Source organism: Carassius auratus, chromosome 22, assembly GCF_003368295.1.
Source record: "Carassius auratus strain Wakin chromosome 22, ASM336829v1, whole genome shotgun sequence".
Taxonomy (NCBI): Eukaryota; Metazoa; Chordata; class Actinopteri; order Cypriniformes; family Cyprinidae; genus Carassius; species Carassius auratus.
The window spans coordinates 19,318,871-19,459,534 of record NC_039264.1 but is presented as its reverse complement, the minus strand read 5'-3'; the positions used below and the strand labels follow the sequence as shown (position 1 = coordinate 19,459,534).

General features: G+C 38.6%; 13 protein-coding genes and 1 pseudogene across 21 annotated transcripts in view; 8 read left to right on the top strand and 6 right to left on the bottom strand.

The window, feature by feature from the left end:
- The window catches only part of LOC113039937 (beta-1,3-galactosyltransferase 1-like), a 2,314-nt gene extending 227 nt beyond the window's left edge, over positions 1-2,087 (bottom strand). The window contains exon 1 of the mRNA XM_026198110.1: positions 1-2,087. This exon is cut by the window's left edge and continues 227 nt beyond it. Within this exon, the coding sequence (XP_026053895.1) occupies positions 780-1,826 (1,047 nt within the window). The 5' untranslated portion in view covers positions 1,827-2,087 and the 3' untranslated portion in view covers positions 1-779.
- Positions 2,088-11,083: 8,996 nt separating this feature from the next.
- On the bottom strand, positions 11,084-13,218 carry LOC113040520 (uncharacterized; annotated as a pseudogene).
- Positions 13,219-18,654: 5,436 nt separating this feature from the next.
- LOC113039936 (beta-1,3-galactosyltransferase 2-like) lies at positions 18,655-27,186 on the bottom strand. Of its 3 annotated transcripts, none has more exons than XM_026198107.1 (2): positions 24,747-25,866; positions 18,655-20,234 (listed from the first exon to the last, which is right to left on the bottom strand). In XM_026198107.1, exons 1-2 carry the CDS (start codon positions 24,821-24,823, stop codon positions 19,121-19,123), a joined length of 1,191 nt encoding a protein of 396 aa, XP_026053892.1. In that variant the 5' UTR covers positions 24,824-25,866; the 3' UTR covers positions 18,655-19,120. The 3 variants fall into 3 exon arrangements, with proteins under 3 accessions (XP_026053892.1, XP_026053893.1, XP_026053894.1); XM_026198108.1 differs by lacking the exon at positions 24,747-25,866 and adding an exon at positions 25,888-27,186 and having other exon boundaries at positions 18,657-20,234; XM_026198109.1 differs by lacking the exon at positions 24,747-25,866 and adding an exon at positions 24,519-24,740 and having other exon boundaries at positions 18,657-20,234.
- Positions 27,187-33,101: 5,915 nt separating this feature from the next.
- Positions 33,102-44,009, bottom strand: aars2 (alanyl-tRNA synthetase 2, mitochondrial (putative)). Its single transcript, XM_026198106.1, has 22 exons — positions 43,705-44,009; positions 42,872-43,060; positions 42,336-42,481; positions 42,066-42,257; positions 41,113-41,257; positions 40,878-41,023; positions 40,694-40,802; positions 40,573-40,611; positions 39,843-39,957; positions 39,563-39,690; positions 39,295-39,439; positions 37,147-37,316; positions 36,954-37,067; positions 36,727-36,867; positions 36,511-36,648; positions 36,075-36,178; positions 35,654-35,762; positions 35,459-35,584; positions 35,253-35,363; positions 33,832-33,915; positions 33,625-33,738; positions 33,102-33,547 (listed from the first exon to the last, which is right to left on the bottom strand). Exons 1-22 carry the CDS (start codon positions 43,960-43,962, stop codon positions 33,365-33,367), a joined length of 3,006 nt encoding a protein of 1,001 aa, XP_026053891.1. The 5' UTR covers positions 43,963-44,009; the 3' UTR covers positions 33,102-33,364.
- An 893-nt stretch (positions 44,010-44,902) lies between these two features.
- On the bottom strand, positions 44,903-56,740 carry rrbp1b (ribosome binding protein 1b). 3 transcript variants are annotated; one of them, XM_026198104.1, is made up of 28 exons: positions 56,634-56,740; positions 53,960-54,671; positions 53,710-53,858; positions 53,503-53,625; positions 52,623-52,775; positions 52,409-52,527; positions 51,952-52,105; positions 51,306-51,444; positions 51,030-51,133; positions 50,816-50,841; positions 50,626-50,733; positions 50,427-50,489; positions 50,284-50,344; positions 50,175-50,203; positions 49,991-50,078; positions 49,042-49,134; positions 48,748-48,840; positions 48,564-48,668; positions 48,388-48,477; positions 48,097-48,189; positions 47,938-48,009; positions 47,726-47,818; positions 47,111-47,194; positions 46,973-47,038; positions 46,570-46,653; positions 45,648-45,728; positions 45,419-45,562; positions 44,903-45,304 (listed from the first exon to the last, which is right to left on the bottom strand). In XM_026198104.1, the coding sequence occupies exons 2-28, from the start codon at positions 54,636-54,638 to the stop codon at positions 45,269-45,271; spliced, it is 3,129 nt and encodes a 1,042-aa protein (XP_026053889.1). In that variant the 5' UTR covers positions 54,639-54,671; positions 56,634-56,740; the 3' UTR covers positions 44,903-45,268. The 3 variants fall into 3 exon arrangements, with proteins under 3 accessions (XP_026053889.1, XP_026053888.1, XP_026053890.1); XM_026198103.1 differs by having other exon boundaries at positions 50,982-51,133; positions 56,634-56,739; XM_026198105.1 differs by lacking the exon at positions 46,973-47,038 and having other exon boundaries at positions 50,982-51,133.
- A 5,641-nt stretch (positions 56,741-62,381) lies between these two features.
- Positions 62,382-64,434, top strand: LOC113039933 (protein PET117 homolog, mitochondrial-like). The gene is made up of 3 exons (XM_026198101.1): positions 62,382-62,575; positions 63,207-63,378; positions 64,262-64,434. The coding sequence occupies exons 1-2, from the start codon at positions 62,480-62,482 to the stop codon at positions 63,357-63,359; spliced, it is 249 nt and encodes an 82-aa protein (XP_026053886.1). The 5' UTR covers positions 62,382-62,479; the 3' UTR covers positions 63,360-63,378; positions 64,262-64,434.
- Positions 64,267-72,976, top strand: LOC113039932 (cysteine-rich protein 2-binding protein-like). Its single transcript, XM_026198100.1, has 10 exons — positions 64,267-64,528; positions 64,688-64,809; positions 65,019-65,140; positions 65,415-65,596; positions 66,492-66,911; positions 70,157-70,731; positions 70,817-70,950; positions 71,945-72,120; positions 72,203-72,393; positions 72,472-72,976. Exons 1-10 carry the CDS (start codon positions 64,270-64,272, stop codon positions 72,643-72,645), a joined length of 2,355 nt encoding a protein of 784 aa, XP_026053885.1. The 5' UTR covers positions 64,267-64,269; the 3' UTR covers positions 72,646-72,976.
- A 362-nt stretch (positions 72,977-73,338) lies between these two features.
- On the bottom strand, positions 73,339-82,310 carry dzank1 (double zinc ribbon and ankyrin repeat domains 1). The gene is made up of 21 exons (XM_026198097.1): positions 82,177-82,310; positions 81,919-82,043; positions 81,683-81,833; positions 80,604-80,727; positions 80,469-80,514; positions 80,279-80,385; positions 80,073-80,158; positions 79,882-79,999; positions 79,689-79,802; positions 79,528-79,620; positions 79,288-79,410; positions 78,067-78,222; positions 77,765-77,987; positions 77,572-77,675; positions 76,416-76,499; positions 76,221-76,311; positions 75,947-76,026; positions 75,774-75,857; positions 74,605-74,732; positions 74,435-74,509; positions 73,339-74,362 (listed from the first exon to the last, which is right to left on the bottom strand). The coding sequence occupies exons 1-21, from the start codon at positions 82,287-82,289 to the stop codon at positions 74,191-74,193; spliced, it is 2,397 nt and encodes a 798-aa protein (XP_026053882.1). The 5' UTR covers positions 82,290-82,310; the 3' UTR covers positions 73,339-74,190.
- Positions 82,311-85,320: 3,010 nt separating this feature from the next.
- nptxrb (neuronal pentraxin receptor b) lies at positions 85,321-89,628 on the top strand. Of its 2 annotated transcripts, none has more exons than XM_026198098.1 (5): positions 85,321-86,264; positions 87,040-87,274; positions 87,355-87,596; positions 87,854-88,072; positions 88,470-89,628. In XM_026198098.1, the coding sequence occupies exons 1-5, from the start codon at positions 85,569-85,571 to the stop codon at positions 88,701-88,703; spliced, it is 1,626 nt and encodes a 541-aa protein (XP_026053883.1). In that variant the 5' UTR covers positions 85,321-85,568; the 3' UTR covers positions 88,704-89,628. The 2 variants fall into 2 exon arrangements, with proteins under 2 accessions (XP_026053883.1, XP_026053884.1); XM_026198099.1 differs by having other exon boundaries at positions 85,325-86,264; positions 87,854-88,033.
- A 2,314-nt stretch (positions 89,629-91,942) lies between these two features.
- LOC113039928 (dynein light chain 4, axonemal) lies at positions 91,943-93,929 on the top strand. Of its 4 annotated transcripts, none has more exons than XM_026198095.1 (4): positions 91,943-92,062; positions 92,570-92,652; positions 93,113-93,196; positions 93,292-93,929. In XM_026198095.1, exons 2-4 carry the CDS (start codon positions 92,581-92,583, stop codon positions 93,454-93,456), a joined length of 321 nt encoding a protein of 106 aa, XP_026053880.1. In that variant the 5' UTR covers positions 91,943-92,062; positions 92,570-92,580; the 3' UTR covers positions 93,457-93,929. The 4 variants fall into 4 exon arrangements, with proteins under 4 accessions (XP_026053880.1, XP_026053878.1, XP_026053879.1 ...); XM_026198093.1 differs by having other exon boundaries at positions 93,095-93,196; XM_026198094.1 differs by lacking the exon at positions 91,943-92,062 and adding an exon at positions 92,093-92,360 and having other exon boundaries at positions 93,095-93,196.
- A 2,644-nt stretch (positions 93,930-96,573) lies between these two features.
- On the top strand, positions 96,574-102,802 carry fam20cl (family with sequence similarity 20 member C, like). The gene is made up of 11 exons (XM_026198092.1): positions 96,574-96,770; positions 96,846-97,226; positions 98,787-98,962; positions 100,091-100,169; positions 100,633-100,725; positions 100,842-100,957; positions 101,048-101,228; positions 101,499-101,608; positions 101,957-102,038; positions 102,132-102,191; positions 102,268-102,802. Exons 1-11 carry the CDS (start codon positions 96,637-96,639, stop codon positions 102,515-102,517), a joined length of 1,662 nt encoding a protein of 553 aa, XP_026053877.1. The 5' UTR covers positions 96,574-96,636; the 3' UTR covers positions 102,518-102,802.
- Positions 102,803-106,170: 3,368 nt separating this feature from the next.
- Positions 106,171-112,165, top strand: LOC113039926 (gastrula zinc finger protein XlCGF8.2DB-like). Its single transcript, XM_026198091.1, has 2 exons — positions 106,171-106,681; positions 109,388-112,165. The coding sequence occupies exon 2, from the start codon at positions 109,393-109,395 to the stop codon at positions 110,437-110,439; it is 1,047 nt and encodes a 348-aa protein (XP_026053876.1). The 5' UTR covers positions 106,171-106,681; positions 109,388-109,392; the 3' UTR covers positions 110,440-112,165.
- Positions 112,166-120,027: 7,862 nt separating this feature from the next.
- Positions 120,028-124,087, top strand: LOC113040673 (uncharacterized). The gene is made up of 8 exons (XM_026198952.1): positions 120,028-120,703; positions 121,104-121,451; positions 121,536-121,763; positions 121,835-122,155; positions 122,842-123,051; positions 123,151-123,241; positions 123,322-123,373; positions 123,472-124,087. Exons 1-8 carry the CDS (start codon positions 120,658-120,660, stop codon positions 123,493-123,495), a joined length of 1,320 nt encoding a protein of 439 aa, XP_026054737.1. The 5' UTR covers positions 120,028-120,657; the 3' UTR covers positions 123,496-124,087.
- A 13,098-nt stretch (positions 124,088-137,185) lies between these two features.
- Positions 137,186-140,664, top strand: part of LOC113040519 (uncharacterized) — a 7,039-nt gene continuing 3,560 nt past the window's right edge. Inside the window, exons 1-9 of the mRNA XM_026198840.1 lie at positions 137,186-137,271; positions 137,328-137,429; positions 137,836-138,183; positions 138,268-138,492; positions 138,565-138,882; positions 139,570-139,779; positions 139,879-139,969; positions 140,052-140,103; positions 140,202-140,241. Of these exons, the coding sequence (XP_026054625.1) occupies positions 137,384-137,429; positions 137,836-138,183; positions 138,268-138,492; positions 138,565-138,882; positions 139,570-139,779; positions 139,879-139,969; positions 140,052-140,103; positions 140,202-140,241 (1,330 nt within the window). The 5' untranslated portion in view covers positions 137,186-137,271; positions 137,328-137,383. The remainder of the gene's footprint in view (positions 137,272-137,327; positions 137,430-137,835; positions 138,184-138,267; positions 138,493-138,564; positions 138,883-139,569; positions 139,780-139,878; positions 139,970-140,051; positions 140,104-140,201; positions 140,242-140,664) is intronic.

The window sequence follows — 140,664 nt, the reverse complement described above, 5'->3', positions numbered from 1 at the left end:
AAGCGCAGTGGATGGGTAATATAGCCATTAGACTATGTGGATCCATACTTCACAAATCTAAACAAAATAAGGCCCTCGTTTTGTAATGAATGTATTAAGTCTTAGTTTTTGTGCAATGGATGAGTAATATAATATTAGCCATTAGTGTTTTTGGATCCATAAAAATATACCTGAAATTAGGTGCATTCACACCGGAGGAAGGTTTCCTAGAACTATCGGCGGAAGTTCCTGCTTTTTGGTATGTTTGTATTTAATTCTAGGAATAAATGTTGTTCAGTTGCTTTGATGCAATGCATTTTGTATAAAGCGCTTTATAAATAAAGGTGACTTGACTTGACTTCAGAATTATTAACAAACCACATATTTGAAGTCTAAACAAGTACATTCTCACTGAAAAACTCCTAAAGCTACATTCTGTAATATGATTACAGTATTACTTTTAAAATGATAGCGGGTTTGGGCTTCCATCGTGATGCTCGCTGTGGAAAATACTGCAGACAAAGTGATGCAAACAGTGAAATGGTCAGGGCCCCGGTATCAATTGAATACCACATTCATCTCAGCCAATCAGATTTGAGGACCAGAAAATAGTCTTTTGAACTGTAACCGTCCATTTAATTAGAAGAACAATGCTGTGTGTTTTTGAACAGAATTGGCTCATAAACTTAATCCATTTAAGGTATCAGGCTTCACTGGTCCCGCGGCATTGTTTTGATGCAGCAAAACATTATTTGTTTTTTTAACTGAAATTTTGTATTTTTAATTCTTGTCACATTCTTTTATTTGGGTCTCTTTACATCCTTCCAAATATTCAGTATCTGCTGTGGAGATCCCACTCTCACTGAAATGATCTTAAGAAAATCCTCTCGCTTATATTGTCCCATATGGAGTCTAAATTGTGAAGGGTCTGGGGGAGATGAGAGTGCAAAGCCCAATCGTTTCAGACAAACTCCCACATATGCGTCTTCTATATTAAATCCCATTACTTCCTTGGAAATTTCCACTATTTTTTCTGGCAGGTCATTGGAGAAAACATATCCTGATCCCTGCGCATATGTGGGGTATATTGGTTCAGGGTATAGCTTCTCTGAGACGTACCATTTAGATTTTGTGTCTCTGACGACAGGCCGGTCCAACATCAAATACCCTGTGATGTAGTTCTGTCTGGGTGTGTTGGGTGACAACAGCAGGGTCATCAGGTTCTCCAGGTTAATGTATATATCAGAATCAGCCTTCATAGCATAAGTAGCTTGAGGACAACGAGTGGCCAGCCAGTCCATGATCACCATGGTCTTTATGGTCAGATTGAAGTAGGAGTCCACAAAGTTGCTCTGCACTAAATCTCTGTGTTGTCGACTCTCTTCCTCCATCTTCTGTTGAGCTTCAGCTCCTCCAGTCAAACCCACCAAGAACAGAGTCAGCACTGCTTTTCCCTGCACTGAGCTCTCAGTCCCCCATGTGCTGCGGATGGCGTTACGAGCATTGACCTCATGGGGGGCCACAGGGACCATCAAGACCAGGAAAGGATTCCACTGACTACATTTATCAGGTTCATTCAGGATGAAATGGTAATTGAGTGGATGAGCCACATGATAATGCAGTCCAATGTGTTTGGTCACAGTGGGGGGTGCAGTCTTATGATAGGACCTTTTTTGAGTTACAGCATTATTTAAGGTTTCAGGGGGCTTAGCAGACCTGACACAGAGTTCAAAATTGTAAAAGATGACACACAAGGAGAAAGTCAATGTAAGCAAGATGAGACCCTTTATGTGTCTGTAAAGAAAGATAAAGAAAGAAAACAAAAGATGTTCTACATATGAAATCATAATTATAGTTGTTTACTTGTTAACCTAGTAGCAAGCATAACACTCTTAGGAAAATAGAGGAGAACATTCTTTTTTGGAATTCAAAACTTTTTTAACTTTAACTTTCAAAACTTTAGAAAATTGAGTTTATTCCACTGATCTATAATATAGAACTGGATTGCTCATGACGTCATTAAAGTGAAGCCACCGCGCCGCCATATTGGTAATCCCTAGTGTGCGTAAACGTTCTATTGAATTGATAGGAAATTGTATGATTTTAATGAGAAAACATCACCTAACAAGTCAGCGTTTATAAATCTAAAGTATTTCTGTACATTATTACAATGCAAACACCATAGGCATGTAAACGGTTATTTTTTTAAAGGTCGCGAATTTCCCCTACTTATTAAAAAGCTACGTTCATTACAGTAGTGAGCATCATGAACACGATGAACATCAGACGGACACTACCTCAACATATATATCAAACTAGAAACTGCTCATTCTGAAATCTGAATTTATTCAAAGAAATAACTGACTATATACAGCATGGATTTAAAGACATAAAGCTTTATTTCCCAGATATTAAGTTAAGCTTTTCATTTATAGAGCAATATTGACAGCATAATTGCATAATATCCATTGTAATATATTCAAATCCATTTCCGATACTAATACGTTCATGTTCAACACTTCCTGGAAAATTATGTTCATAAAGAAACAGGCTATATTTTGTGTGGGATCATTTACCTGTGTCGTCAGTGCGCAGCAGACACACCCACCTAAACGATTTGAATATATCGCTTATACTGCCCCAAAAATGAATTTACATACACATAACATAAAAACAAATCCCATTTGACTGATTTGCTTCAAAATCAGTTAGTTTAGGACAGCGGTTTGAATGTAACTCAATGATGTTCTCTGCTGGTAGGGATTAGTAAGATGGCGGATCGAACACTTCCGGTGGCTTCACCGTCTGTTGGCAGTTTAGAACGCGATGAGCGATCCAGTTATATATATATATAGATCATTGGTTTATTCTCAAGAATGTTTCATGAATGTGATTGTTCAACATTCTAACTTTTTAGTTGCACCAATGCAAAATCCATTTCTAGAGGTATTCTGAAGCCATTTCGTGTCAGAAAAATATTCTGCATTAAATTGAACTGGATATGTTACTTTAATGCACAAAATCCAGGCACTCACCTTTTCATTGTGGTCAGCATGGTTATTTTATACCACATACCTGACAACCCTTCACTTGATACCTTTTACTGTTCCTCGGTTTTCTACTGAACCAAAAATTTGCATCTGTGCTGCAAATTTAACATCAAGATTTGTTTATAGATTTACCAACATATATTCCTGGTCTTGATTCTTCCTGCAAATTCTTAAACAGAAAAGTTCACATTAGCAATACCCTTCACGTTTATTACTGTACTGCAGATGACACTGTTTTTACAATGGCACAGTGTTTCAAAGTGTTTGCAAAATGCGAATCAGATAAGACTTGCCATTTAAACAGTATACTTTAAAAATCCATAACTTAACTTAATCTTGCTCACTTTCCATTTTTTCCACCTTTTTACTTTTTTAAACATATCTTTTAGTCTTCCAGTAATAGTACTTCCAACATTATAATTTACAAGCAAAACATTGTTGAACAAAAGCTCTTATAGTTATACACGTCATATAACAATACTCAAATAAAATTTTCACAGAACAGCAGCAAATGTTTTCACCCTCATACAGCAAACACACATAAGATCTACTTGATAATGGATAGAATCACATTTCAAATTAATGCAGGGGCACATCTAAACCAAACACACCATACTGTATGTCGCAGATTCAAATGTGCAACGCCGCTGGGAAGGGAAAATTATGCGTGTGATTTACTGATAATGTGCACATTAAAGAACAAAGACTTAGCCAGATAATCTTTGTAACGACCAGTGCAATCTACTAAGAGCAGCACAAATTAAAGCATATGCTTTTAGATAAGCTTTTTTGTGTGTTAAATAATGGCACAAATACATTTGTAATTTGATGAGTGCAAATGTTAGTTTGATTTATAAATACTCTCCTCCAATAAATTTTGCATCTGAAAAAGAAGCTTCTACAAATGCATATTCAATAAGGTCAGGCAAAAAATAACTGTCCACACCTTTTCAATGCTAATTCTTCATTGTACATCTTTAGTAAATCTTGACAGTATTTTTAATGAAAAAAATTAGTGCAAAACATTTAATTCAAAACTATTTAGCGCAGGTGCAAGCTGTTAGTAAATTTGGCCCCATGATCCAAGACACAGGAATGAAAAGAGTCTAACCTAAGCAGGAGGTGGTGCACTGGCCGCTGCAGTGACTAGAGATGTATCAGGCTGTGATCTCTTTTTCAGTTTGTGATCCAGGAATTACAGTTCTGGTTATCTAAGTGACACTTTGCTGTGTTCAGTTTGAGTCTTGCCTTGTCTATTTGCTGCAGCATAGATTGCAGGATGTTAACATATTCCTCAAGTATTGGTTTTTAATTCTTTATTCAATTGAAAACGGCAACTGTTTTAGTTTCTGCTGGTTGGAGCTTATAATATGACAATAATATGGAGCTTATAATGTGACAAAACAAATTGAATTTGTATTGTGTAAATTTGAATTATTGTCATTTAACAAAACTGAGTATTATGTAGCATTTAACATACTTCTGAATTAGATTGTTTTTTACCTGAATATGACACATTTGAAATTCAACAGAAAAAAAAAAAAAAGGTTTATAGACATGATTTTTCAATCAGCAATTTTTTAGACTGCAAATATCTAGTTTTTAAAAATACAGCTTCATTTTTTTTTAATCTTAAGTCATAAATGTATTAAAAAGTTCAACATTTAGTTGAGTTGCACCAATATTAAATACATTTCTTGCGGCATTTCTAATGTTTCATGTGAGAATAAATATTCTGCATTCAATTATCAAGAATAAGTTCATTTTATGCATTAAAAATGGCAACAGAAATGTGCTCACCTACTCCTTACTCGTGTACTCACCATGGTTATTTTATTCTAGATACCTGTCAACCTTTCATAAAATAGTTTTGGTAGTAGCATTGGTAGTTAATTTTGCTGCTGACTAGTCACAAGCCTTGTTATATCAGAAGTGTTCCACATTACAAAGTAAGGTGGGTTGCAAATGTCATTTGACTTTAAAATGAGATGGTTTCTTTTTCCGGCTAGTTACAGCAGCAGTTTTAATCTGTAAAGAAATCTATTTAGCAGAATGAGTTTGAAGGCAGAATAAATAAGTAATAATAATAAATAATCTCATTCCATTCCATTTTCTGTTTTTACAAAGACTGCACGTTGACTGCATTTGTGAGGCTTAAAAGAACACTCCACTATTTTTTTTTAAAATTTGCTCATTTTCCAACTCCCCTAGAGTTAAACAGTTCAGTTTTATCATTTTCAAAATCATTCAGCTGATCTCTTGGTCTGGTGGTAGCACTTTAGCTGTAGCTAAGTATAGATCATTGAATCTGATTAGACCGTTAGCATCTCGTTAAAAAATGACAAGCATTTCTATTTGAATTCTGTAGTTACAGAAGTATTTACTGTAGTTATCTCTAACTATAACATTTACATTTAGTAATATTGCAGATGCTTTTATCCAAACCAACTTACAATTGTCGGGATACATGTCGTGTGGAAAGAGGACCAGAGAGAGCAATTCGCGGAGCAAGTATTGTCTTTAATGATCAAACACAGGAGCTTCAGAATAATGGGGAATGCAAACAGAAAAAAGCCCAAAGGGAAAAACTGGAACCAAAACTCGTCCTTGTTCAAAAAGAGAAAGCAAAAGCCACCGGCCGCCCCGGCGGATTGAGTACGGTGGACAGCTCCGCAACCTCACAGTAGAGAGGGAGAGATCAGCAGGTCAGGAGACGAGCAGCGGCTAAACTCCCAGGCTCACACTCACAGCACCCCGAACAAACAGGACTAAGACTGGGACAAAAACGACAGGGAATAAGACATACCAGTTAAGCGTATTTAGGGGAATAATCTGGCAAGGCAGGTAGGGAGGAAAGGGAAAGAAGTAGGGGTGTTAATCAGAGGAGAAGAGGAAACAGGTGCGGGAAGCCAAGCGCAAAGAGTAGCGCAATGATGAGCAGCTGAAGGAGATTAATGAGAGAAGAAAGATTAGTGCAAGGAAAGAGAAGAGAAGAAAAGGCATCAGAGAGGGGAGGGGAAAAGGGTAAAGGGAACCAGGATCATGACAGTGCCCCCGCCTCAATGAGCGCCTCCTGGCGCTCCCAAGGGGGAAGCCTGGCGGGAGCGGAGGAAATCATCAATAAGCGAACGGTCCAGAACGTCCCGATCCAACTTCTCTCCTCGGGACCATAACCCTCCCAGTCCACTAGGTACTGTCGACCCCGACCCCGGCGGCGGACGTCCAATAATCTATGAACCCTGTAGACAGGGGATCCCTCAACCTGAACGGGGGGGGTGGAAGACCGGGGTGGGGCGCGGATAACCGGTTTAATGCAAGACACATGAAAAACAGGATGGACACGACGGAGATTGGGAGGGAGTTGGAGGCGGACCGCGACAGGACTAATAATCTTAGAAACTCGAAATGGCCCTACGAAACGAGGGGTCAATTTGCGTGAGATCGACTGGAGGGGCAGGTTAAGAGTAGACAGCCAAACCCTTTGACCGCAAGTATATCTAGGGCTCTTGACTCGGCGGCGATTAGCGGTACGTAGGGTCCGGTCTCTAAAACGGCAAAGAGCGGATCTGACCCTCCTCCAGGTACGCTTACAGCGCTGAACGAACGCCTGAGCCGACGGGACGTTGGACTCCGAGTCCTTGCACGAGAACAGGGGTGGCTGATAACCGAGACTAGCTTGAAAAGGGGATAGCCCAGTGGCCGAGGATGGGAGCGAGTTATGGGCATATTCTGCCCAAGGGAGCTGTTCAGACCATGATGCTGGGTTGCGAAACGCAAGACTACGTAATATGCGGCCGATGGTCTGATTGGCTCGTTCGGCCTGACCATTAGTCTGAGGATGGAAACCGGACGAAAGGCTAGCGGATGCACCGATTAAACGGCAGAATTCCTTCCAGAACTGCGAAGCGAATTGAGGACCTCTATCTGAGACAACATCAGAAGGTAGACCATGTAACTTAAAAACATTCTCAACGACAGTCTGGGCGGTCTCCTTGGCGGAGGGGAGTTTGGGTAGAGGAATAAAATGCGCTGATTTAGAGAAGCGGTCGATGACAGTGAGGATAACGGTATTTCCAGCCGACGGGGGAAGACCCGAAATGAAATCAAGGGCGATATGGGACCACGGGCGCGAGGGAATGGGGAGTGGTCTAAGAAGGCCGGCCGGAGGGGAGTTCCCAGATTTAGTCTGTGCGCACACCGCGCAGGCGGCTACAAAACTACGAGTGTCCCGTTCGCGGGAGGGCCACCAGAACCGTTGGCCTATGGAAGCCAGGGTGCCCCTAACGCCGGGATGGGCAGCTAATTTGGACGTATGAGCCCACTGGAGGACAGCCGGACGGACGGATGCAGGGACGAAAAGAAGATTAGAGGGGCATCGACGGGGAGTGGCGGAGTAAGAGAGAGCTCGTTTGACTAGTCTCTCGATTCCCCAGATGGCCGCACCAATAACACGCCCCTCGGGGATAACGGGAACGCGTGACTCGGAGCACTCTGAGGAATCGAAGAGGCGGGACAGAGCATCAGGCTTGACGTTCTTCGAGCCGGGTCGGTAGGAAATAGAAAAGTCGAAACGGGTGAAAAATAATGCCCAACGAGCCTGACGGGCACTCATCCTCCTCGCAGAACGAATATATTCGAGATTCCTGTGATCCGTCCATACCAAGAAAGGAACGCAGGAACCTTCTAGCCACTGACGCCATTCACTTAGCGCGAGGCGGATAGCGAGTAGTTCACGATTACCCACATCGTAATTACGCTCGGAGGGAGTTAGTCGGTGCGAGAAAAAAGCGCAGGGGTGGATCTGACCATCGGAGGCAGACCGCTGGGAGAGTATAGCTCCAACGCCTGCTTCGGACGCGTCAACCTCGACTATGAACTGTTTGGAAGGGTCAGGGGTCATTAGGATGGGAGCGGACGTGAAAAGGGTCTTCAGGCGGTCAAAAGCGCGCTGAGCGGACTCGGTCCATACAAAACTGGACTTGACAGAGGTAAGGGCGGTTAGGGGCGCTGCGACCTGACTGTAGTTGCAAATGAAGCGGCGGTAAAAATTGGCGAACCCCAAGAAACGCTGCAAGGCGACGCGAGAATCAGGAACTGGCCAGTCAATAACCGCCTTAACCTTAGCGGGGTCCATGCTAATACCCTCCCCTGAAATGACCGATCCCAAAAAGGTGACCGAGCGCGTGTGAAAGCAGCATTTCTCCGCCTTGACGAACAGCCTATTCTCGAGAAGCCTCTGAAGAACGCAGCGAACCTGCTGGACATGCACCTGGAGGGAGGGCGAGAAGATAAGAATGTCATCTAGGTAGACGAAAACAAATATATTTAGCATGTCTCTAAGAACATCATTTACCAACGCCTGAAAGACCGCGGGGGCGTTTACAAGGCCGAACGGGAGAACACGATACTCAAAGTGCCCAAGGGGCGTGTTAAACGCGGTCTTCCATTCATCCCCCTCCTTTATGCGAATTAAGTGATAGGCGTTGCGAAGGTCCAACTTCGTGAAGAATTTGGCGCCCTGCAAGACCTCAAAGGCCGATGACATGAGGGGTAATGGATAACGGTTCTTAATCGTTATCTCGTTAAGGCCCCGATAGTCTATACAGGGGCGCAAGGAACCATCCTTCTTCTTAACGAAGAAGAACCCGGCGCCCGCGGGAGAGGATGAGGGAACTATGGTACCTGCGTCCAGGGACTCCGATAGATACTTTTCAAGAGCTTCGCGTTCTAGCCTCGACAGGGAATACAGTCTACCACGAGGTGGCGTAGTGCCCGGGAGAAGGTCGATGCTACAGTCATAGGGACGGTGAGGGGGGAGAGAAGCGGCCCGCGAACGACTGAAAACCATCCGCAGATCGTGATACTCCTCCGGCACCCCAGACAAATCCCCTGGATCTTCCTGAAACACAGAGACAGAGGACACAGGAGGAATAGCAGAGGTTAAACAGTTGACATGACAAGACAAATTCCAAGAGAGGACGGTACCCCTTATCCAGTTAATCTGGGGATTATGAAGTACTAGCCAGGGATGCCCTAAAACTACTGGGAAATAAGGGGAATGAAAAGTTAAAAAGGATATGGTCTCACGGTGGTTACCGGAGATAGTGAGTGTTAAGGGTGGAGTCTCATGGTTAACCCTCGGGAGAGAGCTTCCATCTAGAGCAAAAAGGGGAGAGGGTGCATCTAACGCCTTCAGGGGAATACCTTGCGCACGAGCCCATGACTCATCCACGAAATTGCCCTCGGCCCCGGAGTCAATCAGAGCCCTGCAGGAGGCAGAGGAGCCAGGCCAGCGAAGATGGATCGAGAAGGTGGTACAGGAGTTAGGAGGAGAGATTAGAGTGGTTGCGCTCGCCAGAAGCCCTCCCCTCACTGACGAGCTCTGTCTTTTAACGGGCACACGGCGACAAAATGCGCAGGTGAAGCGCAATACATGCAAAGTCGATTGACCACTCTTCGTTCTCGCTCTGCCGCGGAAATGCGGATGCCGCCCAGTTGCATAGCCTCAGGTTCAGAGGAGGGGAGTGCCAGGGGATCGGCGGGCGGAGGAGCCAGTAGGGCGGACTCCAGACCCCGAGCGCGGCGGCGCTGGTCAAAACGCTTCTCGATGCGTAAGGCCAAGTCGATCAGTGCATCCAGGCGAGTAGGGACCTCCCTGGACAATATCTCATCCCTTATACCCCCGTGGAGCCCCTCTAGAAAACGAGCGAGCAGCGCCGGTTCATTCCAGCCACAGGAGGTTGCCAGAGTGCGGAACTCGATAGAAAAGTCTGTAACTGAGCGCTTACCCTGGCGCAGAGAAGACAAGAGACGGGAGGCCTCCTCCCCGTAGACAGACCGGTCGAAGACACGGATCATCTCCTCCTTGAAGAGGGAAAAACGGTCGACACACACAGCCCTTGACTCCCAGACTGCTGTTCCCCACTGGCGACCCCGTCCGGAGAGGAGAGAGATAACGTAGGCGATCCTGGCCCTGTCCCCAGAATAGGTCGACGGCTGGAGGGAAAACACAACCTCGCATTGGATTAAAAATGAACGGCACTGGGTGGGCTCACCGGAATAGCACGGCGGGTTGTTAATGCGAGGCTCCGTGGAGTGAACGGATCCGGACAAGGCTGGCGGATTGAGACTACACTGGTGGAGTTGTCTAGCCAGATCCGTCACCTGAGCCGCCAGCGTCTCCACGGCCTGTCTGGCGGCCGATAATTCCTCCTCGTGTTTACCCAGCATAACTCCCTGGATCTCGACGGCCGTCTGTATCGGATGCTCTCTTGCTGGGTCCATAGTTGGCCAGATTATTCTGTCGTGTGGAAAGAGGACCAGAGAGAGCAATTCGCGGAGCAAGTATTGTCTTTAATGATCAAACACAGGAGCTTCAGAATAATGGGGAATGCAAACAGAAAAAAGCCCAAAGGGAAAAACTGGAACCAAAACTCGTCCTTGTTCAAAAAGAGAAAGCAAAAGCCACCGGCCGCCCCGGCGGATTGAGTACGGTGGACAGCTCCGCAACCTCACAGTAGAGAGGGAGAGATCAGCAGGTCAGGAGACGAGCAGCGGCTAAACTCCCAGGCTCACACTCACAGCACCCCGAACAAACAGGACTAAGACTGGGACAAAAACGACAGGGAATAAGACATACCAGTTAAGCGTATTTAGGGGAATAATCTGGCAAGGCAGGTAGGGAGGAAAGGGAAAGAAGTAGGGGTGTTAATCAGAGGAGAAGAGGAAACAGGTGCGGGAAGCCAAGCGCAAAGAGTAGTGCAATGATGAGCAGCTGAAGGAGATTAATGAGAGAAGAAAGATTAGTGCAAGGAAAGAGAAGAGAAGAAAAGGCATCAGAGAGGGGAGGGGAAAAGGGTAAAGGGAACCAGGATCATGACAATACATAAAGTGATTCTTCTTAAAGAGGCAAACAGACACAGGAAGTGCTTGTAATACCAAGTTTTAGACATTGTTCAAATAAGTACAAAAGAGAAGGAACAAATAAAATAGTTTTTTGTTGTTCTTGTTGTTCTTGTTTTTACATTGAAGCCTAGTTTAGAAAGAGATGAGTTTTCAGCTGTGACTTGAACATGCCAGAGATTCAGCATTCCAGATAGGGGTGGGAAAATCATTCCATCAGCCAGGAATTGTGATCGAGAATGTTCTGGAAAATGAATTTGAGCCTCTCTGTGATGGTGCCATGAAGCATCGCTCACTAGTGGATCTCAGATTTCTGGAGGGGATGTAGATTTGTAATAGTGAGTGAAAGTACAGGGGTGCTGAGTCTGTGGCTGTTCAATATGCAAGGAATATAAAGAGATGTGAAACATGGGCGCTTTTGGGATCATTGAAGACCAGTCATGACACTGCATTCTGAATCATATGTAGAGGTTTGATTATACAGTAGTTAGAAAGGGCCTGTTCTTTCTGATGTTGTGCAATACAAACCTGCAAGATCGAGCAGTCTTTGCAATGTGGTCTTTGAAGGTCAGCTGGTCATCAGAGGTTCCACCAAGATTTCTGACAGAAGTTGATGGGGAAATTGTAGAAGAGTCTAGCTGAGAAATCATACTGTAGAGTTGGAGTGACAGGGAAGACAAGACGTTGGCTCATCTGGTTGAGATGAAAGATAGAGTTGTGTGTCATCAGCATAGAAAGGGTAGTAGAATCCATGTGCCTGTATGATGGTACCCAGTGATGTCATTCATATGAAGAAGAGGAGGGGTCCAAAAACTGATCCTTGAGGAACCTCAGTGATAAGTTTTTTGGGTTTTGCATACCTCCCTTCCCCTAGCCACCATGAAAGACCTATCAGTGAGATAGGATACAAACAAGTGAAGTGGAATTCCTGTGATGCCCATTGATGAGAGGGCAGACATAAGTATCTGATGATTGACAATATCAAAAGCGGCAGATAGATCCAGAAGAATAATAAAGAATTAGAACTGATGATTTGAAATCAGTTTTTGTAAGTGGGGAATGTGCCAGTGTGGAGAGATGTGTTGATGATGTATGTGAGTGCTGGAAAAAGGGTTGGAGAGATTGCTTTGAGGAGGTGTGAGGGGATTGGGTCTAGAGGGCATGTTGTAGGATGGCTGGAGAGAAGTTTTGATACGTCTGCCTCAGTGAGGGGACAGAAGGAGAAGATGGGAGTTTTAGCTGTGGGTGTGGTTGGTTTGAAGTCCTGTGTGTGGGGGGCTGTGAACTGACTACTGATCATTCTGGTTTTGTCTGTGAAGAATGTAGAAATCATCAGCTGTTATAGAAGTGGTGAGAGGTGGTGGAGGAGGACAGATAAGAGAATTTCATGTTTTGAAGAGATTACGTGTGTCTGGAGCACTGTTGATCTTGTTGTGGAAGTATGACAATTTGGCGGTATGGACTTCATTGGAGAAAGATGTAAGCAAAGACTGATACATCCTCAGGTCTGATGGATCTTTTGAATTGCACCATTTTCTCTCGGCTGCCATGAGCTTTGTCCGATGCTCACGAAGTACATCGGATAACCAGGGGTTAGAAGGGGAAGCCCGTGCTGGCCTGGAAGAGAGAGGACAAATATAGCCTAGACAAGAGGTTAGAGTAGAGCATAAAGTATCCATTGCTGCATTTACATCCAGAGATGAGAAATATTTAGGTGAGGAAAGGAAACTACGGAAGAAAGATGGGAGTGGGAAAGGGAGCAAAGACACTGATTAGCAAACTCAGGTGTGTTTGATTAGGGTTACAGCTAAACACTGCAGGAAAGTGGATTTTGCGGAGTTTCAGACTTTCAGACTCCCTTCATCCACACTTCTTCAGTCAGCATCCATTATAAAACACTTCCAAACCATGAATTTGGACTGTAAAATGATCTCATCGCAAACACCTGCATTTTTTCACTCTGTAAATTATTTTCTGCTATAATATGCCAATTCAAATTAGTATTATCATTAATTAACTATTATTTTTACCACTCTGTGTGGCCATGGGAAGCACATCACTTAGGACCTCTGAGGTAAACAGACTTTTGCTGCATTTGAAATCACAAACTATACTAAAAAGAGTGTGTGACAAAAGTATGTCCAAATTCACAGTACTTATAAAAGTTTAGGCAAAAACTACTACTACTTCCGGCCTGATTCTTAAAGGATAGTTCACCTAAAAATGTAAATTCTGTCATTAATCACTTACCCTCATGTTGTTCTGAACCTGTAAGGCCTACGTTCATCTCTTGGAACACAAATTAAGATATTTTTAACCCTTGTTTTTCGAATTGGAATGAAACTTAGTGACTTTGTTCACAAAGGATATAACTACTTCTCATTTTTTTCTCAGGACAACGGACATGTGGGTCCTCTCAGTTTGGCAGATAAAAAGGCTTTGGGCAGACCGACAAGGAGATTGATACTCACGGCATTGGATGGATGAGACTCGCTTGCGAGCAGCAAGTATAGGAACCTGACTGGGAGAACTCTCGCCGACGTCTGATGGGAGCACACGCATCAGACAGGTAAGCCTCACCGGACAGGGAGGGAGAATAGGAAAACCCAACTGGGAGGGCTCTCACAGCATCTCACAGCTCTCGCCGGCCTCCCATGGGAGCTTGATACTCGAATATTGGATAGGTCAGCTTGGCAACTGTAAAAAGGAAAGGTAAAGGTTGTCTGACCAGGAGGTTCTCACCGATGTCCTAATTGGATCACAAGCATCTAACGGGTAAGCCTTACTGGCCAAAGGATGGAAAAGGTAAGGTTGTCTTGCTGGGAGGCTATCGCCGACATCCGATGGGAGCTCCCTATTCACAGTTCATGGCATCGAACGGGTAAGCCTCGCTGGCCGTAGAATAAAATGGGTAAAGTTCTCTAGACGGGAGGCTTTTGCCGGGATCTGGTGGGAGCTCAATACTCGCGGCATCAGATGGGTAAGTCACGTTGGCCATAAAAGGGGAAAGTTGAGGTTGATTAACTGGGAGGGCTCTCCCTGACATTCGATGGGAGCACACGGCATCGACTGGGTAAGCATTGCAGCGTCGAACTGCACACAACATCAGTCAAAATTGGGTGACAACTCCAAGATCTTACGTGATTAAGTAGCCTATGAAGACTGAAGAAGATATGTGGCCAACACAGGTAAAGATGTCATCTGTAAAGACAGCTGAGAGCAATGAGATTGTTTACAAAGTTATATTAAGGAGTTATATTTACTTTATTCAATAAATCTATATTATTGTGAATGTTAATGTACTTGTTCATCATTATATCATTGTTTTATTCACAAGAACAACAAAGTCTATAGAGCAGTTTGTTCATTTAGGGCTACTGTAGAAACGGTGGCGACTTCCATGTAGAGGACCTGCGGTGTATGTAGATATGAATGGGGGTGATGTTGGCGCAGTGGACAAGACACATGCCTTTGGTGTGAGAGACCTGGGTTTGAATCCACTGTGAGACACCAATGTGTCCCTGAGCAAGACACTTAACCCCTAGTTGCTCAAGAGGTGTGCGACCTCTGACATATGTAGCAGTTGTAAGTTGCTTTGGATAAAAGCGTCAGCTAAATGAATAAATGTAAAATATAAATGTAAATAGCTCAATCTAAGGTAATAAAAACATAGCGGCTCATTATGTAAGTTCTTTATACACCTCTGAAAACATATATATATATATATATACATATATATACATATATATATATATATATATATATATATATATATATATATATATATATTGCATTTCTGTAAATAGATCATTGTAAATATTACACATTGCACCTTTAACATTTATGTGTTTATTTAATCAGAACAAAAGCTGCACATATGTTACTCACCTGTTCAGATGGTATTTTTGGGATATAACTGCCTAGTGTAACAAACGGACACTGGGACAAGAAGGTAAGAGCAGGTTAGTTTATTTGATGTAGAAATGGAGAGTACGGGAGAAATGCAGAGACTGAGGTGAACTGGTAAAGCAGGTTCCGTTGGACAAACGTGATGGGGGAATCCAGAGCCGTTGGTGTGGTGACCAGGGGGAACAGACACGTTGCACACACCTCAGGGTTCAGACAGGAGGGGAAACTTGGAGGATGGAGTGCTGGAGACGCACGGGAGAGATGCTGGAGAAACACTGGAGAGACACTGGGACCTAGGAGAGGAATCATTGACAGGTAAGTAGCAAGGTTTGTATAGAGTCGGTGCAAGTAGCTTTACAACTGGGTTTCGTTATGCAGCTACAAGATCGGATGGTGAGTGTGACAGAGGTGTGTGCTTTTATGTGGAGGTGAGCTGAGGAGGGAATGGTGTACAGGTGCCGGTGATTAGAACTCAGGTGAGGGAGTGCATTGGTATTGGCTGATTGGTGAGCCTGACCAATCTGTGACACCTAGGAGGATGTATTTCTTGTCATGTCGATATACAGTGACAGTGACTGATGTGTTGGTCATATTTCAAATCCACAAGTGTACAAAAATACAGAACCTAAATAAAATAAATCACAGCACATTTTCATTCTTCTGCATACCATGCTATATACGTACAGCTCACCAGTTGGTTTTTCATTCTAACTCCAAAAAGCATTACCTGTGGAAGATCTTGTTGTCCAGTATATGTATATATATATATATATATATATAGAGAGAGAGAGAGAGAGAGAGAGAGAGAGAGAGAGACACACACAATCTATAGCATGAATTGTACTATTATTGAAGCAACTGGTAGTAGTGGCGGCACTCAATAAATTGTAGTGGCCTGAAGTTTATTTATTTATTTTTATTTTATTGTAATATTTTATGGTTTGCAGTGTTTAAATTACAATAAAGAAATGCACATTCAAGACATGAAAATAATAAGAAAGAATGAAAAATATTAACCCTCAAATCTCCTCAGCTCTTGTTACTGAACAAATTATAACAAACTCCCTAACTGCTCATCAGGGGAGGCAACGGAGGCACAGCCTATATTTAAAATTGTAAAATGAAAAAAAAAATGCTTACAATTTAATGTTAATAAAGTATCAAGTTAATAATATGCAATGCAACAAAACGTAACAATATCCAAATACACATCATTTTAAACATCATATACAACATTTATATTTAAATGTGTATGTTGCATGTTCATGTAGAATTTTAATAGCCTTTTTAAGAGTAAAGGTTGGTGATTTCAGAGAAGCAAGCTAACTTTGAAAGCATATCCCATCCTCCCAGTAAATCACTTCTCAAAGCCTGCCTCCTCCAAAACACATGAACATGTGAACAGGTAGACCAGAGGCTAACCAGCAACACAATGAGAGACCGTGTTGGTGGAGGATTGAATGCAAAGCTGTCAGATTACCTGATGACTCATTCACCAGTGGAGAAACAATATAGTAGAAGGACAAAACATTACAGTTAGGGTTTGTGGTAACACATTACAAGTAACGCGAGTTACATAATCGGTCTTGTAAAGTAACGCATTACTCTTAAATTTAGTAGGAAATATCTGAGTTACTTTTTCAAATAAGTGTAAGGTTACTTAAAGACAAATATAATTTAAGTATTTAATCCCATTTTATTAACCAAAGTTTTTGCCACTGACATTCAATGATCCACTTCAACCATACTAAGCAAAAAGGACACATTTGTGTTTCATTTTTGTTACAATGGTGTTGAACTTCATTCTCCTGTGTCATATTATTTATGCAATTAGTTTGAGCAGCGCCCTCTACTGTATATTTCACCCTGAGCTGTGTTCACGTATGATGGGGCTTTTACATTTGTAAAATAAATTTATTTGTATTAAAAATGAACAAGCAAGTCATGCCCAGATTTAAAAAGTAACTCAAAAGTAAAATAAAAATCCATAAAAGTAATTAATTAACGCACTTAAGTTTATTAGTTACTTTTTTAGGGAGTAATGCAATATTGTAATGCACTACTTTTAAAAGTAACTTTCCCCAACACTGATTACAGTAATAACGACTACCATTCTCAATCCGTCTGCTTTAGCATAATGGCAGTAGTGATGGATGTAGTTACTGCGAAACGCCCCCAAATAAAGGTAACTTAAAATGCTTGATGTACAGTATTGTTCAAAATAATAGCAGTACAATGTGACTAACCAGAATAATCAAGGTTTTTCGTATATTTTTTTATTGCTACGTGGCAAACAAGTTACCAGTAGGTTCAGTAGATTCTCAGAAAACAAATGAGACCCAGCATTCATGATATGCACGCTCTTAAGGCTGTGCAATTGGGCAATTAGTTGAATTAGTTGAAAGGGGTGTGTTCAAAAAAATAGCAGTGTGGCATTCAATCACTGAGGTCATCAATTTTGTGAAGAAACAGGTGTGAATCAGGTGGCCCCTATTTAAGGATGAAGCCAACACTTGTTGAACATGCATTTGAAAGCTGAGGAAAATGGGTCGTTCAAGACATTGTTCAGAAGAACAGCGTACTTTGATTAAAAAGTTGATTAGAGAGGGGAAAAGCTATAAAGAGGTGCAAAAAATGATAGGCTGTTCAGCTAAAATGATCTCCAATGCCTTAAAATGGAGAGCAAAACCAGAGAGACGTGGAAGAAAACGGAAGACAGCCATCAAAATGGATAGAAAATAACCAGAATGGCAAAGGCTCAGCCAATGATCACCTCCAGGATGATCAAAGACAGTCTGGAGTTACCTGTAAGTACTGTGACAGTTAGAAGACGTCTGTTTGAAGCTAATCTATTTTCAAGAATCCCCCGCAAAGTCCCTCTGTTAAAAAAAAGGCATGTGCAGAAGAGGTTACAATTTGCCAAAGAACACATCAACTGGCCTAAAGAGAAATGGAGGAACATTTTGTGGACTGATGAGAGTAAAATTGTTATTTTTGGGTCCAAGGGCCACAGGCAGTTTGTGAGACGACCCCCAAACTCTGAATTCAAGCCACAGTACACAGTGAAGACAGTGAAGCATGGAGGTGCAAGCATCATGATATGGGCATGTTTCTCCTACTATGGTGTTGGGCCTATTTATCACATACCAGGGATCATGGATCAGTTTGCATATGTTAAAATACTTGAAGAGGTCATGTTGCCCTATGCTGAAGAGGACATGCCCTTGAAATGGTTGTTTCAACAAGACAATGACCCAAAACACACTAGTAAACGGGCAAAGTCTTGGTTCCAAACCAACAAAATTAATGTTATGGAGTGGCCAGCCCAATCTCCAGACCTTAATCCAATTGAGAACTTGTGGGGTGATATCAAAAATGCTGTTTCTGAAGCAAAACCAAGAAATGTGAATGAATTGTGGAATGTTGTTAAAGAATCATGGAGTGGAATAACAGCTGAGAGGTGCCACAAGTTGGTTGACTCCATGCCACACAGATGTCAAGCAGTTTTAAAAAACTGTGGTCATACAACTAAATATTAGTTTAGTGATTCACAGGATTGCTAAATCCCAGAAAAAAAAAAATGTTTGTACAAAATAGTTTTGAGTTTGTACAGTCAAAGGTAGACACTGCTATTTTTTTGAACACACCCCTTTCAACTAATTGCCCAATTGCACAGCCTTAAGAGCGTGCATTTCATGAATGCTGGGTCTTGTTTGTTTTCTGACAATCTACTGAACCTACTGGTAACTTGTTTGCCACGTAGCAATAAAAAAATATACTAAAAACCTTGATTATTCTGGTTAGTCACATTGTACTGCTATTATTTTGAACAATACTGTATGTTACATTAGGCTACCAATACATACCAATAAAATAATGCATACATTACAATTGCCATGTATTTTCATTTTAAGTGATGCAGAAAAAACTTACATGACTGTGTCATGTACAAATAATCGTAATAATTTACAATAAATCTGTTTATTTTTATTTTATTTAAATATATTTAAAACATACAATACATGTGTTCACAGTTATAAGTGCATGTGTCTTTGCAGACACTTTCATATGTCCTTGTCCCATTATAATGTATTATAATGTTCATTATATTTCATACAAACAAAATACTATCCCTCTCTTGTATTCCACAGCAATCGATTTGATATTGAATCTTTTCGTGATACCACAACCTTTCGAGTGCATCGTAGCCATTCATTTATTAAAGACGTATCGTGTCTTCATTTTGCTCAATCCTTTTCCTAGTGTGCTGGTTTATCTGTTCATTTGTGTCCCTTCACATTTTGCCAGAACTCTATTACCTTCTCCGGTGAACCTGCGATTGCTGTAATGAGTTTGGAAAGGTCCGTACTTTTAGGATCATTCACATAGGTCCGAAACTGAGAAGGATCTGGAGCACCAGAGGGATTTATGACCAACCGTTTCAGACAAGCGCCCACATACGCGTCTTCTATGTTAAAGGCCTTTATGGCTTCTGAAGCCTCCACTATTTTAGGAGGAAGATCATTGGAGAAAACATATCCCATTCCAAGCACATACGTGGGGTATCTCGATTCGGGGTACAGCTCCTCTGGAACATACCATTTCGAGTTTTTGTCTCTGATAACAGGCTGGTTCCACATCAAATACCCTGTGATGTAGTTCTGTCTGGGCGTGTTGGGTGACAACAGCAGGGTCATCAGGTTCTCCATGTTTATGTACATATCAGAATCAACCTTCATAGCATAAGTTGCTTGAGAGCAACGAGTGGCCAGCCAGTCCATGATCACCATGGTCTTTATGGTCAGATTGAAGTAGGAGTCCACAAAGTTGCTCTGCACTAAATCTCTGTGTTGTCGACTCTCTTCCTCCAGCTGCTGTTGAGCTTCAGCTCCTCCAGTCAAACCCACCAAGAACAGAGTCAGCACTGCTTTTCCCTGCACTGAGCTCTCAGTCCCCCATGTGCTGCGGATGGCGTTACGAGCATTGACCTCATGGGGGGCCACAGGGACCATCAAGACCAGGAACGGATCCTGCTTACATTTATCAGGTTCATCCAGGATGAAATGATAGTTGCGTGGATGTGCTACATATTTGTCGATTGAATTGTCTTCTGTTTTAATGGACGCAGTGGGTTTTGTCTCTGTGTTAGACGTTTCATTCCTTTTTTTAGTAAAAAAATTCCAGACATTTCTTTTGCCAGACAAGCCCTCAGACACCACATTATAGAATTTAGTTTGGTTTGCATAGTTAAACCAGGAGAGAGGGAAAGTGACTGGTCTGAGAGAGAAATTGTAAGTATAAGCAATAATAGACAAAAGTAATGTCACTGTGACCAGCGCAACAAAGCCTGGTTTGATATGACACATAAAAACCTTCCCTTGAGTCAAGCAGCACCTGAGGGAAAAGAAAGAGAAACAGAAAGGTTAAAACACAAAATAATCTGACCTGGACTAGATTTAGCCTAAAGGAACTGAAAAAAAAAATATTACAATTTAAAAAGAAATAATAATAATAATAATGACAAAAGCACATAAAATGAAACAAATGAAATGAAAACTGGACAGAGTGAAATGCAGGTTAAAGAGACAATAAACAAATGAAGTGTAGTTTGTAAGTAAATACATTAAAAGTAATTGGAAAAATACATTGAATTAAAAAATACAAATGCACTCAGAATTTTTTTTTTTTTTTTTACAAAATCTGTCACTGGGGTACCATTTTTCAAGAGGTACACCTTTGTATATTATTTACTCCTAAAGGATGCATTTTATACCTTTATATATTAGTGCTTTATATTACTACTTTATGCGGTAAATATGGACAGAATCATGGAATCCAGTCACGTAAATGGAATTTACTCTATAATGCGGAATGTCACAGAATTTGCAAAACTTTGAATGAATAAATCAAAAGTACAGTAGGTCATTGTGTAGATAGCAGTGGTGGACAGTAACGGAGTAGCTTTACTTCGTTACTGTACTTAAGTACATTTTTCAAGTATCTGTACTTTACTGGAGTAGTTTTATTTTGAGTAACTTTTACTTTTACTTAACTACATTCCAAAGCATAAAATCGTACTTTTTACTTCACTACATTTCATAAAACAAATCGTTACTCCCTATAATATATCACGTGCTCCGACACGCAGAAGCGGTGTCTGATTCATCATGAACGAACTGAGTCTTTTCAAAATAAACTTTTAAATCGGATCGCGAATCACACCAAACGATTCGTTTACGAATTAGAATGATCCGATTGCAGCTGTTCTGGAGTCGACCACTCACTGATTCAAATGAACCTTAGTGCGAGTCACCAGAAGTAAGAACCGGGAGATCTTGTGAGCGCGCGTGCGTCTGATGTTGCTAAAAGTAAGTTATTAATGTCGAAATTTAGGATTAATTATTGTAACTGAAAATCATATTTAGGTCAAAATTGTCAGTTGTTTGGGAACTAAACCCGCTGTAAAGAGTGATCTGTTTAAGCCCACTGAAATGCTCGAGTGCAGACGATGCAGACACATCAATCAGCGTCTCTGTGTTTAAGGTAAAAAAAAAAAAAACACACACATTAAACTAACACAGATTACATAAAATAACTCGTGCATGTTCAAATTCCCCGCTGCCGTAATATTAACAGTTTTATTAAAATGCTACCATGTCCTATGTGACGTCTGTTTTTGTATTGTTTATCAACAGTAACGTTATACATATGTATATTCTTTGGATTAACTAGACAAGTAGACAGACATGAATGTTTATTCATAACCGTACTGAAAATAAGTAAATATTGTTAGCTGATGCTAACTGTCTACCTAACAAGCTTGCTGGTGCTAACTTAAGGTAATTTTTTATGAATAATGTCCAAATATTTTTATTCAACCACCTATATTTTAAATTTAAATTTATATATAGTTTACATCTAGGGACAAAAGAAAGGATGTGATGTTCAGAACATGGTAACTACAGTAATTATCAAAGAGGGGAAGAGATGCACCCCGTTTGGCCTGGGGTGTTTTTACACCACAGACAAGATTTGAGAAGGAAAAAATCATTATGAAAATATAATTATATTTTCCTTAAAATGTTCTTCCTAACTTCAGGCCTTATTATCATGTCATATATAACTGTGATGTTCTGTAGAACCACAAACTTTAAAATACTTTGTTCTTACTGGTGAAGATCAGATGGTCATCTCTGTTTTCTCTCAGGTACATCACAGTTTAAGCTTCACAGTGAATATTACTCTCGTCAATGAAGTCCATATCAACAACAAAAATATATCTTGACTCCATATAGTGGTTATTTTGGAAAAAATCCCTGGGCCCGTATTCATGAAGAATCTTACTGCAAAAAGTAGCTCCTAGTGACAAAATTCTAAGAAAATTCTTAGAAATGTGGGCGTTTACTCTTAAAATTAAAGAAAAAATCCTAATAAAGAAAAAAGTAATTCAGAAAGCATTTTAACCCCTTAAAAGAGGTCTTAAGGTCAAACTTAGGAGCACAGACAGGACTTTTAAGAGCTTAAGAGTTTCTTTAGCAGAGGAGAAGAAGAAGAAATGTGTTGCAGACAATGGATGACAGTGAGTTAATAAGACGGTATAGATTATATAATAATTTATAATTTAATATATAAATTAAAGTAATCACTACATTAAGATATTAAAATGCAACAATAAAATGCAACAATGCAATAGTGATGATTTTGGTCTGTCACAACCTTCTGTAAGCAGAGTGATCACACAAACAATTACAGCACTTTCAGAACATCTTATTGTGTCGCAGTTCATTTAGTTTCCACTGGACACTCCCACCTTGCAGGCTCAAATAACTGCATTTATGAATATAGCAGGCTTATAGGTGCACACAGGCAGGGAGAATGAACCGTTAATAGTTTGTGCTATACGCTCCTATGTCTGCTTCTTGTCTCTTGCTGTGACACCCGGCCCAAATTTTCCTTTAAGAATGGCCTTGTGTTCATCCACTAACTGGGCTAACGGTAAAGACTGTTCCTCTGTCCAGTTTGGCTTTCTCGTCATTCTTGGTTTTGATTCCATGTTTGATACATTAAAACCAACATTCGAACCGCCACTTAAATAGGACAGCAATCACTGTAATTAGAAAGAGTGGAACAATTTTTATCATTCTAGGCCAAATACCTTATAGGAAATTACAAGCATGGTAAATAAAAAAAGGATTTATATACACACTTATAGTGTGTGTGTGTGTGTGTGTGTGTGTGTGTGTGTGTGTGTGTGTGTGTGTGTGTGTGTGTATGTGTATGTGAGAGAACAGTCAAATAGGAAAAATAATGCATGTAAATTTAAAGTGAGAATTAGAATAGAGCCTATACTTCAAATCACTCTTTTTTTCCTTCTTGGGCAACCAACCAATCACAGTCTTCAAAAGATTGTGTCATACATAGCAACGGGGTCAACCCCGCCTCCTCACTAAGATGAAAGTTTTTGTCTTTTCCTTACTCAGAGTTGCTCTCAGATCGGTCCCGAATCGCTTTTAAGCTAAGACTCCTACGTAAAAGTTTTTAAGCTAAATTAAGAGGTTTCTGAGAGGATTCTTAGAATCTTTATGAATACTGGCACAGGTATTTTGAGCAGTAGGATTATTTAAAAATAATATGTGCTAGTATAAAACTTAAGTAGCCTATATAAAATTTCAAACATCTATCTTTCAGTACTTTTTTACTTAAGTACATAAAAAATTGAGTACTTTTGTACTTTCACTTGAGTAAAATTGAAAAGGGAGTACTTTTACTTTTACTGGAGTAATATTTTACTATACGTATCTGTACTTTTACTCAAGTACTTGATTTGTGTACTTCGTCCAACACTGGTAGATAGTGCAACAAAGTAGAGTAAATTCTGATTTAATGAGGTGTTCAATGTAGTGCTAATACTACTACTACTAATAAAATTATTAAAACATTATTCTTTAAATAATATTTAGCATAAATTATTTTTACATAATTTACAAGAAATAAAGTACATTTTGTTTTTGAATCAATGCTTTTGATTAGTAAAATTTTATGAAACCACTCAAATGGAATCCAGAAAATTAATGGCAAAAACATTTACTTTACAAATTGTTCAAAACAAAACTACATTAGAAAAATCATATTTTATTTTTGTTAAACATTTAATAAATTGCTGTTACATTGTAGAAGTTTCTTGAGTTCAATGACTTAATGTTAAAATGGATATCAAATTAATATTAAAACTGAAAAATCTAAACATGAATTCAGAAATATTTAAATTGAAATATGATAAACTGAAAAATAAAACGGATATATTACATTTCTGAAGGAAAAATGTAACAAGCTGGGCCTTGTTGACACATAAAACTGCTCCACTGATCATGTGCTAGTTACTCCACTGCACACTTTAGATCACTTCCTCCTCACGCTTAACCTCATAAACCTCCTGACACATCACATACCCCTACACATCATCTTTCATCTTCGCTTCCTCCCCCTTCAATGGTTATCATCTCTTGATGTTAACAGTGCTACTAATACTTTCTACTCCACTCTTACAGTACACCTTGTTTAGACACTGTTTGCCCCTTGTCTTCCAGGCCAGCCTGATATCCTGATGTTCTCCGTGAACATCGTTCTAAGCTCAGGGTTTCTAAAATGGTATGGCACAAATCAAAAAATCATACAGACCTTAAGATGTATCAGTCACTTCTCTCTCCCTTAACTGATAATGTCTCCACTGCTAAACGTACATACTATCACATGTCACAACTCTTGCATGCTCTCCCTCCTTTTTATCTTCTCCTCCCACTCTTTCATCAACTCTAACCGCTGACGACTGTGCCACGTACTTCTTTAATGAAATTACAACCCTTAGTGTACAATTCTCCACACCACAAATTTTTAAGAACATCTTACCAGCAAACATACACATGTTCACGTCCTTCTCTCCAATTCTTAAGGCAGAAGTCTCCAAACTCATCCTTTCCGATCATCCTACTACTTGTCGGCTTGATCCTATTTCATCTCATCTCCTTCAAGCCATTTCTATTGCAACTGTACCTGCAGTCACTCACATCATTAACACATCCCTTCACACTGGAGTTTTCCCCTCAGCATTTAAAAAGCCTCGTATGATCCCACTACTTAAGAAGCACATCCTCAACCCAAGTCTTTTAGAGAACTACAAACCGGTGTTGTGTTCAACAAAGTTTCTGCCTTTCTCACACAGAACCACCTCCTTGAAAGCAAGTTGTCTGGCTTCAGAAGTGGACATTCCACTAAGACTATTGTATTTTTGCATTTTTATATATATAAGAAGACATTTAAAGGGGTTAAATGGGTTACTATCATCTTCTATTTGTTAAGTTTATGAAGCAGCATCTTTTTTTTTTTTACTTTCACTCAATTATGTTTTTGGCCAGATGCATACTGATTTTGTGTAGACTCTGAGTGACTGATTTTTATTTGGTAATATTGCTTAACTGATATTGCTAAACTGTCTTCTAAAGAAAGAAAAAGGAACTGCTTAACACCTAACATCAAAACTTTTATCATATACATTTTTGTTTTATTAATTTATATCATTTAGCATTTAACCACATAATAAATATTTTCATTTTTATCATGCTGCTAATTATTTTATGTATTTTCTTTCTTTGCTCTTGCTTTCTTGCGCTTATGATTGTGTGGTTCCAGGAGATATTTGTCTTCACCATTACCAGAGAAGGTGACTATCCTTATTTAAAGGTTTCTAACATCACAGAACAATCACAGAAGGCTGATTAAAAGATTTTTTATATAATTTGGGTATCAAAAAGTACTTGGTGTTACCAACTTTTTTTGTACCAGGCAAAATGTGATCTGAAAGGTATTGGATTTACCATTTACGACATGATCACTTGATCTAACGTCTACGGACAGTAAGATATCAACACAGTCTAACACTATAAAATTGCCTTAAAATAGCATATGAGAACACTTCCTCTACTGTACGAGTCTTTGTATAAAAATCACAGTTTTAAACCGCATATTTAAAAAAGATCAGGAGTGAACGTACCTCTTCCGTATGCACTCGATCGCCATTACTGTGTGTTTGACTTCTTATCTGAAGGAACCAATGGCAAATGAGTTGGCTGTTTTCCCCTACATTACCTGAGTTTCTTTGTTACTTCTCTTAATCATTTAACCGGGTGGGGCCAAAGGGTGACAAAAAACTCAGAAAAGGAAAAGAAAGATCCGCAAGAGGAGTTAGCTCTACTTGGCCTTTGTATAAATAAATCTTAAATATCTATTGGCAGCTGATAGTAAATTAAAAGATGATATTAAATATAAGAATATGCCTGATCATGGCAGTAGCCACGGCTGAGGTTTTCTGAGAAACCTGCTACTTTGTGCAGGATATTGCACAATGCCAAGATAAGTTCCTTTCTATGAGCTGCCTATAGGTGAGCTGACAACCATCGTAAATGTCAAAATGTCTGAGATGTGTTGAGCAAAGTAAGCACACTTCCTGTTCACAGTTGTTTCTGACCGCATTTCCTTTCCAATACATTTTCTGACGACCTTAAAATATGTGTTCAGGATCTTTCAGATGTCGAAAGAAGTGATATATTTGAAAGAGTAGCTTTTTAATAGATATGGAAATCCGAATGTATTCATTTGACTTATCTCCAAATTTCTATGGTTTCACTTTCCTTAAAGTCAGCTGAGGTGAACAAAACCCAGAAGCAGCCACCAAGTCGGCACAAAAAACTAGATAACCGAACAAAGACATATTGTCACATTTTAGGCTAAAACCTAGAAAACTGTTGATTTTCAAAGATTCTGTTTCATTTGTAGCCGAAATATTACATTTAATAGCTGTGTTTAGGCAAATATGAATGCAAACATTCATGTACTTTCAGGTTTATTTACTCTTTGGGAAACTGAATAATGAAACAAATCTTAAGGAAGGCTGGACTGAAAGTTTAGGGCTGCGTTTCCCAAAAGCATCATAAGCTTTTGTATCATAACCCTAACCTAACCCTAACCTAAGTATACATCGAAGACCCACTGAAACCAATGGAGCTACAATTAACATGGCTTCCGATGCTTTTGGGAATTGCAGGACATCGCATTTGCATTAGATTTTTTTTTTTTACACGAAATACTAAAAATATCCTAAATCCATATGCTCAAAAAATACAAATAAATAAATAAATAAAATGTAATTAAACACAGAGAAGTTTTAATTACAGCTGGCATTCATGTATTAAAGAACTATTAAGCACACAATTGAGGCTCTTCAGACCAGAGATGAAGCACAGAACAAAGAGAATCATTAGCTGCTGTTCATAACATTTCAAAAACACATCACTAATCTGTTATAACTGGAGTGTATATTGTTTAAAAATATTGTATTATTATTATAATAAAATATAACTGAAGTGTTTATTGTTTAAAATATTGTATTATTATTATAATAAAATATAACTGAAGTGTATATTGTTTAAAATATTTTATTATTATTATTATTATTCAGTTGATGCATTAATGCATTCAGATGTTGACAAAATAATATTTCTAGTTGGATTGACACCTGTGTACTGTGATATCTTGTGATCTACACTGTTAGATAAAGATAAGTCACACATTTATTCTCAAAGGCCTGCTCTGCAACAGAACACCAGTGGGGTCGCTGATAAATTAAATAATAGATATAGTTACAAAAAAAACAACAACTATCTAAAACACTTTTAATAATTAAAGGCTGATTTTGAATTAATGCCATGAAATTTAAAGGTGTAGTGGCTCATCTAAATGTAATTTACAAATTACACGCAACATTCATAATCTTGCACTTTTCTAAATTCATCCGTCACCCCACACAGTACTAGTTTCCCTCCCCTTTGTCAGTTTCACTCTTCAGCCTGTTTGCTTACAGGGGTCATATGATGTGATTGAAATTTTTTTCTTTCTCTTTGGAGTTATACAAGGTCTTGGTGCATGAAGAAGATCTGTAAGATTGGGGCAGCCGTGGCCTAATGGATAGAGTATTGGCCTAGTTATCTGAAGGTCGTCGGTTTGAGTCTCGGTCAATACCCATGGCTGAAGTGTCCTTGAGCAAGGCACTGAGACCCAGATGCTCCCCGGGCGCTGGATATACTGCTCCAGGGGTGTGTGTGTGTGTGTGTGTGTGTGTGTGTGTGTGTGTGTGTACTTGGATGGTTAAATGCAGAAAACCAATTCTGAGTATGGGCTACAATACTAGTCAAATGTCATGTCTTTCACTTTAAAGTTGCAAAGACTAAAGTCTCAAACCCAAAGAGATATTGTTTATTAAAGATAAGACTCTACCACGCCCAAAACACTTTAGTCAAAAATATCACATAGGCTAGTGTTTTTTTTCCTTCTGACAGACGCGGCCCATGAAACACGTAGCTCAGCGGCCCATTGGTTGTTTTCTTGATTGACACTGGACTAGCCCAATATCTTTGAACAGCACCATCTATGGGATTTCTGCCAGCACACAGTTTCAGTGTGATCATAGAGAAGAAATACAAAGGAGGTGCAGAGAAGCTGTGTGAAAAAAAAACAACAAAAAAACAGGCTCTTCAGCCAGGCGATGCCAAATGTGTCAAATTGACACAAATGTTTTAGGCAGAAGCAGCTCCTGTGGCTGATGAAAGTGGTGGTGGTGGTGGTGGTGTCGGGCAACAGTGGCATTAACAGTGTTAGTGAGGAGGAGTCTCAAGAGGAGAGGCGACAGAGATGAGGGAGTGAGGGTAGAACCTGCGGTAAGCCATGATAAAAAATGAGTCAAAAACAAGTGGTGGACAAACTCTTGATGATAACACTACAACAATAAAACAATCAGGCAGTATACTGAATGCTTGCAGTCTGGCTAAGTGTGTGGCTGTAGAAAACCATAACGTCAGTGACATCAGTTGACCTTTAAGCTAGTTTTTTTACATCTTCTATATATATATATATATATATATATATATATATATATATATATATATATATATATATATATATATATATATATATATATATATATATATATATACTTCTCACTGTGAGGGTAACTATTAATATAGAACTATAAAGTCATGAAATTATATATATATATATATATATATATATATATATATATATATATATATATATATATATATATATATAATCTTGTAAAGTACAAGGAGTTCACCTAGAATTTATTCAACACCACTTTTTTGAAGTACAGTATTTAATGTGTCTACTCTCACTGATTCTTTGTAGTTTTAAAGAGTAGGAGTTGGTAGACATATTCAGGGCAGGGGAGCATAAGGACGGGTGGTATTTGTGATCTTATGTGGTGGTGGATCGGTCTGGGCCAAAATGCCAGGGCCAATTTTTTGTCCCAGTCCATCCCTGTTCATAACATTTCAAACACATCACTGATCTGATATAACTGGAGTGTGTGTGAGCCCTGAACTGGGTCAGGAATGCTATTCCAGAGCTAAATGTAAAAACGCTCTACCTTTGGTGGACTTTGTTATCCTCATTCAACTGCATTGTCACATAAATAAAATTTATGGATCCATAAATTAAAAATGGAGCACTCATGTCTGAAATAGGGCTAGGAATAAGCCATATACTAAATAATACATTGAATATGGAGTGTGTTGTTGTGTCATGATGTTTTATAGCATTTACAGCTATAATTTAATATTTAGCTACTTTTATATTTGGATTCATGGGCAACAACTGTTGTAATTTGTAATAATTGTTTAAAATACTTTTTTTTATTAAAATTATTCAGTTGATGCATTAATGCATTCAAATGTTGTCAAACTAATGTTTGTAGTTGGATTCCCACCTCTGTACTGTGATATCTACACTGTTAGATAAAGATAATAGAAACCAAAGTCACAGTCACTCATTTATTCTCAAAGGCCTGCTCTGCAACCCAACACCTTTTTTTGTGTGTGTACAATTTTGTGTACATGCCATGAAATTTAAAGCTGTAGTTGCTCATCGAAATGTAATTTACAAATTACATGCAACATTCATAATCTTTCACTTTTCTAAATTCATTCATCACCCCACACAGTAAAGCCGCCCAAATATTCATGCAAAGAAAGGACTGGTTTCAGTAACACAGTTCGAGTTGAAGCAGTCATGTCAGGGAGATGCTGTATCTAGGAGAAAGCAAAATCACTTTATTTGTCCTTCTGAAAGTAGATGCATTTTGGAATCTTTAAGATTACTTCCCATAGAACAGCAACACATTTTATGGATGACTGTTTCGTGAACTTAGGAGAGGAGGTCATTCTGACTTTGCTATGATAATCTGGCACTTCTAAATCAGCTACTGGAAGTATGTTTTTTATTAGTTTAAGTATTTGCTATTGACTATTCAAATGCGGAGTTTTGCGTTATATATGTCTGTGTGTGTGTGTGTGTGTGTGTGTGAGAGAGAGAGAGAGAGAGAGAGCCCTTGCACTTAACTGCCCTGGCCTTATCTTTTGCAAACAAATTAGGTTTAACACTGTGTCTGTCACACGGCTCTGTTCCCCTTTCGGTCTTGAACTGATAGTAAAACTGAGGACATTATTAACTGTCTTTACATTTATTTTGAAATAAGAAGCTCACGATTATGGAAAAGGTGTTCTTGCTGTTGTGTTTGTCCAATCACAATGCACTGGGTCAGTTGGCCAATCAGAACAGACTGCACTTGTCAGAAGGAGGGACTTTGTAGAAAACGACACATAGAGGACCTACAATAATGTACAGTATTTAAAAAGTGTTTTTTGAACATTAAGGCATGTCAACATATTTTCTTACACCAAATAATGATCTTTAAAAAAAGAAAATCAAGTGACCCTTTTAAAATATGATACGAGACGATACATATTGCTACAGTGACGTTGCGAGATGGGGCTTGGGGACGGGGACCATTCACCTCACAAATAAAATATGTCTTTTCATTGTTTATTTAATCTCGCTGTGGCAGATTACCGCATACCTTAACTAAACGCAGCTTTGAAGCCCTCGTTTTAAGATATGGATATTTAACGAACATGATTCAATCACCCAAATGGTCTTATTCCTAAATGACTGCTTGAGTACCATCCAAAAAAAATAATTCAAACCTGCATTCGCACTGCATCCGCTATATATGAAACGTCTTTACAAAGTCTTTTATGTCGTTATTTCTGTTACAAACTTGCAAATAATCACCGAAGTACTAGGGTAAATGTTTAGTTTGAATATAAACGTTATCTACAGTAGTGATAAAAATAGAGTGGCCTAATTGTATTTATTTATTGTCTCTATTGGTACAAAAATACTGACAGCCAATCAGAATCAATCAATCCGGCAGACGCGTGCACGCCAGAATGATATATGCTCATATAAAGGAACCCATGAAAGATGCATGCTATTTTTTCCTCAAGAAGCAGATTTGTGCATTCCTTCTATGAACTGCGGGTGGGGCTTAAACATTTTCCAATACAATTATAAGAATAACTATCCACAAATTACTTTTATTTATACATTTAAATACTTTTGTAAATAAAATTCATGTATTTATTATTATTAATATTATTTACATTTTGAGATAAACTGTTACCTAATATAAAATGGCAAATTTACTATAATCATAAACAGTTTTTCACAAGTTTCTCTGAAACCACTTTCTCTGAATTAAATGAAACTATGTATATCAACTTTCAAAAGTTAAGTTTGTTAACATAAGTAGGCTGCTTGAGCTAACACAATTTTCATTGCTGAGTCTTCATTGCTGTTTCAACACGGGGATAACCAGGGAATAAGTATTTACTGTATGTCCTGATGTCGTAAAGATAACACTGTGGGTGGGACTTTGAGAAATGGACAGATGATCAAGCTTTCCCTCTTTATAGGTGCATTCCAGACTCTTCGTGTTTGATCATTTGAAGTAAGTTCAGCATCTGTTTGTTGGTGTGAGACTTTATAGTTAATCATTATATTTTATTGGAAAAGTCATATAAATTCGGTTTTCATGATTTTACATTTAAATGATTGGAAAAAGAAGAGAAGTTTGTATGTTTTAAGGGTTGCTACTCTAGCAAAGCAAGTCTACTCTGTGGGGTTCCTCAGGGGTCCATACCTGGACCATTATGATTTTTTGTAATTATTTATTGTGGTAAAAAAATAAATAAAAAAACTTAAAAGTAACTAGTCTCAGTCTCACTGACCTGATCACCTGCTTGATGACTTCAGGATTACTAGAAACTTCCTAGCAGTTGTGAGTTGGAGCAGGTTGGAGCTAAACTCTGCCTCTAGTGGGTATTGCACAGTGAAAGAAAATAAAATCTGATGTGTAGATATAGTTTGATAGAAGTGCACAAAAAAATAATTCTAGTTTTCCATCCAAACCTTCTTTTAAAATGAGCAAGTGATTCACATGTGATTCTGTCTGGGATCGAAGACATTTTTAGACAAGATTAGAAATAAGATAAAAGGTTCTCACAATTCAATTATTAATGAACTGTGTCACCATGAGTCCTCGCAGTGCGTTTCCCTTTTCTCAGCTGCTGCTGCTCTCCAGAGAAGTGATTCACATCTTCATACTGACAGTGGGTTGAGTCAGCATTACTACTATGTATAAGCAGAATATATGCATGCACTTTTAGAGAGCATTTGTCACAATTCTAATTTCTCTTTCCATCTTTCTATTTCTATCACTCACTCTCTGGTTGTGATAATCAACTCTATGAATATATGAGATATATGATAATATATAATTGATATATTATATACATTATATATATTTTATATAATTTATATAAAATCATATTAAATAATTGTATTTATTATACAATTAACAAAAGCAAAAAACACTTGCTTGCTAACACTTGCTTGCTCTATTCTTTATTCTTTTTATTTATTATGTAATAATAATAAACCTTGCTATGTGAACTACGTTAAGCGAACGGAGACTTGTTATAGCACTTGCATATCATTGCTCTTTTATTGAATTTGATTGCTTCCATTGTCCTCATTTGTAAGTCTCTCTAAATAAGCATTTGGCTTTTCTGCCTGTCCCTGCATAGTATATGGATTGTCTTATTTTTTATTGTATTTATTTTATTGTGCAAAATAAACTAAACTAAACAAGAGCTCTTTTGTCACCCTCTGGTGGCTGGACACCATTGAAGGTGACTCTCTAGTGAGCAGGGTGGTGCTCTGACACACTGAACTATGCTTCTACAGTATTTCAAAGACCATGACTGTAACATTTAACTGACACAATCAGACAGATTAGAAATTATATCAATCGTGTATTAACAATTATAAATTCTTAACAGAGCAATGCCATTCCTCGAATTTAAGCACATTTTCTTGAACCAAACCAACTATTATACAGTGTACCCAAATAGAGCAATAAATTACATAATAGCAATGTTTAATATCAACATTTCACAACCCCAACCTTTTAAAGCAAAGGAACAGGAAGTATAATTTTTGATTGATTTAACCATTTTGATGAAACGCATCCATTGTGGTATCCAAGATTAGTTTGTTCAGGATGCCTTTCGGATTTTGTTTTGAGCAAACTCTTCAGCCCAGTGCAAAATGTCTGTAACATCTGTGAGTTTGGCTGCTTTTCCTACACCTTTAGCCACATCGGTTGAGCCGTCTGCATTTCCTCCCAAGCGTGCACACACAGAATGAGCCCATTTAAGGGCCGAGCCACTGGCAGAGCCCTAGAAAGAGAGTATGAAGACAATCACATACCTGTGGATGATTATATCATAGCTGTGAGATTTTGTGTGTGCTATACCTTGGGTACTTGGCAGGCACAAAGCACCTTCCCTGACAACTGCAGGTGGGACAACAACATAACCATGGAGTCTGGAGTACTTTTGCTCATCTGGAGCACAGTCTTCATCAGCACCTAAACGAGATCGCATGTATACAAATTGTTTACATTTGACACAAATTCATTCATCAAACATCACCACAAAACTATTTACTTATCGGTAATTACCGATATTGAGTCCGTATGGATCAAGTCCACCACCACAGGTTTATTAGAGTGTTTGACCAGCAGCTCTTTGGCTTTCATGGCAGCCTGGAGCAGAAAATAAAAACAAATAACGTCAACAAAACCTCACAAAGCAGGCGTGACAGGAATGACTACCCAGCATCTCTTTTTCTTGAAGGGATACTCCACCCCAAAATGAAAATTTTGTCATTAATCACTTTCCCCCCATGTCGTTCCAAAACTGTAAAAGCGTTGTTTGTCTTCAGAACACAATTTAAGATATTTTGGATTAAAACCGGGAGGCTTGTAATTGTCCCATAGACTGCCAAGTAAGTTACACTGTCAAAGTCCAGAAAAGTATGAAAAGCATCGTCAGAATAGTCCATCTGCCATCAGTGGTTCAATATTATTCAATTTATTTACTTGGCAGTCTATGGGACAGTCAAAAGCCTCCCAGTTTTCATCCAAAATATCTTAAATTGTGTTCCGAAGATGAACTAAGCTTTTACGGGTTTGGAACAGCACGGGGGTAAGTGATTGATGACAAAATTTTCATTTTGGGGCGGAGTATCCCTTTAACAATGCTTGTGTATAACAATTTTATTTACATTAGTAAATTTAATCAAATTACAAAAACCTAAAATGTAATTAATGTAATTGCATTATCAAAAAATAATTTAAATATAGTAACGTATACATGTAACATGTTATACACAACTCTGGGTATCATAAACCCTATTCAGACAGGACTAGTTTTACAGTGGATCGTTGAAGAAATTTGTCATATTTAGCTATTTTAATCCTGTCTGAATCTGCCATGTCTGTGTTTTTTCCTCATACAACCTCTGTAATAATTAGAGAGCAAATTACCCACTGTTCTTCAGCAAACTCAGTGATCAAAAACTTTATGTTTTTCCTTGTGTATTTTGGCCAACATGGACTACCGTAGATGCTCTTACAATGCACATTTTTTATATGTTTGCCAAGCAAAGAAATAAAAAACAGTAATAATCAAATCAAAGAGCCAAATCACGTAACTTTAACCGTTAAGACTGGCTACTGTAATGGCTACTGTAATATCAGCGTCAGGTAAGATTACACCCCCTTATTCCTGCACTCATTTACATAGTTTTAATTACATATGTACAAAAATTCAAACATAGCTTTCCTACATTTTTGCTAAATTTACATAAGACATATTTACAAATGGGAACACGCCTGTGTGATCTCTACAATGCCCAGATTTACAAAACCCTCACACCTCCATAATAATCATGGAGCATGGAGATGTTAGCCCTGTCCAAATTAGTACATGAAAATGACAGACGTCAGGTGATAAGAATCAAAACTCAAACACAGTTTAGAAAACTAGTCCCATCCGAACAGGGATATAGACTGAATTTTTACCCTATAGATATATCCACCTCTTTGATCTCCAATTTTCTGATGGTGTTGTTGCTAGTCTTCTGCATTGCTTTCAGTCGAGTCTGCAGCTCTCGCCTCTGCCATTGTGGGATAGCTGTGATATCAACTACCTATAATGTATCACACATAGGATTAAGACCAAAGAAATTCATACATCACAAACTGAACCTGCAATGAAGACGATAAGTTATGGAGAGCTACATACATTCATCAGGAGGCCAACTTCTTTAGAGAGCCGCTGTGCTGCTGGTATAGACAGGGAGCTTGCAGCTCCTACCTGGACCGCCAGAGACTCCAACTCTTCTTGCATGTCTTGGGCCGTCTCCCGAGCCTGGATCACAGAAACTGTTAGTATCCCAGAAATCAAACTGGTACGGAAAGCAGATTTTGATTTTCAAACCTTTTTGGCTTCATCTCCAGTAACAGCAAGGATACGGCTAATGCCTTTGACCATCTGTCGCTCAGACACAATAACAAAGTCCTTAATTGCTCCCGTCCTCAATAAATGCCTGATAAAAACAACAATATATTGGTGAATTTGGCTTCAGCTTGGAAATAGCCAAATGTTTTTGTGGTTTGCCCAAAGGACAGGTTACCAACCCTGTTACTGGAGGGCTACCATCCTGCAGAGTTTAATTGCTAACCTAAGGCAAGCACACCTGAACCAGCTAAACAAAAATGTTCTGGACTTTATTGCTTTATTTTTAAAACTACAGGCAGGTTTGTTGGAGCAAAGTTGGAAATGCAGGAAGAAGCTCTCCAGGAATAGGGCTGGCTACCCTTGTTTCCAAAGGGTTCCAGCAGTTTTGGAAGAACCTTACGTGCCACAGCAAAGCTCCACTGAAGCTTGTTCAGTGCTGTTTGAGTTAAGCAGATCTGAAACAGGCATGGCTACGGACACTACTCGCACTGGGTCTGGATACACCTAAAACAAACAACAGATCAAAACTTTAAAGTATGCACATAGCACCAGGAAGGTACTAATAATTAAATCAGGATCCAGTATTGGCAGAGAGTCAATATTAAATGACTTGGATCAGATCAGGGACACTATGAACTTGATCGGGACATCCCTAGATGTTAGGTCTCCAGGAACAGGACTGGACTCCCCATTTTATACCCTGAAAATATATACCTCTAGGGATACAACAATCCAATATTCAATATTGGTCTGATATGGATAGGATTTTTGGTTGAATTGGTTTTGTATTTGCAGTATTGGAAATAAGAAAGTGGTATTGAGCCATCCCCATTTACCTCATCTATTGTTCTCAGACCCGTAATCTGTTTAGCTTTGGACAGGGGGATCTCCTCTACATACACCTTTGCATTTTGACGAATGATGTTCTGGACCAACTCCTCAACTTGCTGTAGCTCAGACACGCTCAGGGAGCCCTTTAAACAAGTAAATACACATGTATTAAATATTTAGGAAATCATTAAATCAGCAAGGTAGCCACCTAGCCATTGTACCTTCACGCTGAAGTCGAAGCGGAGCCGGTTGGCGGTGCAGTGAGACCCTTGCTGGCTAACAGAAGGACCTAGCAACTCTCGCAGAGCAAAGTTTAGCAAGTGTGTGGCTGTGTGCTTGACCATGCAGCCCGTTCGGTTAGCCTAGAGTTGGAAATGCAAAACTTAGTGGAAGCTATCTGCATAATGTATTACCATGGTGTTGGTACTTTTGCCCCTACTACTCCCACCTCATCCAAATGAAGCTGCACTTGGTCTCCAGTTCTCAAAGTCTCTGCTGCTGTTACCTGATGTACCACATAACCCCCAGCCAGACGGACAGACTTTACAGGGAACAGCACATCCTTCAAAGAATAACCACAATGGTGAATCTTGTGCTCATACATAAAAATAAGACCTCTCAGATGGAATGTGATCAGTAACCTGCAGTCCATCCTTGGTGAAGTAGCCCTGATCGTGTGCCTGTCCACCCTGCTCTGCGTAAAAGCTGGTCTGGTCCAGAATCACACCACAGTGCTGACCCACATTCACCTCTGAAACCAGAGACCCATCACAGTAGAGTGCCAGGACTGACGCTCTGCAAGGCTGAAACACTGACAGAGAAAAATGGGTCAGGATCCTCATTCAGTCTTACACGGTGCCCAAACCAGGTGTGATGCCATTAAGTGACAAGCAATAAATTCATATCAATGATAGTTTTTGTTCTAATCACCTGAAATGCTAGCTCACTGGTCCAAATCCTGCTCCACCTAGCTACATATTGCGCTTTATCACTGCGTGGTATGGCTTGGCACAGCTCAGCTCAATTTGGTACTGTACCCAGTGTAAAACCACCCAAAAGTTAACTGTACCGTGCCATACCACACAGTGGAAAAGTGCCAATAGATGCTGCCAGGGTGTTGCTATGCTAAGTGATTTAGCATGTTGTTATACAGTTATTGTTTTGTAACATTGCTATTTGATTGCTAAGGTGTTTTGACTGATTCTTTAATTTAGTGAAGAGGTTGCAGTTGCTATGGTGTTCTGAGTGAAAGTGTGCATGGTGTTTCTTAGCTTACTTCTATGTAATTTCTGAGGTCTTACAAGTGAATTCTAATTTGCTAGTGTGCGGTAACTGAGGTTTTCCGAGTGTATTTTAGTGTGCTGCTGTGCGGTAAATGAGGTGTTCTTAGTGTTTTTTAGTGTGCTGCTGTGCGGTTACTGATGTGTTCCGAGTGTTTTTTAGTGTGCTGCTGTGCGGTAACTGAGGTGTTCCGAGTGTTTTTTAGTGTGCTGCTGCGCGGTTACTGAGGTGTTCCGAGTGTTTTTTAGTGTGCTGCTGCGCGGTAACTGAGGTGTTCCGAGTGTTTTTTAGTGTGCTGCTGCGCGGTTACTGACGTGTTCAGAGTGTTTTTTAGTGTGCTGCTGCGCGGTAACTGAGGTGTTCCGAGTGTTTTTTAGTGTGCTGCTGCGCGGTTACTGAGGTGTTCCGAGTGTTTTTTAGTGTGCTGCTGCGCGGTTACTGAGGTGTTCCGAGTGTTTTTTAGTGTGCTGCTGCGCGGTTACTGAGGTGTTCCGAGTGTTTTTTAGTGTGCTGCTGCGCGGTTACTGAGGTGTTCCGAGTGTTTTTTAGTGTGCTGCTGCGCGGTTACAGAGGTGTTCCGAGTGTTTTTTAGTGTGCTGCTGCGCGGTTACTGAGGTGTTCCGAGTGTTTTTTAGTGTGCTGCTGCGCGGTAACTGAGGTGTTCCGAGTGTTTTTTAGTGTGCTGCTGCGCGGTTACTGAGGTGTTCCGAGTGTTTTTTAGTGTGCTGCTGCGCGGTTACAGAGGTGTTCCGAGTGTTTTTTAGTGTGCTGCTGCGCGGTTACTGACGTGTTCCGAGTGTTTTTTAGTGTGCAGCTGCGCGGTTACTGAGGTGTTCAGAGTGTTTTTTAGTGTGCTGCTGCGCGGTTACTGAAGTGTTCCGAGTGTTTTTTAGTGTGCTGCTGCGCGGTTACAGAGGTGTTCCGAGTGTTTTTTAGTGTGCTGCTGCGCGGTTACTGACGTGTTCCGAGTGTTTTTTAGTGTGCTGCTGCGCGGTTACTGAGGTGTTCCGAGTGTTTTTTAGTGTGCTGCTGTGCGGTTACTGAGGTGTTCCGAGTGTTTTTTAGTGTGCTGCTGCGCGGTTACTGAGGTGTTCCGAGTGTTTTTTAGTGTGCTGCTGCGCGGTTACAGAGGTGTTCCGAGTGTTTTTTAGTGTGCTGCTGCGCGGTTACTGAGGTGTTCCGAGTGTTTTTTAGTGTGCTGCTGCGCGGTTACAGAGGTGTTCCGAGTGTTTTTTTAAATGCTGCTGCGCAGTTACTGAGGTTCTCAGAGTGTTTTTTAGTGTGCTGCTGTGCGTTTACTGAGGTGTCCCGAGTGTTTTTTTGTGTGCTGCTGCGCAGTTACTGAGGTTCTCAGAGTGTTTTTAGTGTGTTGTTGTGTGGTTACTGAGGTCTTCCGAGTGTTTTTAGTCTGTTATTTGCTTCAAGATAAAAAGATTTAGTCTCACGTCTGGACAAGACACAGTTTATAATATTTAACTGCCAGACATTATCTTTTCACCCTCCAGTACCATATTTTCCATCAGTCCCCATACTGTAACAGTATTTTGGGGAGTCGTCCGTGTGAGGAACTCCTTGATTTTGTAGCTCCGCCAGACTATGAAGATCCAGCTGGTCAACCCTATCTTCATCATCCTCCTCTGGCTGAGATTTCAACTGAGAAAAAAAAAAAACCCCGACAAAATTAGATATGTCCCAAAAAACAGAGTTTATTAATAAATGAGCCCATATTCATCCACAAACCAGATATTACATAAAGGAAAGCAAAAGCCCAAGTACCTTCTCATATTCCTCTTCAAACACTGCCATCTCTTTTTTATCAACCATCTTGCCTTTCTCCTCCAGCATCAGGTCAATGAGATCTAGAGGGAAGCCCAGGTTACGATGTAGCGACCAGGCAACTGCAGCTGATAGGAACAACAACACAATGGACACAGAGTGTAAAACAAATATAGAAAAAAACACACAGAGAGAAATATCAGCATATCTGCATATATGAACCTGCACAGATAATAAAGAGGTATAAGAAAATTGAATTACACAGCTTTGCAGGCTTTACCTGGAAAAATGACGAAGTCTTTGTCCATATTGCTGATGGTCCTGTCAATCACCCTCCTGCCCTGCTTCAGTGAGGACAGGAACTGGGCTTCATTCTGATTAATGAGATCCATGATCTAGAGAGGAAGCACAACATTTTGTAGAAAAAAAGTTTAGAAAACACAAAGAAGTATCTGCACTAGCAGCTTTCCTAGACTGAAAAAGTGCAATGATACATTGATATATCATAAGTCATAATTTTAAGCTTAATTTTGAGATTTGAATATATATATATATATATATATATATATATTTTTTTTTTTTAAGTCTCACCAAGGCTACATTTATTCGATCAAAGATAATTCTACAAATTGAATTGAAAAAACACAAATCTGTGTTAAAATGTAATTTATTCCTGTGACGCAAAGCTGAATTTTCAGCATCATTACTGAAGTATTCAATACCACATGAACCACATGATCCTTCAGAAATTATTCAAATATGCCGATTTGCTGCTGAAGACACATTTCCTGTTATTATCAATGTTAAACTCAATGCTGCTTAATAAATTGGCATTTATTCTTTTAAAATTAATAAACACTTGAAGTTTCTCAAAAGACAAAAACAGCACTTATTTGAAATAGAAACCTTTTGTAACATCATACATTTCTTTACTCTCACTTTTTTAAAGAATTTACTAATACATATATCATAAAACATGTAAAACTGTGGTACTTTTTGAACATGCATACCCTCTCAGACTCTGTGTGCAGCTCAGGATAAGAATCTCCCTGAGAAAGAGGAAATATGAAACTCAATGTTAATACACACAATGCAGTGATACAAGTGATAACTTGGTCGTAATCATCTCACCAGTATATGAGCTACAGTAGGCACCAGGCTTGCCAGTGCACCTTCAGGTGCCTGAAGCACTTCTGTAGAAAACCGTACGGCACGTCTCAAAATACGTCTCAGCACCAGCCTATGACAAAGAGCACATTTAGCTTGAATTTTATACTTTAAATGACTCTGCGTACTTTGATGAAGTCGGACTTACTCAGCGCCTGTCATGCCTGGGTAAACTCCATCAGCGATGCACACGCTGAGTGTCCGAATGTGGTCGGCCACGACTCGATAGGCCATGTCAACCTGACCCACATCAGCCTCTCCAGTCCTGCCTTGATATGCAGGAGCCTTAGAGCACTGCATGCACCAACAATAGATGCAATGTGGTTTAGTTTGTATTTAACCTGCAATATTATTCCTGTAAAAGGTTAATGAAGGTTAGAGACCTGGTGGATGGCAGACATTAAAGGTGTGAAAAGATCTGTGTCATAGTTGGAGCGTTTCCCCTGCAGGACGGTCACCAGCCGCTCTAAACCCATCCCAGTATCCACACTGCACTGGGGCAGAGGTCGCAGGCTACCACCCGACTCCCTGCAACACAGAGAGAGACATATTCACTAGTGTGCATCATTAACTAAAAATACAACTATTTGAAAACATTTTGTAGATTTAAATAAAGTTGAAATAAAATATAAATATTAGATGAAAGATTAAAAATAAATAAAATTAAAACTAACAAAAATGACATAAAATGGCAAAAAATGTCAATAAAACCTGAAAAAAATAAAAGCTTATATAAATGGTCGGAAATGAAAATAGTAAATGTTGTCTTGATTTTTTTTAAAGCAAAATAAAATTGAATCATAAACTTATGATTAAAGAATGAACTGATGAATAATAAATAAACTAATAAGAATGAAATAAGCACACAACAAGATTACTAAAAACTGAAAATATAAAAATAAAAATAAAAGCAAATAAATGGAACAGGAAATATCGCCTTGAAGCAAAATAGAAACTACAACTGAACTCAATTTTTAAATAAAATGTAAATAATATATATATATATATTTATATATATATAAAAACCTGAAATTAAAATATATCAAACCTAAGAAGTTATAAAAAAAAACCTAAAATGGCAAAAGCACATAAAAATGAAGTTTAATATAAATAATAAATGAAAAACCTTAATTATATGACGGTAAGAAATATTGCTTTGAACTGAACCAGAACACCATTGCTTCCCCACAGAATATATATATATGAACGATAAAAGACCATAGCTAATGTTTGTAAAGCCTGAAAGAATATTTTAAATAAATTTTAAAATATACAAATAAAACCTAATTCAAAATATGAATAAAAACTAAAATAAATACTAAAATAATGCCCTAACCTGTTATACTGCATGAATACTAGATTCCAAATTTCCACTACATCTGGACTGTCTGCGTTGACCAGTGAGGCGGCGTTCCGATTCCCAACGTGATCGTAGTGTATCTCCGTGCAGGGGCCACACGGACCCGTCTCGCCCATTTCCCAGAAGTTATCCTTCATTCCGAACGGCAACACGTGATCCGGCTGCACTCTGCACGTGAACGTCACAACAATCCAATGAGTCTCCAAAAGAAAACAAATGTGTTTGTCAACTTTGTTTTGCACTTACCCCATGCTGAGCCAGATCTGGCGCGTTTCCTCATCGGCAGGGAGTCCATTCACCTCATCTCCAGAGAAGTACGAGACGTACAAGCGATCTGCGGGAATGCCGTACTCTTCCGTTAAAAGTCGCCAAGCCATTCCACAGGCTTCCACCTGTATTATGAATTATGAATTAATTCAAAAAAATGCACAAGTATTGAGTTCCATCAGAAAACTACATTTGCTTGCATTCTTGGAGGAACAAAATAGTTCTGTAAAAGAGCAGATGTTTTGTGTGAGAATGCAAAGTTTCTCATGGGAACAAAATACTTTTTGCGAGAGAAATGTTTCTCGAGGGAGCGCAATAGTTTTATGAGAAATGCAAAGTCTCTCTTGGGAATGCAATAGATTTGTGAAAGAATGACGAAGCTTCATGGGGGCTTCTCTTTCGCAAGAGAATGCAAAGTTTACTGGGCGAACGCAACAGTTTTAGGCATGAGGCATCCAGATATAATAATTAAGAAAACAAGTGCCTCATTAAATGAACTCAATAATTGGCCAAACCTTGAAGTAATCACCAAATGACCAGTTCCCCAGCATCTCGAAGAAGGTGTGATGGTACACATCTTTCCCCACATCCTCCAGGTCGTTGTGTTTGCCTCCGGCACGGACACACTTCTGACTGTTCACCACCCGCCGGTACGATGCCATCTCACTGCGGGGGTCCGGACAGCCCAGGAGAATGGGTTTGAACTAACAGACAACACACAGACCGTGAGAACCTACCCTTGAAAATATTATTACAGAAGACATGGGATGTTTTGGTAAAGATAATTTATAATTTATAATGTATTTGTCTTAAGTGTCAGTTTTTTCAAAATTGAGATTTATAGATCATCTGAAAAATGAATAAATAAGCTTTCCATTGATGTATGGTTTTAGGATTGGACAATATTTGGCCGAGATACAACTATTTTAAAATCTAGAATTAGAGGGTGCAAAAAAAAAAAAAAAAAAAAGTTCAAAACCATTGAGACACCTTTGAAGCTTTGAAGTTGTCCAGATGAATTCTTAGCAATGCATATTACTAATAAAAAAATAAGGTTTGATATATTTACAGTAGGACATTTACATAATATCTTTACATGAACTTTAGTTAATATCTTAATGATTGCTTGGCATTAAAGAAAAATTATTTTTGATTGTTTGTTTGTTTTTTGGCTACTGCTAAAAATATACTTCAGCGACTTAAGACTGGTTTAGTGGTATTTCTCCCTACATATATAATAGTACTACACGAAACAAGCCCAGAAACACGGTAAAACCGTTGTACTTAGACGTGGTTGTTCGTTATTATGTTGGCCCTATCCTGCAGGTGATGTGATGTTGGTGTGTACCTGGTTCATCCCTGCATTGACGAACAGAAGGCTCGGGTCTCCTCTCGGACGCACGGGCGAGGACGACACAACCCGGTGTTCATAGCCTTCCTTGAAAAAGTCGATAAACTTCCGCCGTACTCTTTTGGAGGTGAATTCTTTATGAGATTGTGGGTAGGACAGAGCCGAGCACCGTCTCACACCAGCAGATAAAACGCATAATTTTGTATTTAAAAGCGCACAGTAGAGCTGTTTCACCAGCCCTATGCGCGCAGCCATCTTGCTGCGTCACAGCGTCAAACAGCAACATCCAATCAGCGACGAGAACGAAACTGAAACTAAACATGACGACGAATATATTCTAAATAAAAAATATAAAACGCAAATATATGACTTCTAATATATATATATATATATATATATATATATATATATATATATATATATAAACACTTCACATTTATATAAATGTTATGCATATAAAAAATGTGATATAGAAGGATTTTTGTTTTTCTAAGCTTTTAAAGCAAATAATGAATCGACCTCAAGTTTATACAGTATCACAGTGTTCAAGCACCCAAGTTATTAAAAATCTTGGTGTCATACCAATTTGAAATCTTGAAAAATATTCACTGCGTCCCTCAACAGGAACATATGTAATGGTCAACATCAACCAAAAATAAATAAGATCAGTAAATTACTTGAAATATTTGACTTCATCAAATGCTGTGTTTATATATATATATATATATATATATATATATATATATATATATATGTGTGTGTATATATATGTGTGTATATATATATATATATGTATGCATGTATATATATATATATATATATATATATATATATATATGAATACATTTTCACATTTTATGACCTTTCAGCAGCCATTATTTCCCTATTCAGTGGTTTATTCTGACATCCTGATTTGAAGCTCAAAAAGCATTTAATATGATTATGTTGACAAGTTGAGCACATTCATATTTTTGTAACTTTTTTCTTTTTTTTGACAAATACAACATAAAAATATATATAATTTATTTTTAATAGAACAGTATAATAGAATAATAATTTAAATAGATTTTCTGTCACTTGTAATCAATTTAATGCATCCTTGTTAAAAATAAATAAAAATTACTGACCCCAAACTTTTCAACAGTAACCCAAGTTTAAATATAAACTACTTTATAAGAAAACAACAACACACAAGTCAAAGTATGTAGTTTATTATTATATAATCACATTTGTTACCAGCCAACTACAAAATTGTAGTAGCTTTTGTTGCTGCATTTCTGCATTATGAAATGTTCCTTCCTTTGACCCTCATGAGAACATGCAAACAAAGTTAAAAAGAGCCAAGTGTCTTTCACTCAAGCACTGCTTTCTGTTAACACTAAGAGCGGTTTTGTGATAACTTTAGGAGATGTGTCCAGTCACCTCACATATTGTTATGCTTCCTCCCTTAACAATCCTCACTTGCTAAAAACAGTCAGCATATTCGCTACAGTAGCAGAGAATACATAAGTAAATAATGCATAAAAACAATTAAGGCACTTGGGCTGTCGGGTTTATTCGGTCAAACAGATGTCCCTTCTTTCGACTCTTCGGCTTCCTGTTGACAGAAATAAAAATGTAAATATTACGGATACATTCCATACGAAATATATGTTTAGCAAAGATTGACAGCCCGACATTTGTGATTGTTTGGAAAGTGTTTCTAATGTACCTTGCCGTCTACTGATTCCTTTAGGTTCTTCACGGTCTCCTTCTCTCTGTCCAGCTCTTCTTGAGTGCTCTTCAGCAGCTGTTGAAGTTTAGTGGCTGCCATGCCGAGGTCTCGCGTCAGCTTCTTCTCTTTCTCCAGTCTCTCCTGGTAGACACATACAAAGCGCACACTGTTAGAGAGCAAAGCTCCTGTATATGCTGGTTTGAACTTGAAGATGTGTTGTGGGAACCTTTAGCTCTTCAGTTGGTGCTTCTCCAGCAGCTTTCAACTCTTCTAACTGAGCCTCGAGATCCCTGACGCACTTCTGAGCCTGAGAGGAGAAACACAATTGTAAATAAAGGATATATAAATAAATTTAAAAAAAAATCTACTTTCCGGTAGTATTCTAAATAAGTTCATTGAAAAATAATAATATAAAAAAAAAAAAAAAATAGTAGTCAAATCTAATTAAAGGGATAGTACACTCAAAACTCCACTGAACATAAACCACATATGCAGTTCGGTGTCAGCTTAATTTATTTAGATGTTGATTTTTTTTTTTTTTTATGAGTTTGAATTAATTTTATTTTAAATTAAGTACTTTAATAAATGGAATATATACTTAAAATAAAATTAATTCAAACTCATAAAAAAGATATCAATATCTAAATGTTAAATTAAACTTAAATTAAATCAAAAAGAAAATCAATAAGAAAAAGAAAAAAAGAACAACCTGAATTAGAGGCCATAACACTAACCAAAATTGTATAAATATAAAAAAAAAAAAAAAAAAATTATATATATATATATATATATATATATATATATAATTTTTTTTTTTTTTTTTTTTTAAATTGAGGTCAATTTAACAAAAACAAACTTATTTAATACAGAAAATTTGACAAATAAATCAAGTTTCAGCCAACATAGAATTAGGTGTAAATAAAATAAAGTAAATCCAAATCAAAATAAACCAAAAATGAAGTTGATCAAACTAAATACTTAAACAAAAACAGATCATTTGATTTAAAATTTTATTTTGGTCTTTTTAGCATTTTTATTGATTTGCTTTTTGTTTAAGTTTAATAGAGTCCTTTATAATATTAAAAGGACTAGCTTTGATATTGTCTTCCAGTGTGAAGAGATCCAAACCGCCCTTTAAAATGTGTCACCTGTTCATAGTTGCTTGCAACCTGCTGTCGAATATCCTCTTCTGTCTGCAGTGTATTTGTTGCCTCCTCCAGCTGTGTTTTCACCTGTAAAGTTAGACATCGGTGAGTATCAGATGTAAGTTTGATCACAGTTACAATCCCCAAAGACGCAGCAGGACACAACCGCACACACATATACACGTGTGCATGTGCATTACTCTTAAACACACACACACACACACACAAAAAAAAAAAAAAAGTATGCCAGAGAGCTGTCTTCAGGCCAGACAGCACATAATACATAGACATGCTACACCCTCCTTCACCAACAGGCTTTTATGAAAGACAAAGAACACGAGATGCACAAAACACACACTGAGAAATGAAAAGAGATGCAGTTAATACACGCACAAGCAGTATTGACCTGAGCTGACTGTGTGCTCTCCTGTTTCTGTACTTGTCGATTCACTTCCTGTAGCTCCTGCCTGACCTGTAACGCACAGTGGTCACTCGAAGTAGAAAGCCACGTGTGCAACCAGAGTCAAACTGATGTTAAACTTACCATCGAAAGTTCTGCTCTCTGTTGCTGAGCCTCCGCTTTGGCTGATACCAGCTGGACCTGAGTTTCTGATAGCAATGCCTTCAGCTGAGAAGAATATAAAGAACGATAACCGAACCATGAAAAACAGCACCTTAAGTAAGACTGAGACTTCTTTTTCTTAAATAATACTTCTTTAAATGTAGCATTAATATAATAAACAACAACAAAAAGGAAAAAGTACAAATAAAAAATCTAAAATTACATTCAGCTAAAAAAAAAAAAAAAAAAAAAAAAAAAAAAAAAGGTACAAACTTGAAATTTAACAAAGAGTTAAAATTACTCCCAAAATAAATCTGATTTTTAATATAAAATCTTCTAAATTCCCTTCAAAATGAACCAAGATCAACCAAAATGGAATTAAATGCAAAAATATCAAAATACTACAGTATTTTAAAAATTATAATTTAATTTTACCTGTTTCATTTCAAATGAAATCAACAAATCAAATGAAAAAGAAATAAAATTGCTTATTTAATATAAAATCTCTTCAAAATACATCAAGAAATGAAAATTTAATTGTGTAAATAAAATGATATTCCTAAAAAAAAATTAACTTTATTAAGTCAATGGTTTTACCTGAGACATCTCTTCTGCGTACGTTTGACTGATGGTAATGGACTCCAGTTGTTTCTCCAGCTGTGCTTCCAAAAGCATCACCTGCCCCTTCAGCTGCAGAGAACAGAGAAACCACAAGTGTTATTAGAAAGAAGACCTCATTTGGTTTTAAAGTCAGAAACCCGAAAATAAGTCCCCAAAACTGAAGAACAGTGCTAAAAGTAGGCATGCACCTGATTCGTGTCCTGTCTTTCCACATTCATCTTCTCTATGGTTTCCTCTAGGACCTTCACCTGATCCAGGGCCTGTGGGAGATCCATATAACTTAAGCACAACTGCATGGATGTAGTAAAAGGTCACACAAATCCAGAATCAGTGTAGGATGTTCTTACCGCCTGTTTTCGATGCTCAGCATCTGCAATCTTTGACTTCCACTCGAGCTCACCGTCCTCCACACTCTTCTGCAGAACTTTCAGCATGCTCTCCTGTATAAAACACAGCATTTAATGACTTTAAGTTATAATAAAGGTAACATGTATAGAATTTAACAATCAATTACATTCTGCTTCCTACAGATAAATAATGAATGTTTTATTCTACAGTTATGGCTTTTATAGACAAAAAGTAAAAACAATTCTAGATCACTTTCATTGTGAAATCAAATGAGGTGTGTGTCACTGTACCGTTTCACTGAGAGTTGATCTGTGCCGTTCACACTCGGCCTGTAGTGACTTCTGGCTCTCCTCTGATAGAGCGAGCTTCTGCTGCAGATCCTGACACGTATGACATATGAACATGAGACATGAGAAGAGGAAAAACCATTGGTTGCAGGTTTGTGTCCGTAGAGAGGATATCTCACCGTCGATTCGGAGCTTGATGCTGTGTGCTGCTGTTCTGCCGGACTCTGCTGACTGTGTGTCAGCGTCATCTGTGCTTCATGCGTGAATGCTTCCAGCCAATTCGACTGCAAAACACATATTTTAAAGTTAAATAACCTATACCTGCTAGAAAACTATTTAAAATTATACTTTTTAAATTCTAACCTGGTGTGTCTCTATGCTGATGTGAGGAAAGAGCTTCTGGAAGGCGTTTCTGGTGTCTGTCTGGAAAGAGCTCAGCTGCTGCTCAGTTTCACTCTATATACACACACACACACACACACACACACACGCGTTTGATCACTAAATTAAATTTAATCATGCCACAAGAAAGTGGTAGTTTTTTGCCAGCTACAGCATTTTGTTGATAATGAACACCCCATTCTTCCTGTTTTTTTGTGTATTTGGTTGATATACAATTGAGTGTGTGTTTATACTGTGTGTGTATCTCAGGGTTACCTGTGCGGCCTTGGCTTGCCTCAGTCTTTCTTCGCTCAGCCTCTCAGCGGCAGCCAGAGCCTCCACCGCGGTATAGTTCTTCTCACGCAGTTCCTGAACACACACCGACACACAACAATTAGTTGTGGATAGAGGTGTAATTTAGAGATGGATGGATGGATTAAGGGATAGAAAGTTAAATTTCAGTTAGATATGTAGAGCTGATGTGAGGGGCATAGATAGATTTTGACAATTGAGTGAGTAGATATGGATATACAGATGGGTTGAGTTGATGTAGACAGACAGGTGGTTAGATAGGGCTGACATAAGATTTAGATGAATGAGATGAGACAAGGATGGGTTGAAATGGAAAGGTTGGAAAGAAAAATATTTTAGTAGATTTAGATGGACAGGCTGGGTAGAAATGGGCGGACACATAGGTAGGTAGATATGGATGAACAACTAGGTACATATAAGCTAGTTGGGTAGATATGGTCAAACAGGATGGGTAGATATTGATAGACCAATAAGTTGAGTAGATATGAATGATAAGGTAGTTAGATATGAATGGAGAGGTAGTTATAGATGGATTATATATATATATATATATATATAAATATACACATACACATACATATATTATATAAACAGTTTGCGTAGATATGTATGGACACATAAGTAGGTGTGGATGGATGAGTAGGTTCATATAGATGTATTCGGTAGATATGGTCAGACAGGATGGATAGATAAGGACTGACAGCTTTGGTAGATATAAACAGCAAAGTAATATTATGGGCAGGTACATATAAATGGACAAGTAGGTAGGTAGAAATGGATATCAAATATGTATATGAGAAATGAATAAGTAGATATGGATGTACAGGTAGGGTAGATTTGGTCAGACAGATTGGTTAGATATGGACCGAGGTAGTTAAGTATGTATGGAAGGATAGAGTAGAGATGGACTCACATTGCTCTTGGCCTTCATTCTCTCCATCTCTTCTTTAAGCTGTTGAAGTTCCTCCTCCAGTGAGATCATGCATGCATCCTTCTCCAGACTGACAGCACAAAACCAAATGTCATTATCAGAAGCATAAATGGAAAAAAAGTGGCAAACATCTAAAGGATAAAACTGACAACATTGTTTTACTTACTTCTCAAATGGTGGCTCTGCTTCAACTGTCTGTTGATATAAAATTATAAATCAATTAACATGTATTACACACATGCAAATATTACTAATTTATCAAATGCTCCACTCACACTTTCCATCTTTTCCAACTGGGCCTGTAGGGATGCCACCAAATCCTCTTTTTCTTTTAGACTGGGGGATAGAAAGGAAAAATAAATAAATAAAAAATTGTCTACAAAATATATTTAAAGAGAGCATCAACTGTATTGTGTACCTAGTTTTGAGTTGGTCAATCTCTGCAGTGTATTCCCTCCTTTCAGTGTCGGCCACATTTACCCTGAAAAACAGGTCCATGCTTGAATCACAGACTAGAAAACTGCACATGCACATATACTTGTAGTTCTAGTAACAACAGATGTGACTGATTCCATTTTAATTTGAAGATTAATTGAATTCAACATGAAAGACCATACCTATTCTGAGTTTCCTCAGCCTGCGTTCTCTTTACTGTGTCAAGCTCCTCCTTCAGCTGTTTAAACTCCACCTCTAGTGATGTCAGCTGGTCCTCCCTCTCTTTCAGACTGCAAACAAATACATCAAAATACTCATGTTACCATTAACTTAGTGATTCAATCATATGAATCCAAACAGAGTTTACATTACCTGTTCCTCAACTGTTCGCTCTCTTTCTGTACAGAATCAAAACAGAGATGAGAATGGTATTATTTTTCATTCCGAAAGTTACATGCAGTACAGCATCTAATATTAACCTGGTGTGGGTGCATTGCAAAAGGTAACCATATCAGAGTGTCAAATATCCTGGTTGTACCTGGATCTCAGCCTGTGCTGTTGCTTGTGTCTCCACAGAGGGCTTTTCCTCAGTAACTGTTGTTGTCTGAGACAGCTGTGCTCTCAATATCTCCAGCTCTTCACATCTGTCTTTAAGCTCTGTCTCTGTGGCAAGCATTCGCTCCTGGAGTTCTGTAAACAGAAGTAATTTCCGCCTTAGTTACAAAAACATAAAATGCTACAAATAGAATATTGCTACTTTAAAGGTCTTCTACATCTCACTGTTTCTAACTGGGAACTGAGCCAAAGGAACACTCTTATTCATATTAAATGTAAGAAGATGTATGTGTTTGTGTGTACTGACCGGTGAGAGTCTTGGCTTGCTCTTTTGCTTCATCTACTTGAGCCTGAAAAATGGTGCTGCCTTGCTGAGCTTCACGGAGTTCCTCACTGATGCGATCCAACTTCTTCTGCAGAGCCTGCTGTGCTTCCATATGGGATGCCTAAACACAGGCATATATAGTTCAGCTCAAAGATGTCATACAATACTTAAATCTAAAGCTATTGTACAACCTCATTTGGAATGTATTGTTTTTTCGCCCTTTGTGGAACCTGACAGTCACTGTTCATAATCTACTTTCATTGTGTATGATAAAGCAAGTCATGTTTATTCGGACCAATAAACTGTAAATGATAATACAATCTACATTTTAGTAAGCTATCTGTTTAATATCAAGAATGTATCATTACTAAACATTCATCATGAGGTTTTAACCAAAGGGGTTTTCATTTCGTGCATAGCTAAGCTTAAAAAAATACCCACCCACACACAGATAAACACAAACAGACAAAAGTCCTGAGAGAATTGCAAGGCATCAGAAAGACAGACAGGCATTGCTTTTAAATGATGCGTAGATGGTGAAAATCCTACACAGAATTATCATGGTACAAAGACCACCACCAACTCAAAAAGATGAGATAACAGTAAAGTGTCAGGGGGCAGGGCTTACTTTTGTTTGTGCTAACTGTTCTTCGGCAGCCACCATCTTGGTTTCTAGAGTCTTCCTGCGCTCTTCTTCAGCATGCTGAGCGGCAGTGCGTTCTTTCAGCTCTCGGATGAGACGCACACAGTCCCGACGCAACTTTGCCAACTCTGCATTTTGCCTGTTTGTGTGAAAAACCCACCGATTTACATAAAATAAATGGTTAGATAAGACATTTTACACTTAGAGGCAGGTTAAATGTTAGTTTGGGGTGTATAGATGGTCCAACTCAAAGGTATCTGGTCCCTAGATATGGCTCCTTCTGTTCAGGTTATTGGATGTTCCCCACCCAGTTTGACATCCACCAGTTGCAATTTTTAGTATACATAATTCATGTCACTAGGGGAGTAGAAATAGTTCCTCCAAAGTTCAACACATCATTGTTTACAATGCAATGTTATAAAGGGGACTTCATGTGAAGTACCTGCTTTCTGCTTGGCTAGTGGCTTGGTTGAGGGCATCTCGGAGAATAGAGTTCTCCTGTTGCAGACGGGCCAGCTGAGCATTGGGTCCATTCTCTAACTGTTCTTGCAGGCTTTGGATCTGTGGCCACCCACACAACCAAAACATTCAATAGCCTGCCAACATACCCAGCATTGTGAGAAAGAAAGTGTAAAAGGCTGGTGACCTCTTCTGACCTTGCTGTTGAGCTGTTGTGTCTCCTTGACATGCTCCTGGTAGGAAGCCTGCATACGAGCCTGAAGAGCTGCAATCTCCTGGCCACGGGAGCTCAGCTCAGAGCTCATACGGGTCTCTACGGATGTCATCTTGCTCTTTGCGGAACTCAGCTCCTAAGAGCCAGAGCAATATGAGTTGGAGATACAGTTAACCACCCAGACCCTCAAGGTCAATGTCAAATTTGCAAATAGGACATGTTTTTGAACAATGTTATTTTTGGTCCTAGGACAACATCCCTATCAACCAATCAGAATTTCAAGATAGGGAGGGGATAGGGTCAAAATTAAGGCCTTACAGTTGAGGACAGGGTAATCACAACCAATCTTCTATGTTTTAAAGTAGTTAATAGTTATTGTACAGGGATAATGTAAAGCAGTGGTCACCAATCTCGGTCCTGGAGGGCCGCTGTCCTGCAGAGTTTAGCTCCAACCAGCTCCAACACACCTGTTTGAAAGTCAGTATGGCTAGTGAGATCTTGATTAGCTGGTTCAGGTGTGTTTAGTTGGGGTTGGAGCTAAACTCTTCAGGACAGCGGCCCTCCAGCAGGTGACCCCTGCTGTAAAGACTAGAGTTTGACAGGAACATTGTTCCATCCATCTTCCATAACGCTAGTATTTTGTAGGGTTGTGGGATGCTAGAGCCTGTCTCACAATCTCAACCATCCTAGGCATGTTAACACCTTGGATGGATAGCCAGTCCATCACAGAACTTTGCACCAGGACCAACAAAATATATATATATTTCTTCAACAGTCACTCAAGACCTTGCTCTAAAGCTTGATCTTGAATAGAAACTAGTTTGAACATAATTTTTTTGGCTATGCACACTGGCAGGTGTCACCTTGGTAAGCTCTTTGACACGGGTCTTGGCTACAGCTACATTGCCCTGCTCAGTGGTCAGCTGTTTTTCCTTCTCCTCTAGCTGCTTCTTCAATGCCGCCAATGGGTCACCCTTCTGAGATGCCTGCAAATAAGAAAGAAAGAGATATGTGTGCTAACTAGAAGTATTGGGGTTTGAAGAGGGGTTGATCAGATGTAGATTTTTTACCAGTTGCCAGGAGTCCTTTCCTGCCTTCTTGCTGATGATCTCAAAGAGTTTCTGGGTCTCTGACTCACTGAACGATGCACTATTGAGACTGGAGACCAGATTTTTATATGCTGATGGCTGGGTGACATTGACCGTTTCCACAGAAGCCACTTAAAAGAAATTCAAAATTAGGATGGAGTTATGAGGGTATTGCAAAGAGCGCATCTACTATTACAGCTGTCCTAGATGGATATTTCCAAAGGATACTCACCTGGCTCAGGTTTCTTCTTAGACTTCTTCTTGGTCGGAGCTTCTGTTTTGGGTTCTTCAGCTTTAGGGGGAGCAGCAACATCAGGGGCAACTGCTGCTTTCACTGCCACCTCTGCAACCACTGGCTCCACCTTAACTACAACTTCTGGGACCTCCACAGGTTTGATGGGGGCCGGTTCTACCTTGGCCACCTTCTTCTTTTTCTTCTCCTTGGGGGAAGGAGCCAGTGGAGCCACCACAGCACTTACAGTCGGGGGGACAGGACACTCAACAATCTTAGGAGCTGGTTCAGGTACAACTGGCTTGGGTTTAACTTCAGGTTCAGGCTCAGGAACCGGCACAGGTTCAGGTTGTGGTTCTGGTTCAACTTGGGGTACTGCTTTGGTCTCACTGTTCTCAACCACAGGTTCAAGGATAGGCTCAGGCTCAGATTCTGGAAGGTTCCCATTTGGCTTCTCCTCCTTCTTCTTGGCCTTGTTTTTCTTTTCAGATACCTTTTTCTTCTTGTCTGAGCGCTGGGGTTGGATCTTGCCCGAGTCTTGCCGCTGTTTGGCCAGGGCTTCCTCATAAGAGGTCTCCTTCATTGAAAAAGTTGACACAAGAGTAATGCCAATGGCAGAGAGCACCATGAAGCCACCGAACACCACAATTCCCAGAGTTTGAGGGTCGTAGACATCCATCTTTGCTCAGTCCTGTCCGTTCTAATCCTGATCCTACAAATATGTAAATAAGGACTATTTAATGTTAAGGATGGTTTAATGTTAACAACAACTCCCTAGCATTTCATACAAGTGCCAAGAACCATTTTAAACAATCTTCTTGTTTTTTGGAAGACATAAAAAGCAATGGTAAAATGTATCCTGCATTTCTACATCATAGCATTTGCACTCAGATAAATGCTTCAATCATGAATTTATGTCCAGTTGTAGATGTCTGTAACAAATACATAATTTTATTCAATAATTATTAGAATATTTTCACATGAAAGTTACACTAAAGTGTTGTTACATTGGCCTTTTGGACTTGATACTGCCACCTATATGTGTGGATGCAGCATCAAGAATAAGCAAAAACTTCCAGTTACTGACAAACATATCCTACAAGCATATTTGTCCCCAACAAGACAAGACAAAAGACAAGACAAAATTTCTGCTTGGTTGTGTATTATTCATTTGGCTGGACTTGTATTGAGCTTACATGAAAGAGCAAAAAAGAAGACTAATAATTAAGGAACTATACCAAAACCACATGGTTGCGCAGTGTTGAGTGAAGGGCAGTAAAAAATTATGTCTTACCCTTGAGATGGTGCGAAAAATCTCTTCCTCTTGCAAATTTTGAGAAAAGTTATTTTCAACCATGCCAGCAACTCCATTAAATCTTTCCCACTAGTTCAGATTATGCAACATGCAACTGAGACAAAACTCCTCAACACTCTCTCTCTTACACAGAGGGACATACATTCAGTTTCCAGGACACAGGTCTGTGTGCAGCAGACCACAATAACCTTCCCCCAACCTCAAGTTTGCATAAGCCAGTGCAACTCTTGCCTGGAATTTCTATAGAGGGGGTCTCTAAATGTCTGCCTTTGGCACTCAGGTAAGGGGGAAAGCTGACTGGGCTTACAGCATATAACTTAACATAGGCATTATAAATGTATAAACTTCTTAGTTTTAATAGCCTTAAGCAATGCCTACAAAAGACCCTGTTGTCTGTTGTGGTAGCACAGTGTTGATATCAGATGGTGTTGACAATTGCCATGGTATTTATAAGGAACTTCAAAAAAATGGTTAGTGAAAACTTGTGAAATGTGATTATGAACATCTCAGATTTAGCGGTGATATAAAAAAATATTTATAGAAAAAGTGTAATAAATCCCCCCCCCCCATTACAAAACAAAAGTTTCCATAAAATATCACAATTTTGGATCCACGTGTGACAACCAGCAGAGAAAGGACTTGGCAGACAGGAAATGCAGAGTTCCTATATCCAGGACACATACTCCACATCTGAATGAAGGGGGCTGCTTTCCTATGCCGGACATTAACCCTGTCGGGAACACTGCTGACGTTACATAATAACTGCCGAAGGAATTCCACCTCTTCTGCTCTATTTTCAATAAACAAAATAGGGCTAATATCCCCTAATTTTAATTATTTTATTTTGGTTTTATATTTTTTATTTTATTTCTGCCACTTAAGCCTCACCAATCAAAGGAGAAGATTTTCATGAAGAATAGAATGAGAGGCAATGGGACACTTTGTAAAATGTGAAAGTAAACATGCATTTTGGATTATTACGTGTGAAATGATTAAAGTCTAAACATACTTAAAAGGATATAAAGCATTTTAATATTTTAAATATCAAATGCAAAAGACACAAAGCAAACAATCCCGCTACTCAAAAGGGTACAAAGCCAGTAAGCAAAGCAAAACATATAAAAAGAAAGTCTGACTCTATAAAGTAAATGAAAGCATGCTCTTGCGCAGAAGAAAAACTCTTTGAATCAGATCAAGTTCAAACTACTTGAGAATGCAAATTATTATCAAACACAACTAACCTAAAACAAGGATTATATCAACAACATCACCAGTCAGACTGACAAATTTTAGCCAGAGAACATAACAAGTGCTTTAAGTGGTGAAAAACAGACAGGAGTGATAAAAGCGTGCGCTTACCTGCGGTCAAACTCACAGTGATAAAAGAATCGCCGCTGACTTTTGGAGTCGTGGCACTTTTGGCGAGTTGGCGCAGCGCCCGCCTGTGAAGCCGAGATGCTAACCTCTGATTGGATAAACGCCTGTCAATCAACGCTCTTTAAACCAATCGCGTCACGCGTAGTATCCAAAAGCATTCGGTGGGAAGCGCTGAAGCCTGTGTGAGTTTTCGTTGAGATGTATGATGAAAGTATTTGAAATATATAGATAAAATATCGCATGTAATACTTAAAAAAGCATTATTTAAACATTAAAGACACAAATTCTCTAATATTACCATTTAAAAAGAATGGTATCATACAGAAACACATCAGTAATGCTAAGGTAGTTTGATGTTTCAAGAAGACTTAGCTAGTTATCACACTTTTTTGAGGGATGGGAGAACTTTTTCTGGGACATTTTGCCTACTGTTTTCCCCCTCTCTCTTTTTAAAACACTTTAGAATTCATGTCTTTGTCATGCATTTGCCAAAATGATAGTCAGATACGGTATAGATTGAGATTTTACCCCCATTTAATACTCCACAATAGGCACAACTATCAAAACCACATGGTCATCTTCATTCATGTATGTAGCACGAATGGTGCGAAAATATTACTTAGGGTTACTAAAGGTTATAGGGGTTGTTTGTTGATTAAATCCTTGCCGTTGCACAAAATCACACTATTATTTGAGTTAAGGTGCAAGATAGCATTTACTCTCAGCCTTGACTGAACAAGAAGGGGAGAAAAGTGGGAAATGTGCTAGCTTAGCTATTGCAAAACCCATTATCTTTCCCCTATCAGCTTGAATAAAGCATAAATGGCAATATGTTCCTCTCAAATGTGTGTAGGTGATGTAATTATTAGCTCTGGAAAGACTTCCAGTACTCTGAGATAACAACAGTTTACACTGAGGGCAAAGAAATGTCACAGAGTAACGGTTTACTAAATCAATAGTTCACAATATGTAGAAAAAGGGTATTTCTGAGTTGTGCTTGAGTTTGTTAAGATGTAGGTTATACTGTATGTGTATTGAAAGGCCTTGAGTTAAAAAAGAAGTAAGTGACTGAAAAAAGTGTGTTTTTGGTTTTACCCCAATTATTCATTTAGTAAAAGCAAACATAGGGCCCTTCGTTGCTGTCTGTTTGCTAAGAACAAATTTGTACTGTATATCTTTGTATGCTTATTACTACTGGTGTTTGCTAAGGTGCAACTATTATTGTAAATACTTAGGCTTAAAGATCTGAGTAAACCATTAAGAATGAGTATTAAGCTTGAGCATACGTAAACTACTACACTGTTTGAGTAGATTTGAATGTCACCTCAAAACATGTAGCTTGTTAATGAGGCGTGCAATTACTGTTTTTAAGTGAATGTACGAGTCATGAAAGCCACCAGAATACCTTTCTCTATTAAATGTGAAAATCTTCTTCCGCATTACTACACCGTGGAAGCCTGTTTTCCCTTAAAAATTAACAAAGTTTGAAATAACAAATAAAGTCATATTGTAAGGCATAAAGTGATACTTTGACATGTAAATTAGTAGCGCTGTCAAATGATTAATCGCGATTAATTGCATACTAAATGAACGTTTTGGTTTACATAATATGTGTGCTATACAATAGCTATACAATAAATATATAAACATAACACGTTTTTCTGACATATATACATGCATTTGTGTGTATTTATAATAAATATACACAGCACAGATACATATTATGTAAACAAACTTTTATTTTGAATGCGATTAATCACGATTAATCATTTGACAGCACTATAAATCAGCAGAAAGTCAAAATAACAAGACAATACGAATGACAAAACAAAAGAATATACTAGCCAAATTAGAGAAAAGTACATTTTTAGACAAATTCACAATTGCAATATAAAATGTTGCAATTTGAGAAGTATTTGCAGTTGCAAGATAAAAATTCATGATGTAAGATAAAAAATAACAATGACTTTAAATAAAGTCGCAACTGCAAGACATAAAGTCTCACTGTGAGAAATAAATGTGCAGTTTTGAGGGGAAAATAGATGTAGTTGTTTTGAGATAAATATGCAATATCAAGATATAGTCGCACTGCAAAAATATATATGAAAAAAATATAACCAAAATAGTGAGAAACAAAGTCAGGTTTCCAGATAAAAAAATCTGAGAACTACTGTGACATTGAGAGACAAAAAAAAAAAAAAAACACACAATTATGAGAAAATAGTATAGCAAGTGTGAGTATGACCTTAATCTGAAGTGGACACTGGCTTCTGAAAAAAGAGTCCAGAAATTGCTAATAAATTCCACAAATAATTACAAAGAAACAGCACATTGAATTGACACATTAAATTAAAGCAGAAAGACTTTTTTTTTTTTTGGTAAAATAGTAATTTTTTCCATTGATTTTTAGTGTATTTTACTTTGTGTATACTGCATCTGTACACATGAATATGTAGTTGATTACACCAAATGATGTACATGCTGATGTAATCTCTTCTAAAAAGAAAATTAGAGAGGTTTTATTCAGTCAACTTTCATTAAAACCTTCCATCAGTCCATGCTCCCCCAAAGATTTGCTCCAGAGGTCATGGAACTTTTGAAGATTCATCTAAAACACTGTTAACATTGTACACATCCACCCACTCACACTAACACAGAATGTTTCCTTTGCTAAAAGGAACTATTTAATGCGAGGCAAGGTAAAACATGGTAGCTCATCAGGCGGGAGGAAGTCTCAGCCTCAGACGTCACGCCCACGAAACGTTGGCTAAACATCTCATGCATAAAATGGCACACAAAAGTGGAAACACTTCAGGAGTCTCGTAGTCATCATCGGATTGATTGAATTAAACACGATTTCCGGGAGCATTATTTAACATTCCGCCTGGAAACAAGGATACTGTGACACCAAACCCCCTCATGAAAGAAGAAAGCCGCCATGTTTACAACTGTAGCATTGAGTACTTATCAGGATCAACTATGCTGAATCAACAATGCTGGATTTTCAAAAGTATGCGAAATATTTAAAGTTCAGTGCACAGAATCTTTAAACTGTTTCTGAGAGTTTTACACACCGGTCTGTTATTGTGGTGATGCCTCGATTCCACGCCTCGAAACATGACGATGAAATGAAACAAACTGATTGGTTGTTTGACATGTCGGTCAAACGGCCTCATGGGCAGGCCTTCGCCAATGAAAGCTGCCATGAATTCCAGATCTTCAGTTTATAGGTCTGGCTATGAGAGACTTGGTGGGAGCCAGTTCAAACATCATTTCCAGACCCGATGAAGAAAAGGATGGTCTACGGATCAACAAACAGCCAAGGAATCTGTTTACTTAGTACCGAGACATCCATTCCTATCCCCCAGCTGATAAGTCTACTTTTAAGGTGTGTTGATGGGACGGTACATCAAAACAGCAGAAGACGGATCGAAAACAAAATGAAAAATGGACTCAGGAGCAACTCAATACACCAAAATACCAATACATGTCAACACACACAACGACAGCATTTCAGAGATTAGATTGCTTAGATTCACTGCAAACACTTGCAAATTGAATGTGTTGAGGTAACATATTTGCTTAGGCTTCAGATTGCCTGTTTGAGCCCCATTGGTTTATGGTCTTTGGGAACAACCACATCTGCCTGCAGCGGTAAGTACAATTACAGAGCCGTGGAGGTAAGGGGGTGGAGTACACGGGATGTTTGCTTTAGCCATCTCTGACGAGGGGTGTTCCTTCAAACAAACCTTTATGGCAACCCCACGGGACATGCAGCTGAGCTACTCCAAACACCAGATGTGCATGTTCATCCTTCTGACTCAGACACCGACTATCCTGCAGATAGATATTTTCCACAGTAAAACATTTGACCATAATGACGGTTGTATTGTGGGGGTCGGGTAAAAACATGCCATGCATGAAGGAAATTCAAAACAATCCCACTACAGGGTAATTTAATTAACAAGACAAAGAATTACATAAAGAATTTTGATTAAAATATGCCTATTTTGTTTTGTCTCTTTGAACTGGGTTTGAATAAAAATAACTGTTAATGTCAAAACTATAAACACAGCCATTATATAAATTTTTAGTTTTAACTAACATCATAGTTTTTTTTTTCAGATAAAAGCAAAAAAAAAAAAAAAAAAAAATATATATATATATATATATATATATATATATATATATATATATATATATATATATATATATATATATATATATATATTATAGAATGGTAAATGGTAAATTCGAACATTCTAAAAAGTATCACCACACTATAAAATTGTTTTTGATGATGTAGATAAAAGGAGTTAATTTTACAAGAAAATACTATTTATAAAATAAATGATATTTATTTCAACGTTACTTGTTTTTTTTTTTATTATTTGTGAAAGTTTCTAGAAATGTATACGTAAATTTTTTTTAAGTAAATCCTACACCAAGGATCAATGCATTACTTATAAAATAAAATTTAATTTATTAAAAAGGAAAAAATAAATCCATAACTGACATTTTATACATTTATTATTTCTATTATTTCTGAAAATAGCATGTGTATGATAACATGTTCATGGGTGATTCATACTAGAAAAAAATACACTTTGGAATTGAATTTTAAGAAATACACATTTTTTTATTTAATTCAGTTTTAATTCTACCTACTTGAATTCACATTTGATTTACAATTCTGCTCCCTGTTTTCTTCTTCAGTTCAAAATCATGAATTGAATAGACACAAACACACACACTGTGCTTCAGATGCTGAAGTTTGAGTGTATTTGGGAGTCCAACACTCCTCCACTGAGGAGTCCAAAACACTTCTGCAGGAGACAGAGGAGATGAGGACAGGACAAGGAGGCACAGGATGAGCAGAATACATAACTAAACATGTGGATTCCGACTTGAGGCAAGAGGAAGAGAGGAAATTAAAAATAAAAGACTTACTAAGGAAGAAAATATGTTATTTAGCAAAACAACATCTTTGCTATAAAGTGTTTGCTTTAAAGAGATTGCCTTATTGTTTTTTGTTGGCAGATCAATAATTGGTCTTTACACCAGACGTGGAACCTTCAGGTTGATAAAACCCTGCTGGACTATCGAAGTAGTAAAGATAAGCTGTTTTTCAGTGACTGGAATCAACAGTTATGCTTGGAATAGTAGGCCTACAACATATTTGTGACCCTGGACCACAAAACCAGTCCGAGGGTGGAATCCGAGGGTGCAAAAATAAATATAGAGAAAATCTTTAAAGTTTAAGTTCTTAGCACTGCATATTACTAATCAAATTAAGTGTTGATATATTTACGGTAGGAAATTTAAAAAATTTCTTCATGGAATATACAAAAAAAATTTATTGTTGGCTATTTCTACAAATATAATCTTTTTTTTTTATTTATTTATTTTTTTACAATTTTTGGTCTTTATTTGATTAGAATGCAAAGAGTCACACACACACGCACACAATAACCGTTTTTATATCCGAAAACGTTGCATAATAATATTGTATCACGTTTGGATTGGAATGTTATATACTATGCACTGAAAATCAAAGTGATACATTTTACAATTGATGTCTGTGCAAAATATCTTAACGTGTGCCAGTTCGATCAACTAGAAAACACACAGCTGATTCTATATGAACACTGCGCATGCGCACTGCGCAGTATTCTGACTGCACCGCCGCTCCTGACCGGTAGGCGGCAGTAGAACGCCCGACATCCTACTGAAATCACCACAAAAGAATCAACTCCATTCTGTTATCAAAGTGCCCTAGCCATCTATCATCCTGCTGCAGTAAGATTTTCCAGTAATGCTCAATAACTATGTCTAAGGCCTCTAAGGTTGTCCTGGGATTGTCGATAGTGCTCACTGTCAGCACCGTTGCAGGCGTTCATATCAAGCAGAACTGGGACAGGCAGGTAAAAACACTCTTGACCTCCTAACTTAGCCATATGAGCACCATGCCTTTACGAGGCTCTATCATTCATCTAATAATTAACTTACTGTTTACCAGTAGTGTGCAGTATGCATGCTATCAAAACAAGTAAAGATAGAGAATGTGTTTTAATCTAATGCATTAAGTCTCATCCTACGAAAAAACATACGAACGTTATTTTTAAAAAACGGAAAAGGATCCGTTTTCAATTTTTTCTACTTTCAATATTAAATAAAAAAATTAATGAATGAATGATACGCGGATTAATGACACGTTTATGTTTCATTTTTGTTACTGCTGAATGGTGTTGACATTTCCTTCAGCCAGAGCTGTGTTCATTTCACTTTAGTTGTGAAAGGGCTTTTACTCACACACACATACATATATATATATATAACAAGGAAGTCCTGCACAGATTTAAAAAGGAACTCAAAAGTAATGCATTACTTTCAATAAAAAGTAAGGAGTCAATATTGCAATATTGTAATATTGTAATGCATTTCTTTTCAAAGTAACTTTCCCCAACAGAGAAGCTACTCATTTTGGTTTTTACTTCAAGTGCCGCATCTGAGGAGTATACATGTGGAGTGTTATCACATCTGTGTCATTCGCAGAGGCTGCGTGGCGGAGTTCTGCGCGATCTGGAGCGCGTGGAGCGGAAGCGCGAGAACCTGCGCGCACTCGAGGAGCAGATCCAGCTGACGAGCCAGCTCCTGATCGAGCGCGACAGACAAGAGGCAGACGCGGCGCGAGCACACAGCTCATAAAACGACTAGTTCAAAAGTGGTAAAACAAATTATTATCATTTATAGCTGTATGAAAATTAACCATGGTTTCACCACAGATAAAAAAAAGTTAACAAATTAACCATGGTTTTGCTGCACTAACAGTTTTTTTAACCATGGTATTCCTAGTAAAACTGTGGTTGTATAAATGTAATCAATACGCCCCCCCCAAAAAAAAAAATAATAATAAAAAAATAAAAACATACTTACTTTTATTGCAATAAAACCATGTTTGATTTTCGTAAGGGTGGTTATAGTTGCCACTGAAATACAGTGGTCATAAACAAAACATACTTTTGATATTTGCCATTTTAATATCATTCGCATTGGCTAAATATGAATGCATCTTATTATATAAAGACATTTATATTTATGCATTTAGCAGATGCTTTTATCCAAAGCGACTTACAGTGCATTCAGACAATACATATATATATATATATATATATATATATATATATATTTTTTTTTTTTTACCAGTATGTGTGTTCCCTGGGACTTAAACCCACAACGCACAATGCTCTACCACTGAGCCACAGGAACCTGAAAAGAAAAAGTTTTATTTCAATTGGCCCAGAATTTCACTGGCCCTGTCAAAAAAAATAAATAAATAACTGTTATTGTTTTCATTGTTTGTAACCCATTGTACTCTAATTAATAAGGTCACAACATTTTAGATACCTGTAAAACATCACAGTTGTGTATCTCAGCATTCCGTATTCTTGCTAGCGCAACTAATATAATGTTCAAACATTTTTAAAGACAAGTACAAAACGCTGAATTCAGTTCTCTTTCGCATCTGCATGCGGATGAATGGTTTAACTTGGCAAGAGCATCCTGAGAGTCCTTGTCCCTGGATCTAATCGCTTCCTCTTATCTCTTAGATTGAACAATGGACAGTGGGGAAAAGAGAGGACTTACGGCACAAGATGAGGAGACCATGTGCACGTCAGCCTCCGAGGGTCTGGAGGAGGGCGAGGTGGAGGGAGAAACTCTCCTCATTGTGGAGTCGGAGGACCAGGCGTCTGTGGATCTGTCTCACGACCAGAGCGGAGACTCCCTGAACAGCGACGTCGGGGAAGACGGAGAAGGAAGCTGGAACGAGGACATGTCGTTCTACTGTGACAAGTGCCACAAGTGGAGCCCAGCGGGTAAGAAGACCGATGCCACGTCTGATACACCATCGTGAGAACAGATTAAGATCTGATGTCTAACTTGTGTAGAATTTGTTCACTCAATAAAGACTGGTCTGAAAAAAAGTGCTTGGTCTCAGAGCTGTCTTCCTTTTCTTTTCTCCTTGTGTGGTTCAGCCCAGCTACGCGGAGAGCAGCCGAGCTATTTGAAAGGAGACAACTTTTTCAAGTTCACCTGCTCGGACTGCGCCGAAGACAGGAAGGAGAGTTTTGAGAGGATGAGGCTGACCTGGCAGCAGGTATCTAATCTGGAACAGTTAGAAGAAATGGAAACCGTATTTAGACAAAGCGGTCTAAAAGAACATTCCAGCATCGTTCCTTGAAGAAAATCTGCTTTACAAACCTCATTACTAAGCTGAAAAAATCTCATAACATCCAAATAAAGAGACATGACACGCGATTGAATTCTGTAAAAACATCTCAATATTGTTTGATTTTATGTTTATAGGTGGTGATGTTGGCCATGTATAACCTGTCTTTAGAGGGCACCGGACGACAAGGTTACTTCAGATGGAAGGAAGATATATGTGCATTTATTAGTCGGCACTGGAACTTCCTGCTTGGTTCTAGGTGAGACTGAGTTTCAAAAGTGCATCAAATACCTTATATTTTGTTTTAGAATCACTATAAAGTGATTATAAAGGACAAATAAGTATCCGAATGTCTATTTACATTAAGTGCAAATAGTCCGTCTTGTTGGCAGAGGTTATTTTGTAAATATCATCCTTCGCTAAGAAAGTATGCTATTTTCACTTAGCGTAGAAAGTCTCTATTGCTACTTAGACTTAGTGCAAATAGTCGCTGCCAAAAAGTATGTTAATAAGAATGTCTTATACACTCTCAGGAAGAAGACGTCCACATGGTGGAGCACCGTGGCAGGATGTTTGTCTGTCGGCAGCCCAACGTTTTTCCGTTCAGGAGCACAGGAGTTCGGAGAACCTGGCTGGTGGAAGCTAGTCCAGAATCGGCCACCTACTCTACGGCCCGAGGGGGAGAAGAGCTCTGCGGCTTCACTTAAAGCCAAGGGTAGTAGTATTTTACATTAGCATGAACATCTTCTAGCTTTGGCATGTTTTGGTCAACTGATTTAGGTTATATTAAAAAAATTGTCGCAAATTAAAAAAAAAAAAATAATAGCCAAAAAAGTCGCAAATTAAGTCACAACGTGAATTAGTACTACCGACAGATCATTTTTTCTGTATTGTGACAAACACTTATTTGTAAGAAAGGGGCAGGGTTTAAGCAAGACTGTATTATTGGAGATCTTTCATTTTGCCCGACATTTTGATTAAAAATAGCAAGTTAAAAATGTCAAAGATCATGGATAAATCATTCACAGTAACGTAGAAAGGGAGAAGTAAGAATGTATGCTGACTGTAAATGTAAAGCTGACAAATATATTAGTACCATATTGGTATCGTACCTGAAGTAAATATTAGCAGTATTTATTCATGTAATTAGTAGTGGTTGTAATTTGTAGCAGATCTTAAAATAAAAAAGCAGTGTTTAAATTCTTTGATTATTTTACACTTATTTAGATGAAATAGAAGTATAGTAGTATCCACCTTATTTCCCAATGTGAAACTAAGCCTTTTTCTGTGAATGTGCGAGAGTTTCGTTTCATTAGACGGTTTGGTTAAATAACTAGAAGTATAAAAAAATGCAGATAACCATTTGCGATACAAACCAGTGTGTTTCTATTTATGATCATACATAAAAATGATAAGATATCGAATAACAGTTTGCAATATTATTTGATTGTTAGCGGATGAATGAAACCAGAAGCCTTGTACATTTAAGTTAAAAATGGCCTATTGGCTTATTGGTATCAGTGATTAAATATAATGTTTGTACTGCGGTACTCGTCCTCAATTTCAAAATGTAAATACAACATTTTTGGATCTTTACATTGTTTATCCAGCTGTGTCGAGGCCGTCCCTGGACCCCATCATCACCGTGGAGGGTTTGAGGAAGCGTGGCAGTCGGAACCCAGTGGAGAACGCCATGCAGCTGAAAGAAAAGCGTTCCCGAACACAGGAAGCTAAAGAGATCCGGCGTGCGCAGAAGGAGGCGGCCGGGTTTCTAGACCGCAGTGCCTCATCCACACCTGTCAAACTGGGCAGTCGTGTGCGGCGGTCAGAGCCGTATCTGGAGAAGGGTGAAGTCATTGACTTTTCCTCTCTCAGCTCCTCTGACAGAACCCCGCTCACCTCTCCCTCCCCCTCCCCTTCGCCCGACTTCTCCGCCCCTGGAACGCCCGCCTCACACTCTGCTACGCCCAGTCTGCTGTCAGAGGCCGATCTCATCCCAGATGTCATGCCCCCTCAGGCTCTTTTCCACGGTGAGATGGTGCACTTGGTAACTGACCAAACACCTACTAATGGTCACTTTTCTAGGCAATCAGACTTAGGCTTTCCACCTGATAGATGCTAAAATGGGTGAAAAGATGCCATAGACTTGAGGGTCTGTTTATACACACCAGGGTTCAGTTGAATAAAGCCACTGTGTCAAGACTGTCTTAAGAACTAGTTTGGCCAACTAGCAGATATCCAAGAGGTTATCAGATTTAAGGGCCAATCTACCTTTTTGTAACTGACTTAAATATGACTTACAACTATTCTTGTGGAAATCAAAGTAGATGATGAACAGTTTATGCTACCAGTCCCAGATGCAAATCACGTAGCAACATTCTAAGAACCACCCAGAACCCCATAGCAACATTCTAACTACCTAGAACACCCTAGCAACATTCTAACTACCTAGAACACCCTAGCAACATTCTAACATTCATAAATGAACAAAATATGTTCCGTGAATTAAAAGTTGCTGTGATTTAAAAGCGACTACCAAATGCATAAACATGAATTTTAATAACCACACAACAACACCCTGGCAACCACATAGCAGCATCCTATCGATGACCACCCAGAACACCCTAGAAACCATATAGCAACTAACACATTGACCACATTGTAGCAACCATAGGGAACATTCGGGCAACCACACCATCCTAACAACCACCCAGAGCACTCTGTAAACATCCTTGTAACCACCCATAGTTCTCTAGCAACACCCTAACAACCATGCTAAACATCCTGGCATCCAGATAGCAACATCCTATTGATGACCACTCAGAACTAGAGATGTTCCGATACCCTTTTTCTCTTCCCGATACCGATTCCGATACCTGAGCTCAGGGTATCGGCCGATACCGAGTACTGATCCGATACCTGGGTGTATATCTGTATATACAGCTGTATATACTACTAGCCCTGTGTAAATTGCTAGAATTTTTTTATGGTGTGCTTCAGACAGATCCCTCAATAAAACATGAACAAATACATGGTGAACTACTGTATTTATTACAGTATTTTTATTATCTAACATGAATTTGACAGTATTATTTATTTTCTTATGCAAAAAAGAACTTCAAATGCAGCCAAAAATCTAACACCGCAAACTAAAAAAGGTATTTAAGTTTTACAATATAACTGTATAAAAAAACTGCAACAAATAAGTCTAGGAATATAAAAAAAGATTAATTTATTAAGATTATTAATCAGATAATCTCTAACAAGTAAAAAACAAGTAAAAAACAAGCAACCATCTAGGCATAATTATTATTATTATAGAGATGTATTATTATTACTGTAGGCTACAACAGTAGCTTTATATATTGTCAATTTACTCATGTAAACCAAACATTTATTTTAATGGGCTGCCATGAAGATCTTTGAGTGTCTGTGTTTATGATATGACAGTATTCTCAAATGAAACGGTAAATTCTCATGAAGTGACGGTTTATGCGTTCGTGTCCTCATGACACACAGCAGAGACTACAAAACAGCGAGCTCTCGCGCATCTGTGCCAGTCACCCACAGAGATGTAGATTTTGCGGGAGTAATATTTAAATAGTATTTTGCAGTTTAATATTCACAGACACTAGTATATATTCGGCTACTGTCTGGAGCCCTGCGTTTTGACTTACACGGAAGCGACTGAACGCAGTTGCCGGTACTGAATATACTCGAGAGTCTGTAACTACCGGTACTACAGAGACATACTGCTAACCACTGATCTATAATATAGTAGCGGCTTCACTGTCTTTTGGCAGTTTAGAATGTGATGAGTGATCCAGTCATATATAGATAAGGGCTGCTAACGCGTTTTCATTTCTTCTTCGCTGCTCTAAACAGGGGTTGCTTGTGGCAACACAGCACAACTTCCTGTGTTTTCAATGCATTCTGAGCAGCGAAGAAGAACCGTGCAGCGGTTAGGCAAAGCTTGCGGTCATAACTAGGTCTTTTTTAAGAAAATGGTATCGGATCGGTATATGGGTTCATGTACTCGCCGATGCCGATGCCAGAATTTGTTGTGGTATCGGAGATATTTCCGATACTAGTATCGGAATCGGAACAACTCTACTCAGAACCCAAACAACCAAACAGCATCATCCTCACAACTACACAAAACACCCTGGCAACATTCTAACAATCATTCGGAACACTCAGGCAACCTCATAATAAACAACAAAGAAAACTCTTGTAACCACCCATAGTTCCCAAGTAGTATATGACAACCACACAAAATACGCTGACAACCACGTACCAACATCCTATTGGGGACCATCCAGAACACCCTAGCGATCAAATAGTTACATAGGTACAAACTACTCGGAACATCTAAAAATGGACAAAATGCATACCTTGAATTCAAAGTTGCTCTGATTAAAAGCAATTGTCAAATGCGTAAACATGAATTTAAATAACCATACAAAACGCATTGGGAACCAAATAACCACTTCCTAACAACCATCAAAAGCACCCTGGCAACATTCTAACAGCCATGAGCAACCATATTAGAACATTCAGTACATTCTTACCAAACAAAACACCCTGGCAACCTCAAACTGTAGTAACAGCCTGTTGATAACCATCCAGAACACTGTAACAATCACACAGCAACATCCTAATGAACCCTCAGAACACCCAGGCAACATTTTAATAACCATGTGGAACATTTAAGCAACCGCAAAGTTACATCATTTAATAGTCATCCGGTACACCCCAACAACCACCCAGAACAGCCTGGAAATGCCCTTTTAACCCCCTATAATTCCCTAGTAAAGCCCAAGCATCCAACCAGAACACATATAGGGGCTTTCGCACTGGAGGGATCTTTTCATAGTTTCCTGGAACCTTATTGCGGAAGCGCCCATTTTTTGGTGTTGGCAAACCACAGGACCTAGGAATGGTTTTAGATCTAGGAACCTCGTCTGCAGGAACTAAATTAGCTCCTACTTCAGAGTAGGGTCTAAAACGGTTCTATAGAAAAATCAGTGACGTAAGTGTACGCTGATTGGCCAAACGCATTGAGGCATTAAGCATAAAGGCATTGCTGTTGGACGCTGGTGCGACTGCAACCAGAAAAACTGTCCGAAGGGGAAATTGTTACACCTAGTAACACCCTACCAACCACTCCTATTTTTATATATTGATAGTTTATTCATATTTGGTAATGAATAGAAAATTGTTTAGGCTTTTGTCACATTGTGTATTGACTACACATTGTGTGACTTTCCATCAGACGATGAAGAATTGGATGCCGAGGGGGTTATCGACCCCGGAATGGAGTACATTCCCCCTCCCAGCATGCCTCTGGCCACCGGCACCATCATGGTCAGGAAAAAGATAGGTCCAGCAGAGCTGATCAAACAAGAACTGGAGAGTGAGGACGAAGAGCGGGGTAGAGATGGTGAGGAAGACGAAGGCCAGGATGAAGGCTTGTTGCCAGCGGAGCGTGGGATTGAGCGGAGGAAGGTTCTTCAAGATAAGGGCGGGGGCGGCGTATCTTCGGCCACCCCGCGCTACACATTCATCAGCCTTTACGAGGAGCGCTTGCTGCTCCACAGGCTGGAGGCGTGTCCACAAGCGCTGGCCGTCACGCCACAGGCCAAAAGACTGCATCGCAAGCTACTCGTGCGACAGGCGAAAAGAGAGCGAGGGCTCCCCCTGCTGGATGTGGATCAGGCAGTGAGCGCTATGCTCAGTTTGGTCGGAGGTGTGTATGGGGCACAAGGGGGTTTGGCCAGCCACAGGAGAAGTGAAGAGGAGAAGTACAGAACTACCAGCCAGGACCTTCGAATACTTGATCGCTTTCAGGTAAGATAGAAGAAAACCTGTAGCTACAGTATGTATACCATAGTTACTTCTGTTGAGGAACTCAAAGTCTTGTTTTGTTCCTCAGTCAACAGTGACTGTAAGGAAAGGGTTTCATCAGCACACAGTGTCGTTCTGGCACAGGCTCATGGGTTCTGATGTCTGCATGGATCAGACCATCAAGAGTCCCTACACGTCCAGAGTACTCAAGCCCTACATCAGGTTTGCGCAAACCTAATTTCTTACTCTTACACAAGCTGTTGGGATTTGATGCTTGGTGGACTAGATTAGATTTTCGCTCTTTAAAAAAAAAAAAAAAGAGTTAGGATGAAAAGACAAAATAGTGTTAAGTGTTGTCTTTAAATGACTCAAATTCTGTATACTTCAGGTGCGTGAAATGAATTTAGTTTAAGTACTTTAGGTATTAGATGATATGAATGTTTGCGTAATAAAAATCATAGAGATTATTATCCTTTTTATTTTCATAAAATATAATTTGTAGGATATTGTTTATAAGTATACACTACTGTTAAAAGGTTTGGGGTCAGGAAGATATTTTTGAAAGAAATACTTTAAGCTCACGAAAAAAAACCGCATTTATTGGAAAAACTCAGTAAAAATTATAATATTGTTAAATAATTAGTTAAAATAACACGTTTCTATTTTAATACATTTTGAAATGCAATTTATTTCTGTGTTCGAAGCTGAATTTTCAGCATCATTGCTCCAGTCTTCAGTGTCACATGATCTTCAGAAATCATTCTGAAATGCTATTGCTGCTTAAGAAATTAGATCTTATTAATATCAATGCTGAAAACAGCATTATTATTATTATTATTATTGCTAGATATGTTTAATGAATAGGAAGTTCCAAACATTTATTTGAAATAGTAATCAATTGATCAATTTAATGCATTCTTGCTAATTAAACTTATTAAAGTAATATGTATTTCTTTATGAAAAAAGTTCTGACCTCAAATCTTTGAACAGTAATCTTTATTTGAAATGAAGTTTTCTTAAAAATGTGTGTAAACACATCCCTAGATGATATACCTTAGTGTTGAAATAAATCAGATATTATGGAAGCTATCCTGCAAAACAGACTTGTTTAGGAAAAGTTGTGGCTATGAGTCGTGAGGACATTACATCCATCCATGTTTACAAAACCCATGGTGAACATGTGTCTGTTTATTATAATGTGTATTATTGTGTGTAGGAGAGACTATGAGAGTCGGCCGCTGAAGCTGTGTTTGCTGTCAGAGATCCGTGCGTATCCTCACAAGAAGGACCCAAATTGGGTTGCTGAACCTGACGCACCTATAGACTACTGCTATGTGCGGCCCAATCACATCCCTTCGGTCAACTCCATGTGCCAAGACATCTTCTGGCCTGGTAATCATCTCTTCATCCTGTCTAACACAGACTTTGGGTGAAGCTATGTCCCAATGAAGTAACCGGTTCTTCTGTTTATCAGGTATCGATCTGTCAGAGTGCCTCCAGTACCCAGACTTCAGCGTGGTGGTGCTTTACAAGAAAGTTGTGATTGGTTTTGGCTTCATGGTGCCGGATGTGAAATACAACGAAGCCTACATCTCCTTCCTGCTGGTGCATCCTGAATGGAGGCGAGCTGGTATCGCCACATTCATGATCTACCATCTCATTCAGGCGAGTCAAATATAAATCAGCCACGTTGAGTTAACAAGCTTCAGTTGATACAGGAATCTTCTTTTCTCCTCTCTGTAGACCTGCATGGGAAAGGATGTGACCCTTCATGTATCGGCGAGCAACCCTGCCATGCTGCTCTACCAGAAGTTCGGCTTCAAGACAGAGGAGTACATCCTGGACTTTTATGATAAATATTACCCGGTGGACAGCAAAGAGTGCAGGCATGCATTCTTCCTGCGCTTACGCCGCTGAGAATCCTAAGCTTTGGGTTTTGTACGTCGTGTATCTTTGTTGTCACGTGACTCAGATGTTATCACAATCATATCAGTTGCGTTATTAACCGTTTGAGGCCGTTTGAAGTGTGATTTATTTTATATTTGGTTCAGTGTTTAACCCAAAGCAAGGATATATTTCTCTGCAGACATACACCAGCATAACTCTCTTCCTTCTGCACCATAAGCACAGCTGAATGAGTTTTTCGTAGGTTAAAAGTTTATTTTTAGCACTGTTATGTTTTGTATTCACACAGTTGCGCAGATAAAAATGTTGCCACCTGTTAATTAAATATCAAAATGTTTCATTATGCGCTGGCTCTTTTTTTTATTTATGTTTCTTTGTCAAAAATGCTTTAAGTGGTTCGGTACTAATTATTATTTTTTTAAACATTTAAAGAAATATTCATAATTATAGCAATATAAATAAAGATAGTATTGCTGTTTGGTCACTAATTGGATTAATCGCGATTAATCGAACCGAAATTAAACTTTTTTTTTTTTATGATATGTGTGTGTTCACGGTGTTCATTTAATATGTATAAATAAATACACACACACACTATGTATTTAAAAATATATGTACATATATATAATATATACACATAACATATTTTTCTTAAATATATACATAATAAATAGACACAGTAACCACACACACATATATCATGTAAACAAAAACGTTTATTTTCAATGTGATTAATAGTTTCACAGCACTAGTATGAAGATAGAAAGACAGACAAACAGAACATGCGCAAACATCTCTTTGGAAAGACTTTATGACGGAGAAAAGTACATCATTCAGGATATCACTTCAGTACATCACTACTCAAAAGAGTAGTCATTCCCAAGTTGCTTTTTTCTTGGACAGTTAAGGGAAATAATTATTGTGTATACTGCTCTCTAAAACTCACAGTTATTAGTAAAATAGACATAAAACTCAAAGTTGTTCAGAAAACGTTCCAAGACAAAATCCATTCATTTCAATAGTATTCGATTTTGCGTGAAAAAATTCGGGGTTTAAGTTGTTGATGCAATTTTGCCTTGTTGACTAAACAAAAACGGCTTGATCTGAAAGTGACTTCTGTTGTATACATCGCAAAAATATTAACCTTTTTCTCCCCGTTAAATTTAGCTAGCTTGACAACACAGTATAAAGTAGAACAATGAAGAACAGCATTTTAACACTACATAATGAACTAGTGAGTGTGAAATTAAAAAGATTAGAAAAACAAAAAAGGTAATTGTGCCATCTTAGAATATTGTAATGCAAGTCTGACTTTAAGTTAATATAAGGGACTTTTTAAAAATTCCGTTCATTTTTTTAAATTGCAAGAAAAAAAGTCAGAATTGTGAGATAAAAAGTTGCAATTGCTTTAAAAAAAACGTTTTATCCTGTTTTGGTAACAAGCGTCCATAATGCATTTTAAATTTATATGTTCAAGTAAATACAAATGAAATAATTATATAATTAATAATCAATATTTTCGCTTGGATATGTCAGTTGGTTAAGATGTGGATTGTCTCAAGAGAACGTATCCAGTCCAGATGGGCTCCTGGCCTTGGTGTGGCGCTGTAGCAGATCCTGTCCCATGTGAGCTGCCATCAGAGTCACCACAGACCTGCTCCCGGCAGCCACGGCAATATCATACGCCGTCTGTCCACGATTGTTCTGCTTTCTGATACTTGCATTACACCTGCACAAGAATAAGATCTTTTTTAAAACATGCCTTTGTAATGGTCTCACCATTAACGTTTGTGAAACTCACCCCAGCAGTATCTCAACACTCCTCAGACCTTCGTTTCCCAGAGCTGCAGCCTCATGCAGCGCCGTGTTATTCAACCTGTGGCCGCCACAGATGATTGAAAGGATTCATTTGGCTCAGATTATTACTAGATATGTCAACAGGAAATTGAAAGGGACTTGTTTCAAACTCACGGTCCAGATGCGTGGTTAACATCAGCTTCTCTCTGCACCAGCACAGGAATGACATCATGATGCCCGTTTAACACTGCAGCAACCAGAGCGGGACGCCCATCAATTCCCAAACATGCTGGGTCAGCACCCTGCAGATATGCCATCATTTTAAACACACCTTCTATAAATATATGCAGCTACACAAAAGATTCCAAGTACATCTAAAAGAGTGCTCGCATTAGAGAAATGTTGGCAAAATTTCACAGTTAAACGGACAGTTCAACCAAAAATGAAAATTCTGTCATTAATTACTCACCCTAGCATTGTTCCAAACTTGTAAGATCTTCATTAAGATATTTTTTTATGAAATCTGAGAGTTTTTGCACCTTGCACCTTGGAATTAACTAACACGTTCAAGATCATAAAATGAAGGTTGCACCACTGATGTCACATGGTCTATTTTAATGATGTCTTTATTAAATTTCTGGGCCTTGAACTTGGTAGTTGCATTGCTGTCTATGCAGGGTCAGAAAGCTGACGTATTTCATAAAAAATATCTTAAGGGTTTGGAACGATACAAAGGTGAGTAATTAATGATAAAGTTTTCATTTTTGGGTGAACTATCCCTTTAAAAAGGTCTAGCAATTTACAAAGCATTCTGTTTCAACATGGAAAAGATCTGCTTCATCAACTTTATTTTTTTATGATATCTGTATGCGAAATCTTTTGCAAAATTATGTGGATTCCAGCAGAAATTACTACATTTCATCGACAAAACTTTGGAAAAGAATACTAAAAATCCACCTTAAAGGGCCCCTATTTTGCTTCTTTATATATTCATAGTTTTGTTCAGTGGTCTACATGAAAGTTGATGATTTGATGTTTTCACTGTTTTCACTCTTTATCTGAACGCTCCATTTAATCCTTTAAAACCCGCTTTCTGAAAAGTCCAGTCTGCTCTGATTGGTCAGTTGGCCCAGTCTACCACTTATAGCTTATGTTGGAAATGTAATGCCCTTTACAATAACCGGTGAATATGACAAGCATGACATTCATAGAATATCTCATTTTGGACTTGCAGATTGCTTACATGCACTAAAAAATATACAGACTGAAAAAAAACATAAAACGTCCCCTTTAAATTGCTGTGGGTTTTTTGGAGCTGTGATTAATTGGTTCTTTAGCTTCACCTCATCCAACAGCTGCTGCACGGCTGAGATCTGGCCCCGCCCCTCAGGCCCCACCTCCTTAAGAAGCAGACTGTCTTTAGACTCCTGAGAAAGACATTAACATTCCTACTGTACTGTTTCTTTGACTATCAAATAAAAAGGTTTAAGTCAGTGTATGTGTGTGTGATTCTGACCGGCTGCTTGGCGTCTGAGCTCCAGATCTTTTTCTGATTCTTTCTGTTGGATGACGATCCTGCTGTATTAATGTTACTGTCTGTGCAAGTAAAGAGAAATAATTGAATGGTAAATTATGTATCATTAATAAATATGTTGATGCCTCATATTTTATTACTATTGTAAATTATTATTAATAAACTATTTATTCATTTGAGTTATTTTAAAATTTAAATAAAATAACTTTTTTTTTAAGTTATTTTATATATAAGCAAAACAAAGTTGTGTCAGTACCCGGACTGGCTGACTTCCTGCCTTCTGTCACAGCACTGAGGTTCTGACTCTCTGATGCCACAGATCTGCTCTGCTGGCCGACAGAAGACGACTGCAAAGAGACAACACGAACATGATCTCCCAGACCGAAAAACATGCAGTACTCAAGAGGCTCTCTTTAGACTCGATATAAAAGCTCTCAGGAGTGTTTCTGACCCTGGATCCCTCCGGTGAGGCAGAGAGGAAGTTAATGCGCAGACTGACTTCATAGCTGTCCTCCTCAATAACAGCTGATATCATCTAGAAGGAAGAATGACAAACACAAAATGTTCATAATAACAACAACAGCAACATAATAATAATAATAAAGGATTAAAAATACAAATCTGTAATAAAAAATAACATAAATGAATAGTAATGAGTAAACAAATGTATTATATATATACATATATGTATATGTATGTATGTATTAGGGCTGTCAGTCAATTACATTTTTTTTAATTTGACTGTGAAAAACCCACAAAAAGATTATTTAAAGCTATTTTGTGTTAAATGAGAATGCATCAAGTGGACATTACAAATTGTAGCTTTAGAAAGAAATATTTGATTTGATTCAACGAAAACATTTAGGGTACAACGGCCTAACATTAAAACATCTCAGTAATTTTTGATAATATACTGAAAGTCACTAGTGACCAAAAAACCTTTGTTACAACAGTATTCATAATACTAGTGATGACAGATTTAAAAAAAAAAAAATTATTATTTATGAAATGATACTCTAAATCGAAACGAAACGAAATCTGCCAGCAGGTGGCAGTAAATGTCATTCATTCATTTGATTCGTTCAAACGTTCGATTCATTCAGGGATTCAGTACACGGCTCACTAAACACCTGTGTTTCTCGGAGACGCACAACAATTATAAACCAAATATCAACTTCTTATTTACTGAACTGAAAAATTTGCACTCGTTATATCCGGGACAAAAATGAGCACTTCTGCAAGACTGCTCTCCCTGCTCGTTTGACATTTTACGATATAAATATGAGACAAAAACTAACACAGGGGAATTTTTTGCTCCAATATCTTGGATTTTAGGGTATAACTGCATTGATGTAGTTGTTGCATTGCATCATGTTAACTGTATTACACATAAGATGATGTACAGGTCTGGGGGGCGGGGCCAGTGCGTTAAAATACTTTAATTGCGTTATTTTTCATATCTAATTAAGCTAGCGCTTTAAACTGACAGCCCTAATACATACATACATATATATATATATATATATATATATATATATATATATATATATATATATATATATATATATATATATATATATAAATGTCTAGTATAGTTCTGCTCTTACTCTGCCCAGACGAGGTTCTCCAATCAGAGCTCTAAACTCAGTATTATTCTGAGTGTAACTGCGCAGATGAGCGCAAATGTGATCCAGTTGCTTCCTCCAGTATCCTACATGATAAACGTACACACACACCACATAAATATCTGTAGAAGTCATGTTTATTTATTTGGAAAAGGTATATTATATAATAGTGTACCTCGGCCGGGACTAATGGCAGTGAGGAGGGGCTTCCTGTCACTCATCTGCTCCTGTCTGCAAAGCTCCGCCTCTCTCTGCTTGCTCAGTTTTTTCAGCTCTGTGCTGGATGGGAAAAACAGACCCACCGTCTGCGTCTGTGCATCTGCGCACATGCGCAAACCAGCCGCTGGAAGCTCAGTTGTTGATTCAGGTGCATGGACTGCCTGCCAGGAGGCTGAAGACTATATGAGAAAGAGTGAAGAGGAGGATGATATAATACTGTACGCTTTTAATAAGCGCTAAACAGGCTGTGTACTGTACCTGATCAGCTTCCTGTGTGTCCTGTCCCTGGTTTACATGTGAGGGCGTCCTGGGTGGGCCGTCCAGGAAGACACCACAGCCACCGCAGTAATTAGCATAAGGATGGCTGCTAGCTCCACACTGAGAACAAGTCACAGAGCTGGCTTTGTGGCCGGGCTGTGAGTATAAACACAACATTAGAAGGCAGTCCAGTTTACACAAAGATTGCCAATGATATGCAATGATATTCTGACTGAATCTTCATATTATAATTTACACCAAATATACAGTTCCATTAAAATTTTCAGTGACAGAACAGTTTGAGGACATTAAACTGTTTGACGATTAAGTTTTCTTTCCTATATTTCCTATTGAAACAGGAAGTTGAGGTGGTACATACAAGGCTGTAGTTGGTGTCTCATTAAAAATGAAAGAATATCACTGTTTATGTTTATTACGTAGTCTTAACATGTTTGCGAAATTTTGGCAAAATTTCAAACAAAGCAGCTTTCTGTTGATCAACGCATTGAATCTGTGACCAACCTTAACCTGTTGTGAAATCCTTTGCCCTCCAAAAGATTCCTAATTAAATGGATTCCTAAAAAAATCCCTGGATTTTAGCTGTGAAAGTTTGATGAACAGTGGTTAATGTTGTCGCAAATTTAAGGACTGTTCACAACAAGATAAATGGTTGGATTAAAAAAACAAATTTCAGCCACGACTGAAATTCGCCTTTCTGAAAGTTTCGTATTTGCGAGCTAATACAAAAATACAAAAAGTTTTTTATTTAGAGTTGGGAAGTTGTAACTACTGTACAACATCAGTTGTCTAACCACTTTGGTGGTACCTTTTCTACAAAAAATTTTACTCTACTACTCTTTCAATTCTACAAAATGATGAATAATAAATATGTTTTTTTTATTTTTCTGATGCTGTTGCTGTAAACTGAATTGTTGCATATTCTATCATAACTGCACAGAAGTATCATATTTCGTCCATCCAACTTAGCTAGTTTTTATTAATTTCAACAAATGTACTGGAAATAATAGAAATGCCATATTAATTGTGTGCAACATATTTTCTCATGGACATGTCCCTCAACTCAGAAACTCAGGGCTCAAATAAAATTTTGTGGAGTGTTTAACTCATAAATATGATCGTTCTGAAATGACTTTATCCTGCCATAGATATGCTTCATATGCCTAACTTAAAAATATTTACAAAACCGTTCTGTTTTGTCACCTTTGCCCCACACCAGTCGCAGAATCGAGCATCCGAGTGGTTGACTCTATTACACTTGGAGCAGAAAATCATTTTGCCCTGTGAGCTGGGTACAGGTGCAGCTCTCTGTCCGCTCAAATACGGCTGTGGAATGAAAAACACCATTATAATAGTGTCCTGTCACCATCCTAATAATTATTAAATAATAATTCTGATTAGCTAAGGCAGACGATGCTGGTTTCTTGTAGCCGGGGCTCTTACTGTGGTTTGCTGAAGCAGCTGGGATTCACAGGTGACACAGTGTGTGATATGAGCAGGGTTTCCCGTCCCACAAGAGTGACAGATGAGCTTATCCTAGAATAACAACTAATAAGTACATGTAATAGACTCATAGGATTGCTCTACTACAGGTGAGAATTTACCTGTAGTCTCCGACTAGCCTGCGGCTGCAGTTGTTGAGTCAGAGGAGACTCACACACCACACATGTGGCCGTATTGAGAGGCACCATGGCTTTACAATGCACACATAGACCCATCTGTGAAAAATCACAGCACAAACTCATTTTATAGTAAAATGATCTGGTTATCTGAGTATCGCTGAATAATATGTAGTACCTGTCCTCCTTCAGTAGGGGGCAGCCTTTGACCGGGTATTGGAGGCACTGGTGCGCCGCAGTGCAGACAGAATCGGGCGAAAGGATCCGAAGGGCGATGACTCAGGCACTTTGGACATCTTCAGAAAGATCGATATTAACATAAACATATTTAAACAATACATATATTGACTAGAAGCATATATAACCCACCTAAGGAAATCTGTCTCTCTCTGGATCCGTGATATCTGAGTGCTCGTCAAAGTTTTCAAGAGGTTTTCCGCATCTATGCTCTGGTTCTGGTGGAATTGAGACAAAAAATGGAGGGTGTATTTTGTTTATAGCTTGAGAGAACAGTGATCACCATCATGGTGAGGGTTATTTTTGAAAGGCTCTATATATTTGTTGTAAACCGTTACTTGCGTGTTTTTTTGTGCCGTCAGCCGAGCAGATGAACTGGAGCCGAGGCGTTGGGACAGGAATCGAGGGCCTTTCAAAGCTCTGCGAGATTCACTGCTGGGAACATCTGATGTAAAAGAGCGCAAAAGATAGTCAAGGTATTGTGTCTGCGTGTGAGACAAATGCACTATCTAGAACCAAATGATTTACCTAAACTTTCACTAGAGGAAATGCCAGCTCCATTTTTGCTCACCTCCTGTTCAACGTGAAAGTAAGATTTATAATACATAATTTTAAATGCATGCAATAATATAACGTTAAAAGCAGAATGGGTTTAAAACTGACATCCTTGCCGTTGATTGGCTGGCTGTTAATCAAAGTGTCATCCTCTTGGCCTGTAGTCAGATCCTGAGACGGAGATGGCGCCACGATGAAAACCTTGGTGACGACTGCACTCTGACGGCCATCACTGTGTTACATTACAAACGTTACTCTTTATTTGAGTCAGTTTGTGGTACAATTTGTCGTCTGGGGTTTCTTTCAACTACAGGCACATTTGATGGAGAAAATAAATTCTCTTTTCACTCAAAAGTTTGTATAATTTGTCTGCTAACAATGGATATAAATGCATTATTCTGTGATATTTTAAATGATGCATTGGGTTCAGTAGCATTATGGAAATGACGGTGGTAGAAATTACATTTTAAAAAAAATTTATATAATTTTTCAAAAAATTGCTTAGGTTAATTTCATATTCAAATGTTTGAAAAATAAAAATAGACAAAATTAAATGAAATTATAACTTGACTGTATATGATGCACTATAAAATCAATATTCTTTTTCATATTTCATCTCAAGCTCTTCACTGACAAAACTTTATTAGGGATAAAAATGTAGGGTTATATGTATAAAAACTATGGGACAGTTTTTTTTTAAATAAACTGTTTAAATTTGTATAAAAATGTATAGTGTATACCAATTTTTCACAATATACAAACTGGTAAAATCTTTTTTAATTTAAATAATCAAAATTTGTAAATACGTTTATAGTTATGTAACAAGTTTTATTATTATGTTATTTACAATTTGTGAGTTATTTCATATTGTTAATATTAATTTATGTACTGTCTGTAATTAAACATTTTTTTTAAGAATAATTATATTTCAGTGTTTTTTTAAATTCCCCTACAAAATAAAACAACAACAAATAATTTTGCTAGAGAACTCAAATATGCGAGAATGCAAAATTTCTTATGGCAACAGAACAGAAAATTCAGATAAGCAGATATGAAAGCATTGAAATGTTATTTTCCATTTATTATTAGGGTTTGGGACAAGAATAAAACTATAAATAAATCCAGGAAAGTTTTAATGCAACTTACAGTGTGTGTGTGTGTGTGTGTGAGAGAGAGAGTATGCATACGTGCTGACAGCCATGGCTCTCACGGACACTTTCCCCGCGGGTAAACGGATAGGCTCGGTGTACTTCAGAGTGCTGTCACCGAAACCCGGCCTCTTCATCACCTCCGGCTTACTGCCGTCCAGCGTGTACAGGACAGTCGCATCAGAGGAGTCTGGGACATGTGCGAGATTAAACACACGCAGATCAACACGAGACGAGCACGTCTGTCTGTGTCCGGTAACATCGCACGGACTCACCGGACTTGATCTCCACAGGAGTGCGGGACTCAATCTCGTGCTTGGCTCTTCCTGGAGGCGGAAGGCGGATGGGGATGATCTGAGGTGCTGCCACTGAACCTGCTGTCATGTCTGCGCTCTTGAAGCTGCAGTAACGTTACACGTCAAAAATACCGACAGAAAACTCTGAACTAACGTTACATAGAGATGAGTTTACTATCATTCAGCGCATGCATAACATGCGGTAGGCTATAGACAATATGAGCTGGGAAACTCTACCGTCCTGAGTGATTATGTAGATTAAAGTATCTACAGTTTTGAATCATAAACCATATTTCCGAACACAACCCTGTATCCAACGACGCTGTAACAAACACAGCTGGACGGGACATTGTTTCGTCACGTAACCCATAGCAACTGAGCAGCACGCATGCGCAGGAAAGCTGTGTTATTCTTGTACCCTCATTCATCCCAAAATGAATTTTGTCAGTGTTAACTCGTGTTGTCACAGACCCCTATTCTTTTTTAATACAAAATGCGATTTACGTAAGTGCTGGTTTATGGTATGAAATATTTTATTGAGTGCTAAAACGATGCAAAATATTTTCTCAGTGTTTTCAGTAGTCTTATATTGTTATAGCCTACCGTATGTTGTATCAAATATGGTCGTTTGCTAATTTAAAATGTTTCTTATTTATTATCATTGTTGAAAACCATTTTTTGTGTCTTAATATCTTTTTTTTTAAACCATGCAAATAAATTGTATGGATTCGTAAGAAAAGAGATAAAAAAAGAAAGAAAGAAAGAAAATACGTATTTAGCAGTTTTGCGTTAAATAGATCAAAAGTGAAAAGAAAGATATGAATAATGTTACAATGTTATAAATGATTTATATTTCAAATACATTTTCTGTTCATTGATCATAATATTAACCACTATCAATATTCAATATTAATGTTAGTGCTGGTCATCCAGAATAAAAGTTTTTGTGTACATAATAAATGTGTGTGTACTGTTTATATTTATTTTGTTTATATAAATACACACACATGCATGCATATATTTAAGAAATATATATTATTATGTATTTATATATGAAAATGTGAAAATATACATGTAAATATTTTCAAAATGAGTGTGTCTTTATATATACATAATATATACACAGTACACGAACATACATTATATACACAAACACTTTTATTTTGGATGCGATTAATCGTTGCCAAGTATTAATTAATATTAATATTGAGTACCAATCAAGTATCAGCTTAAGTAAATGTATGAAGAGAATAGGTTTTAAAATGTGCTAAATTCACCACCATCAGCGTTCTTGTCTAAACTGAATTCTTCTCGTCCTCCAGCGCAGTATGAACCTGGTGCGGCGCACTCTGCCAGTCGGTGTTGCCACGTCCGCTTCTTATAAGAGATTATTTCGGTTATAAACGTTTTAAATCGCAGTTGTGAGTTCTTGACGTTGTTTTAAAAAAACATCGAGTTTATGAAAAGGTGCATATTTCTTCTTATTCAACAGAGGCAAGTCTCTGAATGAGGTCTTGGGTTTTAAGTCCGTTTTCAGTGTTTATTTTGCGCGGTCTGGCAACCCAACAGTCTGTAAACTCTCCCAGTCTATCGCAAGAGCATACAATAGTGTGTAGACTGAATCCGATACAGCATTCACTTCAACTTTAAATTTATCTTTGAATGTGTAATTAGTAATGTTGACATTCGACTTTATCATCAAGTAATTCCTTTCTAATGAACAATGACTTGGATCAGTAATCTCTTCAATGCTTAAAGTTAGTCCAAAAGGCAGCAGCTCAGCTTTTAACTGGGACTAAAAAGTGTGAGCACATTACCCCTGTCTTAGCTTCACTATACTGGCTTCCTATCCACTTCAGGATTCATTTCAAGATTTGATTTTTTTGTTTTTAAGATTTGAAATGGGTTGGCACCTGCGTATTTATCAGAGCTTTTACATTTCCACGCCCCTGTTAAATCATTGAGGTCGTCCAATCAGGTGCAGCTCTACAGGGGTGTGAATCCCATAATTCAGCCCACTGCCCTGGTCAAGACACCATGTGGACTGTGTCCGGTAAGCTTTTAGTACATCTTGAATACTTTTTGGGTGAACTATGCCTTTAATGTGCTGGGGGGCGAGATCTCTCCATCTAACTGTTTTAAAATGGCTGAGTGGCTGGATTTCTGAAAAGCCAAACGGATGTCTTTTGTTTTTCTCTGTGGAAAGTATTTTTCAAAGCAACTGACGATATCTTTTTATTTATGTTTGAACATTAATGGCTTTAATGACTCAAGCAGAACTACATAAAGTGAATCAGAAGCAGCTTCCATCTGTTCGTCAGTGAAATTTGGACACATAAGACTGATTTTCTTTTTTGTTTGTTTGTTATTGATTCTCTACACCCACAGATATGTTTTTAAAGATATACCTCAACCATATAATTAAATTAAGGTTGCATATTGGGCCATGTGCTTGTGCATTGCATCCATGTTTTAGCAGATTGTTAATGATACTTATGTTTTTATAAGAATATTTTATCATTTAAGAAATTTTAGAAATCAGGGCAGATTATTTAGGTAAAAAGACTTTGCGTCTGAAAAGTGTGGAATTTGTGACTTAAAAAAGAAATACAGTATAGAGCTGGAGTACATTGATACGCCAGTAGGTGGCGTATCTTTAATTCACTATTTAATTTTGTGTGTATATGAACTACTCTTCAATCATTTGGTCAGTCAGAATTTGTAAGAAATTAATACTTTTATTCAGCAATGGCACATTAATTTAATCAAAAGTGACTGTAAAGACATCTACATTGTTACAAAACAAAGCAATTGCATTTCAAAAATGCCGTCCATTTGAACGTATTCAAAGAATCCTGAAAAAAAATGTATCATGGTTTCCACATAAAAATTAAGCAGAAAGAAAAATTACTCTCCCACTCACAGAAAAAAATATTGGTTTAACTTCTATTTTAATCAAATAAACAAAGAGATTTATTTAATCAACGTTTAGTTTTTTGTGTTGAAGATACTATACTACCATATAACCACTAGTTTAGGGGATGTTTAAACAGCTGATCATTAATTTAGACGAAATTAAAGGTCAGAACTGTCATTTCCAAATCTGATAAAGTCATGTATTGTTTTTTTTTTTTTTTTTATCTCGTGTTAGGATGCCCAAATCATACGTTAACTAAATACATTCACTCGTAAATGAGACATCTTTGTCATATCAGTGACAGAGATTCATTACAGAATTCTTTTATGTCAAGAATCACTCATAATGTTCTAATGTGTATTTTTCTCTTCAGTAACACAGTCTGTTCAGAGTAGCCTATTCATAGATGGTGATGAAGAGACCCAAAGCTGTTTACATCAATGTGACACATCACGCATTTTCATCACAGTCTCTCACCATCCTCTATTGCGCGCGGTAGCCATAGAAACCGGACAGAGGGGCACTTAGCAACAGAAGAGGAGGAGGTGCAGCATCATCTGCTGCGAGCGGAGAAGAAAAAATAGCCAATGCGATCGACCTTCATTCCATTCAGACCTGTTCTCTGATGGTGAAAACCGATCGTTTGTAAACATTACAATTCTATAAAACTAGCCTGCATCCAGCGGTTTTATTTAAGATCTCAATCGAATAGATGAAGTTCGTCGTGGTTTTAGTCTCCGCCGGCCTCTTGGCTTTTCTCGGCGCGGTCATCTGCATCATCGCCAGCGTGTATTCACGATCTTCGGCCGCCGCGCCCCAGCCGCTATCCGGCAACCGCTCGCTGTCGCTTCTGGATCCGCTGTCTGGATCCGTGGCGCACGCCGGGCCGCTCGGAGCTCTCCATGGTGCTGAATCTTATGAAGGCGGCGGCGGATTGGACATCGGCCTGGAGATACCGTCGCTCAATGAGCTCAGTACCGGGGACGTGACTGGGCCAAGTCCGAAACAGTTCACCCTCAATCGACTCATTTGTACCGCTGTGCCCATCAGTGATTGTAAATCCAGGGGTTTTAGAGAACAGGCCGATGACCCGTTTGCAGATGAGGAGGACTGGAGCCTCCGCACCACCGCTGAGGAGCTCCGGCAGATCGTCATGCAGCAAAACGACCAGATCCTCATGGACCAGAGGACCATCACGGAGCTCACCGGGAAAGTCTCGGAGTGTGAGAGCGGGCTGGAGGAAAGGAGTCTGCATGAGAGGAGTATGGGGGTTTGGGCGGGCAACCGTCGCCACATGGCCGGGGACGATGTGAGCAGCTCGGTTGCGGTACAACTGCAGACGGCGCGGGCTGTGGAGGAACTGGAGAGAGCGATTCTTCAACTCAAAGATCGCATAGAGAAGTTGGAGGTTGGTGTGAGACACTATAAACATTAATAATAATAAAAAAAGTCTAAAAGGTTTTTGGAATTTGGTGCCATGGAGGTATTCTGGGGAAATGGTTTTGTAGGTAAGGATGTGTGCATAAGTTCAAGATCGGGGGGTAATTCATTGTGCCTGTTCATATTGTAGTACTTAACCTGCTGAAAAAAAAGAGAAAAGTACACACCTTAATTGTAGATGTTGTGATATTGACTTATGGACCAGATTTGTTATTGCTGAAAAAATATATATATTTCCTGTTCATTAGGGCAAGATTTCATTATTTTTTAAACCCTTATTTTCTGTAAAATGTCTATGTTTATTTAACAGTTTATTTACTCATCCTCATGTCCTTCCAAAACCCGCACAACTTTCTGTCTTCCACGGAGCACTAAAGCAAAATTTTTAGAGAATGTAGTGGTCACTGTTTTCTATGCAATTACAGGGAGTTTTCAAGATTCAAAAAGCATGTAAAAGCACCATAAAAAATATAAAAACATATTTTTTATAACTCATGCATCATATTCCAAGTCTTCTCCAACCATATAATAATTGTTTTAGGTACAGAACGAAATGTAGGTCATTGTTCACTCAAAATCCTCAAATAAAAAAAGAGAGTTAATTCGAAAAGTATATCTGATTCAAGAACAAATCATTCTCCTGAGTTCCTGTAATTGAAATGGGTCTAATTTAGTCAGGTACACTTGTTGAACAGGATGTATTAGGTTCTGTGATATAGACTTCTTGCATAATTATCTTGCAGTTGGAGATTGGCCCGGCAGCGATGAACCACACTGAGCATACTGTGAGCACACTGGGGAGTGTAGTGGTGGGCGAGCCTGGCAGGCCTGTGGAGGATCTGGAGGGAGAGCTGGAAAAAAAGATTAGGCTGCTGGAGAAGGAGCGAAAGAACCTCCGGAAAGAGACCCAGAGCCACCACCAGCACATAGACCAGGGAATCAACACCCTGCAAGAGCGTATTGCAGAGCTGGAACAGAGTAAGGAGGAAGGTTTGGTCAAACTTAGGGGAAAGGGGATGAAATGGTCTCAACTCACATTCTCGATCTTTCCTTCCCAGGTCTTACAGATTACAGTTACCCACAAGGGTATAAACTTTCCTTCCCTGTGCGGACTAACTACATGTATGGGCTTGTCCGGCGTAATATTCCAGAGATGTACGCCTTCACGGTGTGTCTGTGGCTCAAGCCTTCTGAGAATGGAATTGGGACACCATTTTCCTATGCTGTACCGGAACAACCGAATGAACTTGTCCTGTTGCAGGGCATTCATAATCCAGCAGAACTACTCATCAATGATAAGGTCAGACCTACTACACAAGGGCTCCACAAATATGGGCCTGGAAGGCCACTGCTCTGCAGAGTTTAGCACTAACCCAAAGTCAAAGTCACATGAGCAATCTAATCAAGGTCTTTAGAGTTACTACAAAAGTATAAGTAGGGTTTGAGCTAAACTCTGCAGAGCAGTGGCCCTCCAGGTCCAGATTTGAGGAACCCTGCCCGAAATCTTCCTTCCATAGCAACCTTGTTGATGGACTCAACCCTTCCTTCCATTTACAGGTGGCACAGCTGCCTCTATCTTTGCCCCAGGGCATCTGGCAGCACATATGTGTGAGTTGGACCCTACGGGATGGAGTTTGGAAAGCATATCAAGGTGGAAAGATGAGAGGACGTGGTGAAGGATTGTCCGCATGGCACCCCATCAAATCTGGGGGCGTCTTGGTGCTGGGACAGGAACAGGTGAGCAAGACCTGGACGAGTCTGAATACAACCTTAAAGGTACACCTTCATTTCTGAAAAAAAAAAAATTATAAAAAAAAAAAATTACAAAAACTGTACCTTCAGTTTTGCAAATGCTTGTCACTGGCACAGTGTTCTCAACAGGACATCTTTGTACCTTATTTAGCCCCCAAAAAAGCCTCTAAAATGCACCTTTTAATGGGTAGATAAGGTACAAAGTTGTCCTTTAAAGGTAAGTGCCCCAACTTTTGCTATTTTTTTCCTGACAATGTTTGCATCTTTCAAGGGTTGTTAAGGTACAAAGGTATGCCTTTGAGGGTCCTACCCCAGTGACAAGGTGTTGGACCCTTAATGGTACCATTTTTGCACAGTATTTCTGATGCAACATTATGTTTATACATTTGTAACCCTTCCACTCTCCTTGGCTCCTCTGCAGGATACCCTTGGCGGGCGGTTTGATGCATCCCAGGCTCTTGTTGGGGAGCTTTCCTTATTTAACCTGTGGGACCGGGTGTTGTCGCCAACAGAGGTTGCTGCTTTGGCGGCATGTGCAGAGTCGCCCCGCTTGGGGAACATAGTGCCCTGGACTGACCGAGATGTGGATGTGTTTGGAGGGGCAGTCAAGGACCCTGTTGACCCCTGCCTTCAGAGCTCACATCCCCGGCAGTGAGCAGGGCCATGGGTTGATACCTTTCTTTTTTGGGGCAAGGGTAAATAAGACAAAAATGGCCTGAAAGGTATTACAACTGTGCTGTGGTCCCAGTCTGTGTATAGAATATCTTTACCGTAGCGCTACACTCTCACTGAGTTCTTGTTTCTACTGGAAATGGATTTGTCTGTGTGTGTGGTTGTGTCACTTTGGATAGAGCTGCTGCCGAGGGCTTTTAAAGGTCTGTTTGCGTCTCGTGTTGCTTGTGATATTTCATGCCCTTCTTCTCAAAGCATTACCGCACAACGGTCCCTTCAGATATAGAGAATGTTTTTGTAATATGATGGATGTGGCTCATTTTCATAGCACTTGTCTTGCTCTTGTTTCATTATTTATGTAAAGTGGAGCTTAAGCTTTTTTCCCACAGCAGCTTTTTCCTTTCTTGTCTTTATTACCGATCCCTTAGGGTCACTGCACTTGTTATTTCAGTCCGGCAGCACTTAAAGGTGTATAACGTCTTATCTTTATCATAACATGTTTAAAATGTTTGTCTTTTGGCATCTGAGTCTTTACCCTGCTGTGTATCTTTTTCTCACAGATACAGCAAGACCCAAAATGTTTAATTTGAAGCTTAACATCTTAAATATCAGAGTAAATTTTGAAGATCTGATGTGCAGCCCACACACTATGATAATATGAATGTAAAACAGTTTTTAGCATCTTGCCGTGTTACCATTGCACTGCATCTAGTCCTACTTGCCCCCTCACAGAGAAAAGCTTACAGAGAAGTGCCTGTTTATTTGACTCTTGCTATTGGTTGATGATCAGCTGTGATGTCTGTATAGTGCTTCTTCATATTTGCACCACCAAGGATCTACAATGATAATGTGACAAATGTTCATGTGACAAATGTGGATGAAAATATTAAAACTGTGAAGAAAATGAACTATAAGCATGCATTGTCTTGTTTACTTATCTGTCTGTCTCTCTAGGACTTTGAACCACAAAATATCTTGATGGTCTGATTATTTTGACCATTGTTATACAAGCATTTAAACCAATATAAACCAATCCAAAACAAAACGCTTAAAATATATACATAAAATAACACGGTACATGCACAAATTCATGGGCTCAAATTCATGCAAATGCTGGTTATTGTCATTCTCATCCTCTCATTGCTCTCTTGATGTTGTTGCTGCTGCTGTTGAATTATAGATGAGTGTTTATGACCCCCTCCATCACACCGACCCCTGCTGCTTCTCTCACACCAGTAACATCCTCTGTGTGTGTGTGTGAATTTCCTCTTCTATACAGTCTCTCTATTTGCCATTTGAATTCATTTAAATCTTTGCAATACTGAAAATTTCAATATTCATATGCCAGCTGGGTATCCTTCGTATATCCTTCCCACAATCACATAAAAATAATATTATGACATGGATGGTGTACAACGGCTGCCTTTATTCCTCACAACACTTGTTAGACACATTCATAAAGAAACACTTTCCTTGGTTGTAATGCTCCGTAAATGTCATGATGTTCCAGACTCCCATCTGCTGCAAGCCTCCTCTCTTTTCTCCTCCTCCTCCTCCTAAGGTTCTTGCTTATAATCTTGCTCAAATCAGTGGTTAGATTCTCCCCTTCTCCCCTCCCCCTGCTTTTATTTGTAAGTCTATCTAGAAACTGAAAATCCCCTGTAATCCACAAATCAAAACATGGTCTGTCTGGGAAACTCATGAAAAGCTTTTAGATGATCGAGTGTCTCAAAATCAGCACAATCCAATGCATTACATACTATAATGGCTATAGCTTAATGCTCTCCCTGAATATTAAATATGAGAAACTATTTAGCTGTATTGCATTTTTATATCCTGTTAACATTTGCATTTTTTGATTGCTCATGCAAAAATTACAATTCTGTCATATCCCACTCAAGTTGTTCCAATCCTGAGTTTCCTTCTTCTGTTGAACAAAAAAGGAGATATTTTGAAGAGTGTTAGTACCCCAACAGTTGCTGGTACAGTAGCTGTTGACTTCCATAGTATGGATAAAAACAAATACTAAGTCAATGGCTACAAGCAACTGTTATGGTCATACTCAGAGCAGTATTGCATCTCACTGACAGCTCTTAGATCAGTGTGACAGTTATCTGGGGCAAACTCACCAGCTGTGCACAGATATATCTAGAGCTTAATAGGGTCAGTGAAAAGCAAGAGAGTAAATATCGCAGATGAATGTAGTGGGACCAATGCAGCATCTAGATAGCAGGCTTCACCCTGCTCAGACTGCAGTAAGGTTACATGGGGATAAAACACAGCTGGTGTCTGTGCTCATAAAATACTGAGCTTAAAGAAATACCAAAAAAAGGAAAATTCTCTCAACATTTACTCGTTGCGTGGTTAGAAGCTTTGTCAGTATTCATCCTAAAGATTTGGAATGACATCAAAGCAAGCAAACGAGAACAGAATGTACATTTTCTCTGAATTGTTATTATTATTTGTATTTATTTATTTAAAAAAGACCAATAAGACTTGACTTGCAGTCCATCAATTAATGTCTTGTGAAGCAAAAGCTGTGTGTTTGTAAGAAACAAGCCCGTCATTAAGACTATTTAACTTTAGATTGAAGCTTCTGGCCAAAATGGCAGTCTATAATACATAAATCTCTGACACATTTGCTTAGAACTATTTTTTTGCTTGTAAATGGCGCTTGATCTGTGCATATTTCACTCCTGATTCAGAAGAGGTAACTTTTCACTGGAGAAAGCAACATTAATAGCCTAATAAGATGCCTATAGATATTTTAGCTGAAAGTAATGTTTGGAAGTTAAAAATGTCTTGATGGATTTGTTTCTTACAATCATGCAGCTCACAATGCATTCATTAATTGATGGACTTGTGTATTATTGTGAAGGTTTTTATCAGCTGACTTTGATTCTGACGGCACCCATTCACTGCAGAGGATTCATTAGTGAGTAAGTAATGTACAGTAATGCTAAATTCCTCCAAATCTGTTCAGATTAAGAAACAAACTCATATAGACTAGGCTACATCTTGGATATCCTCGATTTTCAGCAATTTTTGGGTGAACTATCGTTTTAAGGATACTTCTTAAATTTGACTTTTTCAGTTATCTGTCCTCATAAATGAAGAAGACCAGAAACAAATGACCATTGAAATTCACTAGACACATGCCAGTGCATGGCGTTTTCTTGAACGAACGAATGAACGACACGCCCACGGACCAATCACGACCAGCGACGCGTTCAGGGGGCGGGGTCAAGCACACAGCTGTCGCGGAGGAGTGGTTGCTATGCTGGACATGTCTCTCTAGCGATGTCGGTTTAAGCACATTGAACTTCAGTTTTCTTTATTACGGTAAATTTTTATTACGCTAAATTCCAAGCTAGTTTATATGCAACGTTAAACACCTAGGTAGATCATATAACGCTAATAGAAATAAAAACGAGTGACCAAGTCATACAAATTAGCTTAGCAAGCTAGCAGTTTTCTTTATAGGTTACTGTTCGTTTTCCAAAACAAAGCTAATAATCACTTCAGAAGCATGCAGGGATATTACTAACTGTTCAAAAATACGCTAAATTATGTTTATTTGACATTTCCTTCAACAAAAAGTACTATGGTATAAGCATTGTTGTTTGGACATTGAATCAAGGTGATGGCATTTTATTGAAATTTACGATTGAAATGCCATTGTATTATTTTAAGTAACTTTGTTGTACTGTGGTATATCAGAGTATCATGGTATTACTGATACCATACCGCGGCTTCAAAAACGATTAAATAAACGTTAAACCTAAAGATATATTAGATTTGTTAACTATAAATTCTTATATGTTAATATGTCCATTTAATCTCATCTAGAGCTGAACATCATGGCAGAGTACGTCGATGGCAAGAAGGATGAAGCAGACTACAAGAGACTACACAGCTTTCCTCTCATACGGGTAAAGACTGTTGCATGAACGGACTTCTTCAGTCTCCACTGATGACAAATTATGAATGTTATAAACCATATCGTAACAAGCAATACAAAAAAAGGTTGGAAAATGCTTTCTTAGTGCTTTCTTGAACTCAAACAGTCGAGCATTGCATTGGTAACACTAAAAACCATTGATTTGTTACATGAACTTATAAAAATTTACATCTTCAGCACAGTCTTTATTTCTTTGGAGAAACAAGTGACTGTCAGATGCAATAAAAGTTTGTTTTTCGGGCCTGTCCAACTGCCTTTAACCATGAAATATTGGTCAAAATGAATCGTAAACATCTCAGTCATAATATAAATTCTCATAATCCAAAGTTTCACAACTCCGTAAGAATCTAAAAGTTAGAAAGCTTAAAGAAAAACAGAAAAATCGATGCGGGTCAAATTGACCCGAAACATAGAGTATATTTCCTCCACAGCACACAGATATGTCTGAGGAGATGCGGGTGGAGACCATGGAGCTCTGCGTAACGGCGTGTGAGAAGTTTGTCTCAAATAATGAGGTTAGTTCTCACTGCCATCTAGGAGAAGCAGATGAGATGTTAAGGAGATGTTGAGATGTCTCCTTTGTGATTGTTCATTGGTTCTTTCTCAACAGAACGCCGCCAAAATGATAAAGGAGTCTATGGATAAGAAGTTCGGGAGCTCTTGGCATGTGGTGATTGGTGAGGGCTTCGGTTTCGAAATTACGCACGAAGTGAAGAACCTGCTTTACATGTTCTTCGGTGGAGGCTTGGCGGTGTGTGTATGGAAGTGTTCCTGACACTAAATGACTGTCTGACAAAACTTTTTTTCATGTCCTTTCTGACTTTATATTCATTACTGAACAGGGTGCATTATTTCATACCGTTTATTTAGCGCTTTATGTTTTCTTCTCTGTTTTAACTGTTCTCTCAAAGCTGACAGGCCATCTGTTGGTTTTATTGTTCATCTCTGTCACTCTTTTTCCATCTGTCTCTTTTCTGTCTTCTATCTGTACATCCTCATCTGCTTATGATAGTTTCCATTCCTTTCATTTTATTTTTCTGAATCACAAATTATTTTTATAAGACAAATCTTATTTTTTTATTTATATGTGAACACACATGATCTGTTTTCAAAACTTGTGATATTTTATAGGAGTTGTACATTTTGCACAGCTGTAATGTGTATTTGTTTTTATTATTAATAACTACTGTTATTGTCTTGTGTAATAAAACCTTGTTAGAAACTAATTAAACCCTTTTGTATACATCATTTGAAGTGTCAGAAATATTGATTTAAAAAGACAACAACAGACACTTAACAGAACAGTGCACCCTATAATTTACTCATCCTCAGGTCATCCAAGATGATGAGTTTGTTTCTTCATGGGAACAGATTTGGAGATATGTAGCGTTATGTCACTTGCTCACCAATGGATCTTCTGCAGTGAATGGGTGCTGTCAGAATGAGAGTCTAAACAGCTGATTAAAACATCACAATAATCCACATCACTCCAGTCCATCAGTTAACATATTGTGAAGTGCTCTCTATCATAATATTGCTTTCTTAAAAGGGACTCAAGTCATGTTAATCAATTGTTAGATGGCTGTGATGCATTTATCAGCTGTTTGGATTCTCGTTCTGAGAGCTGTCATTGGAGAAAAATGGCTTTTATCCATATAATTTAATAGGTATGTATGTATTGAGAAAATATGTGTTTTTAAGGAGCAGGGATTCAGTTTCTTTGAGTCTTTGAAGCACTTTTTATTTACTGATTATTGCACAAGCGAGTAGACATCTGGCTCAGAGCATCTGTTTACTCGGACACACACTGACCTGCTGTCAGGTTACTGTGACCTCTGTACAAATAGACACGCATTAACCTTTCTTTGCTCACCCTTTTCACTTTTAACTATTAATTGCAGCAAAATGACTCACAATATGTTTAAAGTAACACTCCAACTCCACTGTGGAACACAAAAAGATGGTTAGAAAGATGAACTTTAAATAACAACAATTTTAATATAAAATAATGGCAAAATACATGGTTTTTCAAGTAAAAACGAATAAATTACTGAAAAATTTATGGTGAAAAGCAGCAAAAGTACATTCCCTGAAGTCTTTGGATGATAGTTGTGATAATATATAATGAAATACAATTCTAAAACATATGCAGTTTGATCTGAAATGTATATTAAATATATATGGAAAATATATATGAAATATAAAAATTTACAAGCACCAATGTGCCATCCCGTAATATCGGCAAAACATTTTCATTTCATTTCATGTTTTTCCACATCAACCATCGCTGCCATTTTATTTTTAACTCTAAATTTGAAGTTGCAATTAAATCTGTGTAGAGATCATCTTTTCTTCCATATTGTGACGTACATCTGAGTTTTATGGATATTTGGAAAAAGAAATGAAATGTTGGGTGGAGACTTGGTTCTCTGCATCAGTTGTTGATTGGATATATATGTGATATGGGTGTGGCCTGTGAGATTGCATGGACCGAGTTTAAGCAGAGTAAGCATTTTATGAGGTTGCTAATTTGTATGAATTTGTATGACCTCACTCATACAATTTGTATGAGGGGTAGGTTTAGGGGCGGGGTTAGGTGTGGTCCTTTGTACGAATTGGTACAACTTCGCGACCTCGTAAAACAAGTATGAATTGCCATGAGATCGGGTTGGACTCTTTGGACTCTTTTATAACATGTTGCTTAACCATCACATCAAAACATTTTTAATAATGAAACATCTACAATCTGCATTTATAAAATAGATTGTGTAAGCTTTAAATGCATAGTGGAGAAACTTTCTGCTTGGCATATTATAAAAACTCAGTCAGTCTTTTGGTTTGCAAAAAAGGGCTTTATGCAACCTCCCACACTCTAAACAACTTTGCTTTAATTGTTTGGCATTTTGGCATCTCCCTTTTGATCAGCTTCATTTCAAAACTGTTACTTGGCAACCTGTACAGACATAATGTTACAGGACTCACCATCCACTTTTACAGGACACTGAAGGATAACTAATTATCAAGGATGTATATTATATCTATCTATCTATCCTGTCTGGCATAAAGTCATGGCATAAACTTCCCCTTCTGCAGTGCATCTGATCTCTGATGCATACCATTATGCAACATTAGCAAATGGGCAGATTTGATCACGAAGCACCAGGCGGTGCGAGGTGTACTCCGAGTTATTCATCTGCTGGTCTGTGGTGAATGTGGGCGCATGTTTGCACGAGAGATGCTTGTGCCAGTCTGTTTCTGGGTTGCCAATGTGAGGAGGTACCCCATCAGATGTACAGGGTGAAATTATGAGACCCAAAAGATAAGTTTTGCCCCGTCCTTCCTGATTTGGAACTGTCTAACAGACTTACAACAGCTATGTACATGACAAGTGAAATTATATTTACGTAAAAGCACATCCTACTTAGGAATATTGGGAAAAAAGAAGGCAAGACTTTAAAAAAATATATAATAATAATAATAAAAAACATTCCTATTAAATTGTCCGATATGTAACAGTTTTGTTCATGGAAAACCAAAATGTTTAAATAATACAAAATAAATATTAATAATTAAATATTAATAATTGTGTAATAATTTTTTTTCTCAATAATAAATTCTTGTTAAAACATTTATTAATTGTATTTTTTTATTAATATTAACCTACTGCCCCCCGACACCACAATTGTTTTTGTATTAAATGAATTATAAAATATAAATCTTAATAAAATAAAAACATATATTAAAAAAACATTTTCATGTAAGCTTTCATGTCCAGGCCTCCAATCATTTGGTTTCACCAGATAAATTACTAATAAATAGTTGCCCTCTACAGAGAATGAAAGTGAAAAAGTATGCTTGGTTGCACGAGGATAGAGGACAATTTGGTTAAAAAAAATTACCCGACTCTCCCGTATTGGGTGACATTTGCCTGGACATTACAGGGGGGAAAGTAAACATGTCCACTCAGATCAACCTAACCTGGCACAAAAAGGGAGTGCAAGAGTGCAAACGGGGAATACGGTCTAAAGGACAGTCTGAGCTTCCTTTTAGTCCAGACAGACGGAGACAGAAACACCTTCTGGAAGACAGGTATGTTTTGCTCTATATTCTTTAACATGGGTGACTGTAGAGTTGAACTTTATACTTTGTGCCATCTAATTTCAGTACAATGCGAGTATGTACACGTCGGCGTTCACGGACATTGCGCTTTTGGCTGTTAATTGTCTTCCTGTGTCTTCACTTGCTCGTGGTTTCTCTTGTCCTGTCCATATACCACACTTCCTGCGAGCACCACTCATACCCTGATATCCAGACCTCCATCAGCTTCTCCATTCAAAATACATCTGCTTCAACAAGCACAATGGCGGCTGCAGGAAGTGACACCCAGGAAGTGGAAATGGATGGCACAGCAGGTGATCTTGCCAAACTGGAGGCTCTGTACTCCCACCCGCTGTATAATTTGCCCACTCCACCACTGGCCGATGGTGATTGGCTGCTGAGAGTCCGAACGAAGAAAAAAGAGGAAGAGCGAAGCGCACAGCAATGGTGAGGACATTATGACATCACCTTTTTTTTTTGGACTGCATGTGGATTTGTTTGATTTTCGAATATATATCCATGCATAATATATAAATTCTAAAGTTTTAATTGATTATTTCTGACAAGTAATAGTGGTCTAACTTCGGTTCACGAATCGGTCTGAATCGAGAAAATCACACCAAAAACATTCAATTTTGGGTGATACCTCATACTGGCCTCTAGGTGTCAGTATCAAAGGGATACTAGGGACACCCTAAAATGACAAGTTTGTCATTAATCCCTTACCCTCATGTCGTTCCAAACCCCGTAAATGCTCCGTTTGTCTTCGGCACACAATTTTGGTTGAAAACCTGGAGGCTTGAGACTATCCCATAGACTGCCAAGTAAATAACAAGAATGTGCTGTTTCATTTAAAATCAAAGCTAAATACACGTAGGACACAGAAGAGCATACACAGCATACGGTGATATAGAGTGACACAGAGGAGAACGTTGACAAAATAATTATTGAATAAAGTCATTATTTTTGTTTTCTTCACTTACAAAAAGTGTTTTCATTGCTTCATATAACCCAGATTGCACGTCCGATGGCAGATGGAGTATTCTGACTAGGACTTTTCATACCTTTTATCGACCTTGACACTGTTATTTACTTGGCAGTCTATGGGACAGTCTCAAGCCTCCAGGTTTTCATCCAAAATATCTTAAATTGTGTTCCGAAGACGAACGGTGCTTTTATGGGTTTGGTGATTGTGGCGAGTGGGGCGGGGCCGAGAGACGTGGGAACAAGGAGTGAGGCCAGCGGGATGATTGGGAAATCAGCGACACCTGCGCCCCACCGCCGGTCTCGAGTCCATCGTAGGAGATGGAAGGATATAAAACTGGAGCGACGATAGTGAAGGACGAGAGAGGACCAGGCCTGGGATTTTAGTTGTGTTTGCTTTTATTTTCGCGCATCAGTCGTCCGTGAGGGGCTGATGCGCTGTTTTGTTTATTTTGTGATTGTGGCGAGTGGGGCGGGGCCGAGAGGCGTGGGAACGAGGAGTGAGGCCGGGTGTAGTGATTGGAGATGAGCTACACCTGCGCCCCACCGCCGGTATCGAGTCCCACGTAGGAGATGGAAGGATATAAAACTGGAGCGACGACCGTGAAGGACGAGAGAGGACCAGGCCTGGGACATTATTTTATGTTTGCTTTTTATTTTGAGCGCACCAGTCGTCTGTGAGGGGCTGGTGCGATGGTTTGTGTTTATTTTTCAATTATTAAAATGTTTTGATTGTGCGCCGGTTCCCGCCTCCTTCTTCCCGATGAGTAGGAAGATTATATCGTTACAGTGATTATTAAAGTTTCATTTTGATTGTGCGCCGGTTCCCGCCTCCTTCTTCTGGATGAATACGAAGTTTTTATCATTACAGTGATTAATGACAAAATTTTCATTTTGGGGTGGAGTAACCCAGTGAGTCCAAAACTGCTGCCATATTAGCCATTAAGACAAATAAAATTCCTTTTTGCACCTTTAATTATGACTAGTGTACTGTTAGTGACCCATGAGTGAATCTCATCCTAGGCTGAGTGCTAATGAGGACGGCTATGATCCTATCCTCTGGAATGCTAGTGCTGAGACACATCCACCTTGGCTCCGGTTTCACCTTGGTATATCTCGCTGGCAGATGTATCAGCACAAAGACCCCAATCTGTCAGTGCTGACTCAGCAAATGGCATCCCACCGCATTGTCAGTGCAGGTAGGTGACCTTAAATTTTGCAAAGCAAGGCCTTTATATGAGAAAGACAGAGGGAGGGAGGAGGATGAAAAGAGCATAGAAGCCTGTTATTTGGTTATCGGCAGTCTTTAAAAAAATTTCTTTTACATTCCAGAGAAAAAAGTAAACCCCAAAGGTATACTTCACTTTTCATGTGTATGCTAGCGTGTGCATACAGTGCGTGTGATGCGTATTAGACTAGAACGGCAATTAACTTACATACCTGTACAATAAACAGATTAAAATGTGCATTCTCCCATTAAATTTTAAACATCCAGTAATGTATTCTCAAATGTCTTGTGGAGCACTTTCAGAGCATGCATTTATTTGTCATTTTAACAGTTTGGAAACAGCACAAATGTGGAAGTCCTTTAAAGATTTCTTATCCTGTTGCGCCCTCTATAGGACCAGCGATTAGTCAACATAAAGCTTAAAGAGTCATGGCAGTGCATTAAAGTTGACTAGTTGATTAGTCAGTGCAACAGCTAGTACATACACTTCCAAAACACATTTATGTTCAAACAACATGTAAAGTGAATTTTGCATCCAAAGACCCCTTTGAGCAAAAATAATCTCTGTAGTAGACAAGTGGTCCTGGGGAGGAGGAGGGTTAAAGAAAATTCGGTGTCACTTTACTTGAAGCCTTTATGTATAATGTATAACAATGCATTCATAATGTACTGTATGTTGTAATGCTTTATACATTTTCATAAATAATTATAATCTAAGTTAAAATGCATTATAATATTTGAAGGTTTGTTTGTTATGCGTTTTAATGCAGTACACTTTCTAAAGGTGCAACAATGAGTGGATAAGTATTATAATGTGTTATAACTGTGGCTACAATTAGCCATGAGATCAAACAATGCATTATATAGTGCATTACAAGGCATAATTAATGCATTAAAGCTACTTTTATAAAATATTGTGTATACAGGCTTTAGATAAAGGGTTTCCAAAAATAAGGAAAATTCCTGCAGGACCAGGTCCACACGAGAATAAATGACATAGCATATAACTATGAATTTTTGAGAACTAAAGTCACATTTACCAGACATAATTTCACAATAACAACAAATGTTGCAAGTAAACTTTTCTGGTGCTTTCCAGTGCAAAAATCAGGTGGGACGCAGCTGAAGTTGGTGATGTCATTTCCTAATTATGGACAGGCGCTCTTCAAACCCATGAAGTGAGACCCAAGCACCATGTGTCATTTTTGCACTCCACTGTACTACGACTGTTTTTCTATGTAAACACTTGAGCTGCTAGACAGACATCTTTGTTGCATAAGTCTTTTGCTGCCTCTTCTGAATAACACTGTGTTCTAAAAGGCAGCCGCCAGGTAGGTTCATTTTTCAATAAAATGGCTACCAAGACCTTCCGATTTTTTCCCCCCCCTCCACTGTCTGTGCGACACAATGCAATGAACAAATAAAATAAGATAAATGCAAGATTTGGAGACACATTTTTTAAGTATATTTATTTTCACTTTAGAATGGTGGTCAAACACCGAAAAACTATGAAAATGTAGTATCAGAATAGTTTTTACATTGTAAGGGAAGAGTGAAGTGGCTCAAATATATTAATGTAATTCAAGATCTGAATTTTGATTATTTTGTTTAAAATTAAGATCAGAATTGTCTCGACTTAAGACAGGAACGGCATGAGGAGACCAATGCGAATCTGTATTACTTTTCTGACTTTGAGAGGCACAATGCTGAGATCGCAGCCTTCCACCTGGACAGGTAAGAGCACAGACTCTATATTACATATATAGCCATAAGATAAATCGCCTAATCAGTCTGAATACAAATAAAAAAAAAAGAAAAAAAATCGAAAACACTTTCTCTCTCACAAAAAGGATACTGGGTTTCAGAAGGATGCCTCCAGTGGTTGGGAGGCTTATTAATGTATTAAAACAGATCAAAGACATCACCACCGACCATAAACTGGTCACAACATTTTTCACGTCTCCAGGTTTGTTGACCTTGGCTCTTAGATTCCCCCATCACTTTCTCTCAAACAGAGAATTCTTGTACGTCACCATTTGTCTTTCTCTTTCTGCAGTGGGGAATGCATGTTTTTATGGCCAGTGTTCCTATTACTGCTCCACAGAGCATGCTATCTGTGGCCGTCCCCTCAAGATAGAGGGGTCTATGGCTGCTATGTTGCCAGACCCGAGTTTGGCACCACGTCGTTCATGGAGGAGTCCCTGGAGGCGGTCCTACAGTCGAAGCAAGCTGGCTCAGTGGGTGGAGAATGTGATATTTAAAAAGATAGTACATCCAAAATGACTCAACCTCATGTAGTTCCAATCTTGACCTTTCTACTGTTGAACACAAAAGAATATGTTTTGAATAAAAATCTCTTGGTGTTTTCCATCTATACACTGATCCTCAATCTGGACTTTCGAAGTATATAATTTCAGATTCTTCTTGTTTGTGTTTGTACATATTTATTGAGTGTGATTTAAAATGGAGAATCCAGCGTAAGTAACCGATGATTTTTTCTGTAATAGATGGGAGACAGAGTCCAACTACTGTGACTCCATAAAAAAGATGCCTCCCTATGACCGAGGCACTCGATTGGTGGATCTGATCGACATGAGCATTCTGGACTTTCTAATGAGTGAGTCGTGAATCAGGTTCGATGACTCAAGGGTTTTCTGATGTGTAACAGAAATATTCTGTTTTTGGACTAAACACATGACATTCTTTAAAATAGCATATCAAAAACAAAATTACATTAATATGGTAATAATTTAATATGGTGGGCCTATATATCCAAGTGCCACAGTACTTATTCAAAACATGAAAATGTGTACAAAAAAATATATATTTTTTTAGAGTCCAAACATCAACTTTAGACCTCATCAATGTTCACTGGCCTAATGTAAATGATCAAAATACATTTTTATTTGTCTCTTTTTATTTTGAAATCTTTGTTTTCCTGATACTTTCCATCTACCCTCCTCAGGTAACATGGACAGACACCACTATGAAACGTTTGAGAAGTTTGGCAATGACACATTTCTCATACACTTGGACAATGGAAGAGCGTGAGTATTCAAAATCAAGGGTCAAAGAGGCTTTCTGTTGTTATTCTGGTTTGACTTAGCTTGGATGAGCATGAAGGCTCTTCTATGTTTTAGGTTTGGACGTCATTCTAAAGATGAACCGTCTATATTAGCTCCTCTTGTGCAGTGCTGCAGGTAGAGTGAACATAACTAACAATTTTAGAGAGATGTGTTTATGCTCTGCTTATTATTCCCTCGTTCTTTCCCTCAGGGTTCGTCGTTCCACATTGCTACGTTTACGCCTGCTATCTCTCCAGTCGTATCGGATGAGTGATGTCATGCGTGCATCTTTGTCTCAGGACCCTCTTGCAGTGGTGGCCCCACTCCTCACTGAACAACATCTTTCCGCTTTAGATCGTCGCCTAGAAACAGTCCTCCAAACCATTCAGGACTGTCTACAGCAGCATCAACATCACAGTGACGTCATATATGATGACATCACCGATTACCATGGGGCTTGATGGATATTATTTAGTTGTAGATGTTGTGCTGTGTTACCAGACTGTAAACAGCCTTACACTACAGTTACACTTTCATATTCAATGTTTGTGATTTGAAACAATAATTACGTCGTATGAAAATATGTGCTACTACAATGAAATCATGCAATCAGGTTTGAAAGAATGACTAGTGGTGTTAAAAGTGTGATCAGTTTAAAGTTTTGTACTCAGAGTTTTGTCAATGTACACCTACTTGTGAAAATAATACCAAACCAATTAAAAATTAAAATTAAATTTTATTAAAAATTAAATTTTAAATCAACTTATTTTCCCCTTTAAATGATAAATTTTTCTCAGTTTAAACACTTGAAATGCCATCTATGTTGAATTCTGAATAAAATATTTAAATTTGAAATTTCCACATCATTGCTTTCTGTTTTTATTCACAATTTGTATAGTGTCCCAATGTTTTTGGAATCGGGTTTGTATTTTGTAAAGAATCCTTGGGGTCTTGAAAGGCACTATACAAAAAAAAAAAAAAGTTTAAAATTAAAATGGATTAAACCTAGAATTCATTATGATTTAGCACTATTTGCTTAAAGCTGTTTTGTGTTTGAGAAATAAAACCAAAAGCTCAAGATTGTTTTCTAGTGCATTCATCATTGTCTTCGCAAACATACACAATCAAACTGACGTGACGACTGATTGACCTCATTCTTCTGTCTCTATACATAAATACACATTTACATAGACGGGCGAACATAATCACCTGATTTTGTAAATGTGGACAATTGCATTAGGCACCCAGTTTGCACTTGTCTATAGCTTACATAGAAAATGAGACTACAATAGGAGAAATATGCCTTTTATTGAAAGGGTCCAGCTTTACAATTTCTATGTCTGTGCTCAATAGCAATGTGTTCATCCCGCCATTTTTCATCTAACAATTGACACATTCAGCATTAACATACGAGATCTCAGTAATAAAGCAGAATAAAATTTTTAAATCTTAAAATGTTAACTTCAATACTGGAAAATCTTTGAAAAATTGAATTTTTATTTGAAAAATATGGATGTCATTTCCGAATTGTGATATTGGGTAAATGTATGTGAGTAAGAGAAACTCCATACACATACCTACAGTTCCACGAATGTTATGAGGACTGAAATTATGCTTGTAGAAAATTTGTCAGGAAAGTAAAACCTGTTGATGAAACTCAGATAACTTAACAGGGAGTTTTTTAAGGTCATAATCACATCTAAGGAGGAGATCAATGCCTCCTAAAAATATGGCTGGGGATATGAGACCAAAAACTTTTAATTTTTTAAAAATTATTTTATTTTATTTAAGATTTTATTTTAGTTATTATTATTTAACATTTCAATTTCACAAAGAAATCTGAAGCATTTTGTCTGAGAAATTCACATTTTCATTAATAATTTGTCTTAAATATATATGTAGCTATACATACACATTTGGCCGCGTCGTAAATTTATTGAATCGTTACATCCTTATATGCTACTAGTTTTTGGTTTTGCTGATCATTATTCAGCAGACGTCTTTTTCTTTTCTTTTCTTTTCTTTTTTCTCTGGCGAGTTAAATTCAGTTTGCAGTAGCTCCCAAAACATGAATAATGCCTGTGTATTTTGAAATGTTGCGAGCCCTGAGGTGTGTTTCCCAAAAGCATCGTTAATAAGGAGCCCTATCAATTTTGACTCGAGGATTCTTTTGTGCCGCTTCTCCAGAGAGATGATTATCATACCTCTCTCTCAAAGTTTTGTCCATTCATTAAACAAATCGACGTTGTCACAACGGTCTGTTCTTACTGCGTCGTTTCACTCACTCCAGTCCAGCGGGTGGCGCTAAACACATACGTTTGTTTGCCACACACCATTAAACCTTAGACAAAGAAATTGAGTTTCACCGCGCTCTCGTTTGTTGTTATGTCGGGATGCTGCCTTAATACAGACGGTGATAAACGTTTATTTTAAGAGGAAAATACAGTTTTTGAATAAGGTCGGTAAATACCTGTAATATTCTCAACCTCACAGTCGTGACTTCGTTTTTAATCAAGCAGGAATATCTTTAGGAGTATCATCTGAACTGAGATCTGCTGTTGTGAAGATGGTGTTTGTAAAAGAGGAGAGTGAAGAGAACATGAGTGAACCAGAAACCAGGAGAATAAAACACGAGGAACCAGAAACCTGCAGAATAAAACTTGAGGAACCAGAAACCTGCACAATAAAACCTGAGGAACCAGAAACCTGGAGAATAAGACACGAGGAATCAGAAACCTGGAGAATAAAACTTGAGGAACCAGAAACCTGCACAATAAAACTTGAGGAACCAGAAACCTGGAGAATAAAACACGAGGAATCAGAAACCTGGAGAATAAAACACGAGGAACCAGAAACCTGGAGAATAAAACTTGAGGAACCAGAAACCTGCACAATAAAACTTGAGGAACCAGAAACCTGGAGAATAAAACACGAGGAATCAGAAACCTGGAGAATAAAACACGAGGAACCAGAAACCTGGAGAATAAAACACGAGGAACCAGTAACCTGCAGAATAAAACACGAGGAACCAGAAACCTGCAGAATAAAACACGAGGAACCAGAAACCTGGATAATAAAACAAGAGGAGCCAGAAACCTGCACAATAAAACATGATGAACCAGAAACCTGGAGAATAAAACTTGAGGAACCAGAAACCTGGAGAATAAAACACGAGGAATCAGAAACCTGGAGAATAAAACACGAGGAATCAGAAACCTGGAGAATAAAACACGAGGATCCAGAAACCTGGAGAATAAAACATGAGGAACCAGTAACCTGCAGAATAAAACACGAGGAACCAGAAACCTGCAGAATAAAACACGAGGAACCAGAAACCTGGATAATAAAACAAGAGGAGCCAGAAACCTGCACAATAAAACATGATGAACCAGAAACCTGGAGAATAAAACACGAGGAGCCAGAAACCTGCACAATAAAACACGAGAAGCCAGAAACCTGGATAATAAAACACGAGGAGCCAGAAACCTCCAGAATAAAACGCGAGGAATCAGAAACCTGGAGAATAAAACACGAGGAACCAGAAACCTCCAGAATAAAACACGAGGAGCCAGAAACCTGCACAATAAAACTTGAGGAACCAGAAACCTGGAGAATAAAACACGAGGAATCAGAAACCTGGAGAATAAAACACGAGGAACCAGAAACCTGGAGAATAAAACTTGAGGAACCAGAAACCTGCACAATAAAACTTGAGGAACCAGAAACCTGGAGAATAAAACACGAGGAATCAGAAACCTGGAGAATAAAACACGAGGAACCAGAAACCTGGAGAATAAAACACGAGGAACCAGTAACCTGCAGAATAAAACACAAGGAACCAGAAACCTGCAGAATAAAACACGAGGAACCAGAAACCTGGATAACAAAACAAGAGGAGCCAGAAACCTGCACAATAAAACATGATGAACCAGAAACCTGGAGAATAAAACTTGAGGAACCAGAAACCTGGAGAATAAAACACGAGGAATCAGAAACCTGGAGAATAAAACACGAGGAATCAGAAACCTGGAGAATAAAACACGAGGATCCAGAAACCTGGAGAATAAAACATGAGGAACCAGTAACCTGCAGAATAAAACACGAGGAACCAGAAACCTGCAGAATAAAACACGAGGAACCAGAAACCTGGATAATAAAACAAGAGGAGCCAGAAACCTGCACAATAAAACATGATGAACCAGAAACCTGGAGAATAAAACACGAGGAGCCAGAAACCTGCACAATAAAACACGAGAAGCCAGAAACCTGGATAATAAAACACGAGGAGCCAGAAACCTCCAGAATAAAACGCGAGGAATCAGAAACCTGGAGAATAAAACACGAGGAACCAGAAACCTCCAGAATAAAACACGAGGAGCCAGAAACCTGCACAATAAAACACGAGAAGCCAGAAACCTGGATAATAAAACACGAGGAGCCAGAAACCTCCAGAATAAAACGCGAGGAGCCAGAAACCTGCAAAATAAAACACGAGGAACCAGAAACCTCCAGAATAAAACACGAGGAGCCAGAAACCTGCAAAATAAAACACGAGGAACCAGAAACCTCCAGAATAAAACACGAGGAACCAGAAACCAGGGGAATAAAACACGAGAAACAAGGAGGTTGGTGTTTATACTTCAAACAGTCATTAAAGACAAATGTGGTACAATCACAGATCCTTTGTGTAAAAATAAGGCCTTAACTATCATACAAATTTCTTAAATCCATGTTTTTAAAGTTCTTATGGAAATGTGTGTGAACTGACACTGGGAAGATTTAATTATTTTTTTAATTAATTATATTTTTGCTTTTTGGAATCATGAAACTGTTGAACTTAGAGCTTGTGAGACTGAATTTGTTTTTACGCTAGTATGAGTCGCTATAGGACTGTGCTTATTTTAAATCATGTGAATGTCTCAGTAGAGCATTATTTGATTGTCTGTTACAAATAAATCAGTTACAGTTTTGCAGCAGACTAACAAATGACAATGCAAACAGACTTTCACTGTAAGATATATGTGACCCTGGAGCACAAAAGCTGTCATAAGTAGCACTGGTATATATGTAGCAATAGCCAAAAATACATTGTATTGGGCAAAATTATCAATATGTCTTATTTAAATATTGTCTCATATGTCTTATATATATTTATGCGTTATACGTTGTAAGTTTATTGTTTCGTTACTCCCCATCATGAGTGAAAGAAAATGTCTCTCTTGAGAAAAAGTTTTGGAAAACAGCACATAAATATCGCTATAAATCAATATGGGGTTATTAAATAACGTTATATATTTTTTATTTGATTTAAGATTTGATTTTAGTTATTATTAACAAATTAATTTCACAAAGAAATTTGCAGCATTTTTAAAAGAAAAGAAATAAAACGACACATTTTCATTAAATTAAATTAAATTAAATGTATGTATTACAATATCCCACGAGGCTTTAGCAGGCATGTATACATGATACTAAGCGAGGCAGACGAAGCCTGAGACTTACCAAGCTCAACAGTGCCTCACAATAAAATCTGTGATGAAAAGGGGAACTGCAGAGTGCTCTAATTTAGAGCCATTGGGGCAGATTTGAGACTGCCCCAGTTATTTTCAAGTTGGTATGTCTGTTTTGTTTCTTTTTTATGTGGAGTAGTAGATCAAATTAACAAAGTAGGCTATACCAGTCCTCTACGGACACCTTGGAAATTGAATTATAGAAATATATATTAGGGGTGTAACGGTACGCAAAAATCACGGTTCGGTACGTACCTCGGTTTTAAAGTCACGGTTCGGTTCATTTTCGGTACAGTAAGGGAAAGAAATGCAAACATTAAACTGCAGGTTGTTTATACTAGAAACTTTTTTTAACAATTTGTTTACACTTTTTAAAAAAAAATACTTTTGAATAAAATAAATAATAAAATATAATGTATAATAAAATAAAAAAGAATAAGAAATAAAATACTGATGCAAAGTTCTCCACTAAATAAAATACTCTGTCTCAAACCAATATCATATAATAAAATATAATAAAAAATAAAAAATAAATAACTATGATTACAGTGCAGCATTACCAATCCCAGCTTGTAGGCCTGCTCATATTTAAAAAAATATATATAACTTTTCCAAAGTGTAAAATGCAGCTTCATTAGTTTCAGTTTTTAGACCTGCTCAGATTTCATTGTTGTGTTGGACCGATCGGAATTAAGAGCAAAGGTCTGTTTAAATGCAGACGGGAGCTGTGTTTGAATTACGGTCGGTTTTTTCCTAGTTGTAGTGATGTTCACACACTGGCATATTGCACCTGTCAAACAGTCTATTTTGCCGCCAATACTGTTGATGGTGTCCTTAATCAGTAGGCTTTATATTTATGCTCAACATGAAGTATAGATATTGTTGTCGTAAAGACAAGATACTGGTCTGTCGGCGCCTCGGCGATCTCCTTCTATGTCACAGCAGCATAGTAGCAGCAGCGCGCCAGCGCCGCGTCAGGCACAATTCTGGTGTGTAAAGACACAGAAAACGCGAAGCAACTGACACGCAGCAGAAACGCCACGCTCACGCAACGCAGCCAGCGTGTCACCGGCCTTAGAATCAGATGCAGGGCGGGATTTACGCTGAACAAAATATTGCATTCGGTACACACGTGCACCGTACGGAAAGTCCTGTACCGAAACGGTCCGGTACGAATACACATACCGTTACACCCTACATACCTAACGGTTATACATACCCTACATACCCAATTCAGGTCTTGGAGTATCTACTAATGAGCTGATGATCTTTAATTAAGGTGACATGGAAAACATGCAGTGTTGAGGGCCTCCAGGCACATGGTTGGGAAACACTGGTCTATAGGCCCTCTTTCAAATGAGACCACCCCCGCGACAATAGCCCCCGGGTTTCGTGTGTTATGGGTGGTTCAATTCGTGGTCCGGCACAGACCGCTCTAGCGATCTTAGTTTGCTACCAATGCATTCAGGGTGCCGCACGAGAGGGCTCCTCGAGTTGAAGGGATCCTCTGTATTTAGTGGAGACCTGCCAGCACGTTCGCGAGATAGTGACACCAGTCAACACTTTCACATCAATAAGGGGAGGTCTCTTGTTCAGGCCGCAGCATTCAAGCTTATTCAATCCTATTCAACCGACCGTAAGTGTGCAGCAAGGGGACTTCACATGAAATTCTGCCATGATTCCTGTTCTAAGGGAACGTACAGGTTACATTCAAAGGGCATTAAAGTGCACAAGACTTGAATTTGTAGTGTACACAAATGTTTTATCCTTTTATTATTATTTTTTTGTCAACTAATTTTCATCTTTATGATTTTATTTTAGGCCTGATGAAAATGAAAGAAGAAAGACAAGATCTGAAAGATGTGGAGGAGAAATTTCAGGATCATAAAGATCTTGATGCCAATGAAAAAAGATCTGTGAGTTGCAGCCTTAAAAAAACAGAATTCAAAAAGCCTTTCAGCTGCTCTCAGTGTGGAAACACTTTCAGATGTAACACAAATCTAAGGGATCACATGTTAATTCATGCTGGAATAAAGCCTTTCAGCTGCTCTCAGTGTGGAAAGAGTTTTACAACGAAAGCAGGTTTAAAGGATCACATGTTAATTCATACTGGGATAAAGCATTTCAGCTGCTCTCACTGTGGAAAGAGTTTTACAAAGAAATCAAACCTTAATAGTCACATGTTAATTCATACTGGGATAAAGTCTTTCATCTGCTCTCACTGTGGAAAGGGTTTTACACAGAAAGGAGACCTTAAGAAGCATTTGGTAAGGCACTCTTCAGAAAAACCTTTCAGCTGCTCTCAGTGTGGAAACATTTTCACGTATAAAGCAAACCTTAAGAAGCACATGTTAGTTCATGCTGGGATAAAGTCTTTCAGCTGCTCTCAGTGTGGAAAGAGTTTTATGCTGAAATCAAGCCTTGATAGGCACATGTTAATTCATGCTGAGATAAAACCTTTCAGCTGCTCTCAGTGTGAAAAGAGTTTTACACTGAAAGAACAACTTACGAGTCATTTGGTAACTCACACTTCAGTAAAACCTTTCAGCTGCTCTCAGTGTGGAAACACTTTCACGTGTAAAGCAAGCCTTAAGGATCACATGTTAATTCATGCTGGGATAAAGCCTTTCATCTGCTCTAAGTGTGGAAAGAGATTTACACTGAAAGGACAACTTACGAGTCATTTGGTAACTCACACTTCAGAAAAACCTTTCAGGTGCTCTCAGTGTGGAAAGAGTTTTAGATGGAAATCATGCCTTAATGGGCACATGTTAATTCATGCTGGGAAAAAGCGTTTCTCCTGCTCTCAGTGTGGAGAGAGTTTTACATGGAAAGGACAACTTACGAGTCATCTGGTAACTCACACTTCATAAAAGCCTTTCACCCGCTCTGAGTGTGCAAAGTCTTGGGCACGTAAAGGATACTTTGAGAATCACATGTTAAAGGGGCCATCGAATGCAAATTTTCCAAAAGTTTATATGATTCTTTAGGGTCTTGAAGGGGTCATATAATGCCATTTGAAATTTTCCTTTCTCAGTGGAGTACTACAAGCTCTTGGTGCATGAAGAAGGTCTGTTAAGCGGCAAAGAATTAGGTCGCAAATTCAAAGATATATTCTTTATAAAAGTTAAGCGGTCAACCACACCCCCCTAAAATGGCTTGTTCAACCACGCCCCCACATCTCTTCGTCTCTGTGTGGGAAGAATTGCATAACACCACCCAAATGTTCACACAAAGAAAGAAGGCATAACGTTTATTCTCTCTGTTGCCACAGCTGACATGTTGTGGAGTCGCTGTGTTTCATTAAACTGAAACTTAGTTTGGCCTTCAAAAAGAGGACATGACAAGAAATCAGTGGTGAAGTTGTATTTCAGCACTGTTCAAGAACAGTCCAACCCAAATATTCTGATGTGTGCTGCTCATTTTATTCAGGATGAGGACTGATTCCTGAACCAGTAGCCTGCAATGTGTCTGTGGCACAACAGCGGTTTCTGTAAAGTTGGGCAGTTCAAACTTAGCAAGGCCAGTCTGGCTCTTCTGACTCACAGCATGTAGGTAAATTTTTTATATTTAAATAATTTTCCACTTATGATTCAAACGCGAGTTTTGAGCAGTAGAGTATTCTTGTTGTTTGTTATTTCTCAGATCACAAATGCAAGACATGGTTTTATGTTTACGCAGCGCAATGCGTAAAAAGACATAAGTCATTATAATTTGTAATGTCCCACTGGATAAAACAAATGACTGGTTTGTAATGGGTTTTATCTGTTTTGTCTCGTCTAGTGATGTCCAGATCACAAACAAATCATTTATTTATTTTCTATTTGACCCGATTCTATTTAATACGCTCAATCTGATGCAAAAATAATCAATATCCCGAGTAATTCAGTTACTTCTAACAGTACATTGACTGAACTGTGATGATGGGATGTGCACCAGCAGAGCAATCTCATGATTCTGGCCTGGGAGACGACATAGTGTGTTAAGGGGCGTAACATTTCGGTTACGCGCTTGAGGCATTCAACCAGTCACGACGCACTGAATAGCTGGCCAAAACATAGCAAACGCATTGCATTACACCAAATAATGTTCTTTTTAGCAGCATCATATGCTAAAATATACTTTTCTAAAATATAAAATTTCTCAATTGTAGTGTAAAACAACACCACTTTTACCCTGTCAAAAACAGCTCTGTTTGCAGCCAGCTGTTTCGGTGCATCTTCCTTTAAATGCTAATGAGCTCTGCTCACCCCACCTCTCACTTCAGTGGGGCAATAAGCCACTCTCATGAGACTGTAAACTTTAGATACATTTAGCTGCAGAACTTGCTAACTAGCACATTATTAGGAAAGATGATTTGCAAAGATTCATTTTAAAAAATAAAATAAAACTTATACTCACTTCTGTTGGTGAAGGTGGATCACAAATGATTTGCGTGAACATAGATGCATTTAGGTAAATTGGGGGCACATTCACTTCAAAAACAAAATCAAGCCGTCTCCAGCAGCTCAATTGTCAGGAGTAAATAACAACTGCTGTGTAATTATTTACATTCAATTCAATTAAAGTTTATACCAATCATAGAAAAGCAGCTTTACAGAAATTATTAAGTTTCTATATTACATGTAGGAGTATTTTATTAGTGGTGATTTTGGCAGAAATGTTCAGTAAGAATCATGCAGTTAGTTACAAAGTACATGTTATCAAACATGAATTAAATTCAAACAATGTGTAAAAGTGAATTTTGCATCCGATGACCCCTTTAAACTGTTTTTTTTTTAATTGTATAAACAATGGAGCATATCAGAGCAAATCAGACCATTTAAAATTCAAACAGAAAAGTGTTGAAACACAAAGAGCTGAATTCCACAAAGAGGCCCAGGACAAAAGATGATCATAAATCAGATCCCATCACCAGCCTGAAGTAAGCCCAACCAACCAACCAACTCTTTCACAGCTTTGAACAGCTTGCAGGATTTAAACAAAAGAACACCTACTGATAATTCAACTCAGGAAGGAGATTGTCAAATTTGGTGCAAGTAACAATGATTAATGATCAAAGTGGCTCAGAGCATGACCATCACATGCAAGTCCATGATTGAAATCGAGAACTAAAGACATCCTCAGATTGACTTCTTCCACCTAAAAGACAAGAACCAGACTGAGATTCTTTCTAGACCCTTTTGACATTTTGTTCCTCACAGAACACTCCCTCACATTCACAGAACGATACAGAGACTATCCAGTTTACATGACTAAATGCATCAGATCAACCAAAATGATGCTAAAAGGACTAATGAACAAATATTATTCTGATACTTTACTCCATATGATGATTGTTACCAACACATTTGACTATCATGTCCTAATCCCCAGTTTTGGGGAAAGTTACTTTTAAAAGTAATGCATTACAATTAAAATTACTTCCTAAAAAAGGTAACTAAATACATAACTTACTTTTGTTTTTGTTACTTTTGCATTACTTTTAAATCTGGGCTGGGCTAGCTTGTTAGCTTTAAATATAAAAAGTTAATATTGTGGCAAATGTAAAAGCCCTTTCACATCAAAAGCCTTAGGCGGAAGCAAATGTAAATTCGCTTCTGTACACTAGAACAAAGAAGAGGAAAGTTCAACACTCTTCAGCAATAAAAAAAGAAGAAATGTTAGTTTATCTTGTGAAATATTTGTATGGTTGAATTGGATATTCGAAGATCAGCAGCAAATTGGTTAATAAAATTGGATGTAATACATAAAGGATATGTGTATTATTTGACATGTTTAATTATTGCAGTTTTGAGACATATTCTGAGTTCCTCTTAACTTTTTATTAATTTTGAGGAAAATTAAATCTTTTTTTTTTTTCTGTGAGTGAGTAAGTGTGATTAATTATTGCATGTTCACATTTATTCTAGAACTAAAGTAACATCTTACTCCCGATTTCTCTCAACAAGGTGACTGGAGATCTTTCAATCAATAAATGGGTAATTTTAAAAAGTAATGTGTTACTTTACTAGTTACTTGAAAAAAGTTATCTTATTATGTAACTCGTGTTACCCCCAACACTGATTGTGTATGTTGTTTTTAATAACTGTTGAACAGTTCATAGGTTTTTATTCATGTATGGTATGTTTGTGTTTGAGATTTTCACGTATCATATTCTTGTTATAGAAATCGTGTCTAAATTATACTCCGCAAGAGTGGGAAAATTAAGACTTGTGTGACATAACACGTTGATTTGTGTATTGAGAGGTGAACCATAGAAAAAAAAAAAAAAACAGAAATAAGACAATCTCTAATTCCATGGGCTTTTTGCCACCGATTTTTCATTTATTTATTCTTATTTTTATTATTAATATTTTGTCTTTGTGCCTTTTTACCACTGCTTTTTGTGTTCTTTAAAGGGTCATGAAACCCCAGAACACATTTTTTTTAGATGGGAACAGATATGTTCTAGCTGCACATCACTGAAAAGACTAAAAGCACTTATCTTTCCAGTTTAAAAAGCAAAGTCGAAGATACGCGATTAAATCTGACGTAGATTTGGGACTCGTAGTGTGTGATAGGATTGAAGGGGCACATCTACGTGAGCTGGCCCTGAGTTAATCTGTGCATTTATTCATGAGAAAGAGGTCATTCAAGCCAATCACTGCACTGTAGTAGGTATAAATTATTATGGTTACAATAGTACATTCTTATTCAAATATCTGTCAAAAGAATAAGTCACTGGACACCCTGTGGTTGTGGGGTCATTTGCCCAGGGCTAAGTCTGCCTCAGAAGCAGCTGCTTATTTATTTTGACAATTAAAAAAAATTATATTGCATACTAAGAACAATAATGTTTGCATTGTCTGAACACATCATTGCTAAATGCGCGGCTCATTCCAAGATGGCCTTGAGCAAGACACTTTATTAACATGCAGTTGTCAGCTTTTTTATTAATTGTCTAAATTACAATTCACAACATAGAAATACTGTGCATGCTGCTGCTGAAAAATATCTCAATGACTGAATGCCTATGCAAGCTGCTGCTACTGCACAAGAGACTGAACTGCTGATAGCTCCATTAATTACATGTAAGTAGCTAGGCGAATGCCTATAACTTTAAAGTGGTGTTTATGCCAGACATGAGCGTCACAATATAACCAATTCAATAGACTCGTAACTACAGGTAAAGTGGTCTGCAATGTATGCAGAGGGATACGGCCGACACAACCAAACTTCTGCTACTGCTGTAAATTTAAATGCTCTTGCTGTTAATGATATCCACAATCTTGTTGTAGGAATTTATTGTATTTATCGAGCTGTTGCTGTTGTAATATTTAATCAGAATTTGTGAAGCATAATCTACCGCTACTGCACGAAACCTGCTGTAAGCAATTAGCAAAGTAAGAAATACCTATTGCACTTTAAAGACTTCATTTACCCTCCATGAGTTATCACTAAAATTTTACTAAAGCACTTTCTGCTGTTGCTGTTATATCAGCCGGCATAAATACAATCATAAAGTCAAAACTTTATTGGTATATGTTTTTAACCAACAGTATGATAAATAAGATGTTCTGAAAGTGATCTGACAGCTTGGAGACAGCGACATCTAGTGAACTGTCCTTGTTTGCTCCAAATCTCTCTTTTGCTGGCCTCTCATCTTGGTTTGTCTGTTCGGCTGCAGACCCAGCTGAATGTAACACATTACCATTAACTGTGTGCTGTACCCCAGCTACAGTCTCATGGACTTCTGTTGACTTCTGAGTCTTGTGTGACTAAAATACAACACATTTAATTATCTTTTAGCTTTTTTATTTTTTTATTTACTGTAGGCCAGAGAAGAACAACATAATGAAGCATCCTGTCTTCTAAGATTTATCTTGTTGGTTATTGAAGATGTGTCTGTTGCTGCTTGTGATATCCCATAATCATATGCCTATAAAAATAAGACTAATGGCATCTTACGGTGCAGTTGAATGTAAATGTATAAATGTGTGTGTGTGTGTGTGTTTGTCTGTGTGTGTATGTGTGTGTTTTCTTGAACTTAAGATTCCCATTTACCCAAGTTTTTTCAGGAAAAATTATTAAACGTAATGTTGGCATTAAAGGTCACGTTTTATATCATTATAATGGCAGAGTCACTAATGAAACTTAAAGCTGTGGTAGGGAACTTTTGACGCTCTAGCGGTTAATAAACAGAACTGCTTGCGTCTTGCGGAAGAACATCGTAGCCGGAACTACTTCTCTCTGTTTATGTCTATGAAGAATCACAAAGGTACTGGGTTACTCCGCCGCGGTATCCCCGAAGCAATCTAAAATAGTCCGAATATAAACACTTATTATAGGGGCACCCTAGTGATTCAGGACAAGCCAAAAACACGGTTTGGAAAATGGATTCATGGTGTACTCGCTTATCATATACATTTTTCTACATTTTGAACACAAACAAAGTTACGGACCGCAGCTCTGATTGGTTGTTTCTTACCGGGAGCGGATGACTTTCTACAAATGGCAATAGGACCACTGGGAGGAGCCAGAGGAGCTTGATTTTTTCACAGATTATCTGTCTCATATTCTACTGTCAGGACATAATGACAGGTTTAACAAATATGTAAAAAATATATTTTTTACAAAAGTTACCTACTGCAGCTTTAACGAAGCCAGTCGGGAGGTTAATGTTAACGTTGTATAGAAAATTTAAATTTTGGCAGTTTACTTAGCAAACGTAGGATGTATTATTTATACATTCATTACATTGGATAGAGGCTTAAAACAAGTTTCAATGCTTTTGAATGTTTCTGCGTGTAACGCAAACGCCCATAAGCGTTTTCACTTCCATAAAAACGCTTAATGTGAGCGCATACATCCACGTCTGCTTCATAATAGATTAAAAAGGCTATCTTTGGGGGCAAACGTGTCGGATGTGCCAGTGGAAAATAAATGGTGTAAATATAAAATTGTCTCATTCAGAAGGATGCGTGCTCCGGAGCTCATCTCAAAACATTTACCGTCTGCCTCACGATGGTCCAGCTGGTCAGCCAGCTCCACTGCGGGAGAGAAATGCTGGTTAGGACGGTTTAATTGATAAAAAAAAACGAGACGATTCTAGGTGTTTTAACCACAGTTACTTAATTTTGGTCACTGAACAGGCTTTGATAGAGAGTTGCTTCTCCGTCGTGTTGCCAGATCCAGATATTATAAGTGTCTTTTTGGAAAGCATAAAATTTATAGGTTACAGAATGAAATGTGCGAAGAATGCTATGCTATTTCATTTAGTTTGGTAGTAAACCTTTTACAAAAATCCTGATAAAAACATTTATGAGAGCAAGTTTATATAGCAATGCTTTTTGATGAACATTATTAAAGTAATAAGCATTGATGCATGAATAATAAATTTATCCACACTTAATATGTAGTAAAGTATCAACAAATTGGGATAAACTATGCTGTGCTAACTGGCCTTTTCCTCCTGCAGCGTGGTTGTCAAACCAGAGTGGAGACTTGTCGAATAGTCCTTTTACTTGCTTACTTTCCCAGTAAACTAGTATTTTCCTCCCGCAGTGGCACTATCAGACCAATAGGAAGACTCATGAAGACCTAAAAGTCGTTCGAGTATGTAAAATAGGTACTTTAAAACACTTGAAGTCGTCTTATTTGTTTTATCAATTATGCCATGCTAACTAGCATTTCCCTCCCGCAGTGGTGCTGACTGACCAGCTGGACCATCATGAGGCAGATGGGAAGAGTTGTGCCATAAAGAAGACCATTTTATGTTTTGAGATGATATGTGTTCTCTGAATATTGTTGTATAGTCTTAAATTATGTACATTAACTCTTTAGACTTTTATTTTTATATTTACACCATTTATTTTCCACTGGCAAAATGTGATCTATTATTTTACTTGTAAGCTATATGTATGTTCATTGATGAAATATGGTTAATATTCTGGTAATTCTGTGTTGTTAAAGTTCAGCTCTGAAAAATAAAAGATTAATCATGAATAAAGCTGTTGGTGTGAAGCAATAACTTGTGTTGTTGAATATATAACAAAATAAAAAAATAAAAAATTAAATTACAGTATAACTATCCCTTTAAGTGACATTTTTGTCACTTGGGAAAAATATTAAGTACTGGCGCAACTTAATTATAACCATGCATGCTTTTTAATGCTTTTGTGAATGTTTTAGTAGTATTTAAAAATAATAGCCTTTTCTGTTTTTCTTTCTTTCCTTTTTTTATTATTTTTTTTTTAGGTATGAAGCTGAGAAGTTTGCACAGGCCCTGGAATAATACCTTTTCATCCTGTTCTGTTCAAGTATTTTTGTATTTACACTTTCTATGAAGCCCATATTATACATTATAAGGTTATTCTTAAAGCATTATAAGGAATGCATTATAATACAACTTATAATATGTTGGTTCATCTCATGAATATTCATAAGGACAGGTTTAATATATTTACTTATTTGTGGTTATAGCTTTTAAGAGTATGATTATTTATTACACAATGAAAACGTTGCATCCACTTTTACAATGGATTATATTTATCATAGTTGTATTATAAGTCTCATATCTTGCCATTTTTCTGATGCTACTTTACTTAAAGCAGTCAAAGACATAAGTAGTAGTAGTAGTAGTAATAATAATAATAATAATAATTAAAAAAAAATGTTTTTCTCAAACAGCCATGAGATAAGATATCAGATCAGATGAATTTGTAATATGACACATTTGCTTTGAACTATTTTATTGTAATATCAGTTTGATTATTTTGATGGTTCCCCTTAGACAGCTGTTGAGTAACTCTGCAACTATATTAACTAGTGGTCATTAGAGTATTAGTATGTCTGCTACTCTAAATATATGCCAACACTTTATTTAGATTGTCAACCAACAGATAAACTTACATAGGTGTATTTGCAAGTACGTCAGTTTATTCTACCATACTAGATTCTACCATTCTTGAGCATATTAAAACTCTACTGAGAGTTAGTTGGGATGTATTGGCAAAGTTGCTTATAATGGATTGATGAATTATATTATGATGTATTACAATTTTTATGATTATTCACAAGTTGATCTAACATATTATAAGTTTTTTTATAATGCATTATTCATTCATTAATGCAGTAATGCCTTAAGAGTATCCTTATAATATATTATAAATATGGTCTTCATAGAATGTGTTAATGTATTTTTATCCTGTTTTGTTTTATTTTGTTTTTCCCAATAAAAAAAAATATTTAGAGATTCTGAGTTAAAGTAATTTTCTTCACATTTGAAATATTTTAACATGTAATTTAAAATGTATTAAGAACCAATTTTTTAGGTAAATAAAACATTTTAATTCAGAGTTTTATTGAATATTAGCACATTAACTTTAACCAAAGGAATTAATAAAGACATAAATGGGGCCCAGTTCTGACCCACTGTGGTCCCACTAAAACCCAATATAGGGGCATTTTGTGGGTCCAGTGTAATCACCCATCTAATCCTCATAAGGGTTTTGCATGTGGCCCACCATGGCCCCAGCTATTAGAACCCATTTGGGACCCATGTGGGCCCCTCTAAAGAACACTTGGAACCCACTATGGACCCATCGTGTGGTGCCGATGGACAAAAATGTATGGGTCCCATTTGGGTTGCCCATGCTGGGCCCAACAAAAACCCACATGGGGCCCACATGGAAATGTTGGCTGGGTTAGCGAATGCTGCCCTCCTGGAAAAGTGATTGGGCTAGTTTTTTACTAGTTTTGAGAAGCAAGTGGGCAGGATTTGTTTTGAAAACCTGGCAATCCTGATCTGAACGCACATGCTGGAGATGTACTTCTAATCACAGGAGCGTTTTTACTGACGAGATGCGCATGAAAATCGCATTCGTTTGTTTGCACAGCCCTAACATCTAGTTAACAAAGCTAAACAGCGTTGCCCTTTGTGTAATAAGTTACAGAAACTGTTAAACGCACCAACTTAAATAATAAAATACACTTATCTTTTGTGGTCCATAAACAACGCTTTCTCCAGACAAAGAGGGAACTGCTCCATCTTTCAGGAATAATTATTGTGTGAATTTCGGCATTAAACTGATTGAGATTGAGGAAGTTGTACTTTTACATGTGGATTATAATTTTTGGGAACCGAGTTATAAATTGTAACCATTAATCTCCAAGTACAGTGTCCCTGGGAAGGCCAAACAAAGAAAATAACAGCGTTTCGAGACATGGCGACAAACACAACTCTTCCTTCTTCTCCGTGGGAGCGCAACAAGGCCACGCCCCCTTTTTGTGTATTCATGTGGGTGGAGGTTAGTCAAAAAACTGTTTTAGTGACATCATTACTGCATGATGTAGAGGTATATAGTCCAAATTGGTCATTTGATGGAAGCGAATTCTCTTAAATAAAATATCTCGCTTGGCATTGAGGCTCGAATTTTACTGATATTATTTATACTCTAACAACAACATTACACACTAACTAAAGTTTAAAACATGGGATCATGAAGAACGGGACCTTTAAAGCAAGTCCACTGCTCAAAAACCAACACCAACACAGCAATAGTTCACCCTAAAAAAGAAAATCTGCTGAAAATGTCTGTTTAGATTTTGTGAAATTACTTGTAGAAAATAAATTATTAACAGAAAACAATGAAAATCTTGAGGTTTAATTTAAAGAGCTCAGGTAATGTAACCGCTCATACTGAATTCCTCAGTTGAGTTTGACGTAAACATTTTCTCAAGCGTAGGCATCTTAAAAAGTAACTTAGTTTCCTCTAGTGTGTCAAAAATAAAGAGGAAGGAAACACGATGCACAGAAAATTAGCAACAGCTTCTACAACAGAAGGTAAAAAAATAAAAATAAAAATAAAACGTCAGAGAACAACAGGGACGTAATTAAAATTTTTAATTGAATTGAAAATGTAATCTTAAGTAAAATGAGACTATATTCATGTAGCATGGGGTAGCATGAATGATGATATCAGAATAATTAATCAGTAAACTGTAATGTCCCTTCAAGTGAGTCATAGTGAAACTGTAGGTGTCTTTATTCAGGTTGAGCAGCTGTCTTTCATTGAAGCCTATGTGTGAATTTACACAAAGTGAAGATCATGAACTCCAGACTCTCATCGTTGATTCTGCTGCTGCTCATTCCAGGTCTGAACATTATTGTGTTATTATTTTTATCTTTGTAATGTTTTGTTTTAAATGTGGCTCTTTGACATGTTTTAAGAGTCGTTATCTTGATAGATTTTGATCATTGCTCTGTGTTTTCAAGCTGTTAAAATAATTTAAAGTCAGTTGAACTGTCCAGTCGAGCTGAATGTCAGTCTGAATGTTCCTCTAACAGGATTTTCTGTTCATACATTAAAAAAATTAATGCATATAGATACATTTAAAACAGACGTTTTGACAGTATTTAAAACCGAACTAAATTCAGTAACATGGTTGAATGGATGTGGACAACAGATGTGTCATGCACTGTTGCTTTAGTAATATTAGCTAGTATGAACACTGTTCCTAAAACATCTCTATAATGAAAAGTTTCCTTGTTCAGGGCCTGCAACACTGGACCAGCTCTCTGTGACTTGCAGTCAAAAGAGTATTTGTGCTGCGAAGGGGTCAGAAGTGACACTGAGCTGCTTTAACTACAACATCGAAATGAAAACTGGGTTCTGGTTCAGCAAGAAACAAAGTACAAACTGGAGAAAAAATAATGAACCTGAAGATTTGACTTTAGACTCAGACTACTCAGGACGGGTGAAGCAGATGGTCACAAACTACCATTCAACACTCACAATATCAGACGTGAGAGAGAGAGACTCTGGACAATATCAGCTCATGTTCATCATGAAGGATGGAGTTAAACATCTCAGCTCAGCAGCCGTTAATCTAACAGTCACAGGTGAATCTGAGTCCAGATTCGGGTCACTTCAGTTGTTTTTATTTGACTTGTGATGAAGTTTTCTTAAGTGTTACATTAACTCAGTCCTGCAGGTGAAGATGAATCCTGTGTTTATAGAAAGAGACACGTCAGATAAGAGAGTAAAGCTGACCTGTGCCTCTTCCTGCACCTCTGGAGTTTCTTATAACTGGATGAAGGACGGACAGGATTTAGAAACAGAGTCCCGCGATATAACTGTGTCAATCAGCCCATATGCTGACAAATATTTCTGTTTTATTTATCCAGACCCCCAACATACATCCTCTTATCTGTGTGAGTGTTAAGTAATACACTGTTTGACCAAATGTGTAAATTTTGCGTATTAATAATCGGCGTCTCTTCAGGTGTTTCTCCGAGCGGCTGCTGGGATGTGACTTACTCCTCTAGAAGAGTCTGTGCTTTAATTGGCTCAACAGTAGACATTTCCTGCTCATACTCACATCCTTCTGGTCATACTGTAAATAAAACATTCTGGCATTACGGTCGGCCTGGTGACTTCAAGGATCTGCGTGAGGAGCATCAGTTTACTGGTCGTGTGGAGTATGTGGGGAACAAACTGAGAATCAAAGAGCTCAAGAGCATCGACTCTGGAGAATATCGATTCAGGTTCATCACTGACTCAGACCAATACTCAGGATCACCTGGAGTCACTCTTACTGTTACAGGTAACCGATGATGATGAAAGAGTTTTTGTTTTTATGTCAGCCACTGCATTTTAATCATGATCCAAACAAAGAGGCTACCTACAAGAGCAGTTTCTTATTCAAATTAGAATAGATCAAATTAAATGAGATGTAATTTCAAAATCTGAAGCAAAAACAGAATGGTCTGACTGTAGTTTAGCAAAAAAAAAAAAACATCTACAGGAATCAAATAAAGTAGATGGGCTGCATGAGCCCGGGTGCCGGAGCATAAATAGCTGCACACTGCTCTGGGTGTGTGTTCACAGTGTGTGTGTGTGTTCACTGCTGTGTGTGTGTACTTTTGATGGGTTAAATTAGCCAACAATTTTCCAGGTTTTTCATGATGCATGCAAACCCTGCCAGTGTTTGGTTCTCTGTCTTATTTACTGGCCTCTTACCTTCTACATACGTGAACTTGAGGCCAGGGCTAAAGAAACAATGATGCAGAAGTAGGCGTTGATCTTCTTCTGCAGAGGCTGTCCTTTTCAAACTGTGATATACTGAGGAGGAAATATGAAAATAACCCCGTCCCCCCAAACACACACACACATACACAAAAGGGACAGCTTGGTTTCAGTAAAAGCTGTTTTTTTTTAACCTACTTATTTTCTATGTCAGTCAAATTCAGTGTTAGGCTCAGCTTGACTTATTACAATTGTGTTTTTCAGATACACAAGTGACAAGGAGCCCGTCCACTGTCTCAGGAGAAGTAAAAGTGATATTAAACTGTTTAACTAAATGCACTCTGAACAACAAACATACTTACATCTGGTACAAGAACGGACGACAGGTAACAGATGGATTCACTAAAGTCAACAAGCTGTACCTGGACTCAGTCAGCGATGAAGAGCTTCAACAGTATTCCTGTGCTGTAGGAGGTAACACATCTCTCATGATACATATGCTTCAGTGTGAAATGTGTGCAACATTCAGGCGGTTTCTCTGAAAGTCATGAATCACTTCTTTGTGTTGTGAAGATTCAGTGAACAGCACAGCGTTTAGCCATTATACCGTCACTCTGCTAGTGTTTTTACCTCAGTTTCTCACAATAGCAGCTCTGTGGATGTGGTGAGTAAATTATCTAATTGCACAACATATATTGAAATTAATTCAGATTATAAGAATGTAAATGAATTATGATTCAACAGGTATTTCATCAAAATCTCCTTTCATAACCAAACTGAAAGCAAAAACAAAGAGGTGAGAAATCATTGATATACAGAATCTGCAATAATATTTGAAATGCATTGCTACAAAACTGATTCTAAATATTTTTAATAATCTTCTTTTTGTCTCAGATTCAGATGTTCCAGATGTCTTAATCTATAACTGCTGATTGTCCATCAGAGCTGCTGGAGTGATGTCATTGTGTTCTTTCAGTGACATCATCACCCAGCAACAGTCAGAAGTAACATTCCAGTGATGTCATCAATGACTACTTTTCACAAATGAACAAAACTAAAACAAAACTAAATGACTGTCCAGGTTTTATATTTCAGTAGATAACTGTAACCACAGTAATGATGACTGTTATTGTGGAAAAATAATTCTAGGTTACACTTTATAATACTGTTCCGTCATAAATGAATAACTACACACACACACACACAAACAAACAGCAACAATGAAAAAAACATATTGTGTTTTCTTGAAATTTAAATTCAAGCAGGGCTATGATCTGTTTAAACAGCTCTGTAGACTTGGAAGAGTTACTTCTGTGATTTCCTGAAAAGGCAGCACCACCCATTGGTCAAGAAAAAAAAAAAATCTGTTTATAACTAGTAGTATAATAAATAAGATGTTCTGAAAGTGATCTGACAGCTTGGAGACAGCGACATCTAGTGAACTGTCCTTGTTTGCTCCAAATCTCTCTTTTGCTGGACTCTCATCTTGGTTTGTCTGTTCGGCTGCAGACCCAGCTGAATTCAATTCAATTCAATTCAAGTTTATTTGTATAGCGCTTTTTACAAAATAAATCGTTACAAAGCAACTTTACAGAAAATTTGGTTTCTACAATATTTAGTAGTAGCTAGTAGTTTGTGCACATTTGACAGGATTTTAGAAAAAATAATAATAATAATACAAGACGTAGTCAGCTAGACGATGAACTATCAATATTATTAAGTTATTATATGATTCAGTCACACATTTAGCAATAATTGTTAGTTCTGTTTGTTGATTCAAGGTTAGCATCATCTGGGGTCCCCTGAGGGTCAGCATCATCTCTTCTCAGGTGTTCTGGATCCAGACTGGAGCTTGTTTAAATCCTAGTTACCACGGGATGTAAATCCCGTGGCAAAACATAGAAACAAAATACAGACATCATTAGCATAGCTGCTGATCCAACAAAGTAAAATTAGTTTAACCCAAGCTAATGAATAAAAATGCAACTTTGAACAGATGCAACTACACTCACAATTAAAAAGAAACATTATTCGAATGCTTGGCGAAAGAGATGTGTTTTTAATCTAGATTTAAACAGAGAGAGTGTGTCTGAACCCCGAACATTATCAGGAAGGCTATTCCAGAGTTTGGGAGCCAAATGTGAGAAAGCTCTACCTCCTTTAGTGGACTTTGCTATCCTAGGAACGACCAAAAGTCCAGCGTTTTGTGACCTTAGGGTGCGTGATGGATTGTAACGTGGTAGAAGGCTAGTTAGGTACGCTGGAGCTAAACCATTTAGGGCCTTATAGGTAAGTAATGATAATTTGTAACTGATACGGAACTTAATAGGTAGCCAGTGCAGAGACTGTAAAATTGGGGTAATATGATCATATTTTCTTGACCTCATAAGGACTCTAGCTGCTGCATTTTGGACGACCTGTAGCTTGTTTATTGAAGAAGCAGGACAACCACCTAGAAGTGCATTACAATAGTCCAGTCTAGAGGTCATGAATGCATGAACTAGCTTTTCTGCATCAGAAACAGATAACATGTTTCGTAGCTTGGCAATGTTTCAAAGATGGAAGAATGCAGTTTTTGTAACATTGGAAATATGATTTTCAAAAGACAAATTGCTGTCTAATATAACACCCAGATTTCTGACTGTAGAGGAAGTAACAGTACATCCGTCTAGTTGCAGATTGTAATCTACAAGATTCTGTGTAGTGTTTTTTGGTCCAATAATTAGTATCTCTGTCTTATCCGAATTTAATTGGAGAAAATTGTGTGTCATCCAATCTTTTACATTTTTAACACACTCTGTTAGCTTAGATAATTGGGAAGTTTCATCTGGTCTCGTTGAGATATATAGCTGAGTATCATCAGCATAACAGTGGAAGCTAATTCCGTATTTTCTAATAATATTACCAAGGGGCAACATATATATTGAAAATAGAAGGGGACCTAGGACGGATCCTTGTGGCACTCCATATTTTACTGATGATAAATGAGATGACTCCCCATTTAAGTAAACAAAATGGTAGCGATCGGACAGGTAGGATCTAAACCATCTTAGAGCCTGCCCTTGAATACCTGTATAGTTTTGTAATCGATCTATGAAATGGCGCCGCAGTGTGTGGCTCGCCGTTTACCTTTGCTGGGATTATTGCTAATTTGCCTGTTTCTACTGCTTGTCACTCGAAATGTGTCACCGTTGCTGGTGTATGACCGCCTGACTTTGTTAAGTATATGTAACTCTGTGGAGAAAGTGCCGATCTATGGCTCTGTTGGTCAGTCAGCCACGCTGCCGCCTTTCATCGCGTCCATACCTGCCTATCTATGGCGTGAACCCTGCCTGCCACTCCGCAGAAATCGCCGCAGGAAACGCGGGAAGAGAGGCGGAATACGTGTCAGGCTCAGAGCGTACCTGACATCATCCTCCACCTGCGATCGGGGTCATCCGTGTTTTGGGTCGTCAGCTGGGTTCATCGGCTGCAATGTGCGTTCTTTGGCATGCAATTACCGGTGGCTCCGGTCGATTGTACCGGGCTCCGAGTGCCCATCTCCCCGCTACTGGAACAGGAAGCGCTCCTCCAAGCGAGGCTGCGTGCTTGGGAATCTCCGCCCGCTCAGTCGTGCTTCCCAACGGACTGAAAGGCGCTCAATTCACATGGCGCTGATCAACACTAGGTCACTTACAAATAAGACTTTTATATTGAATGACTATTTTATGACAAACGCTCTGGACTTTTTGTTGTTGACGGAAACATGGTTGAAACCAGGTGATGACAGCGCCTTCTCGGAGCTCCTCCCCCCTGGCTGCTCTTTCTACAACTCCCCACGAGTGTCAGGTCGAGGCGGTGGGCTGGCCACGCTCTTCAAAAATGAGTACAGATGCCGGTTACTACCTGCACTTGTCTATAATAGTTTTGAACTTCAGCTGTTTGTGGCTGATCTAGATTATCCTGTATTGTTTGCAGTTATTTATCGCCCACCAAAGCCAAACAAAGATTTTATGCACGAGTTCTCTGAGTTTTTAGCTGATGTTGTTCCTAAATATGATAAGCTTTTGGTTTGTGGGGATTTCAATATCCATGTGTGTTGTCCCTCAAACCCACTTGCTCATGATTTTAAAACTCTTTTAAGTTCTTTTGGCTTAAATCAATGTGTGGAAGGTCCGACACATCAACTTGGCCACACGTTGGATCTCATTATTTCACACGGGCTCTCAGTTTCACTTGAAGAAATAACAGAATCTGGTATCTCAGATCACTTCCCCATTAGATTTGAGATCAGTTTTCCACCACCCACTAGTAAACCTGTCTCCTCAGCCTCTAGGCGCCGCTGCATCACACCCTCTGTAGGTGTAGAGTTTGCTTCTGTGTTTATGGGCTCACAGTTTTATGCTATGAATGGTCTGGTCTCTCCTTCATCCCCAGATAATATTCTTTCTGTGTTTCTCTCCACAAGCACTGAAATTCTAGACTCTATTGCCCCTTTTCGGACTAAATCTATTAAACCTAAGGTGGATCCTTGGCTAAATGACACCACAAGGGCCCTTAGGCAACACTGTAGGCAAGCCGAACGAAAGTGGAAAAAGGACAAATTATTTTCTTCACTAGGTTTATTAAGAGACAGCCTAGCCACATACCAGAAGGCTGTGAAGGCGGCGAAGATGCACTATCTTTCTTCAGTCATAAATAGCAGTTGTCATGAACCTAGAGTTTTATTTAATACCATTAACTCTGTGTTGAATCCATGCACCTCTGATCCGACAGAGGTTTCAGTTAGTACATGTGAGAAATTTCTTGGTTATTTTACGGACAAAGTAGCAGCTGTCAGGCAAAACTGCAGTGCTAATTTTAACGTGTTTGTACCTGCTGCTCCGGTGCTTTCTGCTGTTTTTGAGGATTTTAAGCCAGTTTCACTTACACTGCTTTCTGAGGTAGTGCAGCACATGAAACCCACCAACTGTCCGTTAGACATTGTCCCAGCCAGGATAGTGAAAGAAGTTTTTAATACCGCCATTGGGTCAAGTTTACTCACTTTAATTAATTTGTGTCTTAGTCTAGGTTGTGTCCCAGCTGCATTTAAACATGCTGTGGTCAGGCCCCTACTTAAGAAACCAAATCTTGACCCTTCAGTGTTATCTAACTTTAGACCAGTTTCTCATCTGCCTTTTCTGTCAAAGGTTTTGGAAAAAGTTGTTTTTATACAGTTACAAGCCTTTATGCAGAAAAATTCTGTCCTCGAAAAATTTCAGTCTGGTTTTAGATCACGTCACAGTACCGAGTCTGCACTGCTAAGAGTACATAATGATATTGCCTTGTCTGTGGATGCCGGGAGTCCTGCTGTGTTAGTGCTTTTGGACCTCACAGCAGCGTTCGATACGGTGGACCATGCAGTCCTCCTCTCTCGTCTTGAGCATTGTGTGGGCATTCGAGGTTTGGCACTTCAATGGTTTAGCTCCTATTTAGCAGATAGGAGCTTCTCTGTTATGATTGGTGAATGCTCCTCGTCGGCTGCTCCTCTTTCTTGTGGGGTACCCCAGGGTTCAATTCTTGGCCCAATCTTGTTTTCTTTATATATGTTGCCGTTAGGGAGTATTATAGGAAAGCACAATCTATCCTTTCACTGTTATGCTGATGACTTGCAGATTTATTTGCCTTTAAAACCGAATGATAATGTCTCACTAGACTCCCTACTTAGTTGTATCGATGATATTAGGATGTGGTTGTCACAAAATTTTCTTAGTTTAAATAATGAAAAAACGGAGTGTATCATCTTCGGCAACCCAAACGGTTCAGCGGTGACTTTGGGGGCTTTGGCTCCATACCTTAAGCCTGCTGTCAGAAATTTAGGGGTTACTTTTGATTGCGACATGAAATTTGACAAGCAAATCAGCAATATTGTCAAAATGAGTTTTTTTCAGCTTCGTCTTCTAGCTAAAGTTAAGCCTTTTCTTAATAGGCATGATCTAGAAAAGGTGATTCATGCTTTTATTAGTTCGAGGTTGGATTATTGTAATGCTCTCTATGTAGGTTTAAGTCAAGGCTCTATTGCACGACTTCAACTTGTGCAAAATGCTGCCGCTCGGTTTTTAACAAATACACCTAAGCGTGTACACATTACTCCTGTCCTCTATTCCTTACACTGGCTTCCAGTACAGTTTAGAATAGATTTTAAGATTTTGTTGTTCGTTTTTAAGGCCCTAAATGGCCGAGCACCGGAGTACATAAGTGAGATTTTAACCCTGCGTGAGCACAGCCGGTCGTTACGGTCTTCAAATCAACTGGTTTTAGAAGTCCCAAGGTCAAAGTACAAGCGTTGGGGTGATCAGGCGTTTGCAGTTGCTGCCCCAAGACTTTGGAACAAGTTACCCCCTGATATCCGTACAACTGCAGATGAAACTCTTTTTAGGTCTAAACTTAAAACCCACCTGTTTAGGATGGCTTTTAATACATAGTAGTGGTGACACAATTTCCCTCTTGCTGTTTTCTTTTTTGTTATATGTATTTATTGTATGATATGATGTTTATTGTATTCTATGATGTGAAGCACTTTGGATACCTGACAGTTGTTGTAAAGCGCTATACAAATAAATGTTGATTGATTGATTGATTGATATGAGTATGTCATGATCTATGTGTCACGGTTTTACGCTGCCTGAAGGAATACGGAGTCGAGGATAAACGGAATAAGGTTTTTAATATATCCAACACAGGGGATATCCAACATGGAGCACAGAGGTAGACACACGTAAGTAGCAAGTGGTCACAAGTGAGAAGACCCGACAAAACATAACTGAAGGACAAGGCTTATGTACAACAGATAATTGGGGAAACACAGGTGGATGGAATCATTAAATTAACAGGGACATGGAACACATGAGGAAGATAATAGACACCTGGGAACTAATCAAACTAAACACGGAAGACAGAAACTGGGTCACGGGCAAAAACAAGCTAAATGAGTCCAGGTGTGTGACAGTACTCCCCCCTCCCGGTAGGTGCGTCCTCGCACCGTAGAAACAACAGAGGGAGGCATGGGTGGGAACCTGGGAGGAGGTTCCGGTGGAGGACGGACTCCCAGGAGGGGGCTAGCAGACAGGGACCACAGAAGGAGGAGCCAGGGAGGAGACGACGGAGGAAGGAGCCAGGGAGGAGACAGGAGCAGGAGGAGCCAGATGGTCCACCAGAGACCAGCCAGGACGGAGATCCAAGGTGGGGTCGACGGCGGGAGGAGCCATGGTGAAGGAAGGGTCGACGACACCAGGGGGCCGACAGGCGGAGACTGCACCGGTGGGTGAGGAGCCCAAGATGGAGCAGCACAGCCGCAGAGCCAGGGTGACGTCGAGGATCCGGAGGGCCTAGGTGGAGCTGAAGGCTCAGGCGACCAAGGCAGAGGCGGGGTCCTGGCAGACCGCTGTGGAGCCGGAGTGACCGAGGATGGAGGTGGAACCGGAGGGAAGGAGGAGCCTGACAGAGCCGGAGGGATGGAGTGACGAGGTAAAACCAGAGGAGTGGAGTCCCGAGGCGGCGGATGGTCGACGACTGACCAAGGTGGAGCCGGAGGGACGAGGGAGCCCGGTGGAGCAGGTGGGATGACAGGCCACGGTGGAGACGAGGGAGCTAAGAGCCAAGGCGGAGCCGCTGGGTCGAAGGACCGAGGAGGAGTCCAGGGCTCGGAGGCTGGAGGCGGAGACAGGGCCTTAACACGCCAAGGCGGAGCTGGAGACTGGCAGTCCAGCGGCGAACCACCGCGCCCCGATGGCGCGGACTGAGGGTGAGCTGCGGGACTGACTGGCACCAGCAGGGATGACGAGGAACTGGCTGGTCTAGGAGGAGGAGAGAGGAGAAGGATGGGGGGAACGACAGGAGGATCAGGGCTGGATGGAACCAGCGGAAGTGGAGCAGAAGGACCAGCAGGTTTGGGAGGAGGTGGGAGAGGGAGGCTGGGAGGGAATACAGGAGACACAGAAGATTCAGGGCTGGGCGGAACCAGCGGAGACACAGAAGATTCAGAGCTGGGCGGAACCAGTGGAGACACAGAAGATTCAGAGCTGGGCGGAACCAGTGGAGACACAGAAGATTCAAGGCTGGGCGTAACCAGCGGAGAAACAGAAAACTCAGGGCTGGGCGTAACCAGCGGAGAAACAGGAAATTCAGGGCTGGGCGGAACCAGCGGAGAAACAGAAAACTCAGGGCTGGGCGGAACCAGCGGAGAAACAGAAAACTCAGGGCTGGGCGGAACCAGCAGAAATGGAGCAGAGGAAATGACTGGAGGAGGTAGGAGTGGGAGACTGAGAGGGTATACAGGGGAATCAGGGCTGGACGGAACCAGCGGGGAAACAGGAAAATTAGGGATTACCTCCATAGACCAGTCCATCAGATCCAGAGCTTGCTCCATATGACCTTCAGAGACTGTATACAGCTCACCCTCAGTTGCAGGAGTGTGGGCAGGGCTTTCCTCCACGCCCTCGATCTCCACGAGGACTCCCACGATGCACGGTGTTGCCGGCTCACACACCTGGTCAGTCGCGCTCTCGAGATCCGGTTCCCTGTCAATGGATTGCTCGGGCTCTGCGGCTGCGGTGGGCTCTGGCTCCGTGTGGCGTGATGGTGGCTGGCTGGTCTCTGGGTCGGGAGTGGGGCTGGCGAGGTCCTCTATGGGGCAGATGGTGAGAGATGACCCATTTCTCGCCAGAGTCCACTCCACAAATGCGGCGAAATCCTCTCGAGGACCATCTTCGGACGACAACGCTCTGCATTTGGAGTTCAGGCTGGTGTTGTAGAAGGTGCAGAGCGCGCCGTCCAGGTAGCTGGTGGCATTAGCTAATAGGAAAAACTGTCTGGTATGGTCCTCGAGAGAACGTCCTTCCTGCTTCAGCAGGAGGATGAGGAATTCGGGACGATAGAGGGGATCCATAGACACTAAGAAAAGAAAAGACTGTGAAAAAACAAAAGCAAAACGGAGGGAAGAACACGCAGTTTTCTATTTTCTCTTTTGAGGTCGGGTCTTCTGTCACGGTTTTACGCTGCCTGAAGGAATACGGAGTCGAGGATAAACGGAATAAGGTTTTTAATATATCCAACACAGGGGATATCCAACATGGAGCACAGAGGTAGACACACGTAAGTAGCAAGTGGTCACAAGTGAGAAGACCCGACAAAACAGAACTGAAGGACAAGGCTTATGTACAACAGATAATTGGGGAAACACAGGTGGATGGAATCATTAAATTAACAGGGACATGGAACACATGAGGAAGATAATAGACACCTGGGAACTAATCAAACTAAACACGGAAGACAGAAACTGGGTCACGGGCAAAAACAAGCTAAATGAGTCCAGGTGTGTGACACTATGGTGTCGAACGCAGCACTAAGATCAAGTAAGACTAGAAATGAGATGCAGCCTTGGTCTGACGCAAGGAGCAGGTCATTTGTAATTTTAACAAGTGCAGTTTCTGTGCTATGGTGGGGCCTAAAACCTGACTGAAATTCTTCATACAGATCATTTTTATGCAGGAAGGTGCTCAATTGAGCAGACACAACTTTCTCAAAAATTTTAGACATAAATGGAAGATTTGAAATAGGCCTATAATTTGCCAGTACACTAGGATCTAGTTTTGGTTTCTTAATAAGAGGCTTGATAACCGCCAGCTTGAATGGTTTTGGGACGTGTCCTAAAGTTAACGACGAGTTTATGATATTGAGAAGCGTTTCTTCTGCTACAGGTAACAGCTCTTTCAGTAATTTTGAGGGTACAGGATCTAATAAACATGTTGTTGGTTTAGATACAGTGATAAGTTTATTTAGCTCTTCCTGTCCTATGGTTGTAAAGCGCTGCAGTTTATCTTTGGGTGCGATGGATGAAACTGAAGTGTTAGACGCTGTATAATCTACATTCGCTATTGTATTTCTAATGTTATCTATTTTATCAGTGAAGAAATTCATAAGGTCATTACTATTTAACGTTGGTGGAATATTTGAATCAGGTGGCATCTGGTAATTTGTTAACTTAGCCACTGTGCTAAATAAAAACCTAGGATTGTTTTGGTTATTTTCAATGAGTTTGTGTATATGCTCTGCCCTAGCAGTTTTTTAGAGCCTGTCTATAGCTGGACATACTGTTTTTCCATGCAATTCTAAAAACTTCTAAGTTAGTTTTTCTCCATTTGCGTTCAAGACTACGAGTTAATTTCTTGAGAGAGTGAGTATTACTGTTATACCATGGTACAGTACGTTTTTCTCTAACTTTTTTCAATTTGATTGGGGCAACAGCTTCTAATGTATTAGAGAAAATAGTGCCCATGTTGTCAGTAATTTCGTCTAATTCGTGTGTATTTTTGGGTACAATTAGCAGTTGAGATAGATCAGGCAGGTTATTTGCGAATCTTTCTTTGGTGGCTGGAACAATAGTTCTGCCCAGACGGTAATGCTGCGACATATAGTTAATATCAGTTATACGCAGCATGCACGATACAAGGAAATGGTCTGTAATATCATCACTTTGAGGTACAATATCTATAGCAGTAAGATCGATTCCATGCGATATAATTAAATCTAGTGTATGATTAAAACGATGAGTGGGCCCGGTGACATTTTGCTTGACTCCAAAGGAGTTTATTAGGTCAGTAAACGCAAGTCCTAATGTATCATTTGCATTATCAACGTGAATATTAAAATCTCCCATGATTAGCGCCTTATCAACTGTAACTAGAAGGTCTGAGAGGAAATCTGCAAATTCTTTCAGGAATTCTGTATACGGCCCTGGTGGTCTATACACAGTAGCCAGAGCAAGAGATACATTAGATTTCTTTTGCATGTCTGACAGAGTAACATTTAGCAGAAGTATTTCAAAAGAGTTAAACCTGTATCCTGTTTTCTGGGTAACATTGAGAATATCACTATATATTGTTGCAACACCCCCGCCACGACCAGTCTGACGGGTCTCATGCTTATAACAGTAGTTTGGTGGAGTAGACTCATTTAGACCAAAATAATCATTTGGTTTTAGCCAGGTTTCAGTCAAGCAGAGTAAATCAAAACTATTATCTGTGATCATTTCATTTACAATAACTGCTTTTGGTGCGAGTGATCTAATATTTATGAGCCCAAACTTTAAAAATTGTTTTTGTTCATTTACTTTACAATTTTCTGGTTTAATTACGATAAGATTTTTTCTAGATCCTACATTATATTTATATTTTGACCTCACTATTCGGGGAACAGACACAGTCTTAATAGGTTTTACAGCGCAAGTACCTTTAGCATTTAAGCGGTTAGAACAAATAGGGCTGTAGTACTCGAGTCCGGTCTTGGACTCGAGTCCGGACTCGAGACATTTTTCTATCGTCTCGGACTTGTCTCGGACTCGTTGAATTTGCACTCGGACTTGTCTCGGACTTGGCCATTGGACTCGCCAAGTCTTCTAGTTGGTCTCCACCGAGTCCAGCAAAAAAATAAAATAAAAAATTTCTCCTTCAAAACAAAACCACATTTGCATGATGTCGCGACTGAAAACGTGTGGAAAACGCTAGGCGCGCCGCTCTCCTTATTTCCAAAGCACTCTGTAATCTGCGCTCGCGCTCCAGTGGCGTCTGCTGTTGCTGGGCAACCATGACCCGCTCTCCATGATGACGCAGAAGTTTCAGCAAAGAATAAATGGAATTCCAACACTTAAAATCACTTTCAGTAGCTCTGCTAATAGATTCATTTAAAAAATGTCTATCCTTGTACAACTATGATCATCTGTTTCTCCATCTTGCCTTAGCTTTCAGTATTGTTCCGGGAAAGGATGTGCATGACCAGTGGTGCACTTACTGCGACCTAAAAAGTTTAGATGTTTCTAATTTAATTTTCTACCTGTTAGATTGTGTTTTACCTAGATAGCCTTTTTTTAACAATAAACGCGTATTAATTTATAGCCTTATACAACAATTACATATGTAAATTTTAAAAACTTTATATATGACATTACATATTTACATTTTCATGTAACAGCCAGTATTTGTATCTGTAACAATCACAATTTTTTTCCTATCTGCATTCGGATACAACATCGTACAGTTATTTGATAAGACTGTTATGACATTTTATATATTTTTTCGTAGTTATCACTGAACAAGTATGTCGTGTTAAACTGAAATAATTATTAATTTCTAAAATAATATTTATCATGCAAGCAGAGAGATGTCATGACAAACGTTTAGTGATCATTTGAACACGACTGAATCCATTCAATGCACACATTCTCATTACGCAGAAAACTTTGAGCGAGTCTTAATGTTAATGAACTTCACTAAACAGATGTGTGTGTTCCGCGCAAACCAGCAAAAGGTAAATATGCAAACATGTAGGACAAGTACACAATGTATCCGTATCGAAGCTGATTATTAGCCTACTCTTGAGAGAGAACTGATTTGGTTTTTGAGAGACTGAGACGCGCAGCGCGGCTGTTTGATTGGTGAGCGCGCTATGCTTATTCCATTCATTCGTATCATGGTAGCCTAAGCTTTCAATATTTGCCTTTTAAATATATACAAATAATATAACGTGTAGCTATGATGTATTATTATAGGTAAAATTACTCTTGCAACGCTCTGATTTCTGAGAGATAAACAGAGAGGCGACAACAATGCGGTGTTTGATTTGCTCTCTTTTCACTCATAAAGTTTACATTCATTCACTTCTGGCGCTGATGCTCACCTGTTATCTAGCAAACACCAGACTGTGTCAGCTTCAGCCGAGTATTCAGGCAGAATTATTCCTTGTGCGTTATTCGTTTTTTAAGTCATTATCCTTGCCATTCCGAATAAGGTATTCGGCTTCAGGCACAACCCTAATTATTACATTAGATATTTTATTTTTACATGCAACATAGATAAGGTCATATAGTAACAGCTCCACGCAATATTGTAATTCTAAAATTCACGTCGTACTTGCAAACACTTTGTATGCATTATGGTTAATGCATGCTGGAGTAGTCGATTGTTTCCGACAGAGCTCGACTAGTCTATGCAAACACTAGCATAGTATGACAAAAATGTCGCTGTATTTATGTGCGCATGTCCAGTAGACCCAAACGTATCCATTCTAGCCTTGCTGGGCGCATTTGTCATATCCCGAGCTTTGTGTGTGTCTGTGCACTGTGCCAATTAGGCATAGTCATATACATTTTTGACCACAGATATAATGTCAACAAAAAATAAAGTACATAAAAATTATTTGACCTTACAGTTCCAAACTTTGTTTGTTTATCCAAGTTTAGCTCCCAGGGTCGGACTGGGGGTAAAACCACTCATTAGCAAGGCCCCAAAGGAAGAGAGGGCCCTTGAAAAGTATGAATCTGAAATATATATTTTTTACCTGGATATTTTCATGGGTGGGGGCCTTGGGCGCCCATCAGGACTGCCTATAAATAGGGCCCAGGATCTTGTTTAACGCCCCTGTTAGCTTTAACCCTAATTATACACACTTGAACATAATCAAGCTCTTACTAGACACACTAATCTTCCAGGTGTTTTAAGGCCAGTTGGAGCTAAACTTTTCAGGACATTGGCCATCCAGGATGTAGTTTGGAGACCCCTGTCCTACAGAGTTGTTACTTTGCACATGCTTTTGATCATTACAAATAATAATGTAAAATGATTTTCTTAGAATAGGAGATATGCTTTCTCTCGCATCACAAACATTATCAGTAGTTAAGTATGTGGTCTTGAAGAGGACCCTTTTTTCTTTCATTTGGACTCGGTCTTGGACTTGGACTCGAAACTTTTGGACTTGGACTTGACTTGGACTCGAACCTCTTTGGACTCGGTCTTGACTCGGTCTCGACTAGTCCTGGACTTGGACTTGACTTGGACTCGACAAAGCCGGACTTGACTACAGCTCTAAGAACAAAACTCATCATAATGGTTATTTGAGAATTGTCTTACTAGTCACATGGAGCATGAATGTAACACATTACCATTAACTGTGTGCTGAACCCCAGCTACAGTCTCATGGACTTCTGTTGACTTTTGAGTCTTGTGTGACTAAAATACGACACATTTTATTACCTTTTAGATTTTAATATTTACTGTAGTCCAGAGAATAACAACATAATAAAGCATCCTGTCTTCTAAGATTTATCTTGTTGGTTATTGAAGATGTGTCTGTTGCTGCTTGTGATATCCCATAATCATATGGCTATACCAATAAAATAAATGGCATCTCACGGTGCAGTTGAATGTAAATAAATAAATAAATGTGTGTATGTATGTGTTTTCTTGAACTTAAGATTCCCATTTACCAAAGTTTTTGCAGGAAAAATGATCAAATGTAATGTTTGCATTAAAGCCGGCTCTGGTAAGTCTACTGCTAAAAAACCAACACTAACACAGCAATAGTTCACCCTAAAAAAAGAAAATCTGCTGAAAATGTCTATTTAGATTTTGTGAAATTACGTGTAGAAAATCAATTATTAAAAGAAAACAACAAAGTATCTCGAGGTTTAATTTAAAGAGCTCATTTAACAGCTCATACTGAATTCCTCAGTTGAGTTTGGCGGTTAACACTTTCTGAAGAGTAAGCATCTTAAAAAGTAACTTCATTTCCCCCAGTGTGTCAAAAATAAAGAGGAAGGAAACAAGATAAGCTGAAAATCAGCAACAGTTTCTACAACAGACTGTAAAAACAGCAAAAACCGTCCGAGAACAACAGGAACGTAATGTAAGTAAATCTTAATTTTAATTGAATATAGTGAAATTGTAGGTGTCTTTTTTCAGGTTGAGCAGCTGTCCTTCATTGTACCCTAAATGTGAATTCACACAAAGTGAAGATCATGAACTCCAGACTCTCATCGTTGATTCTGCTGCTGCTCATTCCAGGTCTGAACATTATTGTGTTATTATTTTCCCTTTGTAATGTTTTCATTTAAATGTGGCTCTTTGACATGTTTCAAGAGCCATTATCTTGATAGATTTTGATCTTTGCTCTGTGTTTTCAAGCTGTTGAAATAATTTAAAGTCAGTTGAACTGTCCAGTCGAGCTGAATGTCATTCTGAATGTTCGTCTCACAGGATTTTCTGTTCATACATAAAAAAAATAAAAAATGAATGCATATAGATACATTTAAAACAGACTTTTTGACAGTATTTAAAACCGAACTAAATTCAGTAACAAGGTTGAATGGATGTGGACAACAGATGTGTCATGCACTGTTGCTTTAGCAATATTAGCTAATATGAACACTGTTCCTAAAACATCTCTATAATGAAACGTTTCCTTGTTCAGGGCCTGCAACACTGGACCAGCTCTCTGTGACTTGCAGTCAGAAGAGTATTTGTGCTGCGAAGGGGTCAGAAGTGACACTGAGCTGCTCTTACGTCAACATCGAAATCAAAACTGGGTTCTGGTTCAGCAAGAAACAAAGTACAAACTGGAGAAAAAATAATGAACCTGAAGATTTGACTTTAGACTCAGACTACTCAGGACGGGTGAAGCAGACGGTCACAAACTACCATTCAACACTCACAATATCAGACGTGAGAGAGAGAGACTCTGGACAATATCAGCTCATGTTCATCATGAAGGATGGAGTTAAACATCTCAGCTCAGCAGCCGTTAATCTAACAGTCACAGGTGAATCTGAGTCCAGATTCGGGTCACTAAAGTTGTTTTTATTTGACTTGTGATGAAGTTTGCTTAAGTGTTACATTAACTCAGTCCTGCAGGTGAGGATGAATCCTGTGTTTAGAGACACATCAGATAAGAGAGTAAAACTGACCTGTGTCTCTTCCTGCACCTCTGGAGTTTCTTATAACTGGATGAAGGACGGACAGGATTTCAGATATACAGAGTCCCGCGATATAACTGTGTCAATCAGCCCAAATGATGACAAATTTTCCTGTTTTATTAATGCAGACAGAAAACATCCATCCTCGTATCTGTGTGAGTATTAAAGTAATACACTGTTTGACCAAATGTGTAAATTTTGCGTTTTAATAATCGGCGTCTCTTCAGGTGTTTCTCCGAGCGGCTGCTTGGATGTGACTTACTCCTCTAGAAGAGTCTGTGCTTTAATTGGCTCAACAGTAGACATTTCCTGCTCATACTCACATCCTTCTGGTCATACTGTAAATAAAACATTCTGGCATTACGGTCGGCCTGACGTAAAGGATCTGCGTGAGGAGCATCAGCTTGCTGGTCGTGTGGAGTATGTGGGGAACAAACTGAGAATCAAAGAGCTCAAGAGCATCGACTCTGGAGAATATCGATTCAGGTTCATCACTGACTCAGACCAATACTCAGGATCACCTGGAGTCACTCTTACTGTTACAGGTAACTGATAATGATGAAAGAGTTTTTGTTTTTATGTCAGCCACTGCATTTTAATCATGATCCAAACAAAGAGGCTACCTACAAGAGCAGTTTCTTATTCAAATTAGAATAGATAAAATTAAATGAGATGTAATTTCAAAATCTGAAGCAAAAACAGAATGGTCTGACTGTAGTTTAGCAAAAAAAAAAAAAACATCTACAGGAATCAAATAAAGTAGATGGGCTGCATGAGCCCGGGTGCCGGAGCATAAATAGCTGCACACTGCTCTGGGTGTGTGTTCACAGTGTGTGTGTGTGTTCACTGCTGTGTGTGTGTACTTTTGATGGGTTAAATTAGCCAACAATTTTCCAGGTTTTTCATGATGCATGCAAACCCTGCCAGTGTTTGGTTCTCTGTCTTATTTACTGGCCTCTTACCTTCTACATACGTGAACTTGAGGCCAGGGCTAAAGAAACAATGATGCAGAAGTAGGCGTTGATCTTCTTCTGCAGAGGCTGTCCTTTTCAAACTGTGATATACTGAGGAGGAAATATGAAAATAACCCCGTCCCCCCAAACACACACACACATACACAAAAGGGACAGCTTGGTTTCAGTAAAAGCTGTTTTTTTTTAACCTACTTATTTTCTATGTCAGTCAAATTCAGTGTTAGGCTCAGCTTGACTTATTACAATTGGGTTTTTCAGATACACAAGTGACAAGGAGCCCGTCCACTGTCTCAGGAGAAGTAAAAGTGATATTAAACTGTTTAACTAAATGCACTCTGAACAACAAACATACTTACATCTGGTACAAGAACGGACGACACGTAACAGATGGATTCACTAAAGTCAACAAGCTGTACCTGGACTCAGTCAGCGATGAAGAGCTTCAACAGTATTCCTGTGCTGTAGGAGGTAACACATCTCTCATGATACATATGCTTCAGTGTGAAATGTGTGCAACATTCAGGCGGTTTCTCTGAAAGTCATGAATCACTTCTTTGTGTTGTGAAGATTCAGTGAACAGCACAGCGTTTAGCCATTATACCGTCACTCTGCTGGTGTTTTTACCTCAGTTTCTCACAATAGCAGCTCTGTGGATGTGGTGAGTAAATTATCTAATTGCACAACATATATTGAAATTAATTCAGATTATAAGAATGTAAATGAATTATATGATTCAACAGGTATTTCATCAAAATCTCCTTTCATAACCAAACTGAAAGCAAAAACAAAGAGGTGAGAAATCATTGATATACAGAATCTGCAATAATATTGGAAATGCATTGCTACAAAACTGATTCTAAATATGTTTAATAATCTTCTTTTTGTCTCAGATTCAGATGTTCCAGATGCCTTCATCTATAACTGCTGATTGTCCATCAGAGCTGCTGCAGTGATGTCATTGTGTTCTTTCAGTGACATCATCACCCAGCAACAGTCAGAAGTAAAATTCCAGTGATGTCATCAATGACTACTTTTCACAAATGAACAAAACTAAAACAAAACTAAATGACTGTCTAGGTTTTATATTTCAGTAGATAACTGTAACCACAGTAATGATGACTGTTATTGTGGAAAAAGAATTCTAGGTAACACTTTAGAATACTGTTCCGTCATAAATGAATAACTAGACACACACACACACACACACACAAACAGCAACAATGAAAAAAACATCTTGTGTTTTCTTGAAATTTAAATTCAAGCAGGGCTATGATCTGTTTAAACAGCTCTGTAGACTTGGAAGAGTTACTTCTGTGATTTCCTGAAAAGGCAGCACCACCCATTGGTCAAGAA

Coding starts and splice junctions, on each gene's coding strand:
- rrbp1b (XM_026198103.1), bottom strand. CDS start 54,638: ATGGATGTCTACGACCCTCAAACTCTGGGAATTGTGGTGTTCGGTGGC. Junction 50,842..50,981: donor CAGCACAGGCTGAGATCCAG/GTACAACCAGGA, acceptor GATTCTGTACAG/AAAGAGAGCGAACAGTTGAG. Junction 50,490..50,625: donor GCTGAGGAAACTCAGAATAG/GTATGGTCTTTC, acceptor CCTGTTTTTCAG/GGTAAATGTGGCCGACACTG.
- nptxrb (XM_026198098.1), top strand. CDS start 85,569: ATGAAGTTCGTCGTGGTTTTAGTCTCCGCCGGCCTCTTGGCTTTTCTC. Junction 86,265..87,039: donor ATCGCATAGAGAAGTTGGAG/GTTGGTGTGAGA, acceptor ATTATCTTGCAG/TTGGAGATTGGCCCGGCAGC. Junction 87,275..87,354: donor TATTGCAGAGCTGGAACAGA/GTAAGGAGGAAG, acceptor TTTCCTTCCCAG/GTCTTACAGATTACAGTTAC.
- LOC113040673 (XM_026198952.1), top strand. CDS start 120,658: ATGAACTCCAGACTCTCATCGTTGATTCTGCTGCTGCTCATTCCAG. Junction 123,242..123,321: donor ATAGCAGCTCTGTGGATGTG/GTGAGTAAATTA, acceptor ATGATTCAACAG/GTATTTCATCAAAATCTCCT. Junction 123,374..123,471: donor CTGAAAGCAAAAACAAAGAG/GTGAGAAATCAT, acceptor TTTTTGTCTCAG/ATTCAGATGTTCCAGATGTC.
- dzank1 (XM_026198097.1), bottom strand. CDS start 82,289: ATGTCCCGTCCAGCTGTGTTTGTTACAGCGTCGTTGGATACAGGGTTG. Junction 80,159..80,278: donor CGGCACAAAAAAACACGCAA/GTAACGGTTTAC, acceptor CAATTCCACCAG/AACCAGAGCATAGATGCGGA. Junction 78,223..79,287: donor GCGACTGGTGTGGGGCAAAG/GTGACAAAACAG, acceptor TTATACTCACAG/CCCGGCCACAAAGCCAGCTC.
- aars2 (XM_026198106.1), bottom strand. CDS start 43,962: ATGGCTGCGCGCATAGGGCTGGTGAAACAGCTCTACTGTGCGCTTTTA. Junction 35,364..35,458: donor AAGTTGGCCTCCTGATGAAT/GTATGTAGCTCT, acceptor GATACATTATAG/GTAGTTGATATCACAGCTAT. Junction 33,739..33,831: donor TCCATACGGACTCAATATCG/GTAATTACCGAT, acceptor GATCTCGTTTAG/GTGCTGATGAAGACTGTGCT.
- LOC113039932 (XM_026198100.1), top strand. CDS start 64,270: ATGGACAGTGGGGAAAAGAGAGGACTTACGGCACAAGATGAGGAGACC. Junction 64,529..64,687: donor CCACAAGTGGAGCCCAGCGG/GTAAGAAGACCG, acceptor TGTGTGGTTCAG/CCCAGCTACGCGGAGAGCAG. Junction 72,394..72,471: donor TGATCTACCATCTCATTCAG/GCGAGTCAAATA, acceptor TCCTCTCTGTAG/ACCTGCATGGGAAAGGATGT.
- LOC113039936 (XM_026198107.1), bottom strand. CDS start 24,823: ATGATCGGAAAGGATGAGTTTGGAGACTTCTGCCTTAAGAATTGGAGA. Junction 20,235..24,746: donor GAACATGTGTATGTTTGCTG/GTAAGATGTTCT, acceptor CTTTTCCCTCAG/GTGCTGCTTGACTCAAGGGA.
- LOC113039926 (XM_026198091.1), top strand. CDS start 109,393: ATGAAAATGAAAGAAGAAAGACAAGATCTGAAAGATGTGGAGGAGAAA.
- LOC113039928 (XM_026198093.1), top strand. CDS start 92,581: ATGGCAGAGTACGTCGATGGCAAGAAGGATGAAGCAGACTACAAGAGA. Junction 92,653..93,094: donor ACAGCTTTCCTCTCATACGG/GTAAAGACTGTT, acceptor CCCGAAACATAG/AGTATATTTCCTCCACAGCA. Junction 93,197..93,291: donor AGTTTGTCTCAAATAATGAG/GTTAGTTCTCAC, acceptor CTTTCTCAACAG/AACGCCGCCAAAATGATAAA.
- LOC113039933 (XM_026198101.1), top strand. CDS start 62,480: ATGTCTAAGGCCTCTAAGGTTGTCCTGGGATTGTCGATAGTGCTCACT. Junction 62,576..63,206: donor AGCAGAACTGGGACAGGCAG/GTAAAAACACTC, acceptor TGTCATTCGCAG/AGGCTGCGTGGCGGAGTTCT.
- fam20cl (XM_026198092.1), top strand. CDS start 96,637: ATGTCCACTCAGATCAACCTAACCTGGCACAAAAAGGGAGTGCAAGAG. Junction 96,771..96,845: donor AAACACCTTCTGGAAGACAG/GTATGTTTTGCT, acceptor ATCTAATTTCAG/TACAATGCGAGTATGTACAC. Junction 101,229..101,498: donor AGTCGAAGCAAGCTGGCTCA/GTGGGTGGAGAA, acceptor TTTCTGTAATAG/ATGGGAGACAGAGTCCAACT.